The sequence below is a fragment of the Zootoca vivipara genome, chromosome 5 (genome assembly GCF_965207765.1).
Source record: "Zootoca vivipara chromosome 5, rZooViv2.hap1.1, whole genome shotgun sequence".
In the NCBI taxonomy this organism is placed as follows: domain Eukaryota; kingdom Metazoa; phylum Chordata; class Lepidosauria; order Squamata; family Lacertidae; genus Zootoca; species Zootoca vivipara.
Genome location: NC_142588.1, coordinates 49,380,004 through 49,501,571, shown reverse-complemented (window position 1 = coordinate 49,501,571; position 121,568 = coordinate 49,380,004). Strand labels below are relative to the sequence as shown.

General features: G+C 43.3%; 3 protein-coding genes across 4 annotated transcripts; 2 read left to right on the top strand and 1 right to left on the bottom strand.

The window, feature by feature from the left end:
- The first annotated feature begins 9,577 nt into the window (after positions 1-9,577).
- On the top strand, positions 9,578-62,823 carry SHOC2 (SHOC2 leucine rich repeat scaffold protein). 2 transcript variants are annotated; one of them, XM_035132853.3, is made up of 9 exons: positions 9,578-9,638; positions 33,206-34,186; positions 39,415-39,552; positions 47,936-48,066; positions 52,281-52,469; positions 55,155-55,277; positions 56,088-56,225; positions 57,009-57,126; positions 58,117-62,823. In XM_035132853.3, exons 2-9 carry the CDS (start codon positions 33,484-33,486, stop codon positions 58,323-58,325), a joined length of 1,749 nt encoding a protein of 582 aa, XP_034988744.1. In that variant the 5' UTR covers positions 9,578-9,638; positions 33,206-33,483; the 3' UTR covers positions 58,326-62,823. The 2 variants fall into 2 exon arrangements, with proteins under 2 accessions (XP_034988744.1, XP_060130714.1); XM_060274731.2 differs by lacking the exon at positions 9,578-9,638 and adding an exon at positions 10,221-10,716.
- Positions 62,824-79,229: 16,406 nt separating this feature from the next.
- On the bottom strand, positions 79,230-91,442 carry LOC148685669 (uncharacterized). The gene is made up of 2 exons (XM_088669887.1): positions 91,305-91,442; positions 79,230-84,857 (listed from the first exon to the last, which is right to left on the bottom strand). Exon 2 carries the CDS (start codon positions 80,469-80,471, stop codon positions 79,230-79,232), a length of 1,242 nt encoding a protein of 413 aa, XP_088526013.1. The 5' UTR covers positions 80,472-84,857; positions 91,305-91,442.
- Positions 91,443-91,819: 377 nt separating this feature from the next.
- ADRA2A (adrenoceptor alpha 2A) lies at positions 91,820-94,111 on the top strand. Its single transcript, XM_035133793.3, has one exon. The coding sequence runs from the start codon at positions 91,820-91,822 to the stop codon at positions 93,179-93,181; it is 1,362 nt and encodes a 453-aa protein (XP_034989684.1). The 3' UTR covers positions 93,182-94,111.
- The last annotated feature ends 27,457 nt before the right edge of the window (positions 94,112-121,568 follow it).

Sequence of the window (121,568 nt, the reverse complement as noted above, 5' to 3'; positions counted from 1 at the left end):
TATCCTTCATTATGTATTGGCAGTAAGTGTTCAGTACTGTACTGATTTCTGAAAGATTTTGCAATGCCTGAATGACAGAATTTTATTATTGTTATTATTTATTCAATTTATTACTTGTGGTTCACCATAAGGTCCTAGTGTGGGTTGTGGCTTATATATTTTTTATAAAAAGTACTAAAAAATTTTTTGAAAGAAATTGGTGGGAAAGAAGAAGGAGGTGGGTGCCAAAAAATAAAGTTTTTCGAAAGCAATATATTTTAACTCAGGTACTCTGGACACTAAAGATACTGTGTAGCCCTTCCATGCAGTGGGATCACCTTTTGTTCCTCTGGCACACCTTGTTGTAAGGAAGCTCCCATCTTCAGTGCTTACTGTCCCCGTTTCTCATATTTTAAGACATACCCATAAAATAAGCCATAGCAGGATTTTTAAGCATTCAAGGAATATAAGCCATACCCCGAAAATAAGACATAGTGATAGGCGCAGCAGCAATGCCGGCCGCGGCAGGAGGAGGAGGAAAAAATAAGACATCCCTTGAAAATAAGCCATAGTGTGTTTTTTTGAGGAAAAAATAAATATAAGACGTGTCTTATAATATGAGAAACACGGTAGAGCTTTCTGTTTCGCTGGCCCTGCATAAAATTTCTAACTCATAAAAAGGCTCTTCTGAACTGATGTACAGAGTTCATAACAAGCTGTGGACTTGTTCAAGGTCTCTCCCCCTCCCCTGCTTTCTATTATCTTTTCCTAGTTAAACTAATTAGTCCCAAGATATAGTCATGTGTTTTCCCGCCTTTCATTCCCACGCATGTGGGAATCAAAAGGAGTTAATTGGTTCTGGCTGCCATGATGGCAAAATGTGTCTCCAGTAGACATGTTAACTAATACCGGTAATGAGCAGTATGTCCCTTCTGGCAATTTAATCTGCCTTGATTTTAAACAAACAGTGTCAGATTACATAGGAAAAGGAGAACAAAAGACATCAGCTTTTGAACTTAATTCCATAGGAGTGGAGTTTAGTCTGCACACCTCTGCCTCTGTGTCCATGCTCTTTCACTCCCCAAATTTTAAAGAGATTTTGTTAACTTGCTTTGCAGCCTGTGGATGTGGGTGTGTTTTGGAGGTGAAATATAACTGTCTGTGTAGACTTGATAGTTCAAAATGCAATTGGCTGGTTTCCATTTTCAAAACCTCTGGGAATTACTCTAGGGATTCATTATCTTTAGCCTTTAAGAGAGTTGTATTATCTTTTGTTGGGGCCTACTTTTGTTGGGGCTTGTCAGTCTACTGATGACCTGGATCTGCATAACAAACTCGGTAACATATTCCTCTTTTGATTACCAGCCTAGTAAAGGTAAAGGGACCCCTGACCGTTAGGTCCAGTCTCGGACGACTCTGGGGTTGTGGCTTTCATCTCACTTTACTGGCCGAGGGAGCCGACGTTTGTCCACAGACAGTTTTTCTGGGTTATAATAATAATATTTATTATTTATACCCCGCCCATCTGACTGGGTTTCCCCAGCCAATCTGGGCGGCTTCCAACCGAATATTAAAAACAATACAGCATCAAACATTAAAAGCTTCCCTAAACAGGGCCGCCTTCAGTTGTCTTTTAAAAGTAATGTGGCCAGCATGACTAAGTCCAGAGCAGTGCACGTAATTGCTGTTTACCTTCCTGCCGGAGTGGTAACTATTTATCTACTTGTACTTCGTGCCTTTGAACTGCTAGGTTGGCAGGAGCAGGGACCAAGCACCAGGTGCTCACCCCATTGCGGGGATTCGAACCACCGACCTTCTGATTGGCAAGCCCTAGGCTCTGTGGTACATTTGGGATACTCAGAAACTGCTTGCGCTAATGAAATGTCCTGTCACAAAATGTGCCCAGAGCAATGGGAGTTTCAAACACTGCTTCAGACAGGTGTTTATTGTGGAACTGGTGCTCTCCAAGCATGGAAGTGTTGTGTTTTGTTTTTTTGCCATATCCACACAACACTTCCATTAAAACACCAGCTCATATCACCCCACATTTAATCCAGATTTATCCTTTCCAGTGGAAACCCAATACCACAAACACATGTTTTATTTTTTTAAAAAAACCCTGTTTTTTTAAAAAACCCTGTTGTCTATAACTCATTTATGATATTTCACCAGCCTGTTTAAATATTAAGCTCCCATCTGGAAGCACTCTTAGTCAAAAGCTTTTCCATATGAGTGTAAGAATGTCACAGATTTTATTAAATTAAATCATAATATATTTTATATCAGACATTGCCTTGCCCTATGGTAAATATATGAAAGATTTAAATAATTGTCCATTTACTACTCTCTAATAGTACTTCAGATCTGATAGCTGCTACCCAAGGCAGGTGATCTCACCTATTTAATGGATGCAACCACATTTTTAACACACTATCCAGTTCAGAAAGTTTCAGTTTTTTCTTGAAAACTTTTCTGTAGAAAATGAATGGCAGCCTTGTCAGTAACTTGCAAAGGGCGAGGCTGTGTTTTATTTCCTGTCTTTCTGCAGTTTGTGCCAAAGACGTTTTAAGTTGAGTTTCACATGAAGACAAAAAATGAGTGAGCTGTGCCAACTTCTGAGGTGTAAAATCCTCTGGCATTTATAATGTGTGTAGGCTTTTGGAAGCCTCCTTTTTGTACCTATTAAGATCATGAGGAATTTTTGCATCTGCTATATAACATAGGGTGATTTATTCTCATGGGTGCTCAAGAATATCCCTTCGCTGGAATTTTCTGAACGTGTCGAAGATAACATTGGTTTTTTCATCTCATATGTGCTCAAGAATATCCCTTCGCTGGAATTTTCTGAACGTGTCGAAGATAACTTTTTGGTTTTTTCATCTCATATGTGGTAGCATAGATGACTGATTACATCTAGACAAAAATCCATGTTTCCCACCATCCACATCTAATGTCCACTTCTTATTTGCTCATTATTTAAGTTCATTCATGGGAATAAGTTTGCATGTTTGTGGGTATAAACAACACTGGTTAATTGCACAGAGAAACCAGTGCTTATGTAACATATGAATGTTACATGTTAATTCCTACCAGGTATCATGTTATCTTTTTCATTCATTCATTTAAATATTCCCAGTGCTATTTTTCTAGAAAAAGATGTGCTGGAGCTCTGTATGAACACCTCCCTTGTTTTCTTATAATGGCAATAAAGCCCACCTGAGAGGTGCTGGAACTGAGTTCCGGCTGAAAAAAAGCCCTAAATATATCTATGCTGCCTTTCATACGCAATAGCAAGTTTGGGGGGGGGGGAGGCCAGAAGTACAATGAAATTTTAATTCAGAACAACAAGGCAGCTGCTGAGTCAACAGCAAACAAGTTAAAAAACCAACCAGCTTTGACCCATTGCTCCATCCATTGTGGCCTTTTCCCACCCATCTCTCCTTCTGGGCTCTCCTACCCATCTGAAATTGGACTAAGGGCTTCATGCACCTTTGGAATACAGGCTCCCCCCCCCCCGCTTTGGACAAACCCTCCACATTTTGCAGTCCAGAACTGAGCCCCACTAAATGCAGTTGGACTTTCTTTTTAGGAAGTACACTGGAATATTTAATCTTAGGAAGTAATAATCAAACCACCTCTCATGAAGGGCACATGAAGAATGGCCTCAGGTCAGTGCTTTTTTCTGGGGGCCCTCAAGGGTACGCACCACCAGCACCTTTTCCTTTCAAATGTTAAAAGTGTGACACTTACTGTAACAGCTTCATGGTGAATACCAACACCTTTTTAACTTTAGAAAAGCATTGCCTCAGATGATGATGATCACAGGGTCCGAGTTGGCTCATGAGATGAGATTCTGAGAATGACACACTACTGAATTTCATGGACCCTGTTACAATTCCATTTTTATTTTTGAAAATCTGCTCCTAGATTTGTTGAAATCATTCTGCACCTATTGACGGTGAGGCGTAAGAACATATACAGGGTGATTCATAATGAAGTATACAGTTTCAGCGCACTATAAAAAAGAAGACTACAGTAAAATATATCTTATGTTATCTGTAACAGAATTGTAGGGGAATGTTTAAAGTTTTTTTTAGAAACAGTCACAGATAACATTTTCTGCTCCGGGGTTCCCCCCCCCCAAATCGCGATTGAAAATGCCTTTGCACAACACTTACAGATTCCGTTCTGCTCAATTCAAGAACACAACACGCCTTCTCCACTGCAGACGCAGCCATTTTGCCTGACTAGCCTACGTCACTTCCCTCAGTAGCGGAACACAAATTTTATGAGTACATCTACCTCACAGTTCGCAGTTGTGGTCCGTGTCATCACCATTTACTATTTTACAGCACCTGAAAACTGTACACGCTGAAGAACTGTGTTCAGTTCCTGAGGTCCTCCTCATTGCCCTTTTGCCAATAAAATATGGCTGTTAGGGACAAGAGAGAGGCCCCTTTTTGGATGCAACTCCACCCTAAATTATAGAATAGCCTCCCATCAGAGGTTCATCTAGCCCTTTTGCTTTTTGATGGACTTGTAAGTCTTTTTAATTTCAGCTTCCTGCTTACCCACAGTAGCCAGCCATATGCTTCTGGGAAGCACACAGCAGCACATGAAGCCCCACCCTGAGAAAGTGGTATACAATCTCAGAAGCGAAAGGATCACTTGGCTTATCATGGCTAATACTCACTGATAGACACCCTGCCTTTCTAAAGCTGCGCTCTTGCTAAACAGAGAAGTTCTGGATCAATGTTGTGTCTCCTTGAAAAACATAGAACAGTTGTTTGATTGCTCTTGAACAATCACTATTCCCTACAACCCCCCCCCCCAAATATACAGGGAAGGGAAGTTGGTAGAAGAGACACCAGTTAGTTAAGGAAGGTGTATTTTCAAATATTGAGTAATTCATGCAAATGATTAATGTGTTTATGAAGATACAGCTTAGCTGTGTTTCTAATGGCATGTAGCATGTTGGGAGATCTTTAGGCTCATTCCTTCAGCTTCAAGGTTAGTAATGCAGAGGACGATGCAATCACCTCTGGTCAAATGGGCAAGGCTAAATTTTGAAATGACTCTGTACCGTTTGGTCTAGTCTACATGCAGGAAGCCTTCAAATGTGTAGACCTCACTAACACTCTTCCCAGGAAACCATGGCCAAAAAGACATTGATGCGTCAGATCCAATATATATGAAAGACTGCCCTCTTGTGGCCTCAGATATAATGACTGCTGTTCCTTAGCTACTAGTTTCAAGAATTATACGAGTTTTCCAACGTTTGAAAACCGTTGCCTGTTGATAAATGGGAACAACTGTAGGAATGAGCATTGGCAATCACAAGCCATGCCACTGTCATGTGTTGGTAAAAGAGCAACAGCTTTCATGCATCACAAATCAGCCCAGAGACAAACCACATTGAGCAGATTTTGTGATGCATGGAAACACCTGTTGTTTGCAGTTTGGATGGGCTGCACAGGAAGAGAGTAAGCACAAAGAGAGAGAAACCCTTGTGTGATTTAGAATACAATACTATACCTAAAATCAATCAGATGAGGGGCTAATGGATTTGGTGAAATCCCTATTTTGCTGGCCAAATACCAGATATTGTCCTTGAGGGCTTATTCACACTTCTGCTTGCCCCATGCCTAGAAAGCATGGATCTGAGAGGTTTTCCACTTGCCCAGTGCTTTCTAGACATGAATCTGAACAGTTTTCCGTTTGCTGTGCCGCTTTCCCCAGGAAACCCACTATTTACCACTGAATCGAAGCAAATGTCAATCTGCAGAAAACCCAATTGACATTTGCTCCGATTCAGTGGGTTTCCCTGGGGAAAAGCAGCAGGACAGGTAAGTGGAAGTATGAATGAGTATTCTGCTCTGGTCAGACCACACCTGGAATACTGTGTCCAGTTCTGGGCACCACAGTTCAAGAAGGATACTGACAAACTGGAACGTGTCCAGAGGAGGGCAACCAAAATGGTCAAAGGCCTGGAAACGATGCCTTATGAGGAACGGCTTAGGGACCTGGGTATGTTTAGCCTGGAGAAGGTTAAGGGGTGATATAATAGCCATGTTCAAATATATAAAAGGATGTCATATGGAAGAGGGAGAAAGATTGTTTTCTGCTGCTCCAGAGAAGCGGACACGGAGCAATGGATTCAAACTACAAGAAAGAAGATTCCACCTAAACATTAGGAAGAACTTCCTCACAGTAAGAGCTGTTTGGCAGTGGAATTTGCTACCAAGGAGTGTGGTGGAGTCTCCTTCTTTGGAGGTCTTTAAGCAGAGGCTTGACAGGCGTATGTCAAGAATGCTTTGATGGTGTTTCCTGCTTGGCAGGGGGTTGGACTGAATGGCCCTTGCGGTCTCTTCCAACTCTGTGATTCTATGATTCTATGAGTCCTGAAACATGCCAGCAGAATGACTGAAATGGATTGGAGTTGTGGGCAGGACATATGTAGCCTAAGGAAAGAGGACTCCTCCCAGCCAGGGCAGCCACAGGCCTTCTAGGGCAGCTTCTGGTTTAGAAACACAAAACAAGGTATGTGATTCTAATCACAATATGGTAAGTGGTCCTGAAAATCTTAACAACTTGGCTGTCTGGATGCCAACATTTGCTGTTTCAGGGCTGAAATCTAGCAGGTGAAGCATTCCCTGGCATGGAAATGAATTGATAGAAGAAACTTCACCTTGTAAACTTCTGCCTGCCAAGAGCAGGGCTATTAAGGGGAAATGAGTTATTCAAAAAAACAAAACCACACTTGGCAGCCAGGAGACACATGACTGCATTGTATACATTTGGCTGAAGAAATTGCATTGCTAAACAGCTAGTGTCATATGAATAAAATGGATGACTTTTCCTGTTTAAATGTTTGGAATCTTTTGGGTCTCATCAGCACTGTCCTCCCTCCCATCTCCTAGCTCTTTTTCCCAGTGTGCTGACTTACATTTCCATGATTAATTCAAGCCATTTTTCCCCTCTTGAAAAGCACTAAACTGGAAGGTTTAGGTGGTTAAGTCTATGCAGTACCTTCAGATATGCAACAGTGAGATCCATGGCTGTCAAGTTTTCCCTTTTCTCACGAGGAAGCCTATTCAGCATAAGGGAATTTCCCTTAAAAAAAGGGAAAACTTGACAGCTATGGTGAGATCTGAAATACTTTACTGGAGGCAGTTTGGGGTACATTCATGATCACAGGGTGTCCCAAGGAAACAGTCCATTTCTGCAAGGTTGTTGTGCTTGTTATTTTTTAAAAAGTTTTAAATCGTGCTTTATGCTGCAGTTCTAAACACATTTACTAGGACGTAATTTCCACTGCATGTTTCCGAGCACAATTCAAAGTGTGGGTGTTGACCTTTAAAGCCCTAAATGGCCTCAGCCCAGCATACCTGAAGGAGTGTCTCCTTCCCCATCGTTCTGAGGTCCAGTGCCGAGGGCCTTCCGGCAGTTCCCTCACTGTGAGAAGCAAAGCTACAGGGAACCAGGCAGAGGGCCTTCTTGGTAGTGGCACCCGCCCTGTGGAACGCCCTCCCATCAGATGTCAAAGAGATAAACAACTACCAGACATTTAGAATACATCTGAAGGTGGTCCTGTTCAGGGAAGTTTTTAATGGGTGACATTTTAATGTACAGTATTTTAAATTTTTGTTGGAAGCCGCCCAGAGTGGCTGGGGAAACCCAGCCAGATGGGCGGGGTACAAATAATAAATTATTATTATTACTGAACATAGTGGGACTTACTTCAGGGTAAACGTGTAGGATTGAGAATAGGAGAGATATAAAACACCCTCCTTGTTACCGTTTCTAAAATTGTCACATTGTTAAACAATTAATTAGGGCTTCGATGAAATCTATGCAAAACCTAATGGTTGTTACTATTGTTGCATAGGAATTTAGTTTCAGATCTTTACTTATTCATGTGAAAAATCATACCCCACATTTATTTATTTATTTGAAAATTTGTTTTGCTTTCTCTGCTTAGTCACACAAAGCCCTCTCCGCTCAAATATTTCTACCTTGTCCTCCGTCTATGGGCCTAACTATGGTGCAAAAAAAAAAAAGTTGGGACAGAAAAATAGCTGTGGGGCAAAGGGTTAAGCAGTCCCATCCCCTCTTTTGCTTAAAGCTTCAGGCCACTTGGCTATAAGAAGCACTTGGGGGAATTCACAAGTGCCTGCATGCAACATCTAGTTTGGCTGTGTAGTTACTGCTGTGGTGGTAAACCTGTGTCTGGACTGCACCACTTCACACAGCAAATGGGAGCTGATCTGATTGAAGACTCCTCCACTAAACAAACAAACAAACAAACAAACAAACAAACAAACACACCTCTGAATGTAAAGTACCATGTCATGGTTTGTTGTACATTGCCCTGAGTGCCTTTGGAGGAAGAAGAGTCATCCACCTGTCTGTGAATGCATGGGAAAATTATGAGATAGCCCTGGGTTTTCCTACTCCCTCGCCTCCCCATGCCTGTCATTTCATCCATCTTCCCCACCTGCTGTAGTGGGGACACTAGAGTAGCACACTTAAACATCTTGGTGCTGTAATGTCCAAAGCTACTTAGTCCATTGGTATTTACTTTGCTGGAAGCTTGTTTGGGATTGCAGCCTGGGCAATGCCCCACACCCTTACTTTTTGTGACTCCCGGTTCCCGTTTTGAGAAGACCACAGGCACAGGGAGGACGTATTTGGCCCAAAACGGAGACGTCGGCAGTGGAGCTTGTGGAATTAAATCGAGGGCCACCACTGCACAATTCTCTTTGATTTAAACATGGACCTCCTTTGTTTTTTTTTCCTCTCTCTCCCCTCCCCCCAATTAACAAAATGCATGCATGCACAAGGAAGCTTCCTATGTGTTTTGGTGTCAATCCCCCACTTTTGCCTATGAAAAAAGTTCGCCAGGCCTGTGGCCATTCCATAGGGAGGCAATTCCTGACGTTGACGACACGCTTAAAATGGGTGTCGGCGGGAAGACGGAATGCCGACTTGGAATTCAATCCACAAGGGAGCTTTATTTCCTTATTTGTTTTCTCCATTATCCGCCGCGATTAAAACCCATTCGGAGCCAGGCAGGCTGCTCTCACCACCGTCCGCACCCCCTGCCTCGCCCAGGGGCCTCTCGCGAGCGCGCAATCGGGCGAACAGCAGCGGCGACGTCCTCGCTCTTTTGTGCGGCAAACGGACAGCCATGCCTCTCGGTACGCGTACGAAGGGGAGGAGAGGGCGGCCTTTTTGCCCTCAGCGCGGCTGCATACCTAGCGAGGGCAGCGGGTCCTTTATTCTGTATCACGTTTAATAAAACCAACTTCGTTTGTTAGACTTTGGGGTCCTAATATTTATATGCACACGCATCACGGCGTTTGCCCCCCTATCCCCCCTCGGCCATTAATGCCTCGAGTCGTGCTCGTCCGTTGCCAATAGCAACGAAGACTCCCCCCCTCCCCTCACTCACCCTGCCTCCGGTTAACATGGCGGCGTCCGGGCGCTGAAGCCGGCGCGCCGCTCCACCTGCCACTTTCCCCCTCTCTATGGTTACCGTGGAGGTCTGTGGGCGGGGAGTCCCGTGACGGGCCGCTCGGTGCGCGGTGACGGCGGCAGGCGGGCGAGGCGGACGGTGGAAGCGGCTGTGAGGAGGGGATGGCGGAGGAGCCTCCACGGTAAGGAAAGCTCGGGGGGGGGGGGAGGCCTGAGGACGGGGGGGTGGCGGCGGCGGCAGGGGGCAGATATGGGGCTGCAGCTGGAATGTGGAGGGAGGGGAGGGAAGTGGGAAGGGCGGCCGTCTTGTAGGGGTAAGGGCAGCTGGGAGGGAGGGAGGCGGGCGGCTCGAGCGGGGTATCGGGAGCTTGGTAAGGGAGGCGGGAGCCTTCGCTAGAGAGCGGGGAGGGGGAAGCGGAGGAATGCGGGAGGTCGACGGGCTGCAACCGGGGGGGGGTGTCGTTGGCAGCTGGGAAAGGGGAGGCGGCGGGAGGGAGGGCGAAGGGGATTCTGCGCATGGGGCGAGCAGTCCCGCAAAGGTGAGTGCGGAGTGGAAGGGAGGAAATGGGGCTCCGGATCGGGCAGGGGGCGCGTCTGTCGGGGGGGGGGCGCCGCACACGAACCCGCCTTTTCAAGGGGGAAAATGGATGGGGAGGGGGAGGTTGGGCTGCAGGGGAAGGAAGCAGAGCAGCTGAAAAGGGGGAGGTTCCGAAGGGAAGGCGTGCGTGGAGAAAGGGGGCGATGGGTGCCAAGGAAGGAGGGGGGCGCAGTGGCAAGTAAAGGCCCCTCCTGGCAGCAGGGGTGGTTGTTGTTTTTTTTGCACCTGTGCAGTGGAAGCCCTTGTTTAGGGAGGCAGCCCCAGCCGGTGGTGGTGTCGGGGAAGGCTGCTGTGGCCCAGGGAGAAGGGCGGGGCTGCAAGGGGGACCCCTCCGGGTCGACCTCGGGCAGTGGGTGGAGTATGCAGGGGAAAGGGCTCGGGAGGTGGTTGGCGAAAGGGCGCGCGTGTGCCTGAGCCTGTGCGCGTGTGCGCCGCTGCTTTGCTGGCTGCTGCTGCTGCTGCTGCTGCAAGGGTGTAGGTGGAGGAGCCTCTGATCCAAGGCTTGTCTCGGGCTGCTGCTTGTGCTGCTGACAGGAGACAGGGGTTTGGGCCTTAGAGGCCACAAGGCAGAAGGAGAAACGGCAGCAGCAGCAGCAGAAGGTAGTCGCGAGAAGAAGCAGGAAGCCCCGAACACACAAAGCACTGAAGCCCTTTTCCAGCAGGTATAGCCAGTGTCCTCAGATGGGTGAGAGTTGGATTATCTGCTCTAAAATAAAATGTCTGGTGTCAAGAGAAAGTGTGTATATACTGTGGAGGAGTGATGTCAATAACAGAAGCTGAGATGGGCAGCTTGTCTTTCACCAAGCATGAAGATCAAGGGAAAAAATTGTTTCAGGGATTTTGACTGTAATCAGCACCACTGTTGTATTTCCATTTTTAACACTGGATGTTGATTCTGAAAAGCCCCGCTTTCCTTTCTAAAGGAGGTGTATGTAATTCTTTTCCTATTTCATTGTGATTATATTTCAGTTTTCTGTATATGATTCTACTGTCTTTAATCATCTAGCTATCAAATTTAAAGGATTTGATTTTAGTGATTACCATTTGATAAACACTAAAGTAGTTTGAAATCTGTTTCCATTTATTACATGTAACAAATGTGTGTATGTGTTTGCTAACTGTATAAATACAGTTTTATTTAATGAGATTTATTTTATTTAATGAGCATGAGATTTCAGTGTTGGGTGTTTTGATTTTTTCAAGACTCTTTTAAAAGATTTTAAAATGCGTTTTTTAAAAGACAAACTTTAACTCAGCATTTTTAATGCAACATTTCAAAATGTAGCTTAAACTGGTATGTAAAATCATTCATTTTTAGTAACTGCATATGCACATGAAGAAATATGTTTTCACAGGCAAATAGCAATTATGGCTGAGTTTTAATTGTATATTGTAGCCTGCCTTTTGGAACCATAAAATTGCTCAAACATAAGTTAAAGAGCATTTCCCACAATTGACGCAGATTCTTAGTCATTTTCAACAGAGGGTTTTTTAAAAAAAGGATTGTAGCCTTATCTTAAGTTTAAAATGGGATTAAAAAATAAGGGAAAATACAATCAGCAATCAGCTGGGGGTGAGTCCTATTGAACCCAGTGAAGTTACTGTACTTCTGAATAGACTTGTGTAGGATTGCACTGTAAGGCATGCTTGGCATTCTTAGAAGTTACACAATATATGCAGTCATGCTTTAAGCAAAAATAGTTTCTTGATCTCTGGAGTCCCACCTAGTTCTTATCAATACATTTACATTTATTCTGTTTAGTGTCATATTTTAGATAAGCTGATTTTTCAGAATCCATTACTGTTGACATGGGTTTAAATATTTAGATTGTCTCGGTGATTTATCCCGAGAGCTCTTAGCAAGTAAGATTTCCCAATAGATGGCAGCTGGATTCATTTTAGTTTGTGATAATCATCACGTGTAAATTGGTTTGTTGAGCTCTGGAGTTTCTATAGATGTAGCAAGTGAAATTAAGAGGCCATGGTTATTTACATATGATTTGGGGAAGCAGCAGGTTTTCAGGGGGGAAGCTACTTTGTACTTGGAGCTCCGCTTGCAATAGCTTTAAAATGTAGAAGCATGGCCGGAATTACATGCAAGTCTGCAGGCTCCCATGCTCCCAGTAGTTTATAGATGTAGAAAGTGATTTCCTTATCTGTGCTATGGATTATGATAGAAGTAAGATAAAAAAATTCCTTCAGTAGCACCTTAAAGACCAACTAAGTTTTTATTTTGGTATGAGCTTTCGTGTGCATGCACACTTCTTCAGATACAGTGAAATAGAAGTCCCCAGGCACTTATGTAGAGAAGGGGTGGGGATGGGGAGGGGAGATCACTCAGAAGGGTGGTGGAAGTGGGTGATTGACTGACTGATAGCTGTTGATGACCAAAAACGACTGCAAATGATCTCCCCTCCCCATCCCCACCCCTTCTCTACATAAGTGCCTGGGGACTTATATTTCACTGTATCTGAAGAAGTGTGCATGCACACGAAAGCTCATACCAAAATAAAAACTTAGTTGGTCTTTAAGGTGCTACTGAAGGAATTTTTTTATTTTACTTCGACCCAGACCAACACGGCTACCTACCTGTAGATAGAAGTAAGGTTTGTAAACAGTGCTGTCACTGTGTGTAGAGTTGCTGCTAGTTACAATTTTCCCACAGTTTGCAGATGTCATAGAGGCCAAGGAGAGGCTTGCACGTATATTATCTTGATAGTTACATTATGCTATCATGCTGGTTCTTGTTTTAATTGAGCGAGACGGTCAAATTTTCATTGCACAAGCGTATAATTTCTGCAACAGTTTTTGGGTATATAGATTTATGAATGTGTTCATATTTTCTGTGTGCACTGCTTCAGTTTCATTTGACGATTCTTCTAGTGAGCTCATCCATGGCAACAGTTTCATTTTGACAGATATTAATTTTGTGAGGGAATAAATTCAATATGTGCAGTGGTATTTATTTGTTTTATTAAAACAGAGATATCTTGTCCACCAAGGGTGACTTACAGCATATATAACATTACAACTCCATAAAACAATATTAAAAAGAAACAGGATTAGCCATCAAAAATTCATATACATTATCATGTTTCAGTTCTAAGAAATATGTCCAAGGACTGATATGGATAAACATTCTAGATTGGATCAAAATTAATAAAGGCTTTTGTAAAATACTGTCATGAGAAGACAATTTTGCAATAAGAATTTGAAGTAATTTTTGAATACTGTAAACACTGTAATATGCTGTGTAAGCATTGGACGCAGATTAAAGGTTCAGGGCAGCTCATACTGTATATTATTTCCTGGTTTTGCCCAAGCTGTTTGTGGTAAAGTTGATCAGATAATTCTTTTCAGATGAAAGGTGATGGCAAATAGAGGTTTTCATTTATCTTCACCTATAGCTTTGATGACTCGCTCTGCTGTTCATTTATGTATCTTTCTCCATCAAAACTTACTCCCTGCTACTTTCATTTCCTTCTGTGTTGATTAATGTATGACAAGCCAAGCTTGTGCAAGTTCTTCCTCTGTCAGGGCCATACAACACCTTTGTGCAGTATGAATTTTGGTGCAACCCCATCCAGGATAGCCAACTGACTAATTTCTCGGACACAGGAACCCCCCCACCCACAGTGTCTCTATCTTGTTCTTGTTCTTCCTCAATGCAACCAGGCATTGGTCCAGGGACTGCACAGCATCTCCCGATTCAGATGTTATGGAGAAAAAGGGCTGAGTGTCATCAGAATACTGATGGGACCTTGCCCCAGATCTCCTGGGGTCTCGTCAAGATATTAAATAGCATTGGAAATAGTACCTTGTGGCAACCCATAACATAGCTGCCATGGGCTACAAAGCACTCTGCTAATGCAGCTCTCTGGACTTGGCCCTGGAGGTAGGATTGGAATCACTGTAACACAGTGCCCCCAATTCCTGTTCCCCAGAGGCAGGTCCAGGGGGATACCATGGTCAGTGGCATCAAAAGCCGAGGACAGATCACGAGGCAAGGCCAAACTTCCCTTGCTCTGCTCTTTGCAAAGGGTATCCATCAGGGAACCCATGGGCAGGCCTGAACCCAGATTGGAATGGATCTAAATAATCTGTGTCATGCCCCACCACAACCCTCATCACCATCTTCTCCCCGAAAGGTGTGTTTTTCATTGGTAGTTCTAGTCTGAGAAATCTAGGAGTGCTGTACCACTGTTTTTTTCAAGGCAGGGACCGTCCCCTCATGCAATGCAGAGTTTTTCATGCTCTGGACCCAACCAGTCAGACCACCTCTGCTAGATTTAATGAGCCAGGAGGAACAGGGGTCAAGAGGGCATGTGATTGGATATATTGCCGCCAGCACCTTGCCCACATCAGCTGATTGCATAAGCTGAAACTGAACAGAATAAGGGACCAGAGAGGAAAAAGGAGAATAAAAGTTTATGTGTATGAAGAAGTAGATTGTTGCCGACCTGGAGCCCTTGATATGTTTTTGGTGGGGCTAATAGTCCAGAACATATGGAGGGCATCAAGTTAACAAAGGCTGACATGGAGGAATAAGTGACAAACCCTGTTCAGTGTGTCAGGACCCAAACACTTGTCTCTGTTTTAGAATTGCTGTGGCTGATAGCTATATTATTATTTCTGTTTTAAATTTCCATTTTGTTGATATGGGAAGTGTCTATGAGTTGATAACATTGTTTCATTTACCTGCACTGCCTAGAGCTCAGTTTCCATTAGACACGCCTAAAGTACTCAATCTGGCTTGAAGCAGAAGTATTTTCCAGCATAACATTCTTTTCAGCATAATACCATTGCTATGTGTTTTTCCAGTCATTATCTCATGAAGCAACTGTACTGATTTTAGGCAGTTCTGTGTTAATTGTGTAGATCTGGGTTGAGGGACAGGATCTGGGGTGGGGGGAACTTACCTGTCAGATCACTGTGAAGTGATCCAACTTCAAAGGAAAGAAGAGGGAGCGAATTTTAAGTACATTTCTGATTCTTTCCTTTCTTCCTTTGGTCTTCCAAGGTGGAACTCAAGATGGGCTATAAAGGAAGATGCCTTTACTTATGTTAGTTTACAGTCACATTATTCTTAAAGGCAGTGCCAAACATGATAATTACTTTTATCATCATCATGCTGTTGTTTTTTATAATGTGCTTTCCCCCTCAAATTGGCATAGCCTTGTGAATATGTGTGTCCTCTCTGATGCTTGTGCAAATGACCAGCTGTTTCCCAGCCTGCGTGTGTTCAGTGGGGTAGATCAGTGTTTCTCAACCTTTTTTGGGCCACGGCACACTTGTTCCATGGAAAAAAATCACGAGGCACACCACCATTAAAAAAGTTAAAAAATTTAACTGTGCCGCCCTATATTGACTATATAATTATGACTGTAAGAAACACTTGCCAAATTACAAGGGCGCGCGCACTTCCAGGGGAGCTGCGGGGCGGCTCAAAGGCGAAAGGTTACCTTGGCTGCTGCTTGCGAGTAATTCTGGACCGCGAAGCCCAGCGTCCGCCGCGCAGCCATGGCGAAGGACGGGCGAAGGAGGCAGGGGAGGCAGAGCAACCTTGATGCGGCTTAAGGGGGGCCAGCGGCGGATCTGGAGCGCGCCTCCCTAGGGGGCCTCCCTAGACTCTAAAAGCACCCTCCAGTCGTTTGCACTGAGCTTTGGGAAAGAGGAGGAGAAATATTGCTTTCTGGCGGGTCAGTAATGTATATTGGCGGCCGCCAGGCACGTGACAACGCAAATTGCCCTTCTCGTCGCCGCACGTCGCGGCACACCAGCCAGCGTCTCGCGGCACACTAGTGTGCCGCGGAACAGCGGTTGAGAAACGCTGGGGTAGATGATATGCATGCAGCTTGCACACTTTCATAAATGGAACTGGCTTCTGTGTGGGAAGTTTGTGCAGTTTGAGGTAGCTAAGTCCATCTCCTTTCTAACCTTATGTGGATGTCAAGAGAAGGGCATGGCAGAAAGAGAAATGGGGGTGCCCTGCCCCCTATGGCTCTGGCCACACCCACTGCTGTCTCTACCTCCACCAAACACCAGCATGCAACCCCTGTCTACTTTGAGGGAATGCAGCCCTTGACAGAAAAAAGATTTTCCACCCCTGTTGTAAAGGAGCAATGCCTTTTACATGATGCAAGTACATTTTGAAATATCTTCTCCATTTGTACTCTCGTGACTTACGAAATATTGCTTGTTGCACAGCTGAGTTCATGCTTGCTGTCTAGCTGTTGATGCTAAAATATATTATGTTTATGGAGATTTGCTCAGAGCTGGCAGTGCGCTTTATTAAAAGAGGATTGTGCAGGATGTTACTGCTAATAGGCAAGGTTGGTGGCAGGGAGTACAGTTTCTCTTCCATATACAGCATTCCTAATCTATGGACTAGAAAGGATGGTTGGTACCATCTGGAAGGATTAAATGAAATAACCTTTTTTTTAATAGTCCATGACCCTAATAACATTATTATCCACAATGGCCATCAGTGTGAGTGGCTTCCACCAACCCTGCCCTCCCTTAATTGTGTTTTCCAAAAAGACAATAATATACAATTTGTTTCATACATTAAGAGAGCTCAAACTGACTGGAAAGATAAATAATTATTGAAATAATTGGTGTGGTGGTGGTGGTGGTGTGTGTTACTGAAAAGATACAGAATTCTGTAAATTATGCTTCTCTCTCTCTCTCTCTCTCTCTCTCTCTCTCTCTCTCTCACTCTCACTCTCAATCACTCTCTCTCTCTCTCTCTCTCTCTCTCTCTCTCTCTCTCTCTCTCTCTCTCATTTAGCGTGCTATCTGATACTGACCAGTGATCAATCATATCTCTATTGAGGTAACATTCTTGGTGTAAAACAATATTCCCCTCTTCCTCTATCAGCACAGTTCCTTCCAAATGCATGTGTCTTTAAATTGAGTGGTTAATACCAACTAGGTACTATTTTCTTTCCTTTCTTTGTGTTAGCCTGTGCTCCTGTTGTCCATGCTGGCAATCTGTAGCCTCCATTGCACCCTTCCCCCCTTAATTGTATATTTATAAAAGGAGATGAAATCATTTAGTACTCAGATGTAAATGCAAGGTGACGAAACTAGGCAAACTGCGATTAGGCACAGCGCAAAGTGATTTCAAAATTATTTTGCGATCTAGAAGTGAATGCTTGTCACTGGCTTCTGCAATTTAGTATTTCCAAGACTGTATAGTAAAAGACTGTTTAGTAAAAATCCTGATCATATGAAAAAAATTGGTGTGTTTTTTCATTTTCTTTCAGACATTACGATGGTTGTAAAACACAAAATTTATTCATGCTGAACAAGCTTAGTTTGGGAGCAGTGGAAGAAACTCTTGCTTTCATAAGCAAAGAATTTGTCACTGATGACATGTCATGAAGTTTCTTCTTTTGTTTACATGGCTATTTAAAGTTGGGCCAATCACTGAAATTGCTCCTCTTGAGAATGCAGCATTAATGTTAGTTGGACTTGTACCAGCTTGAGCTGTTTTAAATACAAGTCTGTTGTGCTATGCCCTTTGCAATGAATGCTTGTGGAGAAATTAAAAATAACTTTGAGACTGAAAGTAGTTGAAGATACATCAGGTGACTTAAAAACAAATTTATGCAATGAAAATCATCCTGGTTTGGTGACGAGAGAGAGCTAAAGCCAATTTTAGAGAGCTTTCTCCCCAGATAACTTCTTTCACATTTAGACACAGGTTATCAGTGTTCTCTTTATTTCTGGGGCAAGTCTTCACATGCTCACGCAAAGGTAGACAGAACTGCACCACCCACAATAATGAGGTATCAGGAGACTCAGGATAACAGGAGTATAAAAACTTCAGGGAAATACCTCACGGTGGATTCTCCTCTGCCCCTCCCCTGCCCAAATAGCCAAAGAGGATGGTGGCCACACATTGCTGACTAACATAGACTGGGGAAAACAGAAAACAGAGTGGGAGGATAATGGAATGGAACAACTGGAAAAGGAAGCCTGAGGAAGAGGCACATAGTGATAAAAAGGGAAGAGAGAATCCTCTCATTATCTTGATATATTTTGGTGAATCTGTTTTAAGTGTCCCTAGGGACCGAAGTGAGAATTGCTGATAGGAATCTGAGCATGCTTAGTGGGCACAGAATGCTAACTTGATTGAGGGTGGGGGTGGGGTGGGGTAATGAAATGAGTAACTGCAACCTTGGTCAGAAGTCTTCTGCATTGCAACATTTTGTTGCAGAGCCCTGCTGGTAGTAATATCAAAAGACATGTGCTTTTAGGAATGGTTCATGCATTTAAACGAAAGCTTGAATTCTTGGTACAGTATATAGAATCTCCTTAGATGGTACACTCCTGGAGGATATATACAGTATTATTCAAGCATAATGATTCTGGAAAAAACTGGAGACCCCCATTCATAAACTGAGTACTGTCTAAGCCTGCATGTCATGTTGAAAATCTCTTCCCTCAAAGTTCTCTCAGTCATTATTGTTACATATTCTATCTATGGGGTTTGTCTGGCAATATAGCTCCAGCATTGATTTTAAAATATTTATATGCTTTCTGTCATGTAAAACATATGCAAGTGGAGTACAATACAGTCAAGCACATGTATACAATATACTAAAAACAGAGCAACACAACGCAAGCAGTAGGGAGTTTTAAAATTATAGCGGCCGGCATTATGAACCATCAGATGCTGATGCAAACAAGAACATTTTCAGCATGTGCCTTTGGTGCAACAAAGTCAATGCATACTTTATTTCAGGGGGGAAGCTATTACATAGTAAGGCTGCCATCACAGAAGAGGTCCTCCTCTTGGCTGTTGCTAGCTGTTGCCAGATGCAGTTGGTTACACCAGGAGGGCCTCTGATGATGACCACAGTAGCTGGACAGGTCAGTATTGCAGAAGGCATTCACATGAATAGCCCGGCCCAAAGTTGTTCAGGCTTTGTAGGTCAATACCTGGTCTGGTAGCAAATCAGCAGCCAGTGCAGTTCTATCATTCTGCATTATCTACTACAGCTTCCAGACCATACATCAAGGTGTCTAGGAATAGCCATTGCTGATGTACTGGCCAAAGCTGTTTAAAGAAACTCCTTGCGCTGCAGCTGTTTGTCCTTCCAAGAGCAGTGCTAGAAACTGGGATAGAAAAGCTATTCGCCACATGGTTGGTGCCAATGTAAATTGTGTGGCCAATGTGTGTGCCTATAGAGGAAAGTTTTTGCAAGCGATCATTGAGTCAATTCCTCAATACTTTAGAGTTTACTAAAGTTTGAAAGCATGTCAAAGTGCAAGTAGATAAATAGGTATCGCTCCGGCGGGAAGGTAAATGGCGTTTCTGTGCGGTGCTCTGGTTCGCCAGAAGCGGCTTAGTCATGCTGGCCACAGGACCCAGAAGCTGTACGCCGGCTCCATTGGCCAGTAAAGCGAGATGAGTGCCGCAACCCCAGAGTCGTCCGTGACTGGACCTAATGGTCAGGGGTCCCTTTACCCTTTTAAATATTCCTTAGCACATTGGTTAAAATGACTCTTACACCCTGCTTAAAATTTGCACCCTTGGTACATAGGCTAGTTTTAGGGTGTATCAAAGTTACCACTTTTATCGCCTTTTTTGTGTGTGCTGTGAATGAAGCTCTTATGAGCTCCAGGCATACTGTGTGTGACTAAAGTCATGTAATGGTGCGCTGTGTGTGTTGGTGATCGGGAGACTTGTAAAACTTTTTGTACATCGTAGCTTCTCCCAGTTATTCATAACTAAAGCAATACAAGAAGTTCACTTTACAAACTAGGTTGATATGCCTTGACACAGTGGGTGGCAAGGAATCAGAAGCCCAAATCCTTCTGATGTATGGCATTGCATAAATTGGAGGGCAGCTACGTGTACTGGAAGGTCTGCCACTACATGAACACTGGAAAAAGCGGTGAATCAAGTTTTGCAGGCTGCAAGATGAATTGGTATGAGGCAGCTGACAAGTCTTAATAGCTCAAGTCCCTCAGTATATGACTCTTGCTGCAATAATAGACACCCACGTATTAACAAAGAACATTTGAAATAACAAAGAAATGATATAGTGGACTTTTAAGAAATAGCTGTATGTAATAAGAGGGAAACAAACCAGAAGTGGAAGCTGAGGGAAGCCCGGGAGGGAAGGGAAGAGATGATGCAATATAAATGTTATTGATATGAGATGTATGTAATGATAGAAAAAGAAAAGTGAATAAAAATTTAATAATAAAAAAGACATCCACGTGCCTCAAAACATTATTTTGGAGGTCTGTTTGTGTGAAAAATTCTCTTTACAGTAAGTACGTAACAATCTGTTGCACCCAGCACTTTCCTTACTCCTGCATATTTCAGCTCAGGTTATCTTGAAGGAACCAGTAAAAGTTTTTAGAACACATATTCTTGTGCTTTGGAGCTTGGTGAAATAAACAGTATTCTCCGATATCATTTATGCTAAATAGTGGTGGTAAGGCTGTCTGGTTCTAGCATGAAGTCAGACCTGCACTCCTGCCTAATTTGCTGTGGCATTGCTGATTGCTCCTCTGCTCAATCAGTTGCTTAGAAGCCATTTTGGCATTAAGGTGTGTTTGTATACATACATACATACATACATACATACATGTAATCATATGTGTGTATTTTGTGTGTGTGTGTTAGTGTTATATATAACACATCAGCCTCTGTATCCCCTCCTGTATCTTAATGTTGTACTGGATTGCAGTTGGGGATCGCCCTAGCTTTGTGTTGTATTTCCAAGAATTCCTCCTAAATGATAATTGAGCAACATTTGCATATTAAGTGTCACTAATGTTATAGTCCCTACTGCTGCCTCCTCCTATTCCCCACTTTCAAACATCCCTCTAGTTTTTGTGGGGTGGAGGGAAAAAGAAGTTTCAGAAATACGTTGTCCTTGCTTTAGAACCCTGAAGGTGCTTTCAGGAGGGGAGGTACTGTTGTCTCCCATGGGCTGCTTTCCAGTACAGTGGAACCTCGGTTTATGAACACCTCGGTTTACGAATTTTCGGTTGACGAACGCCGTGGACCCATCTGGAACGGATTAATTCACTTTCCATTACTTTCCATGGGAAAGTTCGCTTCAGTTTATGAACGCTTCAGTTTATGAACAGACTTCCGGAACCAATTGTGTTCATAAACCGAGGTACCACTGTACTGGTATTGCCAGCCACTGTTGGGGTTAATTATGGTTGTGTGTGATATTATCCCCAGGTGTAACTCTTTGTTTTCTCTCATAGGAATGAATATGATTTTTTTTCATTCCTACATGGGAAAGTAAAGGCATGCACACCATTGAGGAGGGGGCTAAACTTGCTCTTGGCAATTCTAGTGCTTGGAACAAGAAGCTGATTTTGCCCCCTCTCCGAATCATGCTAGAGTGAGTTTGTTAGGAATTGGCATGATACTTTACCTCATATGTGAAATAATATACAGAAATGTGGAAAGAATAGTTATCAGTTTTATGTTTGCAGTTGCGATTGAGTTCTGCCTTGAGTGAGTGTACTTGATCCGAACAAATCTATTAGCATGAAGCCAAAAACAGAAACCGGAACCAAGAAGTTAAAGGCTCTTATTTGCAAAGTAAGGGAAGCAAATTGTAATTGCAGCAGATGGTATTTTTCAACCCACGCTAGCAATACACTATTTCACTATCGGTTTTTCTTTTGCTTTATCAGAATCGGTCTAAACGAGCGTTGTCTGGTTTTTCTCCAATAAGCAAGTCTAAATTAAAGCTTAATCTTTAATTTTAAAAAAGTTAACTGTGAACACAATGCTTCAAGGTATATTTGGAGTAAATATCAAATTCATAGCTTGGACAGTAAAAGTTCATTTGAAGTGTAAATACTTGCAGATTCAAAGAGAAGAACCTTAACCAAGATATAATATTGCAGTTAAAAATTAATTCTGCAAATGATTTTACATTATTAACCTTATTGCCTGGGCTCTTTTGCCTGATCTATAAGTCATGCACAGCAGAATTTCTCCTTATTCCATGTGTTTTCACATGTGTGTTGGGAGATGTTTAAAGGAGATGCTGGAAACTTTATGAAAACAATAATCCATTAAAAACAACAACGAATCAGCCAAATTTTCCATTTAAAAGCATGAGTTTCAGGTATTATTATAATAAAATAATATTATTACTTTCCCACATTTGTAATGATGTTTCATTTGGCCTCCAGTTGAAGCATGTTCCATCTCAGTTTTAGAACTGTTTGTTATCCTAATAAATCTGATTTTACGCTGTCCTTTTATTTGATAAGATTATTTATTTAAAATGGCCAACATGTTTCCCAAAGGCCTAGATCCATCAAAGTCAGTTAGAGTTGGCTTTAATTTTAATAGAGTTGTGTATGTCTTCTCTCCGCCCCAGGGAGCTGCTGTGCTACCGGTAGTATTCCAGAAGCTTCTCAGTGCTCAGTTTGGATGAGTTTGTAATGAGTTAGGTGAATTCTGACTTGTGTCAAAATTAAGCTAGAAGAAGAAGAAGAAGAAGAAGAAGAAGAAGAAGAAGAGGAGGAGGAGTAGTAGTTTGGATTTGATATCCCGCTTTATCACTACCCAAAGGAGTCTCAAAGCGGCTAACATTCTCCTTTCCCTTCCTCTCCCACAACAAACATTCTGTGAGGTGAGTGGGGCTGAGAGACTTCAAAGAAGTGTGACTAGCCCAAGGTCACCCAGCAGCTGCATGTGGAGGAGCGGAGACGCGAACCCGGTTCACCAGCTTATGAGTCTACCGCTCCTAACCACTACACCACACTGGCTCCACTAGCCTAGCCTTACTTATTTGGAATGCAGACCCCATTGCAAACCTGCGAATGTCTTTGGGCTTCAAACTTTCTTGGCAATGGTGGTCCATTTTATTTTCCTTAAAAGAGTGACAGTGTCCTTGATACAAGGATCTGTGAGGGAGATGTAGTCACCTGGTACTCTAATCAGTCTGAGGATTAATGGAACCTTTATCATGGAAGGAATGGAAATAGTCGACAGATTCCCGATAAAGCAGTTTATCAAGAAAATCACTTTGTGCCAGCATCACATAGTAGGGACTTGACTTCTTAAATTTATGCTTGTTTGGTGATGCTCTATTTCTTGGAACTGATATTTCTGTTCAGAGGCGAAGGGGGTTCACACCTCCCCACTTTAAGGTTGTCTTCAAGAAGTTGGCTTGCTTGAAAGTCATTAATCTTAGTTTCTGGTTCAAAATAATTGGTAGCTATGGTTAATTGGCTTGTTTGCTTACCTGTATGAAAGGAGGGGCAAAGTGAGAGCAAAGGGCTGTGTGTGCATGCACAGAGATCATGCATATCTTTGCATTGTCCTTACAGTCATGGGCAGTTGCTAGCAGGGGCCAGTAGAAAATTCAGGACACATGCAGCTGCATCCAAGTTTGTTTGGTTATTCACAAGTAGATACCATTATGTTCTGCGGAACTTGTTCTGAAATAGGGAAGAAAGGGGAGACACCATTTGGTATTTGGGCAGCAAAATGTCTTGGACCAACTCTGGTGGTGGTAGCTCATTGTCTATTGCGGAGCAGAGTAATTCCTCCTTTCATTTGGAACTGGAATGATCCATTTTCACTGTGCTTCATTTCCACAGTGAATTCATTAAGAGCAAAAAAGGGGGGAGGGGGAGAGAGAAAAAGACAAAAAAGCTGCCCTTTTTGTGTGGATGATACCCAAGTGTCATAGCAGTAAGCTTAATCAAATTGCATATTTAGGAGTTTGACAAAAAGGGTTTGCTTCAACTATGTACATGAGGGATAGCTCAGTTGGTAGAGAATGAAACCCTTAGTCTCATGGTTGTGGATTTGAGCCCACGTTGGGCAACAGATTCTTGCAGTTCAAGGGGTTGGTCTAGAATAGATGATCCTAACACTACAATTCTATGATCTCAGTCTAGAATATTTTCCTCTTTAGCATGTAATTCCAGTCAAGGTGCTGGTGGAGGGGAGTTCTTAGTCTGGGATAAACTATCAAGGGAATTCTGCAGTGGTTTTGTTGGAGTGGAATTGCTCTGGTTGAATTGAAAGTTGTTCTTTTAACCAGCAAAAACATTCCTATTAGCACAATGTTTATCTTCTAAAATTATAGTGGGAACAGAGGAGAGAGTGCAAAGGTCTCCATGGCGATAAGCATCTCTGTTCACTTGGTGACGTAGCTATGTCTGTGCTAAGCTAGTTGTTTTCTGAGTTCTTAATGGATAATTGAGCTTGGGAGACATGGGTGCGGGTGCTATGGACTGCATTTGCGAAATGTGGAACCAGGTTTTTGTATGTGAGAGATGGGATTGGGAGAATGTTAGAAGAGAAACATGAGTTGTGATAGGAACATAATATGCAAAGCAGAAAAGGGTGTGTGTGTGTGTGTGTGTGTGTGTGTGTGTGTGTGTGTGTTTTGCAAGGGTTTGTCTTTAGAAGTTGTGAATGCTGCAGTTCCCACCTGGCATACACTTCAGTTGTAATGTTTTTGCACAAGGAGAAAGTTTGTGTAGCATAATCACTGTGAGAGGAGTCAGAAATTCTCAGTTCTAAGTTCAAATATGTTAGGCAAGCCATTATATTTGAGTTATCCCCCTGTCAGTGGTATGGGGATAATACTGAGCAGCAGTCCACACACTTTTGCAGGACTTAGAAGCCAGACATTATTTACAATCACTGCTAACACTTTCCTTCCCCTCAACCCTCACACTGGGCCCTCATTTTAACTGGTTTTGGAGAAGGCCAGGAGCAGCACAGGTCTCCCTCTGTGCTTCTAGCTTTCCTGACTTGTCTTATGTAAAGTGAGACATGAGAGCCTGTGTTTCCCCCAAGTTCTCTGCATGCATGTGAGGGTAGCGGTGGGCTGTGCTGCTTCTTGCTCCCAGAAGAAATTGAGATGGTTGGATCCAGACTAAATTGAACTTAATTCCAATTGAAATGAACAGAACAAGTTAATTCTTACTATTGGTATTTATTAAATTTCTTCTATACAGTGGTACCTCGGTTTATGAACACAATTGGTTCCGGAAGTCTGTTCATAAACTGAAGCGTTCATAACCTGAAGCGAACTTTCCCATTGAAAGTAATGGAAAGTGGATTAATCCGTTCCAGACGGGTCCGCGGAGTACTTAAACTGAAGCGTTCATAAACTGAAGCATGGGTGTAATTGGTTCCGGCAGTCTGTTCATAAACTGAAGCGTTCATAAACTGAAGCGAACTTTCCCATTGAAAGTAATGGAAAATGAATTAATCCGTTCCAGATGGGTCCGCGGCGTTCATAAACCGAAAATTCATAAACTGAGGTGTTCATAAACTGAGGTTCCACTGTACCACCCTTCCTCTGAAGATCACATGGTAGTTCACAGCATAAAAACAAAATAAATACAAACCATAATAACAAAACACAAGCAATAACCCACAACCACAGTATAAAACACCGTAGATTGTTAAACATGCCTCCTGTTTATTTCAATAGAAATTAAGTTCAAGTAATTTAGGATAGGCTGTATTCAATACGACATTAGGCAGATTGCTCCATCACCACACATGTTTCTCCTGCCCAAACATTTTATCCTCTTCTCCCTCCTCTGCACCCCCTAAACCTGTTCTGGGGTTTCACTCAACCCTCTGGAGCAGATTTGGGGTATGTGCAGGGGTAGGAGAGAGGGGAATCCCATTGTGGCAAGTTCTAATTCTTGTGCTAGCACAACTATTCAGTAGAATACTGCTCACTGTCTCCAACCCAGAGCTTTCTGCTAGGCTTTGAGGGCTCTGTTTCTGCCTCTTGATGCTGTGGATGGTGCAATGTGGTAGCCAGAATTAAATATAACGTCACTACTGTTGATCTTATTTGTGGTCTTCTCATACTGACCTGTGGGCATTATTGAAAACTTGTCTTAAGGCATTTTTGAATACTGAAAACTGCTGTCTAAATGCTGAATTACATTAAGGCTAGAACTTTCTTTAAGGGATTCTGCCTGTTGTTACAGGGTTACTTTGCACTCCCTCTGGGAATTCTTATTGCTGAGTGGAAAAGTTCAATGTATGCAGTTTTAACTTCCCTGGATTTGGAGCATCTGATGTAATAATCATGCTAGCAATGTTTAGCATTGAGGTATAATATGCATTTTGTGCTGGTCATGGACCAAAATACATTTCTGATTAGATATGAGTCTTATCCCATCTTTCCCCAGAAAATACGTTGAGATAACAGAAAAGCAGTATTTTGCCAGAGTGTTTTTTAATCCCACCTTGAAGATTTATAAATTCCACATACTGTATACATTTATGAAAGAGAAAGTGCAAAAAACCAAAAATACCTATTAATGACCAAATAGGTATATATAATACAAATGGCATTGATCTGCTAACAATAAACTGCTTGTGGCTTTGTAATAGTCAATATGTGCTTCCCTTCCTTTTTAATTTGAAAATATGGAGATCTAAAGCACTTTTATTCATGACACATAAAAACAAATGAGTATTAAACCTTGGCTTAATCTGTTTTCTGTGGGGAATTTTGGTAATTCACATGTATAAAGCACTTATACACTCTTGCAACTTAAATGTTCTGAAGAATATAGCATCTAACTAGCATATGGTGAGAGTCTGATTTCCACCCCCCACCCCACAGTAGAAATGTCATTGAGCACATGTGTTTAAAAACGTGATACATCATTTTAACAGACTTTGTAGAATCTGTTTGGAAAATACCTCCCCACTTCTCCCCTCTTGCAGCAATAAGATCTTCTGAAGCTGCTCAGTTTTTCATGACATAATTTATTTTAATATGTGCAACATTTTTATGTCACCTTTTGAGGCTGAAGGTGATACACCTCATCTCAAATAGCAGATCAAAATACAATATAAAAATACACTGAGATAAAACAGCAGTCCAAGCAAAAATAAATAAATAAGTAGGCTCTGTTCACAAAGAAGGCAGCAGCACCAAAGGCCAAATGAAGAGGATGCACCCCTTCTTTTCATGTTGTAAGCTGCCTTGAGCATGGTTTGAACTGTGGGAAGGCGGCACACAAATGTATCTGATGAAACAGTTCCGTTACAATTTATATTGCACCCGAGGTCCTTTGACTTCGGAATGCTGTTATAGTGATAACTATATGCTTTAATATGCTACATTTCATTCTGAGCGACGGTGCTTGACATTAGCAAGTATCACTGTTATGAAACTGGCCACACAAACACACACAGCATTTCTCTTTTCATATTCTACAGAGTTGGCAGCAGGGACAGCTGCTGTTAAGTCAGGGAGGCTGGAAGATCTTCAGTTTGTGGGCAGCCAACTATTCATGGGGGTGCATGGATGATGTTACATCTAGTTTGGCCTAAGGAAGAACTCTTTTCTACCTGTATTCTAGGATTCGCCTCTTCCTATCTGGATCTGTCCTGTCTTGCCTAGCAATACAGAGATGCTGAACACTTTTAACTTGTTAAAAGATATGTATTGTTGTCTTAGAAGTTTCCTTATGAACTGGTGATTAAGAGTTCCTGGGTTGTTGTTTTTTGCTGACCATGCCTTGTGGTGTAACACTGTGACCCTCTTTGTGGTCTTTGATGTGTCCTCTAGTAAAGTGATGCAACTAACTTTACGGAAGAGTCCCAGTACTCTTGTCAGTTGCAGCATAATTTATTTTTTTAAAGAAGTGACACTGGGATTTTATAAACCATCGTAATTAGCAATTGGTGTAGCTGTTTATCATTATTGCTGTGCATCAGTTTTAAAAGTTTGCTTTTGCTAGAAAAATATTTTCATATTTAAATTGTATGCACATTTTTCTGCGAGAGCAAACATTCGTATTTATAGCCTATTTTATCAGCAAAGTTGCCAAAGCGCAGACTCTGCTGTATGTAAGTCTATGCTTGCAAATTGCTGATAGCACCAGAAAAGCAGTGCTCCTGGTATTAAAAAAAATTGAAAACAATCTTTGTTGTTTTCTTCCTTGCCCACAGAGTTTGGTTTGGCTAAGCCTCCCTTCTAATTTACTTGGTAATTGGGTTAGGTGACATTTCTCCACTCTTAATCTACTATAGTGTGGTAGTTTGAGCATAATTAAAACAGGATTACAGCCCTTTTCATTCTTATGTTTACAGCTCTCCATCCCAGATGTAGCCTAGGATTGGTCATCATTTGTCTTTTCCTCACCCATGTTCACATCTCTACCATTTCCTCCCTTTCCTTGCAAGGGCAAGTAATCTGCAGCATAGGCTCTTCCACTGCAGAGCTGTTTCACTCTTCACATTGCAGTCATGTTTGCCCTGGCTGTGCTGCTGATTGTTGCAGTAAACACATACTGTGGAAGGAAGACATGCATCTCCAAGTGATGGGGTGTGTGTGTGTGTGTGTGTGTGTGTGTGTGTGTGTGTGTACGTACACACACACACACAGGTGCTGCAAGTTGCCATAGTTCCCCTGACACCAATCCACTGCATGATTCTTTTCACAGTGTGGGCTGTGCAAATGGAAAGCAGCTTATGCAATAAATTTTCTTCTCCTCTCCTCCCCTAAGACCAACTTCAGAGGTTTGGGGAGCCCTCCTGAACAGTGGCAGCTGTTTTGTATGGGTTGAAATGTGAAGGGGAAACCACCCAGAACAGGATAAAATAGATATCATGGCCATTGGAACATTATCCCCACACCCAATGGTGCTTTCCCCCTATCATTGCAGTCTTGTGCAACACACTTCCACTGTTAATGAGGGTCACCAAACCTCATTCCATAATCAGAAGAATAAAAAATCCATGTCATCCAAATGACATAGATTATTTATTCTTCTGATTATGGAACTCAGCTTTGGCCTTTCAAAAAGGATTTCCGCATAGCCACAAAAAGAAGGACATGAGAAGTTTCACACAGAAGATGCATTTGTGTAACATGTATGTGCTCCCAGTGTGCAAAACGGAAAATGAAATATCATGGAACTGAGTATCGACTGTTGCATTCATGTAAGTAAAGCCCCAACTACTGTACTGAAAATCAGCAGTCAGTAATAAAATACCACCTCTTTTTAAAAATTGCTTAATTAAATGAAAATCCCATATTAGCAGTACTATTATTTATTATTATTATTTTTTTAAAAAAACTACTAACAGTTAACCATGGATGGGTGTGTTTATTTGGTTGTGTCACCCTAGCTGCTTTGCTTTATATTAACATAAGGATACCTTCTTCTTTTTCTTGTTCAAGCTTGAGCTGAAAGCATTTCCTTGTTTCATTTTGAAATAAAATCAGTTTTTCCTTTCTGAGAAATACAATCCTGTGATTTTTTGAGCTACTAATTGTAGGCAGAAAATGCAGAGTGAAGATCTTACACTACTGAAGCCAGAGCTGAGGTGCATAAAAGCACAAAAGCATTTAAGGGCTAAAGCAGGCACAATTTGTAGCAGAGAAGATGGGAAGGCAGAGGAATAGCAGTTGTTAACCTAGTAAGTGTACTTAATTTCCTGGTAGACTTTTGTGATTCTGTTCCCTTGTGAAGCCATAGGGATTAAGAACAGCATTCTGTTTAATTCTATGCAGTCTGTGGTATTTAAGCAGCTCTTCCCTAATAAGCCTTGAGAGTACCAAGATTGACAAAATATCATGAAACATTTTTTCTGTCTTTTGTGCTTAAGACATTACATGTGCAATGCTGTTGTGACAGTAGCTTCAGGGGTGGTGGGTGAAATGCTCTCAACTACAAGAGCAGCCACAACGCATACTCACAAAAACTGTAATAACCTTCACAGCTGATTGGCGTTAGGTTTCTGAAGGCCATTAGTTTTTTTCCCCCCTGACCATTGGCTGTGCTGGGTGAGGGTGGTGGGAATTGGGAGCCGAGCAACATTTGGAGGGTCAGGTTAGTCCGCTCTGGCCTGTAGGAACAGGAAGCAAGTTAAAAGTAAAAAGTTATCGTGAACAGATCTATATATATATATATATATATATATATATATATATATATATATATATATATATATGAGTTTCTGCTTGCCCCTGTGTTACGATTCCAGTGTCCATTAGTTACCCACAAAGCACTTCAAAATATTGTCAGTTACCTGTAAAAATATATCCATCATACTTACTACTGTACTTTGTTTACATAAAAAGCAAGGGTAGCCATGCTGGTCCATGTTCGGGATTTTAGGGATTTTGTAATTTTTGAGTTTTCCTTTCCCCCCTTCTCTCGCTCTCCCAGCACCCTCAATCGCCAGTTCTGTTATTCTAAGAATATATTTTGTATTGTGATGGTACAAATGATCTCCTTATCAACATTCCAATAATGAAACATTTGGGAGCGGATCCAAAAACTTGCTGAGATCCTGTGGAGTAATGCCAGTGGAAAATTCTTTTTGTGATCCTGTACAGGATAAGGGAGAAACTCCTTTGGACTGTGTCAGTTTTCTCTTAGTTTTGCTCACCATACTCTTTAGCACATATTTAACTTAAAGCAGTGTAACTTAGTTTCCAAAGCCATTCAACATTTGCGTATACTCCCATTTATCAACAAACATGTCAGTAGTGCTAGCTAGCAATTTTGTAATGTGGGTGTTATCAGATGGAGCTAAGACCATCACTCAGAGCAATTTATGGCTTTCAAGATTTTACAGATTATGCAAAATTGCAATACACCACAAATTGCCATGACAACAGTGATAAAGAACTAAAAAATGTACGTGCTGAGGAACCACATGGGCTGGTGTACAAACTGTTTCCAATCGCCAGAGGTGAGATAATGCAGAATAAAAGGATTGCTATCTGAACACTACTTCACAGAGTATTTGCTAAAGTCTAAAGTGGACATACTGACAAAGTTTATTGTGAATGTCCTGATAAATCCTGACTGTTTTCACTTACAACTGCAGTTAAGCAGTCTCTGCTGTGATAAATTTGCTGCCACTGGCAGACAAAATTACTTGTGTTCCGCATAAGTTGGGTCTTGCAAATTTGGAGGCAGAAACTGAAGCATATCATCATCATCATCATCATCAATTGAATTTATATTCCGCCCTATACCCAGAGGTCTCAGAACGATTCACAGAACAAAATCTATGTTCCGTATGTGTACTAGATATTTGGGTTTGAAATTGAACGATGGCTACATATATACATGTTGGCCAAGTGGAATGTCTGTGAAGGTGATATTTACAGAAACCCTTAAGCAGGTGATAATTAGAATATATTTTGTTCTTATCTTTCCATGCATGGCTTCTGTTAGCTCTTTTTCTGTATTTGCATTAGGAATCTTTTAAAAACAGCAGTGGAGATGCATTAGGTGAAACTGATCAAATAAAAGTGTGGTTGGTTATTGTGTAATAGAAAGACACTTTAGGGGAACAAGCATCCAATTCCCACTTATTTGCACCTCTTAGTGTAAGTGTAAAGTGCTGTGATGAGAAAAGGCATATGGCTCTTACACAGTGGAATATCTCAGTATTTCTCTTTACCCTCTTCTACTTAAGTTAGAATGTTATAAAAATAAAATATAGCATTCTGGGTTTGTATTCAAGCCAAGGATTATAGTTTGTTATTCTTTGACAAATGTGTGGTTTTCTGCATATTATATCATTAAGATCCTGTTGCACAAATCTTTTACTCTAGAATTTTTAACAAAATAAAAAAAATCCTTCCAGTAGCACCTTAGAGACCAACTAAATTTGTTATTGGTATGAGCTTTCATGTGCATGCACACTTCTTCAGATACACTGAAACAGAAGTCCCCAGACCCTTATATATAGTGAGAGGGTGGGGAGGGGTATTACTCAGAAGGGTAGTGGGAATGGGTGATTGCATATTCAGTAGGATAAGTGGATTGTAGAGGGTTCTTAATTCTAAGACTCTTAGGTATAATGTCCTGGTTCTTGCATTTAGTCAGAAAGAAGATGTCAGTCTGTACCTGTGCAAGTTTCTTGGTGAGGTTAATGAACTTCCATTTAATGTGGCTCAATGTGGTGCCTTCCATAGTTCTAGTTACGGGTGGGTAGCCATGTTGGTCTGCTGTAGTTGAAACAAAATAAAAAAATTCCTTCCAATAGCACCTTAGAGACCAACTAAGTTTGTTATTGGTATGAGCTTTCATGTGCATGCACACTTCTTCAGATATACTGCATGCACACAAAAGCTCATACCAATAACAAACTTTGTTGGTCTCTAAGGTGCTATTGGAAGGAATTTTTTTTATATTGTTTCAACTACGGCAGACCAACACGGCTACCTACCTGTACTGTATCTAGAATTTTTACTAAGAGTATAAAAAAAATGGCTTCCATTATTTGTTCCTAGTGTTTGGTACTTGGGTGGAGATACACTGCCCCTTAGCATGCATGTAGCAGAGGGTTTTTAAGAGTATTTAAGGAAGCAAACATGTTTCCTAAGCATCATAGAAAAGCATATTGGTGATAAGGCAGAGCAGAAGAAAGTGGTGATACGTTCTGTTGTCAAAAGAATGAAATTTGGTGTTTATACTGAGAGGCACAAAGTGCTGTTTAATATTTTCCACATTCTTTTTCTTCCATAACATCAACACATAGTATTCTTCAACATATCATTTATGTGGCAATATGTAATTTGATTTACAGATGTATAAGAACATTTGAAATAGGTGGTTAGGTAGCTTTTGCTTGGGGAATAAATTGTATTTGTTTGTTTTTTAAATCTAACTTTAGTTGCATAACAACTTAGGCACCCCAAATATATCTGCAGTTGCCTTTTCAGATGTGTACATTTTTAAAGGTAGCACACCAAGCTGACTCTCAGAGCACTGTGGTTCACTGTAACAGTAGGAAAGATCAGCTCAGAAAAAGGCAGGGGAACCTCCTTGGCATTTTAGTTGATAAGTCAGCTTAAGAACTGTAGATATTGGGTATTTTTCTTTGCCTTTTACACCTTCGGGAAATATATCACACCTTCTTTGCCTTTAGAATGTTTCTAAACCAATCCAATCCAAATCTTTATTAGGGGCATAGATCAGCATAAGATAAAAGCACTTCCATAAATAAATAAAACCTGCAATGGGGCAGTTGCAGAAGTAGAAGGTACTCATACTCACACTCTTAGTTACAGTAGACCAGTTTGAAAAAGTTGGTAATGGGGTATGATTTCATGTCTGTCATTTTTTTGTAATCCTCAACATATTACCTACCCTTTCTACCTTTTTGTTTTGCAGAGCTTCTAATGAAGATCCTATGATTATCTGAGCTCTAATAGCTGGATCTTTGGATATCAAAGCTGGGAGAAAGTACTTCTGAAACCAACATGTAGCAGATAGCTACTGTTCCGTCAGATTTGCTGCTTTTGGCCAAGGTTTTTGTCTTCTAGACTTCCTTGTGCGTTCAGCAGTGAAAGAATCATTCTAGGGGGTTCTTATTTCTTGGGTGGTGAATGAGGTTCGCTAACAGAAATTGAAATTGGATTTCACGTGGTTTTTTGTTAAACTGAGGAACCATGAGTAGTAATCTTGGAAAAGAAAAAGATTGTAAGGAGAAGGACCCAAAAGGGTCTTCGGCAAAGGAAAGGGAGAAAGAGGCCAAGACATCTGGTGGATTTGGAAAAGAAAGCAAAGAGAGAGAGCTTAAGACCAAAGGGAAAGAAGCCAAAGATGGGAAGAAGGACTCCAGCAGTGCACAGCCGGGTGTGGCTTTTTCAGTGGACAATACAATAAAACGACCTAATCCAGCTCCAGGTGCTCGCAAGAAATCCAGCAATGCCGAGGTGATCAAAGAGCTAAACAAATGTCGGGAAGAAAACTCAGTACGCTTGGACTTGGCCAAGAGGTCGATACACATACTCCCATCATCTGTCAAAGAGTTGACGCAGTTGACGGAACTTTATTTATATGGAAACAAACTGCAGTCACTACCGTCTGAGGTGGGCTGTCTTGTGAATCTGGTGACACTGGCCCTGAACGAGAACTCACTTACCAGCCTCCCTGACTCTCTTGATAACTTGAAGCAGCTTCGCATGGTTGATTTGCGACACAACAAACTGAGAGAAATTCCTCCAGTGGTGTACAGGCTAAGGTCTCTTACCACACTTTATCTACGCTTTAATCGTATCACAGCTGTGGAAAAGGATATCAAAAACTTGTCGATACTCATCATGCTCAGTATACGGGAGAACAAAATCAAGCAACTACCTGAAGAAATTGGTAAGAGTGGTTTTTAAAACGCTGTACTAAATCTTATTATGTAACAGTGGATTGAATTGTTATCCATGGGCAAGAGCCACCATTGCAGGAATAAACTCCTGCTCCCTAGGACCCCCAGATCTGCTCTCTAGGGTCCACTAATGCTCAATCTGCCGTGCAAGTGATTTCCATTCTGCCGGTGGGTGGGCTTCACCAAATTAATGCATGCCATGTGGCCATTAGATTCCTAAAGCACTGAACCATACTTCATATATTTCTCTGGGTTTCAACTATTGTCCCACAAATTTTATTCCTTCGTATTGGACTCCATGAAATAGGCTTAGTTCTTGAGGAAAGAAGAGAACCATTTCTTGGCTCCCAAATACACTGTTAGATACCCTGTATATTTTAAGACATACCCATAAAATAAGCCATAGCAGGATTTTTAAGCATTCAAGGAATATAAGCCATACCCCGAAAATAAGACATAGTGATAGGCGCAGCAGCAATGCTGGCCGCGGCAGGAGGAGGAGGAAAAAAATAAGACATCCCTTGAAAATAAGCCATAGTGTGTTTTTTTGAGGAAAAAATAAATATAAGACATGTCTTATAATATGAGAAACACGGTATTAAGGATTGTGTATCTGTGCTGCCTAAGACAGAAGGAGTATTATTGTTTGGGGGTGATCATTAATATATGTAAAAGTAGAGAAAGTTAGAAATACCTTCTTAAGAACTGGGGTACAAACAACACTTTAGGAGAAAGCAGTTTTGGTGCTATCTAATTACTATCAGTTTGCCTGCAATTAATCATTTCATAAATGTAAGATTGAATCATAAATTCACATTTCTTTCAGGAGTGGAAAATTGCTTAAGTTGCAAAAATGGCATGGCTAGTATGAACCTGAATAAATTCAAGATTTTAAAAATAGGTTAAGAATTATGAATTGCCGACTCCTTTCCTATAAGCCATAATACTGAAAAAGCTATGATCATTTAACAGTACTGTTACGAGGGTTGAGGTTTAGGGACTATGTTGGCTGCTCTCTTGAATTAAGACCATATGGGGATAGCATAAAGACCTGAAGAAGTATCATGCAGAGTGAAAATTTCTACAGTTAAACTACCGTATGTACATCTTTAACAGTTCCTAAATAACTATGTAACTATATACAGATATATGCACCAGGATATATGTGTTGTCACCAACTTTGCTTTGTTGCTGTAATTATCCCACTTTTATGTAATTATCACTGGGGGTTTTTTTGTCTCTTGTTTCCCTCTAACCTCACTGCCCTCCATTTCCACTTGCTGATGTGTATGTGTGCCTGCCACTTTAGGCTTGCAGTTTATTAATTTTTTAGTCTTCAAGTGTTTCAAGACACTTCTATTTTATTTTGTTCAAGAAATTCAGCTTTCTTTCAGCTGGCCTCTTTCCTTAAACTTCTTTTATTCATTCTATTATTATTTTTTAATAAGTAAACTGGTGGTTCTGATTTAAGACAATGTTACGAGACTTTAATTTTAATCAACACAGAGAAGATGCCTCCATGCACTCTATCCTGATACAGTGACCAAGTAAAGAAGTGTATGCAAACAGGATACACTCCTATGGCATTTCTATTATTGAAGTCACTCAAAAAAAAATGCCTGTTCATGCAGTGTATGTGTCTATACAGTTCTTGTACTTGGAAACAGTTGGAGAGGGATTAGGAAGGCTTTTTATTGCTGACTCTTCCTTAGGGCAAGTTACTCTCTAAAAACTCATAGAAACCTCAGTGGGAGGGGTGCCTCCATTTTTGTGGCCAGGGTGATCTTAATACATTCACTTGTTTAGAATAATTTTGAAACAAGTATTAGTTTTGCCAACCTTTGCCCACTCTGCAGTTTCTATAAGTAAATAAGGTGGACATCTAGCGCAAAACTAAGTAAAAAATGGTTAGGCATTAGAGGATGTTTGCTGTGGCGGCAGCATAACTCAGCCTAGGTCATGTTGAATTTGTATAAAGTGTGTGAACTGATCTGTGGACAATTTAAAGAACAGTAGAAACAAGCAACAACTTGATTCTCACAAATGGCTCATGTTTACTTTAGCTGTTAATCTCTGCCTTTTCTCAGTGATATCAGACTAATCTTTACCACTTTTATTGGTAGCTGGTTATATTTGTCTTGCTTTTGGAACAAGACTTATTGCTGCTGCCCTTTTGACAAGTTTTGTGTGATACCTTTGAGGAAAGCAATTGGAAATACTGTTCTCTGCTGTGTCTGTTGGGGGAAGGACTACACAGTGCTTGTGTATTTTGGTATACCCACTGTGGCGCCAGAGAAACCACCAAAGGGGATTTATTTTTCTCTTCTCAGAACTGTTTAGTCTGAGGTGTTGCACTGAATTAAAAATGGGAAGTCCTGCCAACAGCTAATGTTAAGAATTATGCATTCCTGAAGAAAACATTGGGGATCCCCTATTGTAGATCTAGCTTATTTCCATATCTCTCTATGAAATCCTCCATCCCATTGAAGCAAGGGTGAAGAGTGGGATAAAATTCAAAATTATAGTGAGTCACAGAAGAAGCATGAGAAATATGAAGAAACAAATGGGAGTGTCTCTGACTGAATCCAATGCATTCTTCTTGTAATCTTAGGTTTACCTTATGCATTCTTTTATAGCTAGTTTGTTGCACATTTCTAGAGGCACTTCATACAATTGGTTTTATTTTTACACAAAGTAGCTTTATTATTCAATGCATGCATTCTCTAATAAAACAGCTGACTGAAATGGTGACAGGTTTCTCTATTTTTCACAGCTGTGCACATGTAGGTAGCAAAGCAGGTGAAAGCAGATGCTTCTAAAATTATTCAATTTGGGGTGGTTTGGGGAAATTGCAGTAAAGGCTGACCTACATATTTTGAACATCCCTGTTGGACAGGTTTTTCAAGAAAGGGGTGGATGGTGTGTAATGGGAGTTGTTGGTTGCCATGCCCAAGAGATGTAGAGCTTATTTAATTTAATGAAAAGAAATGGTTTCCCACTCTTCTATAAGATGAGCGTAACTTGTGCTATCTCCTGAGTTTTTCACCAGACAGCAATAGAATTGTAGGTATGAGATACAATTGATGGGCAGTGCTCCGGGTAAACCCAGAGCCAGTAAGACAGCTTGCTGTTGTATATGTTAGCAATGAGAGAAATGAGAATGGATTTCTAAGAGCTTAGTGGACTCCTGATCAGAATTAATAAGATAATTGTTCTTACATGGGTAGCTGGCAAGAAAAGAAAAATGAAGGTGCATTGTTTTTTGTATACTGGCACTTTTAAAATCAATCAGGGAATAGACATTCTAGTACAGTACTTACTATAAGCTTAGTAATATTTTTCAATGCCAGAATTTTAAAAATATACTTCAAGTTTTTAAAATCTCAGGTGTTACAACTATAGTTTAGGTTACCTTTTTATGTAGGTAGAAAGTCTAGAAGAGGATTAATAAACACTGTTGCTAGCAGAGATACACGTATGTCATTGACTGCTCTGTATTGACTTAGTTTGACTCATCTTATTGTTACTAAAAATTATTTAATGCAATCAGTATGCTGGATAATGTGTGCAGGTCTCATAATACTCCTCAGTGGGCTAGCACAGTTTAAGAAAAATGGAGGGGAGATGACTTCAGAGAAGAGGTCAGAAGACAAATGCTAATTGAAGCAAAAATCTAGAATTGCTAATATTCATAATGTCCTTTTCCTTACGTGCCCAGGGAAAGCTCTCTATCCATTCCCTTTGTCATCTGATGCAGGATTTATCATGATGTAAAGGGTTTTAGAATTTTCAATCTGCTTATAGAGAGAGCGAGAGTGTGCAGCCGGTCAGGAGAGTTGCATATCATCCTTGCAGTCTCAATTTTTCCCCCCACCAAGTTAATTGTGGCAGGAAGAATGCATCTGTACATACATACATGGTTCACAAAAAGTGAAGGTAGCCATGATGGCTGTAAGAAAAATAATAAAATTGGTATCTGAAGAAGTGTGCATGCACACGAAAGCTCATACCAAAATAAAAACTTAGTTGGTCTTTAAGGTGCTACTGAAGGAATTTTTTTATTTTAATAAAATCTGCATTATGACAACACCTTTACTCGGCCAACCAAAGTGTCTCAAAGCAGCATGCAAGCTTTTGGGTTCTGGAAGATGCTCCATCAGGCTAGATGGTAAACAAAATGGGATGGACAGGAAACAGGCTGATTCTATAAAGTCTCCATTTAGTCATAGTCTTATGATGGAACATGGGAGGGGCAGACATTCAGATGGGGCTCTGCTACATGATATGCAGGTTTCAGGTTGCATCTAAGGCTGCTGGAAAGAAAATATGTAGGATGAATAATCCCCCTATCTCTGAAAAGATAAAGTTGAGTAGTTACTTGGATCCATCTCCATCCTTAAGTGAAACACAAAGGTTTCATACCGGTAGTAGGTGGAAAATGGGAATTAAAAACTATCAGTTTGTTTTTATATAAGCTAAACTGGAGATTTGGTTCAAGTGAAGAAAAACAAACAAACACGACTGTTTTCCACGTATCTGTGCGTCTCAATGAGATGTGAGATTCCTACCTCCTTAAATGAAAGCATGACAATATTAAGCAGTCTATATATAGGAGAAAGTCTGTGTGTTTTAATAAGACAGGTTTTTCATCTTCATTGTGAGAAATGGTAGATTTGCTGTTTCTGTTAGAGTTCTACTTACACAGTATCAATATCTGCATCTGTTTCTGTAACATTTTTAAGAAAAGCACTCTATCAGTTGTTTTATCAGAAGTACCGGTAATTAGGTTCATGGGACTTAGCTCCAGGTAAGTAAGCAAAGTAAGCAAAGAATTCCAGCCTTAAATTAAAATTAATCAGTTCTTGCCAGGTTTTTAATTTGGGGGAAACTGTCTTATAAATAACATGTCAGCAAGATAATTTAGTACTGTGAAAAGTACTAGTTGTAAGAGCAGCCATGTTGGTGCAAAACAGAAAGAAGAAATTTAAAATGCATGTTCTTTTTATTGGGAAGAATACCAGCACCATACAATTACTATTCTTATCCCTACTTTACTATGTTACAATGAGAAGAGAAATTGTGAAATTGTGTGGGTTGGGATTAGAGGTTGAAACTTGACAATGCCATGCATGCCTTAAAGGTGGCCTTTTGCATCTGCACTGTTTAGTCCTGGGCAGAAGAATGACTTTTTCATATATGTATCTTTGTGCACTTTTAGGTGAGTTGTTTAACCTCATAACACTGGATGTAGCACACAATCAGCTTGAGCATCTTCCAAAGGAGATTGGAAATTGTACACAGATCACCAAACTTGACCTACAGCACAACGAGCTCCTGGACCTTCCAGACACCATAGGTATGTAAATATGTGGCTAAATATCTTTATTTTTTGGCTTCACGTTTTGGGGAGCGTGACTAGTCCAGGGTAATCCAATGCAGGCATTTGGACTTGTCCCTTGCCATTCTGTGCCCAAATCTCCAGCCACATTTGTTGAGAATCAGTATTGAAGGCAGGTAAATATACAGTGGAACCTCTACTTACGAATTTAATCCGTTCCGAATGCACATTCGTAAGTAGAAACATTTGTAAGTCGCAACGATGTTTCCCATAGGAATGCATTGGAAACGGATTAATTCGTTCCAGGGCCTTTAAAAAGGCACTTTAAAGGCAAGCAGGAGGCCTGCGAGGGGCAGCGAGCGCGGGGCAGCAGGAGGCCGGCTGAGCGGCGGTGGCGGCGAGGGCCCGATCCGGCCATAGGGCCGGATCAGCAGGAAGCGCGGTCGGCGGGAGGCCGGCGGCAGCGGTGGCAAGGGCCCTATCCAGCCCTATGCCAGGTGGCGTGGCCGGCGGGAGGCCGGTGGCGGCGGTGAGGGCCCGATCCCACGAGGCGCAGAAGGCCGGCCTTGCAGTGACGGCGCCAGGCGCGGGGCAGTGAGGGACCGATCCCCCGAGGCCTTGCAGCAGCAGCGGCGGGGAGAGTGTGGTTGCGCGTGCCGCAGCGGTGGCCGCCGATCGTGGGCCTGACCCCCCGAGGCTGGCCCTTGCAGCGGCGGAGGCGAGAGCGCGATCGTGTGTGCCGCAGCAGCGGCGACAGCCAATCGCGGGCCCGATCCCCTGAGGCCCAGCGGTGGTGGGGAGAGTGCGATTGCATGCGCCGCTGCAGTTGCCGCTGATCGCAGGCCCGCTCCCCTGAGGCCAGCCCTTGAGGCGGGGAGAGCGGAATCGTGTGCGCCACAGCGGTGGCCGCCAATCGCGGGCCCGATCCCCTGAGGCCGGCCCTTGCATCAGTCTGAGTTTTAAATAGGTTGGGGATAACCTGCAGGAGGCTGATGTCTCATTCAGCTGAATATACAGGAACAATATATATATATATATATATATATATATATATATATATATATATATATATATATATATATAGTAGAGCTCAACCCAGGTTGTTACATACCTCCCCCGCATCCATGGTTTTGCATCCCCTGCTCCATGCCAGCGGTGGGTGTCACCACCCCACATTCTTGCAAGCATGAACACACACCATGTATACACAAACACAGAAACACAGACACATGGACATGGTACAAGTACACAGCTCCCCCTCCCCCAACTCAGCTGATCCAAACAGATCAGTTGAGGAAGGGAGTGATCAACTTAGTCCCTTGTAAGTTCAAGGTTAGTCTAAGAACTTTTGTTTGGCATTAGCTTTTGCAGGCAAGATTCTGCTTGTCAGATTTAGATCGCAGCCCACACAAGGATTTTGAATAGTGAAATTGCTAATAGGTTTTGCCATTGCAGATGATTACCGTAACTTAGATATTGACACCATTATATGTGTGTTCAGGCATCATTCCAAGTACTGTTGATGTCCCTCCTGCATTAAGGTTCAACATGCCTTCCCAGAGACTTGTAAAGATCGTAAGGGGGGGGGGTGGAATGTGAAAACTGACAAGAGTTTTCCTTACAACATCCAGCACTTGGCTCCAGTGGACCATAGGTGTGCATTGGATGCATGAAATTTTAAATGTTAGCAGCATGAAACATTTGCCTGAAAGTCAGGGCATAAATCTTGAAATTAATAAGCACAACAGAGTAGATGGGCTGGTGGTCCTAAAGTCTGCCTGTCTGTCTTTAATTCAGTCTTCAGCAGAATTTTTGTTTCATTTCAGTTAGAGATTAAATGTAATCATCTTCAAGCAGATTGTAGCAGTCACACACCTCTTAGTTATTTCAAGAGCTACACACCAACCTCTGAACTCATCTGTCTGTGCTTTTTCTCCCCGTTTCTACCTTCTTTTGGGAATGGTTTGCTATAGATAAGTATAGGTTTTTAATAATTTAAACAGGTTTTTGTCTAGATTTAAATTTCTGTCCTCCTCCTCCTCCTCCATCATTGTTCTTCAGAGGCACACTTCACAAGAAACATCCATACGTAGAAGGACACTCAGTTCCATGTAAGACAGCTGCTATGTTTATAAAGGAGATAAAACATTTTACAGTATCTACCGGTACTTTCCAGGCCTAACTTGCTGCAACCCTGGATAGATTGGTGAATGCTAAATAAACACAAATTCAGAGATAAAGAATCACATAGTTATCATTTATTACATTTACAACAATTAATGAGGCACTGATATAGAAAAGGTGCATGCAAATAACATATATTTAAACAAGTGTGCTTAACCTGGCTTCTTTTTTATTTTGGAGAAAAAGCATCCTGATCTGGAACATGTGCCTGGCTTAGATCAGGGCTCCACACTGGTTTCTGCTGAACGTCACTCCTTATCTGGTTACTGTCTCCCACCCCAGTTGTTGCTTGCAGTAAACAACACTTTGAGGGTCAAATCAGCCAGAAATTTGTGATTTTCAGGACAAAAGTGTTGTGGCTCCTGAATCTGGACCCAGGTGCATGTTCCAGATTGGGCTGCTTTCTTATCCAAAATAAAAGGATCCTGGTTAAGTACCCTTGTTTAAATATCTGACAAATGTTGTTTATTGTTTGGCCCTTAATCTCAAATAAGCACTTTTTTTAAGGCATTGTTTATTTTTAAATTCGAATTAGATCTGAACATGTGGCAGCTCTTGATATTCCCAAATTACTACTTTACATGGCGCCTGCTTTATTTTTTATTCCTTTGTATGGGGGCAGCTCTCGGAGGTTGTTCAGGGGTTTGGGAGGAGATGTGACCTACTGTACTTCTTTTCATGTGACTCAGGTCTTGCCCAATGTCTCATCATAGTGGAAATCAAGCTGACAGAAGCTGAACTCTTATACAGAATTACTGTTTGTAAAGGGACATTTTTTTGGTGGCTGTACCCTTTAGAGCATGGGTGTCAAACACAAGGCCCGGGGGCCAAATCCGGCCCGCCAGACCTCGTCATGTGGCCCACCGAGCGCCCCAGCCAGCGGGACCCAGCAGCGGGACCTTGCTGCTGAAGCGCCGCTCCGGCAAAGCGCCGACAAACAGCTGGGGCCGGGGGGGGGGGGGGTAGAAAGGCGGCTGGAGCAGCGCCGCACAGAGAGTCCCAAGCCTCTGGGACGCAGCAGTGCTCTGTAGCACTTTGAATCCTCCTTCTGCCACGGCTCGGCGCCTGGAAATGGCTGCTGCTGCTGCTGCTGAAGCACAGACAAAGCACCCAGCAGCGCCGTGTGGAGGAGGAGGAGGATTCAAAGTGCTACAGAGCACTGCTGCGTCCCAGAGGCTCGGGACTCTCCGCATGGCGCTGCCGGGCACCGACCCGGCAAGCCGCCTCCTCCTCCTCCTCCTCTTGCCTCACCTCCTCCTCCTCCTGCCACGGCTCAGCCTCACGAACGTGCAACTCTGAGGCTTTACACGCTTCTCCTAAAACGGACACCCGCTGCCTCACGCTGCACGGGAAATGCTTTTTGCCCCTGGGTCCTGTCGCGCTCTTTTCTGGCGCTGAATCAAGGCGGCGACCCCCCCTTCCCTTTCTCCCTTCCTCTCTCTCGTTCTTATTCTTTCTTTCCCTCTCCTTCCTTCCTTCTTTATCTCTGTCTTCTCTCCGTCTTTCTTTTTCTTTCCTTCTTTATTCCTTCTTTCCTACTCTTCTTTCTCTCACCTCTTTCCTTCCTCTCTCCCTCCTGCTCCCTCTTTTCTTTCTTTCTTCCTTCCTTCCTTCCTTTCTTCCTTCTGTCATTCCCATCTTTCTTCCTCTCCCTCATTCTTATTCTTTCTTTCCCTCTACTTCCTTCCTTATTTCTCCCTTTCCGTCTTCTCTCCCTCTTTCTTTTTCTTTCCTTCTTTATTCACTTCCTTATTTCCTACTCTTCTTTCTCTCCCCTCTTTCCTTCCTTCCTCTCTCCCTCCCACTCCCTCTTTTCTTCCTCCCTCCCTCCCTCCCCTCCCCTCCCCTCCTTCTCCTCAGAAACATAGGATGCTGCTTTATACTTCTGGCCCTTAAACCCTGGAACCAGGAGAGCAGCTCCAGTGAGTCAACCTCAGCCAGTCCCTTTGGTGAAGGGTGGTGGCTCACTGGCAGAACATCTGTCCTGCATGCAGAAGGACCCCAGCATCTCCAGGTACTAGTAGCTCTGCAAAGGTCCTGCATGAAACCCTAGCGAGCCTCCACCACCCAGTGCAGTTACCAAAAATCATTTTTCAATAAATTGTACAATAATTGTACATTTGAATATCTACTTGCCATTATTCTGACTATGTTTCTGCTTTCAGAGCTAGTTATTACTTACATTATTACAAAAAACAGTAATAATTGAATGCAGTGACAATAATTTATGATAATAAAGAGTGGACACATAGTCCTACAGATACAACCGGCCCTTTGAGGGTGACCAAACTGCTGATGCGGCCCCCGATGAATTTGAGTTTGACACCCCTGCTTTAGAGGATCCCTGTGTCTAAGGATGTGAACAAGTTGTTCGGAGAGCTTCAGTTTATTTGTTAGCTCATTTTATTTTTAAACTAAATATTTATGTTCTGCGTTCCCAAGCAAATAACCTTTACAAAGTGGCTAACGAACTAACCAAACGAGCATAAATGCATTTAAAAACTATCACAATAACCACCCATATATCCCTTGCTGAATTAATATTCCACCCAAATTACCCCAGGTCAGTTCCTCATCAATTTATTTTCCTTCAGTTAATTTCACTCCCAGATTCTGCTCAAAATCAATCCCTCTATAATTAATAACCTCTAATTACATCCCGATAAGCCCTACTTAGTTCCCCATATCCTATCCAGATAATCCCAAATCAATTTCTCCCCGAAGTCATTACCAATCCAGATACTGTTCTAAATTAGTTTCATTTAAATTAACCATCAATCCCTGTCTTTACTGGAGAGGTGATTGCCTATTACTGCAAGTCCTTCTGCATTAAAAGTCCTTGTCTCTGTAGTTCTTGTAAAAAACCTGTATGAAAGCAAAGTTTAGAAAACATAATCTTCCTGGTTTATATCTCCAACTACAGTGGTGCCTTCCATGGGTCTTTTCTTATAACGAAAAATTCGTCTAGCAAATCCCATAGGAATGCATTGAATTTTTTTTTGCCCATAGGAACGCATTAATTGAATTTCAGTGCATTCCTATGGGAAACCGCGATTCGCTAGACAAATTTTTCATAAAACGAATTCGTCTAGCGAGGCAACCTCCACTAGAAAAAACCTTTCGTTAAGCGGAAATTTCGTTAAGCAGGGCATTCGTTAAGCAAGGCACCACTGTAATCAAAAAGGTACGTAAATTAAAGGTTGTAGCCCATCTTTTTAAAAAGAGAAACGCTTCTAGGAAGAGTTTCCTATAATTAAATAGCTTGTACTGTGTGTAGACTTGCTCCTTGCAAAAAAGCATTACACTCTTCAGGATAGCCTGGTACCTTGCTAATGCTGGAGACTCCGCCATCCCTATTGCACTTACAGCAAGAGGGCAATGCATTGTGGATGATTTAAGTTGGTGGCAGCTTGATGCAGATGAGAGTCAAGTAGTTCTCATACGAACTTATCACTGCTGTTCACTAGGGTGAACAGAGAGTTAAGGACTTCAATGGTAGGTGGATCACAAGCCCTGCAATATGAAATCTGGCTCACTGTATTCGGATACATATGCTTTAACTTGAATAATTTTCAAAAGCTTTTCATAGGCCTTTTTCTGTAACCTTCACCATTTTGATCAATTGCTAGCAGGGATTCCTAAGAGGAGCTATCTTGGCAGTTTGCAAATATTAAAGAGGCTTGAGAAAACAATTGCTTACTCTTCCTACTGAGATCCACTGAGGTTACAGGAAAATAGATCTGTATCTGTTGTGCTCTCTACCCAGGCCTCTTCTTGCATTCTGGGCTACTTAATATCCTCATAGGACTTCCCTAAATGCTTTGACTATCAGCATTATTTTTGAAAGGTCAAGTGTCACCCCCAGACTAAACTAGTCATTTAGGTGAATGGAATTAAAGTTGTAGGTCCAACTTTTTAATCTTGCCATTGTGTGTTTGTTAGACCTCATTGGCAGTGTAAGCAGTGAAGATCTTCATCATTCTGGTCTTTATTAATTCAAAATTTAAATTATGAACAGCTTACTTAGAGGAGAATTGACCTGCTGATTCTGTGGGAAGCTTTGTGTAACAAGGAAAATGCAGGTGTAAAGTCTTGTACTTTGGAAACAAATCCAGGCAAGTTCAATACAAGCATCTTCTAAATGCCTATGAGCAAAAAGTTGTTATGGGCAAAGGTTACAAGCATCATTATAATTTGGTACTTCATCTATTTCTGGATTACTCATGCTGTGCTAGGTGGCTAAGCATCAATTTTTATGAAGCTCTTGCGTCCTTTGTCTTTGGGATCAGCTGCGTCTGTTCAGCTTGTTCTGACCCATGGCGCCAGCCTCAAGATCCACTTGGTTTCCCCCCTAGATTATAAAATCCAGGACGATGCACTTGATCATGGGGCCATACCAAAAGCTCTGAGGGGAACAGGGGTCTCCTAACAACTCTCAGCACCCTTAACAAATTACAACTCCCAGAATTCTTTGGGAGAAGTTATGGCTGTTTAAAGCGGCATCATAGTGCTTTAAATGTATGGTGTGAATTTGGCCTTAGATGGTGAATTAACCACCTTCAAAATTTTACTGCAGCCTTCTTAATAGAAAGAGATATCACAGAAGTAAAACAGATTCTCCATGCCCCCTTTCTGTTCCTCACAGCCATTGATTTAATATTCCCCCCTTTCTCTCTTTCTTTCTCTCTCTGACACACACACACACACACACACACACACACACACACACACACACACACTAAGCCATGCAGGCAAGAGAACTGAGTGGCAGTGGAGAGCTGGATGCCTCCATTCGGCCTCTGCCTCTCTACTTTGTTTCCATGGTGGCTACAGAAAAAGGGAAATCTGTCTCTCGGTCCTGTTCTTTCACCACCATCCTGTTTGGCAGAAGGCAGTTATTTTAACTCACATGGTAAGAGGCTAGTACCCTACATTTCAGGACTGGAATAGGGGAGAATTTCCTCCCCTCTGCAGGCAGCATGTAAACCTAGGCTATTAGCCTCTTAGCAAGCTAGTAAAAAAATGTGCACGCTACTAACTTTTGTGAGTTTATTTACAAGGCTGTGATACTTGATGAACAAAAAGTTGTCTGCATCTTCCTTTATGCATAGCAGGGTAGAGAGCACATAAGATTAGATTGCTTTGTGTCAGCTAGTTTTCCATTGGCAAAATAGGTAGCCACCCCTTGCTTATGTCTGCTTGCATACTTCCCTAGAATCGTGAATACTGTAGTATGTTTTATGAGTGTGAAGCTTATGTTCCCAAAGGTGCTGCAGAGTGTGATGGTGGCTTGCAAATTTACACTTAAAGCTTCTGTGCCAATCATTCTTCTTATTGGTCTGAGAAATAGCTAAGCTTGGTAATAAAAATGAATATGGACAAAGGTGTCATAAAAAGCCAGTATTAATTTTTTTATAATCATGATTATAAATATATTTCTGCAGTAGCAAAGTTTTTTATTCTTCATCTGTGAATTCTGTTTAAGCTGCCAATCCTAAGAAATTTATCTCCCACACCTAATAAGAGCACCTTCTAGCAAAACATTTAACTGTAAGTTTGCATCTCACGAAGTTTTATAGACTGACAAGTGTTGGAGCTTTCTGTTGACGAAATGGATAGCTTGCCCTGGCAATATTGATCTTATGCTCAGCGTTGCACCAAGAGAGATGGATCAATTTGCAATACAGTCTCATGGGTTAAGTTCAGAAAGCATTAGGAGATGGCAGCAGGCTTTTCATTAATTATCCGCTGGCACATGCAGCTCACATGCAAGGTTTTTATGTCCTTAATTGTATTGCTTTGGAGGTCTGCTAATTTCCCCTTCCTCTGTTCTTGCAGAAGTGCTTACCCATGTAATCTGAAATGTGTAAAGTGGTCTAAAGTACTAGAGTGATGAGTGGCCAGTAATGTTTAAAAAGAAACAAATAAAAAACTTAGCTGTATGCTTTGAGAGAATTGCTAGGCAGCTAGAGACGAAAGCAAAGCTGAGTAGTGTAAATTGATTACACCAAAATGGGACATAGCTGAAATTCTGAATCCTTCACCAGTGTTTGCGTCTGTACTTGGGAAATCCTTTGAAAATATGCTGCTGCTCAAAATATGCATAGATATTATTGTGGAAAGAAATTGTAAAAACTCTAGGAATTGGTTATTTTCCAAGAAAATGCAACCAGTGGGAGCAAATATCTCTTAGCCATCTTTTTTTTTTTTTTTTAAGGAAACCTGTCCAGTCTGAAAAGCCTCGGGCTGAGGTATAACCGGCTCTCGGCAATACCCAGGTCTCTAGCACAGTGCAGTAAACTTGATGAACTGAATTTGGAGAACAACATGATTTCTACTTTACCAGAGGTGAGGCACTCTACAGTTTTTGTGTGATTGCGGCTTAATGTTGTTTAAATGCTGCTCTAAAGCACTGGAACCGGCATTAGAAGAAAAATGCTCTGGAAATGGAAGGCTACTGAAATTTGCCAAATTGGATATAAACTATTAGCATTAGCACTAATTGAATGGGAATGAATGGATACTGCTTGAAGAAGTTGCTGCTGTGAGAAAGTTGCCTGGAAGCTTTTAAGAATAAAGCTGAATTGCCCCTCCCAAGCGCATTATGAAAGTTACTCAAGTGTAATTAAAGATACAAAGGAGACTGACAGCAAAACAGATTGCTTTATCATAAGATAAATTTGGCTCCCAATCCAAAAACTCTTTTAACAAATAAAAATGGCTTTACTCAGAAGTGCTAGTCTGTGTATAAATTGTAATTGTTGCTGCAAAGAGCCACTTGCATGTTAGTGTAGTGGGGTAATCCATTAAAGCAAGTCTCTTTGGCAGCAGAAGAAAGAAAACATTTGTAAAGAAAACTGCAGAATTGCAAAATATACCAAGCTCATGATGATGCAATGCCTAATAAACATTAGTTCTTAAAAGACTAGTTTGGGAGAGGCAGCTGTCCAACAGTATTCATAAATAGTAAGTACTTTGTTTCTTTTCGAAGCAGTACATTCATTATCCAGCCTCTTCTCTGATCCCTAAAAAATAATAATCAGTGTGTTTGAAAATGGCTAAAAAATGTAATATCTATGTGGCTGAGTTTATTATGACAGCCTTCAGCATCAAGCTTTTGCGGATTTCAATATTCTTTGAAATGTCGGTGGTGCCAAAGCTCCATTGCAATCTTTGGCATGAAGGACTTAAATATGATTAATATGAAATACCTTATGAGTTTAGGGCAACATGCAGACTTTTGGACTTTTGCTCACTCTCTGTGCTCTCCCCAAGTCTGCTCTGGAGGTACCCCAGCACTCTGGAGCAGATTCTGGGAGGGTGGGCTTGGGGCTGCAGGAGAAAGAAGAAGAAGGGGAAGTCCTGTTGCACCAGTAAAAATATGTTCTGCTGAGGGTGGTTACTGCTGGATATTTTGAGAGTTTACTGATGGAAATTCCTATAACTAGTACTTGAGAGCACACCTTGCAGTATGCTGTATTTTTTAAAATGATGAGTCTTGTGCAAGTTTACCAGTACTCCATCATCACAGGCACCATGATGCAATGTTAATTGCATCAGAAAGAAAGTTTGGCATAAGAAACTAGAAGAAGAAACTTTCAGTGATATCCCATGGTGCTACTCTGTTGATGGAAGGCATCCCTTAGTGCAGTATTCCCCAACCTTGGGTCTCCAGCTGTTTTTTGGACTACAACTCCCATCATCCCTGCTAGAAAGGCCAGTGGTTAGGGATGGTGGGAAATGTAGTCTGAAAACAGCTGGAGACCCAAGGTTGGGAAACCCTGCCTTAGTGGAAGAGGGGAAGAGGCAATGTTCTGCAATTCCCCCACCCCCACCCCTTTGCAGCCACCCGTGTCTCCCCATTTTGTTTTGTTGGGTTTCCATCCTATATCAAATTGGGCCCAGGGGGCTGTGCTTGTGTCGAATTTCCAAAAAAAATGGTCTCCCTTCCCCAATCTGTTAATAGATATTTTCCACCAATCAATCTTTTTATTATGGTCAATGCCCAGTAATTTCCTTTCATTGGTGGAACATTACTGTTTGATACTACTCTTTCTAATTTCCGAATTACCAAGTAGGAATGTGATACCTTTTTAGTAAATGAAGAAAACCAATCCTGTCTTCAGGTGCTTTTAATAATAATAATAATAATAATAATAATAATAATAGTAATAGTTATAGTAATAATAATAATACATTTTTATTTGTATCCCGCCGTCCCTAGGCGAGGCCGGGCTTTTCTTTTTCATATATAACAGCTTGCATGGTGAATGATATATTGTAATCTGTTTGAATCTCTTTTGTGTTTGTTTCGATTGTTACTTACAGATATTTGTCAGAAGCGTAAACTTAAAAATATTGAGGGTGCAATTAAAAGCCCCAAACTTGTTAATCCTAAAAGTTGTGTCAGTATATGGTGTGTACCTTATCTGAGCTCACAGTGTCTTGGAACTTAAGTTAACAGAACAAAAATTCACAGTTCCCTCGTTCTCCCTGCAACAGCTGATGTCCTCCAAAAGTCCTCGTTGGGTGAAGGAGGCAGGCTCCTGAATACTGTGGCCTGGAAGGTGTGTGTGGAGAGGATGGGAAACTTTGGAGCTTGCTTAAGCTAACTCCCCTTAAATCCAGCCCAATTTGGAGCAATTCCTGTGTACCTCAGCTGTCCTCTGTGCCCCATCCCACATTGTTCAGGATATCCTTGGGCACAAATGGCTGCAGGGTGTGAAGAGATAGGAAGCCGTTCTTCCCATGAAATTCCTTTTTTAAGATCCAAGCTGTTATCTTTAAAGTAAGGCTGTCACCCAGTTAAAGATAGTTTAGTCTATTGCTTCTGCATAAATTTACATTTAAACAAAGCAATAATTCCTAAGAAACATGCATGCTTCTATTTCATGTATGGGCATGTTACAGTCGACACCATCTTAGAAGTGGGATTCATTGTTAGAAGAGGCCAGAATATGCCACTTCCAAGATGGTGCCTGCTGCCACAGTTGTGGTAAGTTCTTACATTAAAAATATTAGCAGTTTGCTTAAATCTTGTCAATTCAATTGGGCGAAGAGTTCTTTCTTAGTGGACTGAAAGTTTTTCATCTATTAATCTAACAGATCACTTGGCTAAAAGTTGCAACCCCACTTAAAAGTCCTCTAGTTTTAGACAGCAATGGATGCAGCAACAGCTATTTTGATGGAGAATTGATTGTGCTTATCAAATGAAACCATAGCATAGGTGTTACGGAAGCACTGGTTTCCACAAAAATGAGACAAGCAATGCTGTGTTATATAATGCCTGTTACATGAGGATGCAACAATAAATGGTAAGGTGGCTATAAGTTAAATCTCTGGCACAATCTCAGCCATGAATTACATGGCTCTCCCTTTTGCATAGGCTGAGCTTGTTACAAAGTGCGAAAGTACTATAATTGGCTGAGCTATCTAGACATTACCTCACTACTTGGAATTAATTCTAAGCTTTTCATGTTGCCCAGAGTTTATTTTCAGCCATTACTTTGGGGAAATAATTTACCGGTGTAATGAGTGGGGTTTTTTTAATGACATGCTTATCTTTTTTAAACACATGTGAATCAGCAATTACAGCACTGTATGTACAAGTTCTGTGCAAGCAGATGCTTCCTCTTCCCATCAGTTTTGGTGACAGTTCTGCATGCACACTCCCACTGTGCACAGTGCACAACTGTTCCCTGGTATTGACGTTTACATGGAAGCTCTTGCGAACATTCCAGAAGTATTTTTGTTAAGTATGCTACCAGAAAATATACCAAAGGATAAGAGAAATATCATATTGTACGCAGGAGCAGCAGCAAGGATCATAATAGCGCAAAAATGGAAGGGGGCAGAGGTGCCATCTGTTCAAGATTGGTTAATTAAATTAATAGAATATATGAATTTGGATAAAATGACAGCGGCCATAAGAAATACACCAAAACAGAGAATTCAAAAAGAGTGGAAGTTAGTGGAGGAACACCTAAAGAAAGAGGTTATAAATACCAAATTGGTAGTTTGCCTAAATTAATTTAAGTATCGTTTAAAGAGAATGTATGAATAGTAATGGGAAAAAGATTCACCCATGAGGGGTGGGAAAATATAATAAAAAGGAAACAGGGAACAATTAAAAATTGATAGAAACAATATATTATCAATCGGAAGCATTTTTATTTTTATTTCTATTTAAATTTGTAATTAATTTGCATATAATTTGTATATAATTTGTATTTTTGTCTTTTCTTTTCTCTGTGTTTATTTTGTGTTTGACGGTTTTCTATGTAATGTTTTAAAAGAAAGAAATAAAGTTCTTTTTAACTAAAAAATAAAGAAGCTATTGTGAACATTTTCCTGTGCTTTGGTTCAGACTACTGGTATTTGGTTTTTTTAAAGTTATAATTTTTGCAAAAAATAACAGAAACCCATATGTTGTCACACTAAAATGGAGATTAGGTGGCATGCAAGAGAAAAGAAAAAACATCTCTTCAAGTACCGGTATGTTGATGTTCAGATTTCATGCAAGTTTGTATTTAGATCTGTGTGCTTCCTTTTCGCTTCCCCAGGGTCTCTTATCCAGTCTTGTGAATCTGACTAGCCTCACTCTGGCAAGGAACTGTTTCCAGTCATATCCAGTGGGTGGCCCCTCACAGTTCTCTACCATCTACGCTCTCAATATGGAGCATAACCGCATCAATAAAATCCCTTTTGGAATTTTCTCCAGAGCAAAAGTGTTAAGTAAGCTGAACATGAAGGTGAGACATTGCTGATTATCAGGAACTGTTTTATCCAGGCGTGCCAATGTTACTAAACATTAAGTGCAGTTAAGTAAAGAGGTGCAGATAACCAGGTATGCCTGACAGTAGAGGATGAGTTGTCCAATATTAAGTATAAAACTGGAAAAAAGCCTTTGTTGATTTGATACTTCTTTTTTCATATATCTGATGAGAATAGCATAAAATGAATAGAGCACAAACTTCTTTTCTAATGCAGATTTGAATATATGTTCTTTAGAAGCAGGCAGAAGCCTTCCTTTCCCCCCACTGCTTTTGTAGCTTTAGCAAAAGACAAAGTACTTCTGTTAAGCATAATCAGTGTTTCAAATTGACTGAGCCCAAGCGGGCAGCATGTTTATGTATTTGCTCCTTTTTCTTGTGAAAAACAAATGCACGGGGAGGTAAACAGAGAAGTGGGCAATTGCCACATACTGGGTTGTCTCCAAGGCTGCACAGGTATAGAGTTTGACTCACATAACACTTGCCCTTCATCTCCTCTCCTTGCCCCCTGGAATCTGGTCTAGACTGTCTTCCAATCCTCCGGGGTGAATTCTGAGACTGCCTCGGGAACTGAAGGGGCGAGACAAGTTATTTAGCACAAACAGGAGCCTGTTGCACAAACAGAATGGCACCACTGGATACAAACAAGTATCCATAAATTACTTGTAATTAAAAATTTGTTTCAAATGTTGGCAGTCTGCAAAATGGAAGAGCTTGCTTCCATTGTTGCTGAAAGTTGTTGCTGAGACAGTGAAATAGGTTGACTCAGATCACTGCATGCTACAAATATGGTTTTTGGCATTTGGAACAAGATGTTAAGGTGTTTCAAGCCTAGATCCATATTACATATTTATATTTATATTTGCGTTCATGAAAATATAATAAGTAGACTGCTCACATTGTAGGAAACATTTTTGGTTATACTTGAATTCAATATTAAATTGCCAAAAGCAAATATTTTATTGTCAGTTTCTTTGAAGTGTAGCTGAACTCCATTGCAACACATAATTTCTTTCATTTAATAATGGTCTAAAACAGAGGATCTAAGTATTGCCAACTTTATTAAATGCTGCTGTTTGTAATGCAGGTGGTGAGTCTTTTACTTGCAGAGAACTGGCTCTTATATATAGATAAGTTGTACTTCCAGTTAACACAAATACTAGCCACAACCTGCTTTTTTAAAAAGTGTATCATCTGAGAGAGGACTAGATATACTTCAAATAATATACTGCTCTGATTTGATTACAAATAATAAGCACAGTGTAGCAGTGCTTTAAACATTAATGAAAATGTAGACCTTGCATAAATATTGACTATTCTTTTGTACCACTTCCCAGCTATAATGCTTTAAATGAATCCTATTTTCCTTATAAGTTATTGGTCTCTCATTAGGGTTTCCCAATAGTGCTAGTATTTCCTTAGTTGCAATATTATTCTAACTTGATATCCGAGAGAACAGCCTTGCTGTATATGGAATCTGTGTGTTTATTTTTAAGTAAAAAACCCATACTTTGTGCGCATGCATGTGTTCACATTCTGGAGAAAGGCAGTATATACCCCTCAAAAGTTTTTTTATTTAAGATATTTGTAGGACATTGTTATGGAGGAGAGAGTAGCATCACATTTCTCTCTATGAAATGTCTATGTGGCCACCATGTGAAGCAATGAACAAGCACTTACTCTGTATTGACCCTTCCAGCAGCCGGTGTTGGGGGATTGCGTCAGGTGTCAGCTGTGGTGTAATGGAAACTATCTGGAAGGAAATCCATAAGAGTAGCTGGAGTAGATTGCACACATCTTTTATCAGTGGGAGATGAGACATTGGTTGTGGGCGACTGGGTTTTGCCAGCACTTACTATTTGCAAAACCTCTCTGTCCAGCAATGGAGAAGGAAGGACTGTGCACCCTGTAGCCCCATCATCCCTGCCACCTTTAAAAACAAATTGCTTATTCAAATTCTAAATTATCTCCTTGTTTAGATGGGGATGATTTCATGCCATGTTTACACACCAGATATGTAGCAGCAACAATTAGGTAAATGGAGCAGTCGTTCCACACCTGATTACTCCCTTAAACTATGGCTGCATATGTTCTGTAAATACATGGTGTGAAGCTGTTCCTTAAGCTGTACTGTAGCTGGTTTTCAGCAAAATGAAGGTTAAGGTGAATCCATACGATTAGTAGCACTTTGCATATCGGATCCCCTTTCTTATAACTTTATATTTCAGGTCATTAGATGTGTACAGCTGGATTGATTTTGCACACTGGTCCTGTGATGTAATGAATTTGTCCATGTCATGTTAACAGTTTAATATTTCTATCCTGCTTTTCTGTGAAAACAGTCAGTGGCTTATATTAAGAATAGTAAAATACCACCGGACAAGGGAAGTTAAAAGAGATCTGTAATGTAAAGATACCTGTTAAAAATATTAATGAACAGTTGTAAAAAACTAAAAAGCTTTAAAACAGATGTGGCCCATGTGGTGCTTTTTCAGATGTTTTTGGACTTCAACTTCCATCATTCCTGGCTATTGGAAGGCTTATCTGGGACTGATGTGTGTTATAATCCTCTTGGGGAACATGTTGACTACTCTTGTATCCAATTAATGTCCTTTTCAAGTAGTTGTCTTTTACTTTTTCAACTACATTCATATGAAATTTCAGGACAATCAGCTGACGTCCCTTCCCTTGGACTTTGGGACATGGACCAGCATGGTAGAACTGAACTTAGCTACAAATCAACTCAACAAGATTCCCGAGGATGTGTCTGGACTTGTTTCCTTAGAGGTGAGTGGAATACACTGAGATCCTGTGAGCTGCCCTGAGATCTTGTGATGAAGGGTGGTATAGAAATCTAATAAATAATGTAATAATAATAGTGAAATTGAAAACAGGTTTGTGCAGAACTCACAAAAAGCTACACAGAAATTTTTAAACATTTCCTGGGAAAGGTTGCTTTTCTCAGTACTGTTTCTTTTTCCTAAATGGTTGCTAAAATTATTCAGTCTTTGCTCTAACTAATTTTAGAATTGAAGATTAAACTACTTTATATGTATGTTGTTGGGTGGTATTTTTTTGCAAACCCTTTGCTAAACTGTGCTAATTAAAATCAACATTGGCTGGGGAAAAATGTGAAAGTACAGCTGTTTGAGAGATGTGTCCCTGTATCATGATTCTCATTTGCTGGAGTCAGTGTGGCAGAGGTAGGGAACCTTTTTCAGCTTGAGTGCCCATGTTCCCTTGTACGCAGAGCCAGCGATGAGTGGACCAGAGACAAAAGTTAATTCTAGAGTAGGCGACATTTGATCCAATCTTCAAAACTCTGATATTTCTACACACTCCTTTCTATCCAGCTTAGAGGTGTTATCACAGTTGAAAGACACATTCTCACCAGGCAGAAGCACTCAGGGAGGATGCTAAGCAGAACTAGTGAGGAGTTTGGCATAGGGCAAGGGACACTCATCCCTGAAATGTGGCATTTGTAGGCGAAATTAAGCCGTCTCCAGCTTTTTAATTGAAGAGCCTTCAGTTTACTGAATGTTTACTTAGCCAATAACCTGCTGGTTTATTAAAAGTTCAACATACGTCTTTCTCTAGGTTCTTGTCTTGTCGAACAACCTTCTAAGAAACCTTCCCCATGGCATTGGGAACCTGCGAAAGTTAAGAGAATTGGATCTAGAGGAAAACAAGCTGGAATCCTTGCCCAATGAAATAGCGTACCTTAGGGAACTTCAGGTACCTATCTCTACCACATAAAAACGGAACCCCTATCAATGGATCTTTTTGCCTGATTTGGTATTAAAGGCTGCCTCTTTGTGCACACATTTCACCAATATGTGGCATTGCCATGTAAAGGGGGTGGATAATCTGGAAGTAAAATCTGGGAGATATTTTATAGAAGTGTCCTGGTTTCTATGTATGGTAGATAACATTGCAGAGTGCTAAAACCTGAATTCTGGGTCATGACATGTTGCATGGGGTAACTGATGCGTTATGAGACCTTGAGGTCCTAGTGGATAGCTTGACCAAGACGCTGACCCAGTGTGCAGCCATTGTGAACAAGACAAATTCCATGCTAGGCTTCTACTTCTCCACACAACACATAGTTAAAATATGGAACGTGCTCCCACAGGAGGCAGTGATGACCACCAACTTGAATGGGGATAAGGCTATCAATGGCTACTAGCTACTATGGCTATGCTCTGTCTCCATGGTTGGAGGCAGTAATGCTTCTGAATACCAGTTGCTGGAAACCACAGTGGGAACTGGTGGGGAGAGTGCCCCTTCTGCTTGGGTCCTGTATGTGAGTTTCTTACAGGCATCTGGCTGGCTACTGTGAGGACAGGATGCGGGACAAGGTGGACCATTGGCCTGATCCAGCAGGCTTTTCTTACATCCCTATGGTTGCTGGGGAGGGGAAGGCTGTGATTCTAATGATTGGATAGGGTTACCCATCTTTGTTCTGGGTGACTGAAGATGGCATTAATTTGATGCTTACATATGCATATTTCTTCCCAGAGGTTGATCTTAACAAATAATCAGTTGAGCACCCTTCCTAGAGGAATTGGCCACCTCATCAATCTGACACATCTTGGACTGGGAGAGAATTTTCTTACACAACTTCCTGAGGAAATTGGTAAGATATTTGTTTTATCCATACATAAAACGATGTGGTATTGTTTTAGCTGCCAATAAAATGCTGGAGGTGTAGTCTACTGGTGTTGATGATCTGCAGTATTTGCTACATTCCCGTTGTGTCCTGCTCACAGGATTGTCCCAGGAAGAACCAATTCTGGGGTACCATCATGGGGAAAAGCCACCAAATAAGAATCAAAGTTACAGCACTGTCAGCCCTCAGCAATTCAGCACAGCATGTGGGCAGAACTATATTTCTTGTAACATTTGGAAAGCAACAGGTAGATACTTTGCCAGTCTGGGGAGTCTAGCATATCCCTCATCAGAAGACCTTTAGCATAATGAAGTCTCTTGAAGGTAGGAGTTCGGAGTTCAAGATTTTGTAGCTGGGAAGACAGTAGAAATAAGACAATTTTATTATCTACAATAGGCTTCAGTTGGTGAGGGGAAGTCACAGTCTCTCAGTTTCATACTGCTTTTCGTTTTGCATGCAAACAATAGAAAATGGCTGTGGTTGAGAAATGCATCTTCAATTCAAGGCATCTGTTTGGATCCTGTGGGAAAACGGGTTGCCGTACTGTGATAACTGACAGAAGAAGAAACTATTGATGTGTTCAGAATATCTTAATGAGAGCTTCTTTCTGGGTGGTTTGTGGAGTTCTGTTGGCACCCTCACACTCATGGGAAGGCTTTTGATCTAGCAGATGTGTCTCCTAATGCAAGAGGAAGGGAGGGAGTTTCCATTGAGTCACTCTCCTGCACCCTCCCTCCAGAAATCTGCTCCAATCAGTTGTCTAATCCTTCAGAACAGCATAGAAGGTGATATGGAGTACTGCCATGGGGAGAGGGAATTAACAACATCAGGCTCTCGTCCTTTCCTGTAGCCCGAAAGAAAGCCCTTCCATAAGTGCAAGGACACCAGTTGGATCTAAATTAGTTTCAGCCAAGGGTGTTTTTTAAGTGCTAATTATGGCAATTCTTGCTTTTGTAGGTACACTGGAGAATCTGGAAGAACTGTATCTAAATGACAACCCTCATCTGAACAGCCTTCCTTTTGAACTGGCCCTCTGCAGTAAATTGTCTATAATGAGCATTGAGAACTGCCCACTCAATACCCTTCCAGCTCAAATTGTTGCAGGTGGACCTTCCTTTATCATCCAGTTTCTCAAAATGCAGGGACCATATCGTGCCATGGTCTGATGGATATCTGCCCTAATGATGTACAAAATATAAATTGCATTGAGGGTATCATTGTGTACATAATATTATCTAGGCCACACGGTGCCAGGGTTTGATAAAAGTTGGGTTGTTCCATACACTGTACAAAATGCAAAGAGCATTATTGGTATTGCATATGTGTGAATATATAATATAATATATAGGCTGTATATTATATTATATATAAAGCATAAATAATATAAAACAGGCAAATTCAAGACCATGTTTATGTGTTTCTGCTAATTGAGGAAGCATAGCCATTTAGATTTCTTTTTCCTTTGTAAAGTGCTTGTCTAAGTTTTCTTTGCCGAATTTGATGGATGTCTGGGTAATTGGAGATACCAGTTCACTGAAAAAACAATGGCCAACTAATTGCTGAACAGTTTAAGGGACAAAACATTTTTAGATGGAGCCCTCTTCCTATGGGGAAAACAAGCAACTTGATTACGCAAACTTTTTTTTTAATCATTCCCCTCTGTGCCCATTCTCTTTGTCAAAAATCCTTTCGGGTGATTTGTCCTCTAGTTGGGGAGATTCTTTAACTTATTTTAAGATTTGAAACAAATGGTGTTGTATTTGTTTACAGTCAGAGTAAATCACTGGATTATTTTTATTTTTTATTATTGTTGTTGGATTTGCTCTGTTATACTCATATCTAAAATTTATATGCCGAGGGCTTCTTACTGTCTGATTTTATATTAAAACAAAAGCGTAAGTAGGAAAAGATGCAGTTCAACAAAAGCTTGAATTTAGGCCTTTCTCTCTCTTCAGTTTATCGTTTGTAAGCATATCTTATTTGATCCACTTATTTTATGGTTGGCCTCATCTAGCACAAGCATCGTATTCTGATACATAAATTGACAGATATATTTGAAAACCTGCAATTTTCTGTCAAGGTCTAGTAGTGCATTGACGAGGAATGAATATATATTACACCAGGCAACTGTAAGAGCTCCCCCGGTCTTTGTACAATTAATGAATGTGTCTTTTAAAGCACTGCAGTATATGTAAGATTTATGGTTGGTTGACAGTGTTACTCTGGCTTTAAATCTTGCCTTGCCTTGTACATATTTCCTTTGTTACGGAGCATCTGCATCCAAGCACAATATCTTCATGCTGTGCTGTTTTGCTGCTGAACTAAATGCACTTTTCCCTGCAGAAGTGGGACACTTGCTTCAAAGTAATCAGTTCAGTTTCATGGTTTATTCTCTCAACTTCATCCTATCAGTCTCAGTATTAAAGACCGGTCTGTTTTAAAAGGACACCTTTTCATTTGTACTTAAAACTTGCTCTGTAAAAAAGAACAGTAAAGTGGTTCACATGCAGTTTTACTGTCATTTTCGTGGCTGTATGAAGGGCTAATAACGCTGCGGTGAAACAGACACTGGCCACCACATTTGCAGTGCCATTTTTAGGTTTTTTTTTGTGCACTCATCTTGCATTCTGGGCAGTTGTTTTCAACGTCAGTTCACTACAGTGGGTTTGCTTCTGAGATTGTGGAATTTAGAGAGAGCTGTGTCTTTTGAACCAATTGTACGCACCACAGAAGCCAGAGGAATCTTGTTCATCTCTTGAAGGTTTTGGAATTTTTATTTCTGGCATTAAGAGCCATTTAATCAGTACTATCCAGAGATTATCAGATTATCAGGTATGCCTGTCCCATGTAAATAAGTAAGATGCACACTCCTGGCAGTATAAGTAAGAGTTACTTCTGAGTAAAGATGCTTAAGAGTGCTCTCCAAGTGTCAGAGGCTTTAGTGGGATTTGGATGTGCCTGAGTTCCTTTGGGTTGAGCCCATCATAACTTACTGCCTTGCTCTGTTTTCTTTTATATGAATTATAGCTTTTATTGATTGGTTTTTCACTAGCGAGGGAGATTTTTTGTTTAAAGGAAGGCAGGTAAGCTACATAAAACCTGTAACGGGCTTAAGCTGGTAGCAGAAACTAGTCTAGATGTCACTGGATATACAAAGGACTGTATAGTTTCAGCTGCGTGAAAGCCTATCCATCTGAGCATTAAGGTGTTAAAATACAAAGTGGTGGTTTAAAAGGTGAAAGTCCACTTTATGCTGAAGCTGTAAACTTGTCCCAGTAACTCAGTCTGTGTCTTTATATGCTGCCCATATGCACTTTTAGGGGGGAGATATTTTTTTTCTATAATCAATTGTCTCTATCTGTTACTTTTAAAGCCAGAGTTTGGCCATGTATTGAAAATTATTCCAGGCAAAATGAGAATAGCATCTTTGGAACATTTTACAGATTTGATGTAGGATAGTATGCTTCTAGTAGGTTGGGTTCTTCTGCCACTTTGTGGAGTTGTGGGTAGATGAAGTTGAACTGCATTTATGGAACTGGTAGTTTTGTCTGTAAATATATTAATACAATTGTTCATCTTGCCAAGGATTATGTGACGGACTGTTCTCTCTCTCTCTCTCTCTCTCTCTCTCTCTGAAAGATCACTTGCATGTTGAAAACTGGTTTTATTCATTCATTAAAACATTTTAAAAAATGAACTTTTTAAAAAAATAAAAAAGGTGAATCAATTATACTTCAGTATCAAAGGTAAAGAGGAGTCAAAGTATAGACTGTTAAGCACAGAATCTACAGGACTCCCAAATCCAAGTTTATGTTCCACAATCAGCACAGGATGCAAAAGGAATAAATTTAGACGGAGGTAGCAATAAATTCTGGGCTAAAAATAAATCAGAAAATATTTTAATAATGCAGCTGATTGTCTTCTGAATTTTAGAATTTGATTTCTCGTAATAGAAAGTTATTGTGTCCCAGAATATCTTTACTTTCCTTGGCAAAATGATGGATTCTAACCAATTAGGAAATGTCCACCTAAATCTAGCAAGGATGTATTAACTGGAATTTAAAAACTGAATCTGTGCCAATCAGAAACTTGGGGAAAATTCTAGGATTTGTGATACTGAGACATTATCAAGGTAGAAGATATATGTATCTAGATAGTTCTTTTGGGATGTCTAGTAAGTGTGCTCCTTGCTGTTGTAACACTACACATTTAGTCAGTTCTACCTTTTTACGCGAAGCTTCAGAATTAGTGACAATCTTCTCAAGTCTCTCAAGCAGTTTTGATGGGTGCCAGTGCATATAATCCGAAGTTCATCATGGAAACAACAGCAGATATATTTGGAGCATTCTTACTAGACTGTTCCCCATAGAATCGCCTACATGGGTTTCCTAGTGCAAGAACAGATGCCATGTCCATCGAGGTCATCACCTTGGCTCTAGTGAGGGTGCCACCATCAGTGCTGCTGCTCTTGTGCTGTTCTCTGGCCACTGTACAGCAAAGGGATAAAACCTGTATGACTTTTATGTGATGCATATGGATGTCAGTGTAGCCCTTGCTGTGCTTCGTTGGAGTAACCCTGTGCCTCTGTGTTAGAACAGAATTTTAATGGCAAGTAGGACGGAACTGCCTCATGTGCTGGTTTAGCTGTAGCAGCACAAATCCCCCTCTGCACTGCCGAAGGAACCTCTTAGATGGACTGCAAAGTACATTCTGTACAGCTCTGCCACAGTTAGGGAAGTTACAAAAAACCTAACCTCCACTTCTTAGGTTTGAGTTGCTACATTGAATTGCAAAGGAGGAATAATTGGCATTGACTCCTTGGGAAACCAATGTATATATCTTAGTGTAATATTCATGTTACATTAATGGCAGTAAATTAATTTGGCTGCATAATTTGGCTTTAAAGATCTTTACCCAACTTCCCTGGTGGGGGCTTTCTAATGTGTTCCCTGCTAAAATTTTGCAGTGTTTGCTTTTTGATGTTTCAGACTTTATTTACACAATTTATCTTGACAAATATTTAACCTTAGGAGGGATTCTAGCTCATTGAAATGTTTTTGTATAGTAGTACTAAGAAGAGAAAACTGTAGCTACTTATTGTCAAAATGGCAGGCAAAATTTAAAGTAGCATCTTTGACCAGGACAAGTTTTGGAACGGGGGCATTGGGATGGTTTTGTATTCTTCACATATCAAAGGAATAATGCCTTCCTGATTATTCAAGAACCTGAATGCAGCAGAGCATTTGTATAGTCAATATTGCACTTCCATTGTATATTTAATCAGCATGTCAGAACTTGCTTTTAATTAGGTATACACTTGGCAGTAATTTGCACAACACACCAACTTTAAAAGGCACATGTAGGGCAATTACTAATGATAATATCTGCAAAAAAATCTGATGGCTTTTTTATTCTACAAAGATCTGAAGATTCTGTTTATTATTTCAATGTTTAGGTCTTAAGCAGGACAGTGCAGGATTCTGCCTGTTAAATACAAGACCACACTAATTTGTGATTGAAAATGAAAGCGTGTAAAACGGTCTACAAAAATTGTACTTTCTGAATTATTGTAATGTTGATTGTTATGTCTATAAAAGATTGCCTTGCTTTTTTATAAGTCATTCTGTATCAATGTATCATTATAAATAGTATATTTGTAAATGAGCTGCCACTGAGTCTTTTGGGCATTTGCTAGTGGTAAAGTTTAATTTAACTTTGTCTGTAAATCTGTGCAGTATCGCAGATGATTGACATTTTGGATTGCCATTCTCTCGGTCCTTTTTCAAAGAGTTCGTCCCACCCATCCCTCCAGTATAAAACAAGGTTTATTGTATATTTATATTTATTACCAAATTTGCATGATAGTAACTGGTCTAAAAGCAAGCAAATGCAGTTGTGTAAAAATGCAGACCTTTATAAAGGAAATCTTGGTTAAAAAAAACCCTTTACTTCCTTTTTGATCAGTAAGCCTTGAAAGTGTAAGCAATTCATTTGGTATTCACTACATTTGGTAATCAAAAAAACAATAGTTGACAAGGAATTTTGGTGCATTTTATGTATCCTATATTGAAAAGATGGGAAATCACCTGAGGTCAATCAGTTTTCTTGTAGTAGCTTCTCCACTTCTCATATGCATTATAACAATCCTGGTAGTTTGGATCCAGTCCATATACTACTAGCTCATGCTTTCCTTCCTGAAATACCTATAACTACAAAGCAATTCAAATGATCACAAAAGTGCAACCCTAACCCTGTATAACTGGGAATCGAGCAAACTGGGTTCAACAGAACTTCTGAATGCACGTGGGGCAGGATTCAAGTGATGACTCCCATCAACAGTAGTCCTGAGCAAGACCCTCTGCTTGTGCAAAAACACAACAAAATGCCTTGCCACTTTGGAGAGTTTCTGTGCTGCTTTAAATATTGCCCAAATGGTTTTTTCTTCTTCCTATGACCACTTTTAAGATGAGAGCCCAGCTTATTTCTGATTTTTACACTTGCTGAGGTGTAAAGCCAGCCGACAGTGCCTGCTATTAATAGGATTGTCTTGTCTCTGCTGCCGTTTCCCTGTGCTGGTCTGACCTCCTTGGTGGCCTTTTGCAAATCTATGCAGTCAGTTTCCTCATTGGTGTATAATAAGGATAATGCAGGATTGCTGTGAGGATTTATTAAAGCTTATCAAGGACTGGAAAGATGAGTGCTAAATGCAAAGGAGTTATATAAATGGAAAATAATCCTATTATGGAATTATGATTCGGATTAAAACTATCAATGAAAAATCACCCACAACAGCGATTTATTTTTTTATGATTAAATTAGTTACAAATTACATTATTTTGATCTGTCTTCAGCAGCTGGAGCTGGAGAAAGTTGAGAAAAAGCAAGCTCAGGTTCTTGTTTCCAGAAGCCCAAGGCATTGTTAACTATCATTACTCTTAGTGGCAGGTCTTGATGTCTTGTGCCTACAGCTGCTTGTTGCTCAGGCAAACTGATCATCTGATCAGTTATGTCGGTTTTGCAAACCTTAAGGTGAATTGAACAGCTCTTCTGTGTGATAATCTGGCTATTATGATCGAATCTGGGTGATTTATAGGTGCACTCTTTTATTTTGCATAATTCCCTGTTGAAGTCTGTTTGCATAGCTATTGGATGAGAAGGTAGAACTTCAGGTACAAGATGTTCCTATAATAATATAATAATAATAATAATTTATTATTTATACCCCGCCCATCTGGCTGGGTTTCCCCAACCACTCTGGGCAGCTTCCAACCGAATATTAAAAACAGTACAGTATCAAACATTAAAAACTTCACTAAACAGGGCTGCCTTCAGTTGTCTTCTAAAAGTAAAATAGTTGCTTATTTTACTTTGCTGGGAGGGCGTTCCACAGGGCGGGTGCCACTACCGAGAAGGCCCTCTGTCTGGTTCCCTGTAACCTCACTTCTTGCAGTGAGGGAACCGCAAGAAGGCCCTCGGTGCTGGATCTCAGTGTCCGGGCTGAATGATGGGGTGATGGGGGTGGAGACACTCCTTCAGGTATACAGGACCGAGGCCATTTAGGGCTTTAAAGGTCAGTACCAACATTTTGAATTGTGCTTGGAAACGTACTGGGAGCCAGTGTAGATCTCTCAGGACCGGTGTTATGTGGTCCCGGCGGCCACTCCCAGTCACTAGTCTAGCTGCCACATTCTGGATTAATTGCAGTTTTCGGGTCACCTTCAAAGGTAGCCCCACGTAGAGCGCATTGCAGTAGTCCAAGCGGGAGATAACCAGAGCATGCACCACTCTGGCGAGACAGTCTGCGGGCAGGTAGGGTCTCAGCCTGCGTACCAGATGGATCTGGTGGACAGCCGCCCTGGACACAGAATTAACCTGTGCCTCCATGGACAGCTGTGAGTCCAAAATGACTCCCAGGCTGTGCACCTGGTCCTTCAGGGGCACAGTTACCCCATTCAGAACCAGGGAGTCCTCCACACCTGCCCGCCTCCTGCCCCCCACAAACAGTACTTCTGTCTTGTCAGGATTCAACCTAAATCCGTTAGCTGCCATACATCTCTAAAGATAGTCCCAGTTAGGGCCACTTTACAATGATTCCCTCCCCCCCCCCGAATATCAATTCCATTTAGTTTCGTATACAGCATACAATGTGATAAATGCACACGTGCCTATCTTACCACGTGTGATCCATGTGGAAGACCACATAATTAAATTCCTTTGATTGCAGTTTCCTTGAATGCCATCCAGTGGGTTCTCATTGCATCCATCTCGTGTATATCCTCCTGAGTTTTGTCATGTATGTTTTCAGGCCATGTTCTAACCTCAAAGCTACAGTGCACTTCAACCACTCTGCCTGACAAATGATCTCTGCATCACCAGCCAGGCACTATGTGGGTTGCTGCCATTTCATTATCAGTCTCCATATTTTTGGTCGGCCAACATCCCTGATAGGTGTGGGCATGAGCTTGGGGACCCATTGCAATATGGCAGTGATTCAGCTGTAAATCGCTGTACGTATTTATAGCCAGAGCTTAAATTGCTTGCAATGTGGAGGCAAGTTTCTTGGGTATTTTTCTGGGTAAAATAACACCTGACCTGAAAAGCGGCAATAGTGGACAGACACCCCACAAAAGTAGAGATCCACTGACAAAGCAGTTTCTGCCACTCTGTGATGTGATCAGGTAAGACAATGTAGTCAAGCACAGCTCTTCAAATTAAAACACAGGAAACCAAAGAAAGAGGTATGTTTTCTGTTTTCATAAGGCAACACCAAAAGCCCACATTGAGCAGATGTGGGTTCCTTGCAATTGCTTTCTTCCGTAGCTGCCACCGTTACTAAACATAGCAGCTATGCATTTATCTGGTATGTTCCCCTCTCATCAGTTCGCATTCCTGAATGTGTGATCAAAAAGCAAAAACAGACCTATTCCATACTCAAAAATGCCCTCTCCAGCTTTGAAAAAGCAGCTTTGGGTTGGGGTCATTATAATGGTTAGAGGGGAAAACATTCAGCAGCATTTTCCTGCCACTCCACACAAATGTGCAGCGTCCTATCACTGTTTTTCATTTCAATGGTTGAATATATATCTGGGATACAATGTTTGGCTCTTAGCTCTTGTAAGATTATAAACAGTTACAATATTTTATTTTAAAATATGCTCAAGGAGAGCTTGTTGATGAAAGTAAGACACATCACTAGCAATTTGTAGAGGCGTATCCACCAAAGAAGCTAGGAGACGTAGATTTAAAAACAGGGAAAAGAATAGCCATGACATCATGTGCCAGGGGAATGAGATGGAGCTCTCATGAATCCAAGAATTTGGCTGGTGATTGTTGTGGTTTGCTCAGAGGCATTTTGTAGTATACGAGTTGTTCTGAGAGGACATTTGAAAGCAATGCCATTCAAGTAATGGTGCTAGAGCTCCTTAATCTGTAAAATGAGCAGATGGTTATTCCAGGCTGTGCCATTTAATTCTGCTGCACAGCTCATGACTATTTTCATGCGGACTGGCTTTTAACAGATCTCTGTGATCCATCCAATCTGATAGATATCAGTAAAAGAGACAGAAGCTGCCAAGCTCCACAAACTCAACCCTTCTGCTGTTAACAGGCCTTAAACTAACATTAGCAAGGCCTTTTTTTTTAGCTTAATAAATGTGATTGGCCTTCATGGGCATTTGTGGGTAAGTAAAGTCTTTGGGACACTGGTGGCGCTGTGGGTTAAACCACAGAGCCTAGGGCTTGCCGATCGGAAGGTTGGTGGTTCGAATCCCCGCTCAGGGTGAGCTCCCGTTGCTCGGTCCCTGCTCCTGCCAACCCAGCAGTTCAAAAGCATGTCAAAGTGCAAGTAGATAAATAGGGACCACTCCGGCGGGAAGGTAAACGCCGTTTCCGTGCGCTGCTCTGGTTCGCCAGAAGCGGCTTACTGTAGTCATGCTGGCCACATGACCCGGAAGCCGTACGCAGGCTCCCTTGGCCAATAAAGCGAGATGAGCACTGCAACCCCAGATTCATCAGCGACTGGACCTAATGATCAGGGGTCCCCTTTACCTTTCTTTAAAAGGAAAATATGCACATTGAGATAGCCTTTTGCTTTTTTAAAAAGCTGACGTCTGCAAAACATTGAGTACATCTTGACACAGAAAGAAATGTCAGTAGGAGGGCTAAGGGCACACATGTAGAATGGGGCTTCTGGGTAAAGTCAGTATTGCAGCCTGAGTGAAGTTTGCAGGTGCTGACCTCTTCGAAGCCGTTTTAAACTCTCTCTGATTTTTTTGAACATTTGTTAAATGTTGCCTATTCCTCTACCATCAGGTAAGCCACAAGTAATACATATTTTTTTAAACTGAAACTTTGTGGAAGTTTCCAATACAAATCTCCAGTATATCTCCAGTATAACTGATGTTGTGAGTTATCAGGTGGTTCTCTCTGGCTAAAGCTGTCCATTTAGAACAGCCTTCCCCAACCTGGTGCCCTCCAGATGATCTGAAGAACTCCCATCATCCCTGACCACTGGGGCTGGTAGGAGTTGGGAGTCCAGTAACACCTGGAGGGTCACCAGGTTGAGGAGGGATGATTAGGTGATTTCTCGTGGTCTCCACCCAACCTTATGTGCTACTATCTCTGTGATGTTCTGCCTTTCTAGCTTGATGTCGACACATTCCAAGAGGCGAGCAAAGGTTCGTTGCAAGAACCCTAGCCCACTGGCTTCTTGGAGGCCTACACAGGCAGATATTTGCACATACTCAATTCCACTAGTGCAGCCAGATACTGACTTTGAATCCTTTTGGAGCTGCTTGGCTTATTCCTTTTCAGGTGGGGGAAGGGGTGGGAGGCCCTTCTGCCTCACTCTTTTCTCTCACAATTCACTTCTGCAGTGATGTCAGTTCCTCACCACAGGCAGCAGCAACCTACTTTAAAGTGGTGTAGCGATCTTCCCTTCTGTACTTTTCCCACCGCTGCCGTCCTATCAAGAAGCAAACTTAAACTTTGTCAGCTTTCCCTGTGTGCCTGCCACCCACCCACCCACCCAGACAATGAAAAAGGAATCGCAGAATGGAAGGGATCCTGAGGGTAATCTAATTCTTGCAATGCAGGGTCTAAACTCCCTGCAACGCAGGGTTAACAGTAGCACTACTCATGCTTTCTCCAGCAGTCTACCACACCCTCCCAGTCCCACTTGCAGGGCTGGCCCTACCATTAGTCAGGGCGAGGCGACCACCTCAGGCATTAGATGTTGGGAGGGGTGAAGGGCGACAGTGGCACAACACTCCAGCCATCAGTACTGAGCTTCCCTGGTCATTCCGCTCTTCAAGAACAAAGCTGTGTGCGCCACACATTCTGCCTACACCAACTTGCTGATCTCAGTTGTGGAGGATGCTGCCGCATTGAGTAATAAGTTGCCAGGCTGCTGGGCTTCTGTATTTGGAACTGGAGGTGCCATCTTGCCCTTTGCCTTGGGCAACAAACTTCTGCTGAACTCATACTCTTGCTGGCCACTCTAGGAATTGCTGTCCAAGTGAGTGCCATACAAGCAAAAGGTGTAATGATTTTGTTTTGAAGAGTGCAAAAGATCTGCCTCCTTTGAGGGCTGCACATGCATGAGAATGCCATGACTGGCAACACTTGAGTTCTGCCCCTCCTTGCAATGTATGGAGAAAGGTCAAATAGTTGTGTGCTTGTCCTCTTCCGCTTCAAGTTCTTTCAATTCACAGCTTTCTCTTTTTGTGTGTGTGTGTGCTTATCTATGAGAAGACCACCATGGAAAGGTGTCAGCAATCTGACTGACTCAAGAAGGATTGGGTGATTATAGTCTGTGCAGCTGGTGTTTCCAACACTGCTCCATTTACAACAATTGCCACATGAAGCTGAGAAAATTAGTGGTTTTGAGCAAAGGAGAGCTGGAGCTTCTGCTGAGTGTGAGAATAATGGAAAAACACAAAGCTATCCTGTCCAACCAGGTGACTTACAAAACTTGCTGGGCAGAGTCAATATCCAGCTCATTTGCTGAGGATGAAATTAAGTGCATAATTTGCAAGGGTTGCTCATTGGACGGATCGTGACCACTGAAGCAAAGTTTGCCAGTTGAAACTCACCTGGCTCATCTGAACTGACAGGTAGTTTGGATATTTCTATTTTTACACACTTTTCCTTTGAACTCCTGTGTGAGAGACAAGGTGGATTCCCTTTATCCTAAACATCCTTACTTGCCTCTGCTACTCCCTGTTTTCTTTGCTTCCAATGACACTTGGGCAACACCTGGCAATTTCTGCTCCAGTACATCTGCAGTCCTGTTCACCCCTCATGTTCAACATGATGAAAACTGAGTCCAGGGAAAGTTCACCTATATGCAGTTAGAGGAACGGGTTTCAGCATTTCTTGTTTTGTATTTTCAGTCCTCTCATTAATGTATGGGAATGGCAAAGAAGGGAAATAATGTTAGATTCTTCCCCAGAAATGTATACAGTATACTGCTTTTTTGCAAAGCCTCAAAGCAAGTTGAGTAATAGTAAAACTACCAATACAGATTATTAAAATGACAATGCAACAGTGAGACAATAGCAACAGGGCAGCTGAAAAGCCCAGGGCAGACTAAGCAACTCTTCTACAGGCCTGGGAGAAAAAGATATGCTCTACTTTGGCTGCTGCACTGCAGTGCTGCAGGTCAACAATTATGCTACTGTGCCTTTTAAGGAGGAGGAGATCCATTCAAAGTCTGTGTGCTGGACCCTGGAGATACTTTTTGGTAGGTTGACAATGTAATGTGTTGGGGGTACAGATCGCATTCACATCATGGCTCAAGAGAGGAGGAGTGGCATGTTTTGTCCCCTGAAATGGTAACATTTCTCAGGCTATTTCAATATAAAAATTGCTGAACGTCTTAAGACAATTCCCTAACAATTCCAGACCCCAATTTGAATATAGTGTGTGTGCTGAACTTTGAACATGTTTCACACAGGTCATTTTGGCATGCTTTGGTGATGATCTTCTCAGAACCAATTTGAAGATAGTCTTGGGCAGGCATGCTCACACATAAAACAATATCCAAAGAATTCTATATGCCCACATGCATGCCAGCTTCATAATATTGTTCTGGAGGTCTCCTAGAAGAAAAGTGGGGATCACTTTCATTCATGCAGGGCGTGTCTCCTGATTTCCCCCAATCTCCCTTTTTAGGGCCCGCAGTTCACATCATATCCTCTACAGTTCCAAAGGTTCTCCTCAACCCTTGAGAACAGCATTTTGAGTGGCATGAGGGGCCTTCATTGGCCAGTGGGAAATTGATGAAGATGGGTGTGTCAAATACTGTAATGGCAAATACTGTAATGTTTTGTGATTCTTTTTGGCTCCACCATTTCTGGCTGAGCCTTGGATTTACATTGCAGAGCCCTTTTAAAAAGGTGCATTTGACAGAGTCAAGTTGTGCCTCAGCCAAATGGACAGAGGTTTCCAGGCTAGGAAGAAGTTGCTGTTTCAAAACACTGCTGCCTCTCTGTCTTCAGAAGGTTTATTCCTATCGATTTGTGATGCAATAAACATCTGCAGGGACTCACTAATGCAGCAGCCAAGCCCATAGCACTGAGTCAGCCTCCAAGGCTCTTTATGGAGAAAGTGCCGTGAAGCCAAAAAGACGATTCCTTTTTGCACAAGTAAAAAACACTTTCTATGTTCTGCCTCTGGGATGGGCGAGAACTGCTGCATTGCATTTGCTGTTCTAAGGAATTATACAGGGCAGGCCACAGATTGTTCCACCCTAGCTGGTAATGAGCAATATTGTGGTGATGTAATGCTAATATACGAGAAGCGAATGCAACAGCCAAGATGGGCTACACTGTGGCAAGACTGAAACCTTGACATTGTGCAAGATCTTGTCACATGAGAATGTAGAGGTTTGGTTTTTTTTAATATTCCCCCTTTCAACCAAAAAAAAGTTTCTAAGCCCTGTGCTTTAAAAACTGTGAACATGTCTTCAGCTTGCCATGTTGTCATCAAAGAACTAGGCTCTCTTCCAAAATACCCGGTTTCCAAAGAAATTAAAGAGATAAATATCCAAGTGCAGATGTAATTGGTAGAACACACACACCCTCTGTGGCCAAGCTTTTTCAGCGCTGCCAGAGAGGGTGGCAGCCCTCCACCCTTTCATCTCCTGTGCCAAACTGTTCCTGGGTCTGATTTGCCTTCAAGTGTCAAGGCAAAGGTGGCTTGACTAGGGCTTGGGATCATTCGGATTGACTTGGAACTGGGAAAGCTTTGCCTTGCTGCCTTGCCTAGCCGTCTTAAGTTCTGCAGCTCAGTGGCTTAAGCAGATGTTTTGCATGCAACCCCCCCCCAAGGTTCAACCCCTGATGCTTCCAGGTAGGGCTGGGGTGAAAGCTGCTGTCTGAAACCCTGGAGATGTGCTGCCAGTCAGTGTGCAGACAACCTAGAGCTAGCTGGACAAATGGTCTGGATCTGAGTAAGGCCAGCTTCCTGTGCTTTTCCTTTTTTCTTTCTTTGTGGCTCTCTCAACAGGCACCACACCTTTGACCAGCTGGCTCTTCTTCTGAAGCTTGACTTGGAACTCATTCTCACGGGCTCCTTTGGACATGGCAGTTGTGGTCTCCATCTGCCTATACAGGCTGCCAGTCATGCGTCCGCAAGGCGAAGCAATTATGCACATGTGAAATCAGGATGTATAGTCAATACAAAGCATATCAAAATAAGAGCTGCTTTTCTTACAGTGATGTGCCAGAGCCTCTGGGGCAGACTTTAGTGTGAGCTGTCCGAGATCATGTCAGCTTGTGGGAGCTGTAAGGACGTAATAAACTGATTGAAAACCAGGTGCACACATATATGGAAGAAATCTAAATGTGACTTTAGGTCATATGTCTTCTAAACATTTTCTTAAGAGGGTGTGAAGAAGCAGAAGAGAACACAGTGACAGCCCAATAGGAGCCAGCTCCTAGAGGCCGAGGTCCCTTTGCTCCCCCAATAAAATATTTGAGGAGGCCACCCCCCAAAAAAATGATGGGTATTGTCATTCAAATGGTGTGCGCATACCATGTCTTGTGATTGATTATGCAGAGTGGGGCTTACCTGCCCCCCCAATTTTATTAAAGTTAGCATCCCTGTACTGCCCTGATGCCTCAATCCCTCTATGCAGAGGTGTGGAACAATAGCATCACACCCAGTGGTTCAATTGGGGGCCATTGTAAAAGAATTACAAGCGAAGTTTCTGTGTGATAGACAAAAGTAACTCTCCCCCCCCCCCCTTGGCATGCTACTAGGTGATGAAATAATAACTGGGTGCAGACAATCCACTTCTAACAAGCTGCTAGGTCACCTCTTCAGCTCATGAAATGGCTCTGGAGCTGTCTGCTTTCTGGAAAGCTTGCAATTTTGCACAATTATCCCAAGAAACTCTCCCCCTCCCTTTTGGCCTTTGCTGTCAATGTATGTATGTGGAAGTGTCTGGTTGTGGACTCTCTAATTGCAAAGTTGAAGAGAGCACTAACACGAGAGAGAATTTCAAATCTGTCTACCTCGCTGTGATTTGCAAGGATGGCAAAATACTGAACAAGGAGAACCGGTGTGGAAAGCTGCTTAGAATCCCGGGCGGGATGACTCATTTTCATGCTGTAAATGTACATCTGAGCTGGAAGGCTGTGTACAAACAGCTGTTTCCAAGAATACACGGAGCACCTAGAAAGAACACACACTTGATACAAGAACGTGCCAGGATTTCTAAAGGACATAGTTAAATATGCAGTACCTTATGGCTAATAAGGTGATGCTTTTTAGTGCACCAGCCTCTGTTGCGAAAACAATACAAATTGTTGGGTCTTAGAGAGCACCTATTCCAGCTGAAAAAAAAGGAAACCTATGGGAAAGCCACAGACAGTCTTTTTTTTCAACATATAATCCAGAAATATTTCTCTAGCTAGTTCCTCTCCCCTCCCCACCTTTATCCTTCCACAGCTGCTTTAATTGAAGGGACTAGACTGGCTTCCTTAACCGGCTCTGCTTGTTTTACTGATTTGGCTAATGGATCCTTTGTGCCCTCTCTGCTTTCCATGGGCTTGTCAGCATCAGGGAGTGTCTATTGTCTTTTCAAGGCCAACAGCATGGCATTCTGATTGCCCACACATAACTAGCAAGAGGAAGGTGGGAGGATAGCTTTGCTGTGCAAGAAAGAGTAAAGGTCTTCTCACATGTTACATGTAGCTAGAAGGTTTGGGTGTGTGTTCTTCTGCAGTGAGACTCATATGTATATCCAGCCCCCCCCCCCCGGAAAGTTACCTTCTACTTAGTTGGTCTCTAAGGTGCTACTGGACAATTTTTTTATTATTATTATATATTTTGACTGCGTCAGACCAACATGGCTACCTAACTGAATCTTCTACCTACAGTCATCTAACAGTTGCCTTGCTATGTAATTTTTTAAAAAAGTTTCAGTAATAGAGAATATGAATCTGGGAAGGTCTTTAATTGTTTCCCAAGATGTCACAATATTTCTTTTCTAAAGGAAAGCTGAAAGCTAATGAATATACAGTCGTACCTTGGTTCTCAAATTTAATCCGTTCCAGGAGTCTGTTCGACTCCCAAAATGGTTCGAAAACCAAGGCGCGGCTTCCGATTGGCTGCAGGAGCTGCAGAAGTGGCGTCTGACATTCAGGTTCCAAAAAATGTTTGCAAACTGGAACACTCACTTCCAGGTTTGTGATGTTCAGGAACTGATTTGTTTGACAACAAAGGTGTTCAACTACCAAGGTACGACTGTATAGGGCTGCTTTTAGGTTAGAGCCAGTGGGTCATTCAGATGGAACCTTCATTCATTCATTCATTCATTCATTCATTCATTGTTTCATAAAATTTATATATCACTTGATTGTAAAAAAGAGAGACGAAAAACCTCAAATCAGTTTACAAAAAGATAAAACCATAAAACCAGGAAACTTTTTGCATTAAAACATACGAAAGTTAAAATACTAAAATAGATTAAAGTTCGTCCTAGCATTTCTAAGCATCTAGGAAGACTCGTCTAAACAAGAAAGTTTTAAAGAAGTGCCAAAAAGAGTATAGTGAAGGTGCCTGCTTGATTTCAATAGGCAGGAAGTTCCAAAGGGCAGGTGCTGCCATACTAAAGGATTGAGTTCTTACAAATGCTGAACGGGTATTATGAAGCACTTGTAGTAGTGCCAATTCTGCCTATCGAAGTGGTCAAGTGGGCACGTGTGGGGTAAGCATAGCTGCCAAGTTTTCCCTTTTCTCGCGAAGAAGCCTATTCAGCATAAGGGAAAATCCCTTTAAAAAAGGGATAACTTGGCAGCTATGGGTAAGGCGATCTCATAGGTAAACTGGTCCCTAGTTGTTAAGGGCTTTATATGCTAATAGCAATACATTGAATCTGAATATGGAAAACAAGGTTTTACATGAGGAATTAACAGGAAGTCCATGGTTTGCTTATTTGTGTTATTATATAACCTAATTGATTTTTTCCTTTTTTGGTTCTTTTTCTTTTCTATTCTATTTTTTGCTTTGCTCTTGTATATAATTCATGTTCTTTCTATAATATTTAAAATCTAAGAGCACTTGGGGGGAGAGGGGAAGGGGGGGAAAGGAAAAGAAGAAAATTGAGCAATGTCTAAGTTGAATTATGTATACTTTATTTATTTAGTATGTATTAAAAAATCCCATAAAAAGCAATATATTGAATCTGTTCCAGCAGCAGATCAGCAACCAGTGCCGATATTTGAGCACAGGTGTTCTATGCTGACAAGGCCTCACTCCTGTCAGCAATCATACTGCAGCATTCTTCACTAACTGCAGCCTCTGGATCGAGTGCAAGGGAAGCCCCAGTTAAAGTGCATTGCAGTAATCCAGTCTTGAAGTAATGAATGCATGAACTACTGTGGCCAAACTTTCCTGGTCCAGAACAGGCCATAACTATGGAACCAACTGCAGTTGGTAAAAGGTAGCTGTCAGAGGGCCTGGTATGGCTACTCTAGAGTAACGACTCCAGCATGGTCTTTTAAGGTTTTTATTGAGTGCTGATTATTTACAGTGTTCAGAGCAGTAAAAATGCATCCTTAAGGTGAGGTGTCTGAACTCCCGAATGGCGATTGGCGCGTTTTCTTCCAGCACCACAGCTTTGGCAGACCCAACCTCTTCCCCCTACGTTTGCGTCGCAATTCGGGAGTTGGGGGAATTGGCCTCCCCCCTGTGCGTCCTACTTCCTGTCCCACCTGCGGCCTGGGCTCCACAACCTTGCCTGAGCCTCGGACACCACTTCCTGACTCTCCGCTGGAGGCAGAGCTCTCCTTACTCTCTCCCGCGCTTGGGGATGGGCTGGAACTTAAGATGGGAGGGACTTCCCTGTATCCCTCGTCCCTCACATCCATCCCCCTCCCAGGCTCCTCTCCCCCCCTTCCTAGTGGCTCTCCGCTTGCTGGGGACGAGTGAAACCCCAAGAAGTCTGTGGCATCCGAGCCTGTGGGTGTAAAAATTTCCCCCCAATCCTGCGATCTTTCTCCTTCCCCCTGAGAAGACGGGAATCCCAAGAAGTCAGTGGCGTCAGAGCTGGTGGGAGTAAAAATGTTCTGCCAGTCCTCTCCTGCCTCTGACGTCGTTGACCTCGGTGAAACCCACACCTCTTCTTCCGTGTCCTCAAATTCCGCTTCCCATCTCCATGGAGAGCTGCTGCCTGCTATCCCTTCCTCCTGCCCCTCCCCCTCTCCCTCCCTTTCCATGTGCCAGGGCTTGGGCCTGTGGGGGAACAGGGCGTGGAACTCTTCCACTAAAAATTCCTCAGGTACTTCTGTGGCCGGTATCCACTCATTGTGGGACGGCGGAGTGTCCTCCCATGCTATCAGGTACTCCAGTCCTCTCACCCCTCTCCTTGAGTCTAAAATCTCAGTTGCCTCATTGAGCTGTCGGGCGTCTCCCGTCTCCCCCCCTCCCTCTGGAGGCTGATCGCTGTCCCTGAACCTGGTACTTTCCCTGTACGGCGACAGCAGCGATCTATGAAACACTGGGTGCACTCTCATGTCCTCCGGCAGTGCTAGCCTGAAGGCTACCGGGTTGACCTGTTGCGTGACCGTGAAGGGGCCCAGCCTCCTGGGTGCTAACTTCTTGCATCGCCCCCTGGTGGGAAGACCTTCCGAGGATAACCAAACCTTGTCCCCCACCCTGATGACCTCTCCCGGTCGCCTGTGGCGATCTGCCCCCTTCTTGTACGCTTCCTTGGCCCTCTCCAAGTGTTCTCTGAGCTGCTGGTGCACCGTCTCCAGGTCCTCTGCCCAATCCTCTGCCTGTGGGCCCTCTTCCTCCTCCTCCCCCTCCCTCTCCGGGAAAGATCTGAGGTCGCGCCCGTAGTTGGCCTTAAAGGGCGACACCCCTGTGGAGACGTGCACCGCATTGTTGTAGGCAAATTCTGCCAGTGGCAGGCGATCCACCCAGTCCGTTTGCCTCTGGCTGACGTAACATCTCAGGTACTGCTGCAGAATGGCGTTGACCCGCTCCGCCTGTCCATTGGTTTGCGGGTGCCTAGCCGTCGACAAGCTGACCTCCACCTGCAGGAGGTTCATGAGCCGCCGCCAGAACCTGGAAACAAATTGGCGGCCACGATCCGAAATAACCCTTAAAGGCAATCCATGCAGTCTGAATACGTGGTCAACAAATAGTTTGGCCGTCTCTTCTGCCGAGACCGCCCTGGCACACGGTATAAAATGGCACATTTTGGACATGAGGTCCACCACCACCAACACTGCGGTCTTGCCCCTGGACGACGGCAGGTCTGTGATGAAGTCCATGGACACTACTTCCCACGGCCTGTGCGGTGTGGCTAAGGGCTCCAGCAAACCAGCTGGTGGCGCTCTGACCACCTTTGCTCGCTGGCAGGTGTCACATCCTCTTACATAATCCCGAACATCCTCCCGCACCCCTGGCCACCAGAAGTGTCTCATGACTAGGTGAGTGGTCTTGTCCCTTCCAAAATGACCCGCCGTTGGGTTGTCGTGCATCTGCTTGAGGGCCTTACCTCTCAGCTGTCTGGTTGGCAGGTACAGGGCTCCCTTGTAAAAAAGCAAACCCCTCCTTTCCTCAAAGTCTTTGGCCTGCTCCCCCCCCCTCTCAGTTCTCTGAAGATGCGGGTGGCAAATTCATCAGCTGCTGTCAGTGCTGTGAGTTCTGCCTCGCTCACCACTGTTGCTCCGCAGGACCATGCTGATGGGGGGAAAATATGCCTGGGTGCCGGTGGCAACTCCTCCTCCATGTACTCTGGCTTGCGGGAGAGGGCATCCGCCCTGACATTCTGCTCCCCCGGGATGTAGTGGATGGAGAAGTTGAAGTTCGAGAAGAACTCTGCCCACCGTATCTGCCGCTGGTTGAGCACCCTGGCAGTTCTCCAGAACTCCAGGTTCTTGTGGTCTGTGCACACCTGGATGGGGTGCTTGGCGCCCACCAGGAAGTGTCGCCAGTGCTGGAACGCAGCGTGGATCGCGAGAAGTTCCCTGTCAAACACTGTGTAGTTGCGTTCCGGCTGGGTCAGCTTCCTGGAGAAGAAGGCACAGGGTCTCCACTCTCTGTTGGCGTCCAGTTGCAACAGAATCGCTCCCAGAGCCTTGTCCGAAGCATCTGTCTCCAGGCGTAGGGGCGCATCCTGCACCACGTGGAACAGGTGCTGGTCTGAAGCGAATACCCTCTTGAGGCTTTCGAACGCTGCTTGCGCCTCTGGTGTCCACCGGAACTTCTGCTTGCCTCTCAGGCAGTCGGTGATAGGAGCCGTGACGCGAGAGAAGTTCTTGATGAACTTCCTGTAGAAGTTCGCGAAGCCTAGTAGGCGTTGGGCATCTTTGCGCGTCCTGGGGCTGTGCCAGTCCAGGATGGCCTGCACCTTGTCCTTGTCCATCGCCAGCCCCTTGTCTGACAGCTTGTAGCCTAGGAAGTCCACTTCTTTGGTGTGAAACTTGCACTTCTCCAGCTTCACATACAGGTGGTTGTCCTTCAGGCGCTGCAACACCTCCCTGACATCCTTCACATGCTGCACTGGGTCATTGGAGTAGATAAGGATGTCATCCAGAAAGACCAAGCAGTTCTTGAAGAGGAGGGACCCCAGGACGTGGTGCATGAAGGCCTGGAAGCATGCTGAGCCCCCTTGCAACCCGAAGGGCATCACCAGATATTCAAAAGAGCCCAGAGGCGTGAACATCGTGGTTTTCCATTCATCACCCTCCCGGATCCTAATCAAGTTGTACGCCCCTCTTAGGTCGAGCTTGGTGAAGATCTTGCCCCTGCGTGCCGCTGTCAGGAGATCATCCACTCTGGGCATGGGGAAAGCCATTGGCTCTGTCACCGAATTCAGCCGTCTAAAATCCACCACCAGACGGCGCTGTTGCGTGTCTTTCTTGTCCACCCAGAAGACCGGGCTGCCCCCTGCTGCCTTGCTTTCTCTGATGAACCCCCGCTTGAGGTTCTTGTCGATGAAAGCGCGCAGATCCTCCAGTTCCTGATCTGACATGGCGTACAGCTTGGCTGGGGGTATAGTTGCCCCTGGCACCAGGTTGATCTGGCAGTCAAAAGGCCTGTGTGGGGGTAGGTGGTCGGACTCCGCTTCGCTGAAGACCTCCTGCAGGTCCCAGTACGGCTTGGGTATTGCCTCACCCCCCTTGACGTGCATGGTGGCCACCGTGGCTATCGGAGGCCCCTCCCCTGGTTGGTGCTGCATGCAATGTTCCAGACAAAAGTCCGATCCAAAAGTGATGCATCTCTGGTGCCAACTTATGGAGGGGTCGTGGCGCGTCAGCCAGCTCATGCCCAAGACGATGGGGGGGTCTGAGATGGTTGTGACGTTGAAAGCCAGTGTCTCTGAGTGCCTTCCCACCATCATTCTCATGGGGGGGGGGTTTGATGCGTGATGGCCCCTCCCAGCAGCTCTCTGCCGTCAATGGTGGCCACGTGCAGGGGAAAATCCAGCTGCAGAAGTTGGATCTGGTGCTCTTCCGCAAAGTTTCTCGAGAAGAAGTTGGCTGAGGCACCACTGTCAATTAAGGCGAGGACTGTCAGGGGATAGCCATTTGGGAGCGTGAGCGTGACTTCTAGAACCACTCCTGCTCTGGGAGGGGTGGGCTAGCTGTGCTCCTCTCTGTGCGGGTGGGCGGGCGGGGGCTGTTGTCTGCTGACTGTGCCTGGCCGCTCCCCCTTGTCTCCTGCAGCCAGGCTGTCTCGTTTCCCTGCTGTGGTGCTGCGTCAGCTGGGGAAGGTACAACCGTTCCCGCCTTTCCTTGCCACTCTCTGCGATGAGGGCAGTCTCTGACGCGATGCCTGGGGGAGTTGCAGAGAAAGCAATTCCCGCCTCTTCCCTCCTTGCGTCTTGGCGCCGCCGGGGTTTGAAAAGCCCGCGCGCGCGCTCCTCCGATCTCCATCGGTTCCGGCTCTGGGCTTGGCCTGGGCGGGTGTGGGGGCGGGCCCTGGGGTGGGGTTTGGTGATGTGGTCTGTCCTGGGAGCGTGGGAACCAAGGTTTTGCTGCGCGCGTCGCTTGTTTGTCATTCCATCTGGATTCCTGTCTCACCCCCACCGCTAGCGCCGCTTTGCTTAACTCATCCATAGTTCGCGGTTTGGGACCTCTTGCCAGCTCATCCTTAACGTCTGCGTGCAAACCCATGTAGAAGGCTGATTTCACTGGCTCACTTTGCAGATCCCACCCCAGTTTGTGCACCAGCATGGTGAATCTCGCCCAGTAGTCCCTAACTGTCGATTTTCCTTGTGTTAAGTTATGAAGCTCCTCTTTAGTGGCCTCCATTTCACTGTCACTAGCGTACATTATTTTTAAAGCTTCTAGAAATAATTTTGCGTTCTTCATGCAAGGATTTTTTTGCGCGATGAGCGGTCTTACCCATTCTCGGGCGGCCCCCGTCAAATGCTCTATGATAAAGGAGACTCTGTGCGCGTCATCTGGGAATTCTGCTGCATGCAATTCCAGCGCATAATTTATTTCTGTCTCGAATCCTAGGTACTCCCTAGGGTCGCCGCTAAACTTGGTGACTAGGCTCTGTCCCCTTCTCACTTGGACTAGCTGCGGCTGGGGCACCCCCCCACCTCTAGCGGCTTTCTCCTCTTCCAACTTCTTCTGTAGGTCCAAAACCATCACCCTTAGCTGTTTCTCAGTCTCCTCTTTTGTCCTCACCTGGTCCACCAGCTTGTTCAGCTCCTCCTGCGCCCCTCGCGCTTCCTCCTGAGCGGCATGCAATTGCTGCTGTGCGTGCGCTGTGAGGTTCTGCAGCTCCTGCTTCGCTGCTTCGGCCTCCAGCCTCCAATGCTCAGCCTCTTGAGCGCTCATCGCTGCACTCCAAAGTAGCCAAAAAAAAGATTCGGGAGTTGCTGTCAGAGGGCCTGGTATGGCTACTCTAGAGTAACGACTCCAGCATGGTCTTTTAAGGTTTTTATTGAGTGCTGATTATTTACAGTGTTCAGAGCAGTAAAAATGCATCCTTAAGGTGAGGTGTCTGAACTCCCGAATGGCGATTGGCGCGTTTTCTTCCAGCACCACAGCTTTGGCAGACCCAACCTCTTCCCCCTACGTTTGCGTCGCAATTCGGGAGTTGGGGGAATTGGCCTCCCCCCTGTGCGTCCTACTTCCTGTCCCACCTGCGGCCTGGGCTCCACAACCTTGCCTGAGCCTCGGACACCACTTCCTGACTCTCCGCTGGAGGCAGAGCTCTCCTTACTCTCTCCCGCGCTTGGGGATGGGCTGGAACTTAAGATGGGAGGGACTTCCCTGTATCCCTCGTCCCTCACAGTAGCTCTAGGCACTGAGGCTACCTGAGCCTCCGGTGACACAGCTGGATTGAGAAGCAAAGTGAAGACTGTCAGACTATTTAGCATGACACGTGTTGAGAACTCATAATCTCTACACAGGAAACAAGACTAAAACCTTTGCCCTCAGTGCCTACTAGCCATGTTCTGCCTCGGATGAAGTATGCCTCTGGATACCAGTTCCTGAGAAGCACAAGCAGGGAGAGTGTTCAGGACCTGCTTGCAGGCTTTTCATTTTGAGAACAAGATGCTGGACTAGACTGGTCTTTGGTATGATCCAGCCGGGCTTTTCTTCTATTTCATTCTCTGCCTTTAAATATCAGTTGTCACCTCTCCTTTGCAATTGCATCGATTAAAGAGGAGTGTTTTGCAGTACAGGTTGTACAAACACCACCTGCTGGTGTGTAAATATTTTTCTTACCTACTGTCAGGATTATGATAGCTTCCAGGGTTTATTAGCATGCGCTGTGCATTTTATTTCATTAAATTAAGATCTGTCAGACAAGCCGAGGCACATTATTTGTTATGCTCCCTTCTTCAAGGTCAGATGTAGGACAGTTGCCCTTGTTCACCTCCAATCTGCTTGGGCTGCACTTTTAAAAGCTAGGCAACGGCGAGGAAACTCTTCATGCTGCTGAATGAGGAATAGCCATCATATTTGGTGGAACAGAGAGAGGAGCATCCAGTTAATTGATTCGTGGAAAAGACTGTCTTGTTAAATGAATGATTCTAAGCACTGCACAGAGCCGCACTGGATTAGCTGTCCCCCTTGCACAGCTGAAAAAAGAAGGGTTTAAACATGTGCACAATTTATTGGGGGGAGGAAATGGCAGTCAACCTTCCTTTTTAGGCAATGTTTGTCAAAATGCTTAATTAAAAAGGAAATACAATGCTGAAGATAATTGTTCATGATAATGGCTGGTCAGCTTTTTCAGTAACAACAATGAGCATTTAGAGAGTGCAAGGATGAGGTGCCTGTGGCCTTTGATATGCTCTTGGTTTCCAGCTTATCATCAGCCCCAGCCAGCATGGAAGGTGGCCTGAAATGATGGGAACTGTAGCCCAACCAAACCTGGAGGGCCACCCTTGATACAGTGCTTTGAGCATTCATAAAATTGTAGAGTTGGAAGGGACCATAAGGAACAAACACCTCGTTCCTGCACCCTCTCTCTTTTGAAAGGGCAAATGCAAGACACTTGAACCATCCTAAAAAGAAACACAAACAAACAAAACCACTCTCAATAAACTATTTAAAGAAAACCAACCTTACCAGAGAAACTTATTGGAGAACAGTTTGTAAAAGCCCATCCAAAAGTTCTGCTTTGCCCAAAGGCTTCTGTGAGGCTGAGTAGTTCAAATATCATGTCATTCGTAAACTATTTTGTTGCCCTTAGGTAAGCCACTGTCTCCGTCCCTACACTGCTATAGAATAATATCGACCTACATTATAAGATTAGGGACCCAGGTGGCGCTGTGGTTAAACCACTGAGCCTAGGGCTTGCCGATCAGAAGGTTGGCGGTTCGAATCCCTGTGATGGGGTGAGCTCCCGTTGCTTGGTCCCAGCTCCTGCCAACCTAGCAGTTCGAAAGCATGTCAAAATGCAAGTAGATAAATAGGAACCGCTACAGCGGGAAGGTAAACGGCGTTTCCATGTGCTGCTCTGGTTTGCCAGAAGCGGCTTTGTCATGCTGGCCACATGACCTGGAAACTATACGCCGGCTCCCTCGGCCAATAATGCGAGATGAGCGCGCAACCCCAGAGTCGGTCACGACTGGACCTAATGGTCAGGGGTCCCTTTACCTTTACCTTTACATTATAAGATTGATGTGAGGATTATAGTGCGGAGCCCCTTGTCATGGGTTTGAGCCCCACAGTGGGCAAAAGAGGGGTGGGGCTGTGCTCTTTTGATTCTTCCCTCCAAGGGTCTCATTCTCTGGCTGCCTCCCCCACCCCACCCCACCAGCTGGATTAAATTCTGATTTCAGAGTCACCTGGTGGTGCAGGATTGGGGATTTATTTCTTGAATTGCATTCAACACAGTATCCTTATTGACATTGCTAGTATTGCAGACAATAGGTGCTAATTTGAATAGCTATCCTTTGTTAACTGCCCATCCCCATTATGCCCTTAGGAGGGCAATTTCCCAATGTTACACAGGGAGTTGCTCATAAAATGGCATAGCTGATTCTTATGATCCACTGCATTGTGATGGCGGCTCAGGCTTAAATGTGGTTAAGCATGTTGGACTAGGACCTGCGAGGCCACACTATTCAAACACCTGCTCAGCCATGAACTTCACTGGGTGACCTGGGGCCAGTCACAATCTCTCAGCCTAACCTACACCACAGGGTCGTTGTGAGACTAAAATGAAGAGGGCGAGAACCATACACACTACCTTGAGCTCCTTGGGGGAATTATGGGATATGGGTCAAGTGGATCTTTAAAGCACCAGGACAGGAGACTCTGCTGTTGCCTGGTGTTTTGGTTTCCCAGGCTCTTAATATTTCAGGAAGGGTGTCTGGATCAACTCATGGAAGTTGTAGGCCAACCTTCACCAACCCAGTGCCTTTCAGAGGTTGTTGGACCACAACTCCCATCAGCCCTGGCCAGCACTGCTGGTGAAAGCTGCTTAGGCTGAAGCAGGCATCCCCAAACTGCAGTACTCCAGATGTTTTAGCCTACAACTCCCACGATCCCTAGCTAAGAGGACCAGTGGTCAGGGATGATGGGAATTGTAGTCCAAAACATCTGGAGGGCCGAAGTTTGGGGATGCCTGGGGTGAACGTTACCTTCCTGTGGCAGCATTGCTTTTCTTCATTGACTGTTACCTTCTTGCATAGCAGTGTGGTCGAGTAGGATTCATAAGATAATGGAAGTGGCAGGGCAGGCTGCTCTAGTAGTGCAATTGGGGCACTGCCCTGCCAACTTCGGTTTGCCCTCAGCCAGCCCCCACCCGCTTCCAGCTTCCCTCCTCCTTAGTCTCCATGTGGCCTTTGTAGAATTCATCAGGGAAGAGGAGGTTAGAATTAGTTGGCTCTGCCTCCCATTGCCTCTGGCTTCACCTAGTGTTGGGCTCCCTACCTTGCACCCACTGGGAGGTGGCATTGGTCCATTCATAATGATAATCCACACTGTGTGATCCTCATGGTCCCAGTAGGGAAAGTGAGGAAATACGGCAGAAAATACAGGACTGGACAGAGGTTGCTCACCTGACAGGGTAGAGCTGCTGTGCTGCTGTACTTCTTATGATTATATCCATATTTATTAATATCCTGCCTTTTCCCCAGACCAGGACTCAAGGCAGCTTAGGAAAAAACTAGAACAACACAGATAACATACAGAAAGCTAAAAACATATACAAGATCATAGTTAAAAAGCAAATAAATTATAAAAACAATATAAAAATAAATTTATTAAAATGCAGACAGTGAAAACAGCACTATTAAAAGTCCTAAAAGTGGCCCACTCACAGATCAGGTGGGACCTACCCTTGAGTAAGCAAGCGTAGAGATGCAGCCGAGGAACGCAGGGAAATGCCAGCTCTCTGGCTGCTTCTGGCTGAGCCACCATAGCTCAAAATGGTTTTATAACATCAGGCTATAAATCCATTTTTGAAAAGTAGTCTTAACCATCTCCCTGCGAATGGCTGTCATCAATTCCTTTGTGTGCCGTCATGAAGGGTTTCAGAGCTCTTTGATCCATGGTGGTGGTTGATTAATTCCCACCTTTCTCCTTTCCTGCAAAAGTATTTCTCTCTTGGTGCTGTTGTGGAGTCATTTGCTTGTCATCACTCTTCAGCCATAAATCACATTGGGGCATAGGTTGCATCTAGTTTTATATATTAGACAGCCAGATCACCTTGCCTTTAATCCTGGTTCGGAATTCTTTATTGCCTCTTGAAATGCTGCACTATTTTAGAAAAACAAAACAAAACAAAACACCAAGCCACTTTTGAATACACTTGTGAATTTCAGAATCGACGTACTTTGCTCTTGCTGCACCAAATATGCTGATTGCTCACCGCCTGCTCTTCAAATCCCTGACACTTCAGATTGTCACTTCCCTACCATGAGCCTGTCAGTAACCATCAGTTGCAGATGGATGTAACAGACTTGCTGCCTTCTGGCTGGAATGTAAGTAGAAAAAAATAATAATAAATCATCAGAGTGCTGGTAAACTTAACTGCAGCGACCTAATACTACCAGTAGGTGTCGTTGCACCCTTGCACTCTTTGTTTTCTGTAGCAATGTTTTAGTTTTTTGCTCCAATGTTGGGTTTTTCTTTCATAACAGAACTTTTGTTGTTGTTGTTATAGAGGGGATTTTCCTTTATAACACAACTCTTCTATCTATTAACTATGAATTTCCTGTGCTGAGCAGTTGAACGTAATGATATTAGTGGAAATCCTTTTGCTGATGGGATGGTTACTTAGTGATGTGTTGGATAAATGCCAGTGACACTAACACTTTGCCTACACACTGGCCCTCACTCAAGGATTTGCCATGGGCCACTCAAAGGTCTTCCCAGCACACCCTTTAGGAATCTAAAAGCGCCTTAACTCTAAATGTGAGTTTTGATTTCAGTTCATCCTCTTCTGTCCAATATTTGAAAAAGAAAGCACACCTGTCCTGCTTAAGAGTGGAAATGGACAGGGGTATACAAATGGACATGTGTGGGGTATTGTGCCAAAGCGCCTTGTCACCATTTGCAACAGAGCTTAAACGTAGCAGCAAAACATGAAATTTGCCGCAATCAGAGCAATCCTGCTTTGCTCAATCCAAACATACAAAGCTTGGATGCCGAAGGAACTCTGTTTGATGGCAAAGTTTGTACACAGCAGCTCCCCTAACTGGGATCTTTCAATGATTCATACGGCAACATGACCCGAATGCCTTTCTATGGCACTCAGAGGCATCAGGGGTGACTGATGTTAGACAAATATCTATAAAGAGAATAGCACAGACATTTGAAATGGAACTTTCTTGCCTCCCTGTTTGAGGAACTACTTCTTCAGGAAAGATAAAACATTTCATGATTAGGCAAGCAGTCCTGGCCATCAAACATTTTGAGCCAAGAGCATCAACGTCATAGCCCTGACCTTGCCTTGCTTCTGATTTTCTTCTTGGAGATCAGACAAACAAATGAAGAGTTCTGCCCGCCACCCCCTTCTTTTTCTTATCTATCTTTCACACAAACACGAACGTACTACAGATGCTTTCGAAAATTCTCCTCCATCTTTCTCCCTGGATTTTGGTGTTTCAGGTGACTGAGTTGTGTTTCTGGTGCTTTAAGAATCCTACACAGGAAGCTGCTTTCTACAGAGTCCATCCATCTAGCCCAGTATTGTCTGCACTGACTGACAGCAGCTCACCGGGGTTTCAGACAGGGGTCTCACCCAGTGCCACCTAGAGATGCCCAGGATTGAATCCAAACCTTCTGCATGCAAGGCAGCTACTGCACCACTAGGCTATGGTCCACACTCCCTTTACAAATCATACACTGTTTGTTTCAGTTTCTGAAAAATAGAACTCTTCCTGTGCAATTTGGCATATCTCTCCTCTATTCTACACCACTGGTGGGCAGCTGTGTGGGCACTGGCGAAAAAGCAATCCGAGCATCCACTTACTCCACTTGCATCACAATTCTTTTTCTGGGTTGTGGGCTGTCCTGCTGATGTTCACCCAGAAGGTTGCACAATGGCAAAGCACCACATAATCGGAACGAAATCATACATAATGTGTTTGTGTAGATTACTAACACAGAGAGGGGGTGTTTGGGGAGGAGATGGAAGTGCATACTCCTGTTCTGGAACAAATTTGTAAATCAGGAAGAGTGAAACAGAGAGCAGAGTGAACCCACAAAATAAAGGAACAGAACAGAAAACCCGCTTGTCCTTAACACATGCACACATGCCTGTCAAAAGCCATATTTTGCCACAGTAAATGTGACACATTTTCCAACTACCTCCCTAAGCTGCATGGGTGAGGCTCTTCCAATAAAGTTCTGGTTTTGTGAATAACACACAAAGATGGAAACTCTCTCTTTGTGATCCTGGTCCAGGCAGGCTCCTGTGCAACAGTGGGCTGCACATTCTTCAGTGTCCAAGAACTCCCCTGCCCATCTGAATCCAGACCCTTCTGTAAATCCTGACCACAGTGATTAGCAGTTCAGAAAAGGTAAGGAGAAGCGCTTAAGCAGGTGACAAATGGTATGAGAGCTGATCCTGTCTAAGAAAATGCACAAAGCACAATACTTGCATATTGAGGTGTTAAACTAGAGTGAAGGGGGGGTGGGGCGGGGCGGGGGTGGGGCTGTCACAGTCCAGCCAAGAGGATCCGCAAACTCATACAAGCGCTGAATCTTCCCTCTGGGAGATAAAAATTTGGCACCTCTGAGCTGTGGCCCTTCGCCAAGTAACCCCACCATGTATGTTTTAACAATGCACTTAAAAAGATAGTTATGAGTACCCACTAAGTATTGCTCTCCAAAAAAAGATCTCTGTATTGATCTGTGGGTTTTGTATGTGTATCAGAGAAGTAGGCACCTAGAATGAATTATCTCATGGAAGTAACTAAACTGAAACACAAGTACTGCAATGAGAAAAGCCTGCTCGCGGCTCTTAAAGGCACTGGAATCCTCAGGTGTACAAAAGATAGAATCCAGAGTCAGATTAATCATGTTACTATCTCATTGAAATTAATATGATTTGGAACTGTGGGCTGATAAATCCCAAATGCTGGTTTAATAAAATATGGAATACAGTTTACTAACATATGATGAAAGAAGGTACAGTGGTACCTCGGGTTAAGAACTTAATTTGTTCTGGAGGTCCGTTCTTAACCTGAAACTGTTCTGAACCTGAGGTACCACTTTAGCTAATGGGGCCTCCTGCTGCCGCCACACAATTTCTGTTCTTATCCTGAAGCAAAGTTCTTAACCCGAGGTACTATTTCTGGGTTACTGGAGTCTGTAACTTGAAGCATCTGTAACCCAAGGTACCACTGTAGTTCAAGCAAATTTATAGAATGAGTTCATTTTGATATTTCAGAATGGTAACTTTCTGGCCAATATCTTGTTGTATTCTTCTTTTACTTTACTGTATTGGTCTATTCTTTGTATCATCTTTTTATGTTAATTTGTTTTTTTTTAAATAAAATAATAAAGTGGGTGATTCATGTAATATGAGTACGGAATGCCTGAGACCAAGGTAACCTGTAGTTTTGTGAGTTGATGGGATATAGGCAATGTTTCTGTGTGAGGATGAGAGAGGTACAATGAAGATGTAAAGCAGAAGCCTATGCATGTCTACTCTGAAGTAAGTCACACACAAGGTAAGAATGATTGTACAAGCCCACTTACCTGGGAGGAAGCCCCGCCGAACTTGATGAGGCTTACATCTGAGGAGAGAAGTTTAGGCTCGCATACTTAAGACTGCACTCCAGTGCACATTTGCTCAGAAGTATATTCCTTGAACCCCTTCATGGATCACTGCCTTGTTGTGGCAAAGGGGCTTGAATAGCTCCAAGAAGCTATGAGCTATGCTGTGCAGGGCCACCCAAGACGGACAGGCCATAGCCGAGAGTTTGGACTAAATGTGATCCACCTGGAGAAGGAACTGGCAAACCACTCCAGTGTTTTGCCAAGAAAACTCCATGGACATAAAAAGGAGAAGCTTTGAGAAGAAAGTGAGAGTTTCCAAGGCATGCTCTTTTTCATGGGGTCACAGAGAGTCGAACACGACTAAGATGACTAAACAACAATATTCCTTGAAACAAACCAGGACTTTCTGCACATATTTATTTCAAAGCATCAAGCTACGCAGCAGGTGGGTGTGTTTGCGTTCTGGGGAGTCTCAGAATGCAACATTCTTTCTTGTAGGGACCGTGTGTTTTGATGCAGTTTACTGAACCTTAAGATTGGAATGGGATTATGGACCTAAACAGCATCTCACCCAGCCTCCTTGCACATGCCTGAATAACTGAAGGCAGACTATTCACTAACCTATGCGTACAATTTGCTGTGCCTGCAAACTCACGTGCGTATATACCAGAGGCTTAAATGGGGCACCCCAAGCTCAGTCTGTTGTGAAAGGTGAGATGGGATGTTAGGGTGGAGGCAACAGGAAGTGTGGGAGTGCAGTCCTATACATATCTACACAGAGGAAAGTCGTGTAGAATTCAACAGGACACACTAAGGCTGTGATGGTCGCTTCTTTGGGAATAGTCTCATCTCTTCAGGTCATACTTGAGAATAAGTGGGCACTGAAGCTTTGGATCTGCACCACGCATTTAAAGCACATCCAATGAACAATTATAGCACAAGACTTCCCTCCAAGAATCCTTGGGAACAGCAGTTTCCACCTCACACAATTACTGTTCCCAGCATCCATAACTATAGTTCCCAGGAACCTTTGGAGAAAGTAATGCACTATAAATGTGCATTGGATGTGCTTGAAATATATGGTGTGGATGGGCCTTGATTATGAAGGGATTACTAGGTTTTTCTAGAGGAACAGGGATGTTCAGTGATGAACCAAGAAGGCAGGCTAGTTTTGAGAACACAGGGCCTGATACAACCCAAGCTAAGCATGCTTTTAAAGGCTCATTGATTTCAGTGGGAGAATTAAGAATTTACATGGCTTTTCCTAGTGAAAAACCACGAGTCAGTGTTCAATTTCCCCATTGAAATCAATGGGACTTTACAAAATTGCTTGTTTCCCTGGATTGGGCCTTGAGTGTCTTTTGGGAATCCCTATGCATAATCTGGAGATGTGTGTGCGTGCGCATGCATGTGCATAGATTTATTTTAGCGCTGTCCTTTGAGTGTATGTCTGAGGGGAGAATGTGGATGCTGTAAGGCAAGGAATAGCTATCATGGTGACCTCTAAATGTTGTTTACCCACAACTCCAATTGCCATCAGTCTCAGGCAACAATGTGAGGAATGATGGGATTTGGACTCTGACAACATCTGTCAGGTGCCATGTTGGCTAGCTAGCCCTGATGTAAGCAGTGGGTGTAGGATCCATAAAAATACTTAACTGACCATTTGCGTCACAGATAACTTGGTTCTGCCCCCCCCAAAAAAAATCCTGGCTGAGCCTATGGTAGGATCTCTGTGTACAGAATAAAGAGGTGCCTATTTGTATGGGGAAGGATGTAGACATTCCTTAGCCAAGGGATCTGGGCATGTGCTGTGTGGATTCGCAAGGGGTGCAAGTGGCCTATGCTGGTCTCTGCAGCTCTTATCAGTCTTTGTGCACAGAGGTTGTAGAAGTGACCCAAGGAGGGACTTGTGCAATGGCTGTGCAAGGTGCGTGCTGCTCTTGTGCAGATGAGCAGTTGTGTGCTGGCCCCAGGCCAGTTCCTCAAGAGCCAGTGCAAGCAAATACCACTTGTTGGTTTTGCCTAACTTTACCTGGATCAGGGATCCAGATGTTTTGGGCTACAATTCCCATCATCCCTGACCACTGGTCCTGTTAGCTAGGGATCATGGGAGTTGTAGGCCAAAACATCTGGAGGGCCGCAGTTTGGGGGTGCCTGGATCAGAGAGACGGTGGCTTTGTACAACGCTGAATGCTATGCATAGGATATGCATAGCTGTCAGGTGCATGTGTGTGAGAGCATAGCTGCCAAGTTATCCCTTTTTTAAAGGGATTTTCCCTTATGCTGAATAGGCTTCCTCGCGAGAAAAGGGAAAACTTGGCAGCTATGCAGTGTGGGAGAGATAGAGAGAAAGAAAGGTAGATGGTAGATTGCTCTGCCTTGGGTGTGTCCGTGGCTCGAAAGTGTGCGCAAGAAATCACTGTAGCTGTGCGGGTGGGGCGCTCGCTCGCGTCCACCCAGCTCCGTGGGAAGTTGCTGGGCTTCGCGCGAGCGCCCTCAGAGGGGAGCAGGTGGGCAAGGGCGCGCGTCTTGCCCGTGGCCCGTCGGAGTTTCCTTCTCTCCCCCTTCTCCGCCTGGGGAGCGAGCGAGGAGCGCGGCGCTCTTGCGAGGCAGAGGCGGAGAAGCGCGCAGGGGGCCGTCCCCACGTGGCGCTGACGCTGCTGCTCGGTACCACCGGACCGATCCCGGGCTATAAAGCGAGCCGGGAGCCGGGAAGGCAGTGCTCGAACGGGCGCCACTGGCTGCGGACGGCGCTGGCTCCGCCACCGACGAGAGTTTGCCGGGCGCGCCCCCCGCGCCGCCGCCACCTCCTCCTCCGCCTGGCAGCAAAGCCCGCCGAGAGTCCTCCTCCCTCTTCCCTCGCGCCCGGCGACTGGCTTCAGCGAACCGCGCGGCGTTTCTCGCTGCTGTCTGGGATCTGCTCCGCCGGCGACGGGGAGCAGAAGCCGTCCCTGGTGGGTGGGGAGGTCCTACCTGCCTCGCCGCCCTTTCAACTCTCCGGAGCCCTCCCCGCGAAGGTAAGCGGGACTTTCGTCGTCTCCCAGCCCCGGCGGCTTCCGAATGGCTTCCTGAGGAGCCCCTCCCTTCCAGGCTGGACTTATTGGCGACTTTGCGGGAGAGGCGGAAGACGGGGTCGACTTCGTCCCGTCGATACGCCCGGAGATGAGCTAGCGAGGGCTGGGAGGGCAGAGGCCAGCCGCGCGCTTCCCTGGCCGAAGGGAGACCCGGAGACGGCAGAATCGGAGCCGATTCCCTCCCCAGTGGAGATCGCTGCTGCTGCTCCTTCTCTCGTCGGTTATCGTCGACCGGGACCGGGAAAGCTGAAGGCAGCGCTTGTTCCTGCTGACTGGATTAAGGTTGCTCTTTCTAGCTTCCCCAGACCAGACTTGCTTGATCCACCGGGCACCCAGAGCTCCCTCCTCCTCTCCCCTTCCTCGCAGGGTGTGTGTTAGGGTCACATCCGCCAACAGCCTACCGAGCTCGGGTTGATGTTTAACCTGGGGAGCCCGTTCACCGAGAGGGGGGGAATCTCTTCCCTGGCACACCTGCACCCCCCGCTGCTGGAGGAAAGCAGCTACCCCCAGCACATGGATGGCAACGGGAGCCTGAATGGGAGCGATGGTGGGCAGAAAGGTGGCCTCCCTTACCCCATGTACACCACCTTGGCCCTCATCACCCTCGCCACGCTGCTCATGCTCGTCACCATCTTTGGCAATGTCTTGGTCATCATTGCCATCTTCACCAGCCGAGCGCTCAAGGCCCCTCAGAACCTCTTCCTGGTCTCCTTAGCCTCGGCCGATATCCTGGTGGCCACCCTGGTCATCCCCTTCTCTCTGGCCAATGAGGTGATGGACCACTGGTATTTTGGCAAGGTGTGGTGCGAGATCTACCTGGCCTTAGATGTGCTCTTCTGCACCTCTTCCATCGTGCATCTCTGTGCCATCAGCCTCGACCGCTACTGGTCCATCACCCAAGCCATTGAGTACAACCTCAAGCGCACGCCGCGCCGCATTAAGAGCATCATTTTCCTCGTCTGGGTCATCTCTGCGGTCATCTCCTTCCCGCCCCTCATCTCCATCATGAAACAGGGCGACCCCGACAGCCAGCAAGCGAAATTGAATGCGGAGAGCAAGGCACCCAGTTGCAGCATCAACAAAGAGACGTGGTACATCATCTCTTCCTGCATCGGCTCGTTCTTTGCTCCCTGCCTTATCATGATCCTGGTCTACATGCGCATCTACCAGATTGCCAAGAGGAGGACTCGGGTGCCTCCTGGCAAGAGAGCAGAGGCCATGGAGAGGAGGCAGAATGGTCTGGCAGATAAGGATGACATGCCCGCCATGACCAAGCTCAATGGGGAGAAGGTGGCTGTGGCAGGAGGAAGCCAGGAGAGGGAAGAAGTCAACGGTATAGACCTGGAGGACACCTCTTCATCGGAACACAATGAGACCCGTCAGAGTAGGAAGCAGGAGAGGCCGCAAAGGGGCAAGGGGAAGACCAAGCTAAGCCAGATTAAGCCTGGGGACACTTTGCCAAACAGAGTTGAGGAGGAAAGAGATGCGAAAGCTTCCCGGTGGAGAGGCAGGCAGAACCGAGAGAAACGCTTCACTTTTGTGCTGGCGGTTGTGATTGGGGTTTTTGTGGTCTGCTGGTTCCCTTTCTTCTTCACCTACACATTGACTGCCGTTTGTAAGAGCTGCCCTGTGCCCGATACACTCTTCAAGTTCTTCTTCTGGTTTGGTTATTGTAACAGTTCCCTCAACCCTGTCATCTACACCATCTTCAACCATGACTTCAGGAGATCCTTTAAAAAGATTCTCTGCAGGATAGACCGGAAAAGGATTGTGTGAGGGATGGACTCAAGTTTGTTTTCAAGACTTGTTTACGGAAGAGAGGCTCAGCTCTGGTTGGGCTTTGGAAGTGGGTGGTGTCTTTTCCAGTGAATGACCTTTGACTTCTCAAAGACTTCAGGTGACTTTGGCCTTGGCCCAGGTGGAGATGTTTCTGCCCAGTGATGGATCTAGAGACCTGTTTGTAGGTATTGTTTCTATACACTTACAGACTGGGCTTATGGCAAACTGAAATTAACTGATTGGAGTGTGTAAGGGAAGCAACAAAGATGAAAATATAAGTCATATATTTCAGAAGCACTTTCTTTCTATTTTTGCCCTTTGGACGATATGTCCCTGACGTCCATGCAAAACTACAGTATTGCATCTTTGAGATCTGTACTTCTTTAACTTTTGTAGGAGAAAGCAGCTTTGAAACCACTTTAAATATTTCTTGAGAACTTGAAATATATGTGGGGTGGGGGAAAAATAATCAAAGACACATCAGAATGAACCTTCAGAGCCATCTCATCCATCTTAAAAATGACAGTATTAAATACCAAGATTTCCAATGTGGTGTTGGATTTTTGGCTTTGTAAACTGTTAGCATAAGCTCGACAATGGCCAGTGTTTTATTATACACCCTATATGTATTTTTTTCAAAAAAACACAATGTTTATGTTTTTTTGTTTATGTATGCAGTATTGTTAAAAGGCTTTATTTCCTCTTTTCCCATCAGCTGAAAGAAACAAGCATTAAAAGTTTCACAACCGAGAAGCATAGTACCTCTCAAAAGGATGAGCTCCTTTTAGATTTGTGATGCTGAAGAGCAACTGGGTTCTTAAAGGGTTAAGATAAGGTGCTCTTCCCTTGACGTTACTCCACTGACTGCGTTCAATGCTAACTTATTTCTCCTACCTGTGACTGTAAATAGATAAAATGATAGATGCAGCCTTTTTGCTTTACTTTACAGTGTTACCTGATTTGCATTGATTGTTAACATTTTCATTTGTGCAGGGTGTCTGCACAAGAAAACCTCCTTTCATGCACAAGGACATTTCAGTGTGGATAGGGAATTTTTAAATTATTATTATTTTGGAGTAACCATAAGCATGTCAGCTTTCATATTTTTTTTTCTAATTTCAAGTTTGGTTTATAAACATTTTCTTTGATTTGTCCTAGAGAAAAAGCAAATTACTGGTGTTATTCTACACCACATGGAAAAAAAACATTCATAGCAGCACAGGGGGGGAAAAGTCAATAATTGTGTTAAACATCTTCCTGATTCCACACACCCCACCATCCCAGTCGATGGCAAATAACTTCCTTGTCTAATAAGACAAACATCCTGAATATGATTAAAAGGGTGTGGGGTGGGAAGGCAATCGGGGACATCATTTAAACATTGTAAAAAGAGTATTCGTTTAAATAAAAACTGGTCATGATAGTTTCTGGCTGGTGATGGTGGTTAAAAACACATATATTCACAATTCTAAGGTTACCCAAGTTCTTCCTTTAAGGCAAATTTCTTAGTTGAATTGGCCCTTTTATTTATTTATTTTAAATGTCTCCATTCTACAGAGCACAACTGATGCCCCTCCTTTCAGACCAGTCCTCTTCTGACTGTAGAAACAGGCAGCAAGTCTCAGCGCTGCCTCTTAGCTTTGAATGTGACAGCTCTATTCAGTGAAACAAAACAGCTGTCAGATGTGATGCTACAACCAGAGGAAGGGAAGCAGAGGTAGCCACTGAACGCTGAAAGTGTTACTTGTGCCCAGCTTTGAAATGGTTTTCTCGCTGGAGAGCCTGCTATGGCTAACATTTCAAATGCAGGAACTTCCTTTTAAAGCAAAGCAATTTTCTAGGGAGAGGAGATGGTGACCCTTCTGTAGAAGTGCGTACTAGTATATACAAAGTTGTGGTGTGTTTCTAAAGTGCTCAGGTGCACACATGTTTACACAGCGGGACATGCCATCGGCTATGCCAGCACAGTGCCACAAAACGACAAGCTTAACAATGGCATTGCAAACCTGTTGCAAAGATGACTCATTTTAGCAACGCAGGGAGAAAATGCTAAGAAATGAACCAGGGGTTTGGGACTGGTATTTGTATTTCCCTTCCTTCTCCCCCCTTTAACTGTGTGATAATACTTCTTGCAGAAAGATGCAATTATAAAGGCCCCACCATTATAACCTTTGTGATTTCTCCCGCTCATTGCAGCTACTAAAATCTGAAACATCTGAGTCTTAATTATTCGCTCTTTGCTAGAGAAAGAAGAGGATTAGACACGGGAGGAGTTTTATTTCCGTTTTAGGCAAACTGCCTGCATTGTGGCTCTGTCCGATGATGTCCTGTGCTAGTTGAATAAGGTACCTCATTTGGGGCACATTATGTCTTCTCTCATGGTTTCATAGGAGTGCTCAGGGCAGATTGGCCACTTCTGAGCTGGGGTATTAGTCTCTAGCAGATTCTGTCTGGCAAGGAGTTCAGTGGTCGTTCGATTGGAAAGGACAGTCTGGAGAGGACAGTCTGGTGTCCATCACTCGGAAGGTGGTGGACTCTCCTTCATTGAAAGTTTTTAAACAGAGTTTGGGTGGCATCAGGGATTCTTGAGTTTGGATGGCATCTGTCAGGGGTTCTTTAGCTGTGATTCCTGCAATTGCAGGGGGTTGGACTAGATGACCCTCGGGGATCCCTTCCCAACTCTATGGTTCTGTGCTTCTTCAGGATTCCAGAGCAGGCACAAAGCTACAAGGCACAAGTCCAGAAGAAGTTAGAAGTGCTTAAGCCTTATTTAGCTGGCGCACCAACATTGTCTCTAGCCTGTACACACATGCCTGCAAACTGATTTCTTATGAGTGCGGTGTAGCTTAAATGTATGTATGGAGCTCTAGTTCAAATGTGGAGCTTCCCTGCCCATCAAAGCTGCTCTGCTGTTTTCAGTGGGAGAAGGAATCCTGCATCCCCATTGGTTTGCACATACTGATGTTCTCCTTCCATTGGCATTTACAGGGCCAGAGCCATGTCCAGATGTGTGGTAAAGCACTCATGGGACTCTTCTTTCACTCATGGCAGAATAAATCACAATTTTTCAGACAGCCAGTCTGAAGTAGCATAACTAAGAAGTTAACTGACCGTTGCCAGAGGATTCTTTTTTGAAGAATTGACTATTTTTTAGGATTTCAATAGTAAGTATGCATTCATGAAACAAATGGATAATATTTTACATTGGGGATAATACTGATTTTTCTGGAATGTGTTTTTGAAACTTTAATTGCACCTGGTACAACCACCTCATCGATGCATTTTTTTTGCTTTTTAAGAGAATGATACCTGTAAACAGATATGGCCATAATGTTTTTTTTATATATATAAATAAGAATAAAAAAGTTTACACATCAAAAAGCATGTTACATCTCAACTTGTCTGTATTTTCAGCCATTTCCAGGTTTTATGAACTTACATGGAAATGGGAAACTGACCTTTTAAAGCACCTGCTGAAGTCACCTCTTGTAGTTTGCATAAGTCATTGTTATGCCTCATGTTAATGTGAACAATGGTCTGCTTCATTGCGCACCACTGACAAACAAGCCTTTGATATTATTTTGCTTTCTTCTTTCCTGGCACAGCAAACCCATTCATGTACCTCTTAAAGAACAAGGATTAGGGCTTACTGTGTGGGCAATTTATCCTTTGCCTATTCAAGCTGGCCGAGTTTTCCAACTCCCTTCTCTCTTTCTCTCAAGTGAAATATTGTGTCCATGTAGTATTTACAAGCCGCTGACAGACTGTTGACTAACTAGGTTACAAGTGCAAGAAGAAGCTATTAAGAGTAGGAAGAAAAGCAGTAACTGAATTCTACCGGGCACCTGCTAGTGCTGGGGAAAGGCACATTCTCACAATGCTGGGAGACTGGAGCTCATGCTAGAGCAAGCCAGAAAAGATTGCACCTGCTCAGAAATAGATAACAAAGCCATAAATGGGGCAAAGGCAGCAATTTGGGTTTTATCATTGATTCCTGGGGATTTCCCCTGCAATATATATTACTGTGAATAATGGAACAGGAATTTTATTAATGTGGCAAAAGATTTGGGCTTCTGCCTTTGTCAGCTTCTCTGATAAAAAAAATGATCAGAAGCTGAAACATTTCGCTACATAGATAAAATCTCTGTATTGATTATCACAGTAACACACACACACACACACACACACACACACACACACACACACACATTTTTGTGATTAACCAAATTCCAAAAGGGACCCAGAGGAAGCATGTGTGAAGTGCTGTTTGATTATCCTATAGCTATAATGAATATATAGTTCATTATTGTGTGTGTGTGTGTGTGTGTGTGTGTGTGTGTGTGTGTGAATATCTTTTTCTATATCTATCTATAGCCACCTCTTTCTCTGTCTCTCCCATGTCCAAATTGCATTGCACATTATAGTACACATCTTCCTAATCCAAGAACCTGGTTGACTCTGAACAGATAACCACAAACGGTGATGATGAAGGGCCAATTCACTCATTATCCAATGCTAGTTCAACTCAGAGACCCATTGAAGTTAATGAACATGACTAACTTGCGCCCATTCATTTCAATGGGGTCTACTCTGAGACTGATACAATCTGGAGTCTGCTTCAAGACCATTAGGTCCAGAGTCTAAATTAAGTTTGGTACCACTATGTATAGGTACAAAATACATAGTCTGTATCATTGCATAGGGGTTCAAAAGGGAATCCTAAATATGTTAGATTCTGGCTAAGATTTTCTGCTAACCAGATGAAAAAGGATGAAGAATGAGTTTGAAAAGTAACCCATTGTTTTTCCTGTTCATTCATCTCTTGTTGATTATTTCTTTACTGCAGTCTCTTGGCAGAAGTATCTCTGTTATTGTTCCTCTAGGATTCCTCTCCATCAAACCTCTTGCCTCCTGCTACCTAATTTTTGTTGTTGTTCTTCAATATTTTTTGAGCTGAACTTCGTTTGAGTTTCAAGAATCAGTGAAAATATAGCACATAAGTGAATGAAGCATATACAGAAATGAAGAAGCCTTGTCTTCCCCTTGGTAACACAAACACAAAAATCAAAGTGTAAGTGGATGATAAGGAAATCCTGGTTGCTATTTGACTTCACCTACAATAAACACAAATAGAATATGAGAGATAACAGATCTCAGGGATATCTCAAGTGACAAGTTAATCAAACATTTCTCCAAGGCTTCCCTGATTTTTTTTCACTCAGAATATGTTTGCTGTTTTCACTTCAGGCACTGTTGAGTGAGAGCTTGCCCAAACAACTTGTTCCATGTGTCTTTTAACATGCCTCATTCTTTCAGTGCCTGAATGAAGACTGTCTGCAGAATGGATGCTGGAAGCTCTCGGAGACTTCATGGGACACTTCCCTTATTTGTAACGGTATATTCTGGAATCCAGCAACATGAGGACAAACTATAACTGCTCCTTCTAATCAGTATGATGATTTAATCTGAAGCTTTCAAAGTGACTGCCAAAATGTAAAATTGTAAGCATATCAATACAAATCTAAAACATGAAAAAGAGGCTCAAGCACCAAACCTCTATGAAATAGTGTGAAACAGCATGAATGCAGGCACATACAAAAAAACACTCAATTGAAAGTCTGTAACTCAACAATGAAGGCACCAGGAAAGCAATTCTAGGGAGTGCATTCCAGAAATAGGATGCCATCACTCAAAAGCCCTTTCCCCTCAGTCACCACCCATCCGCTCTCTAATGATGGGAGGGCTGGTACATAATATAGCAGGCATCCCCAAACTGCAGCCCTCCAGATGTTTTGGCCTACAACTCCCATGATCCCTAGCTAACAGGACCAGTGGTTGGGGAAGATGGGAATTGTAGTCCAAAACATCTGGAGGGCCGAAGTTTGGGGATGCCTGTAATATAGCCTTAACAGGGCTGATTTTCTGCATTTTGGCAGCTTAGAGTGGCTCGCCCCCCACCGAGTGTGGAATCTGAACACTACTGCTAGATGTTGGTAGCGTCAGCTGGGTACAACTGTTGGTGCTGGTGAAAGTCTTCATATCTTGGGGCAGTATGGGTTACGGTCCACATTTATTGCCACAATGTGGTGTAGCCACACAGTGATTATTCTTTTTCCAAATGGAAACACTAAATCAGATGGCGCTGCGGGTTAAACTACAGAGTCTAGGGCTTGCTGATCAGAAGGTTGGCGGTTCGAATCCCTGCAACGGGGTGAGCTCCCGTTGCTTGGTCCCAGCTCCTGCCAACCTAGCAGTTCGAAAGCACATCAAAGTGCAAATAGATAAATAGGAACCGCTCCAGCGGGAAGGTAAACGGTGTTTCCATGTGCTGCTCTGGTTCGCCAGAAGCGGCTTTGTCATGCTGGCCACATGACCCAGAAGCTGTCTGCGGACAAACGCTGGCTCCCTCGGCCTATAGAGCGAGATGAGCGCCGCAACCCTAGAGTCGGATACGACTGGACCTGATGGTCAGGGGCCCCTTTACCTTTACCTTTTAAAATCAAATGCTAAGGAGAAGGCGGCATGGTGAGGTTAGGATGGTGGAGGCAATTGTTTTGCTAAATAAGTAGGTTTTGAGTGCTTGGATACATACCGAGAGACAGAAACTGGAAGGTTTGAGAATGCAATGAAAAAAGAGGAAGACAAATTGAGCACAGATAGATGAACTTGGATTTAGCAGAAGTAGCAAGTGAGGGATGGTGAGGAAATGACAATACTCAAAGGTCAAGAGCTTTTAAAGTAATGATTACCAGCTTGAAGTTGATCTGAAGTGCAACAGGAAGCCAATCCAGGGAGCAGGGTCACTAAGAAGAGAATCCAATGAACTTCAGTCCAGCTGTAGAGGGAGTTTGCATGTCTACCAAGTAAGAGACGATGCTGGATAAATCCTCTCATGGATAAGACCGAAATGTAGGAAACAAAATCCGGAGGCACCCATGCTTACTGAGCCTCCTGTGAATCAATGTTCAGATTCAACCCACTTATGAGGCCAGGTGAGGCAACTGCCTCAGGTGGCAGGATCCCCAGGGGCAGCAGATCCAAATGTTGATTTTTCTCCCCCCCCTGCTTTTCCTGATGTAGAGCTTCACTCACCCCTTCTTTCATAGCGGGGAGGGAGGCACCATTTTGGGACCTGCCTCAAGTGGCAAAATGTCTTGGGCTGGCTCTGCCAAGCTCCTATCATTACCCTGTAACATGCAAACTGTTGGCTTCAGTTCAGGGGCAATAAACAGATATTCCATCATGCTTACAGAAGAAAAGTGGCTGCCAGTAACCCCCAAAGTCTACTGGAGAAATAGGGCAATTGCCGCCAAAGTTGATGGCAGAGTTTGAACTGGCTGGCAGTGAACTTCTGTGAGCCGCTTAGGTGGAAAGAATACATTTCTCAACCAAAACGCCTTAATAACTTTTGACATTCTCCACTGAAATGGATGTAATTTCCGATGGATATTGACAAGTAACATTAAGCATTTTATGCTGTGTAGCTTCAGTCATTGTCACAGAATTGATTACTGGGCATGAAACTGATTACCAGGGGAACTGCATAATTAGTGGAGGTTTGGTCTACTTGGCATCCAATAGGAAAGTTTAATAAAACATTTTTGTTCTGCTTCTGGAGTACAATTAATATGAAGTGATCCATAGAAACCTGGGGTGGGGGTCTCTCATTTCTCTAAATTTTGCAGTTCCTTTAAAATGTCCACTAGAATTGAACCATATCAGACTTTAATGGGCTACAGTTCACTTCATCAGAAGCTAAAATAAATTTGTTAATCTTTAATGCACCACAATAATCTTCTTTGTTGTTTTTCAGCAGGAAATTCTACCACACTTGATTGTTCTTTGTATGCGCTAAAATAACCTTTTCCAGGAATTAAGATCAATTACTCAACTTGAAGCGCTTCTAGAATTGTTGTACAAGGACTCAGCATTTTCATTCCTACATTTAAATTAATTCATTAAGAAAATTGGATAGCGTCCTTTGGGTTTCTTCCCTTTTAACTCCATTTTTATTTTGTATTGAAGTTTTCAATAATACATTGAAGTCATGCACATATTTTGCAAATAAACCTAGAACTGCCTTGGGCAGAATTATTTATCGCATATGCTCACAATACCATGGGGAATGTTTCTGCAGAGAGTGAAAACCAACAGTCATATTACCTCCATGTTAATCATTTAGAACAGCCAAAGAGCATGACTTTTATCAGAGGAGTAACAAACTGATTTCAAACCTTTGTTTTATTGTCAAGGACTGAACTGTAGCTAGCATCTGGAGGTTGCCTGGATAGAATGTGCTGGTTGCAGTGAGATCTGTAAGCACAGAGTGGAATAATTTTCTTGCAGCAATCTGGTCTACCAGGGAAACACAGTTTCCTTGGGCGCAGTACAAATGCTGATCTCTGTGTTTCTGAGAAAGCTTTGTAAATGTAGGAAGCGCGGAGGAGTCAGTTGCTGAGGTGGGTCTAAGGGGAGAGTTGACAAATTCATAGACAGTAGGCTTGTCAGTGGCAACTCTGCATCCAAAAGCAGTGGGCTCTCAGTACCAGGTCCTGGGAATATACTGATACAGAGATTGGGCACTAACCCCACTCTGCTAAGTGGTAGTAAGATTCAAGCGGCTCACCTAGGGTTTGCTCTCCTTTGGAGAATTGAAGACGTGGCAGAGACTGTTGTAGCTTTAAGAAATAGGATTTACTCACCTATTGACACCTTCAGTTTGCTGGAGGGAGTCTAGATCTTACAGCATGGTTGTTTCAAGAGAGGCTGGTTCCCCACAGCAGTGCAGCACTGGAGCGCAAGAAATCTCTCCCAGCCAGCCTTCAGCCAGCCTGCCCAACATGGCCCTCTCTTTCCTCCACTTCTTCCCAGCACACCTTGCTCTAAAGACACTCTTTTTCTGACACCTCAAGCACACACCCCATCACCACAGCAACCTATGTCTGCCCATATCCAAAAACACTTGTTCCATGAAAAAGATCACTAGGCACACCACCATTAAAAAAGTTTAAAAAATTAACTCTGTGCCTATATTGACTATATATAAATAAATATCCAAATATCCCTTGGGGGAGAGCTTTTGAGTCAGAAGGTCTGCCGTATCAATGGAGCTGTAATAGGTAGTACTGTATTTCCGATATGGCGCACAGAAATTATGAACACATACAGTGAAAACCATAAAGCTACTTAAAACCAAATAAGAAAATATATCACAAAGTTGAAGAACAACATTTTAACAACTCAGGCTGCAGCTGGGTGTGACGTTTGAGATCTGAATCTTTTTTGAGGTCTGAATCTTTTCTTACTTGCATGGAAATGACTACCTTGCACTTAACAAACTAGTTACTAGTATATCAGAGAGAAAGAAACCTCACGTGAGCAAATTTCATTATGCTAAGTGGTAAAAAGTGAATAAGCAGCAAAATGCTGAAAGCCAACAATAGATATGAAAATAATAATGAGTAAGACTAGCAGAAAACCTGTCCAAAAATCACAGAAATTTAGAAGTCACACTATTGAAAGCAAATTAAAAGTAACATTTATCTTGTCCTGGTGTGGTGGCCGTTGGGGGGGGTCGGGGGTTTCCCTCTGGGGGGGGGAGAGGTTCCCTACCCTCTCACCTGGGTTGGGGGGTGGCGAGGGGCCCTCTCCTCCCTATCTTTCCCTTTTTCCCTCACCTGGGGGGGCCTCCCTCTTTTTCCTCTTCTCCTGGGGCGGCTGGGGTGGCTACGGCTGCGGCGACGAGGCAGGGCCGTCGCGTGGTGGGAGGTCCCGGGCTTCGGAGCTCTTCCCGGCCACAGGCGGGCTCGCTGGGGGGCTTTAGCGGCTCCCCGCTTGATCCGCCGGGCGATTCCGACGCCCACATGGCTGCCGCGGAGCCCAGGGGTCCGTCGATCCTCCAGCCGGGCGCTTTCGGTGTCGCTCCGGTGGGGTCGCGGGGGGGGGGGCCTCCAGCGGCTCCCCGGTCAATCCGCCGGGCTCACTTGGCGCCCGCGTACCGGCGGCGGCGGTTCCGGCAGTCCGGAGGCTAGGCTGGCGGCACGGGCACGCTGGTCGCTCTCAGGAGCTTCGCGCTGCCGTGCCGCGCGCCATCTTGCCTCGCCGGAAGTCCGTCAGCAATGCAAAGCGCCCTTTTCCTCGACGCACGTCGCGGCACACCAGCCAGTGTCTCGCGGCACACTACTTTGCTGCGGAACACCGGTTGAGAAACGCTGCTTTGTAGCAATCCAAACACCAGAGCTCCACTGTAGGCAACTGTCTGTAGCAAACAAATGTGTGTCTCTGAGCTGGATTTCAGGGGGTCATGGGAGGAGAAAGAGGGGGGAGCTTTGTAAAATTGAAACATAGGTAAAGGTAAAGGTATTCCTGACTGTTAGGTCCAGTTGTGGATGACTCTGGGGTTGCGGCGCTCATCTCGCTCTATAGGCCGAGGGAGTCGGTGTTTGTCCGCAGACAGCTTCCGGGTCCTGTGGCCAGCATGACTAAGCTGCTTCTGGTGAACCAGAGCAGTGCACGCAAATGCCGTTTACCTTCCCGCCAGAGCGGTACCTATTTATCTACTTGCACTTTGACGTGCTTTCGAACTGCTAGGTTGGCAGGAGCAGGGACCGAGCAACACGAGCTCACCCCGTGGCGGGGATCTGAACCGCCGACCTTCTGATCGGCAAGCCCTAGGCTCTGTGGTTTAACCCACAGTGCCACCCATGTCCCATATAGACTGGAGGGTCTATAGTGCCTGCTAATTTAATCCACTTCTGTGAAAAGGGGGGGGGAATGTTATGGAGATGGGGAAATGAAACAGTCTACTCTGAGTTGAACTGGCCAGAACATGACACACTTTGGAATGTTGCAGTTTTACAAAGCTCCAAATCAGGATCCTAACCAAATCTTGCCATTGGTGCACATCCCTGCTTCACACCATACTGATTTTGCACCAGAGGTAATGTGCCCTCAGTATGGTGTGTGTAATCTGTGTTGAAGGTGGCTGAACTGTGGCCCTCCAGCTGTTGCTCAACTCCCATCAGCAACAGCCTGCATGGTCAGGGATGATGTGAGTTGTAGTCCAGTAACAACTGGAGGGCTATAGCTTAGCTAGAGTCTGCTTGTTGTAAGGGGTATAGTAGAGGGAGGGTATCTCAAGGGTGAAAGTAGTAATTTCCCTAAAACCGTTCTTCTGCTCCCTTGCACTTTGCTGTAAAGTTGCAGTTTGATTAGCAATGTTACCAGATGAATGGTCACTGCTAATAGACTTAGTGGAAAGACAGCAAATTAGAGAATCAATGGGGGATTCCAGTAGCTCTCAAGCAGCGTGTGATCACACACATCCAAGGTTTTGTAATGGACTTTATTTGCTTAGTAGAGGGAAGGTTCTGAGGAGTTCGGTGAACATACAAGGCTACCATTTACAAGGAGAAAAGCAACTACATTTTCAAGTCTGATAATTTGAAGATGATATACCCCCCTAGTGCTCCAGTGACTATATAATCTAGCAATCACATTCACCCCAGATCATCTCAGTGGATTGAACCATCTGAGGTCCTCACTGTTATACTGATGCTTGAAGCCTGGCTATAATCGCACACTTTCCTATCTGAGATGTTGGAACAGAAGCTACATAGGGATGTGTGAAGCAAGGTTTATAGGTGTTCAAAGTGGCTCATGCTTTTTGCTGAGGAACAGGTAGTGCAAAACATTTCACTGGATGAGCTTCTGGTATATTCCCCTTTGTATCTACAGAATTTTGGATGAAACCTAACTGGTTACTAAGCCGAGGTTTTGTGAACCACAATCAGTACACAACTTTAAAAAAGATTGTCGTATATTATTTCCTGATCTATAGCACACCCCCACACCCTCTAACTGCAGACTTTGGATGAGTGAGCAAGAGGCATAAAGTATATTATGAAACAAGAATGTGGTCTTAGGCTATAATAATCCATTTCCAACAAACCTTGTTATCCCTGATACATTGAATCTGTGTTTCAGGCAAAGAGACCCAGATCTGATAACATTTGCTTTCCTCAGATTTTACTTCATTGAAAGTGTCAGCTGTCTGGGTTTGAGAGGCTTTTTGTGGTTTGGGTGTGTGGGCTGTTCTCTTCCTCAGACAAGCAGTACCAGTATATATCAATACACAATGCCTTGCCTGCTTGGTAAAAGCAAATGGCTTGAGGTGTGGCACAGATAAACCTTAGCCACTCATTCATTGTGAGGTATCTCCTTGCATTAAAATCTCTCTCTCCACGTCCTAAATGGAAAATTAAAGAAAAGGAATCTAGGGCTTCATTATTTGGAAGGTGCAAGCCATGATGTAATAGGTCTCCTCAGAAAAGCAACTATGAAAGAATTCAACACCCTAGAGTACTATATGTGTATATTAGGAAAGTACAAGGAATCTTTGATCTCCCTGGGATGGTGGACACTACTGACCATACATGATTGTGAATGCTTGCATGAGCCAGATCAACGTTATGCTAAATAGCAAAGGTTTTATAGCCACCAATATTATCGGGGTTCTTGTGTACCCAGAAAAGGAGCTGGCAAAGCCCCTGCAACTTGGGATTTTATTGAGCTTAGTCATTTATTAGGGTTGACACCTGAAAACAAGCAAGAAAACACACCCATCCACCCACAAAATGTTACAGCCGTTTAACAGGGAAGCTACCATTTTCTTTATTATGTTCATATGGCCTAAAAAGCTCATTGTGTTTTCTCCTCTGTGTTGCTCTGTTAAGACTGTCTGCAGCTTCCTGATGCATTCATTATTCAGCCCAGGCATGTATAATAGAAAGTGTGTTCTGTTTCCATCATAGGAGCTATCAAGCTTTCTGGCAGACAGCTCAATTGCTTATAAAGGAGATAAGGATTCTCCCCTCTTTAATAAAATTATCCAGATCTCTTATAAATGTTGCAGTTCTGTCCCCAGCAGCCATGAGAGACCAGCATTGATTCATAGCCTAGAGCAGGCAAACAAATCATTCAGACTCTCACATGAATAGGGATGTTCCATCCTTATCAACAGAGCCTTTCTGTTTACTTAAAAGATTGAAATTATTTGCTTTCATGTGAATTATCTGCCAGGGAAGGGAACTAGATTTACATGCTGAAGGAATGAAGTTGTGTCTCCACCCTTTGACAAAAAATAGGTGCTAGGGCTTCTTAGCTCATTTTATCTCTGTCCAGAACTTATAGCTACCTCCAGGGATGAGAGACATGTGTGTTCTCCATGTGTTTTCTGCTTTCACACTTGCTATCTTAACCAATAAAAACTGCCCATCTGTTTTCATTACTGCTTAACTTTTATTTTTTCAACTGGACAACAAACCACAGAAAACCCCATAGAGATGGCATTCTACAAAGCACTTGACTTGGGAATAGCTTCCCCTCACTCAGAAAGATGAAATATATACCCTAGAAAAAGTGGGTTCATAGTTGCAGCCTGACAACTAATCAAGGTAACCAATTAAATCAGGGCTCTTGGGTTAGTTTGCTTCTGGATATGTAGCACAGAAGATCACATGCAACTCCTTTCTCTATAGATGTGATGTATGGCTGGGAAACCTGTGGCCCTTCAGATGTTGGACTACAGCAGTCATCAGCTGCACCTAGCATGGGTTAATGGTCTGGGATGATGGGCTACATAGTCCAACAACTTCCAGAAGGTGAAAGGTTCCCCGAACATAGCATAATGAAATAGAATTTGTGGTTCTTTTCTGCAGCCCTTGGCTTTTGGCTTCAGTATTGCCAAAGTGGAAAAGAAGCTTCTGTTGGACTGCTGGATGGGCAAGGCAAGAACCTGCTTCATCTTGGCTGGTGTAGCAAAGTGGAGGTGGGCCTGGGGAGAGTCCTGAGGGTCAGAAAGAGAGACCTTGGGGGCTTTATTTGTCTCCTGGGCTTGAGGTTTGCCACATTTGTTTTAAAGATTAATAAGAAGAGGACAAAACTCTGGAGAATGCGAGATGAATAAACAGAATCACTGAAAGCAGTGATAAGAAGCTTGCAACCTTCCAGGTGTTGTTGGATTTCAACTCCCATCAGCCCCAGCCAACACAATAATTGGTCAGGGACGATGGGAGCTGTAGTCCAATAATAGCTGGAGGCCCATGGATTCCTCATGGCTGACCCAAAAGGCTCAGAGAAAAAGTAGATGCAGAGAGAGGGAACTGGGAGTGAAAGGAGGGCAGGGAGAAAAGCCACGTCTAGCATGATTAATGGCAGTAAAGGGCAGTTCAAGAGCCAGTGGCAGAGATAGACTCATTTATATCAGTGCAGTTTTTCCAATAGCATGTGTTGAAAACCTTTATAACTAGGATGAGAAAAACAGCAAGGATAAGGAAACTAAAGGAGCACCTCTGGTCACATAGCACTGCCTTGAACAAAGTGTACACATTTTATTTTTGTGCAGCAGAAGAATGTGTGAGGGTGGTGTTTCCTGAATCTAACAAAAGAGATGAGAGATATTGCAGATGTAATAGTTAAGGACGCCCACTTTGGTCTAAGGACATGGAATTGGCTCTTCAGAGTTTGGGTTGGGAGGGGGCCTGAAGTGCACCTAGTGATGTTCTCAAGCTGAGAGTCTCGGCTTCTGCTCAAGTGCAGAGAAGCCATAGAATAGCAAGGTTACCAGGTTTGCCTGCTGGGGCATGTGACTCGTTGCTGCCTTCCTTCACTTTATTTGCTTTGGGATGGGATGGTTAGTGTGTGGCATTTCGGATGTTGTCTATGGTATGACATCGGACACTGCAATTGCACACACCTCTCCTGCTCTCAGTTGGCCCCTATAAGAATGCACGACTGAGTCGGAACAATGGTTTCCATCGCCTCAACCTATCTTTGTGTTGACATCCAGATCAGAGCTACAGATAAAGTTTTCCTGCCTTGGGAAATCCTATTCAGTCTAGTGTGGTAGCCTCTGCACTCTTAGCTTGCCTTTGACACAGAAGGTCCTTTGGGATATGTAGTGTTTGCTGCTTTAAAATGCAAAAAAATCAAGGGAATGTCTCATTATTATGGATATATTCATATTCAGTGCTGTGCCAAAAAAAAAATCTTCTGCATTATTTTCAACCATTCTCTATGAATTAGTGGGAAACGAAATTGCATTGAAATGAGAGAGAAAATGACAGCGAACTTTTCATAGGTGGGGTATAGTTTTGTGCTTACCTTATTTTGAGGTGGCTGAAGGGCTTTCTGAATGTCCTTCTTACATTCTGCAAATCATCTCTCTGAATATTTGCATTTTGCAGCCTTCCTGGATGCTTGACATACTCAGCTGGGGTTTTCCTGTAAGTGTAGGAAGCCAGAGAGGCTGTCTACCATGCCCCTGACAGTTGTTGATTGTTGCCTTTTTTAAAGCAATGTCATTTTATTTTTAAAGAAATCAGATTTTTTTTAAAAGATGAAAGAACCTCGCTTTAAAATAAAGTGTATGCACTGATCTCAGGTGCTTGATAGCCCATTTCAGTCAAATCCCAGTGGAAGCCATTGCCATAATCTCTCCATGGCCTTTTTCAGATTAGGAAGTGTGAGCAAATTTCTTATTTCAAAAACTAGAGGACAGAATTTGGCCATAGCACTGATTCAGAGCCCATCTAGTGTGTGTGTGTGTGTGTGTGTGTGTGTGTGTGTGTGTGTCCCCGTCCGTATTCTGCAACATGTAATTGATGCAATGAGAGCACATTAATGGTGGATTTCTATTGTCCACACATCATTCTGCTTTATTAGTTGTTCTGCAATGTTTCCCCAATGTTACTGCTTTCTTGCCTTTCATAGCGGCACTCTTGCACTATAGCACAGGGGTAAGCAACCTTTTTCAGCCGTGTGGTGGGCTGGACTGTATATATATATATACTGTATATATTTTGGGGGGAAATCAACGAATTCCTATGCCCTACAAATAACCCAGAGATGCATTTTAAATAAAAGCACACATTCTACTCATGCAAAAACACGCTGATTCCTGGACTGTCTGCGGGCCGGATTCAGAAGGTGATTGGGCCGCATCCAGCCCACAGGCCTTAGGTTGCCTACCCATGCTATAGCATAACAAAAATGGAGCAAAAAATAAACAGAGACATTTGAAGTATAAAAAGTTATAGGACTTCAGCACCAAGTTGCACTGATTGGAAGTGAAGCATTACACCCACCCTGAAGTTTTTGCATGACCAAACACTACTGAAATAGGGATCGTGTATTACCACCCCAATACCATCACTGGCACAAATTGAATGTGCAGTAAAAAGGACACTTGGAGGGGCACTCAATTAAAGATACGCAAGGTATGCATTGCATGTCTTGATATTTGTTATTTCCAAAGCATCTCAAAGGTCTAAACCAGGGGTCCCCAGACTTACCGGGCTTCGGGCCGGTGCCCGCCGCGCCGACTGCGCGGTGGGCCGGAGGGCGGGGGAGTGCGCGCCCGTGCGCATGCGCACACGCACACGGTCGGGAAAAAAATCGCCGAAAATCACTTGTGCGCATGCGTATGGGCCTCCCCCGACCCGGAAGTGCATCGAAAATGACCTCTTCTGGGTCGGGAGAGGCCCATACGCATGCGCACAAAGGATTTTCGGCGATTTTTTGCCGATTTTGAAGATCGCCGCTGCGCCGCGCGCCGTAAGAGCGGGCGGCGGCAGCGGGCGGTGGGGGTCGTCGCGGGCCGGATTGGGAGGCCAATTGGGCCGCATCCGGCCTGGGGGCCGTAGTTTGGGGACCCCTGGTCTAAACTAAGGCTCGGGGGCTGGATCTAGCTCAATCCCCTTCTCAATCCGTCCCGTGGACGGTCCGGGAATCAGCGTGTTTTTACATGCGTAGAATGTGTCCTTTTATTTAAAATGCATCTCTGGGTTATTTGCGGGGCATAGGAATTCATTAATATATTTTTTCCAAAATATAGTCCGCCCCCCCCATGGTCTGAAGGACAGTAGACCGGCCCCCTGCTGAAAAAGTTTGCTGACCCCTGGTCTAAACAATGCACAGATTTAAAGCACAAGGTGAGCCATGTCTGCATGCTCACAATCTGATGAAACAAGGGAGGGGAGAGGAAAGGAATAAGACCCAGAAGAACGCAAAATGTCCTACCAGATAGGATGTTCTCATGTCAAATGAAAACCACCCCTGCTTCAAAATAAAATTTTGCGAGAGGTCAAACACAATGGCCCTTCTAAATGTAGACCTTACAAGCGGGAGCGTGCCAGGAAAAAATTACAATGGCTCCTTCTCAAACTGTGTATAGTGGGTTATATATTACTGAAGCTCAGGAATGAAAATATGGCTGGAATTCTTCACCAGGACCTTGTGAGCTGGGCCCCCTCAATGTTCAGAGGGCCCCTCCGTGCCAAGTTGTGTGGCATCACACACGGGCCCCCTCAATCCTCCACAGAAGGTGGTGCCTCTGGTATCAGAAGTGGCTGAGGACTTACAGGATCTTATGGTAAGTGCCATTCCTTCCACAATGAGCCCTTAACGATCCTAGCTCTGAACTGACATAATTAATTGTCTGCTGTTCACTACAATGGGATAAACTGACAAAAGAAAAAGCAAGGAAAAGCCCCAAAGAGGCCATGGGAAGCTGGCAGGTCTTAGTGTTAGGCTTTTAGATATGTTAATTTCTGTTGTACATTAACAGTGAAATGTTGTGGTTATGAAGAAAAACCACAGGAAGTTCTCGATAAAGCTATTTTCACACTATTTTTATAATAAAGAGGAGGGAAAGCAGGTATTAGAGGCATTCTGATTCTCTGATGCATCTAGTATTCATGCCACTGGAATCCCTTATGCTTTCAGGCATAACTGGGAGCCGGATGGGCACTGTGTTAAGCCTTTAGATTTCTTAATTTTGTGGCAGCATGCTTTAACAATAAGCTAAATTTGTAGTGAGCTTAGGTAGACCTAGGAAATCAGATCTAATGATCACAGGGACTTCTCTAGAGCTCTTTCAAGTATTAAACCACTCTATCATGGACTCTGATGCAGGATGCTTGACGTAAGTGAGAGGCTTTTAGGAGCATTTTAACCATAACCATGAGGGGTCTGGAACAGAAAATGGGATATAGTAGTGCAGGTACAAAGAGTGAGAGGACATTTTGTGGTTACAAAGGAGATGCCAACCCATTTCAGGTGGCTTGGTGGTTCAGAAAAGACATGGAAAATTGGAACCAATGGGTTTGCCAGGTTTTAACATGAAATCAGTGATATTTGGCACAATAAGGAAAGCATGAAGGGTAAAAAGCACATGGATGGAGATCAGAGCTGGAGTCCAGGAACATCTGGAAGGCCACAGGGTTTCTCATCTCTATAATACACATTTTAGATCACCCCCCCCTTATAATAAGCAAGCCTACCACCTGGTTCAGATTTTGAAAGTTGATCATTATTAGAGCGATTGTATCAATTTCGAGACATTTCCTTACAAGAAACATTGGGATGGGAGTTTTGATATGATCTCCGGAGAATGGTGTGAGAGGATGAAGCCTGACTGGCCGAAGGAGCTCTAAGAGAAAACTAGATGCTGTGACTGCCATTTAATAAAAAAAGATTATGCTACCTCTTGCCACAAGATACTGAACCCAGGCTTATTGCAATTATTATCAACCATAAAGTATGCAACCTGGGCTGGCTGTCGCATTCTATGCACACATTTCTTGTAAGCCACTATTCCAAATACACAGTTGTCTGCTGCAAGCTGTTCCTCTTCCAAATTTGACTTGAGTTCTAAAAAACCATGGCTGGCACTTTCCATCTTGGAAATTGTTGACACAGAAGGTTATTTTGCATTCATGTATGCCAATATAGTTATTTCTAAAAATACTATCTTGTATATAGTTCAGTTAAAATGAAAACCAAATGTGATCCTTCATGAATGCCATCTTGGCGTTGCCATGAAGTGGGGTGGCTGTCTTCGGGCTGTAGAAAAGAGTGTTCCTTTAGGCTGAAAGACTCATCATCATAATTTATAGAAGCACTCAAAATACATTGGGCACTGTGCCGGAATTACATGCACAGGCCTGCCTGCCTGCTGGCTCACTCTCAAGATAGAAGCCAGGGAAGGGGAACTTTTAGCCCTCCAGAGGCTGAGGGACTCCAGTGCCCATCAGACTCTGCTAGCATGGCCAGCAATAAGGGTTGATGGGAGATGGGAGTCCTACAGCATCTGGAGAGCCATACACTCCCCATTCCTAATATAAACAATGTGGAAAACAGCGATATTCATTTGTACTTTATCAAACATTTTATGCCCCATGAGGAGGATCAGAAGGTGCTCTAGCAATGCCTAAAGAAAAGCTACACATTACACTGCAGCTCTGTGTAAAAAAGCCCTTCTTTTTTATAGAGCCATTTGAAACTGAGAAAAGGGCATAGGGGGAAGGGCCTAGTGTAGCTGCCCCCTCCTCACAAACATTTCTGACCTCCCACCATAAGACTTCACCAATGTGGATGGAGGCAAAAGGATATTTCAGACCCTCCAAGTGTCCCTATTTTCCAGGGATAGTCCTGGATTTACAGAAGCCATCCATCCTGGTTTCTGATTTGATCCTGGAATGTCCCACTTTTCCTTAGGGCATCCCTATTTTCAATGGAGAAATGTTGGAGGGTATGAATTATTTTACAAGGCCCGCCCCCATGAATGGTTCTCTCTGCTGCACCCCAAACTTGGTTTGCCCCCAGAAAATGGGGACACATAAGTGAAACCTAAATTTGAAAAACGGTTGAGTTCACCTAGCCATTACCCCACTGCACACTAAAACTTCAGGGCACTATAAAAACCAAAGGAATGCCAGCCCTATTGTCTGATGCTGGTATGCCAACCAGATGTTTAACAACCCATAGATTGGCTAGCAAGGCTCTCCCTCCTGGATTGTGGAGAAGAAGTCCATGTGGATGGTGCCATGAATGAAGTTTGGAAGAGCAATTCATGAGTATGCAGTTTCATATCATCTGTAGCTCCCTCAAAAACTATCATTCGTCTCAACCCTAAGTTGTCCCTTGATCTATCTGCCATTCTTTAAACTGCAAAGCATTTTTGGCAGTTTTGTGGAAGATAACTCAACTCAATTCAACCCAACCCAACCCAACCCAACCCAACCCAACCGGTAATGATAGGAATATTTTGCCAATGATTCACATTCACTGTGCAAGACTTTGATGAAATGGTAGCAGTACCAGCATCAGACGGTCAACACTGTTTTGATTTAAGAAAAAGGTGCTTCATGTGTAAGTTCATATGAGAGTCTTGATCAGCACTGATGAAGATGCGCTATCAAGTTCATGTCAAAAAACGAAAGCCTGCCTGCCTGATTCAGGTCATTGTTTTCCTCCAGCTACTCACTTTTCATGTAGGATGGCTTCAAATACATATAACTCATGCTGCTGTGGTTACAGATCCATTGGTACAGTGGCATTTGCCCTAGGAAGCCTTAGGTGTTTAATGCTTCCTGCTATGAGCAGGCCTGTATAGCCTCAAGCTTAATATGGTATCAGTTGTTTCACTCCTCTCTCTTTTATAGAAGTTTCCAGAGTTTGCTACCACTAACAGGGATGAAGAGGGTTAGGATGGATGAAATTCCTGCCAGAAAATTGTTCTCCAGCAAGTTTAGTGCAGGCACTGCTGATCTGATGATAATCTTTTTTAAAATCCCTCAGACAGAACATTTTTTGGTATGAGTCATCTGATTAACAGTAGTAGGTTAGCCTTTTAAAAAAGAAGACTTCGCTGATATTCAATGCAAGCTCTCGTCTCCATGACTAGATATAGGTCTCCCTGAGCAATTCTACCCATGTCAAGGAAAGTGCATTAGAAATTCTACTGCTCCCTTGCTATGTCTCCATCTTAATACAGCATATGTGGATATTTTATTGATGTAAAAATATTGCTTACCTGCCCTTCCTGGTACTCCAAGCAGCATACAATGTAATTGAAAAGACAATTACCTAAATACTCAATTAATCCCCCTGCCCCATAATATCATATGTGTGCAATATTGATGTTACACATCACTACATTAACATGAGCAAAATTTTCACTGATGCTATCAGAATTTTTTAAAAAATTAGTCGTTCTGCCTTGCAGGCAAATGGTTAATCACCTTTTCAGTTCATTGCATCTCTGCTATCCATTGAATCCTCTAATGTGGCTTTTTCTGAAGGAAAACGGGATGTGGTGGTGATTGGTACTTGGGCCACACTTGCATCCTATAGCTTCTACACCAACACAACAATGCAATCCTTAGACCTGTTTTTTGTAGTGCATAGCACATAGGTAGACTAGGGCTGTATTGCATGTGAATTAGAGTTGTAGATAGCTACAAATATGTGAGAACTGATACATGAGCCTATACAGCAAGGATGGAGAACCTGTGGTCCTCCAGGTATTAGAATAATAGAATCATAGAGTTGGAAGAGACCACAAGGGCCATCCAGTCCAACCCCTTGCCAAGCAGGAAACACCATCAAAGCATTCTTGACATATGGCTGTCAAGCCTCTGCTTAAAGACCTCCAAAGAAGGAGACTCCACCACACTTCTTGGCAGCAAATTCCACTGTCGAACAGCTCTTACTGTCAGGAAGTTCTTCCTAATGTTTAGGTGGAATCTTCTTTCTTGTAGTTTGAATCCATTGCTCTGTGTCCGCTTCTCTGGAGCAGCAGAAAACAACCTTTCACCCTCCTCTATATGACATCCTTTTATATATTTGAACATGGCTATCATATCACCCCTTAACCTAACCAGGCTAAACATACCCAGCTCCCTAAGCCGTTCCTCATAAGGCATTGTTTCCAGGCCTTTGACCATTTTGGTTGCCCTCCTCTGGACACGTTCCAGCTTGTCAGTATCCTTCTTGAACTGTGGTGCCCAGAACTGGACACAGTACTCCAGGTGAGGTCTGACCAGAGCAGAATACAGTGGTACTATTACTTCCCTTGATCTAGATGCTATACTCCTATTGATGCAGCCCAGAATTGCATTGGCTTTTTTAGCTGCTGCATCACACTGCTGACTCATGTCAAGTTTGTGGTCTACCAAGACTCCTAGATCCTTTTCACATGTACTGCTCTCAAGCCAGGTGTCTCCCATCCTGTATTTGTGCCTTTCATGTTTTTTGCCCAAGTGTAGTACTTTACATTTCTCCTTGTTAAAATTCATCTTGTTTGCTTTGGCCCAGTTGTCTAATCTATTAAGGTCATTTTGAAGTGTGATTCTGTCCTCTGGGGTATTAGCCACCCCTCCCAATTTGGTGTCATCTGCAAACTTGCTCAGGGTGCCCTCAAGCCCATCATCAACATAAAGATGTTGAATAAGACTGGGCCCAAGACAGAACCCTGTGGCACCCCACTAGTCACTACTCTCCAGGATGAAGAGGAGCCATTGATGAGCACCCTTTGGGTTCGGTCAGTCAGCCAGTTACAAATCCACTGAATGGTAGCATTATCTAGCCCACATTTTACCAGCTTCTTTACAAGAATATCATGGGGCACCTTGTCAAAGGCCTTGCTGAAATCAAGATAGGCTATATCCACAGCATTCCCTTCATCTACCAGGATTGTAATTCTGTCAAAAAATGAGATCAGATTAGTCTGACATGACTTATTTTTCAGAAACCCATGCTGACTTTTAGTGATCACAGCGTTCCTTTCTAGGTGCTCACAGACCGTTTGCTTAATGATCTGCTCTAGAATCTTTCCTGGTATTGATGTCAGGCTGACTGGGCGGTAATTGTTTGGGTCCTCTCTTTTTCCCTTTTTGAAAATAGGGACAACATTTGCCCTCCTCCAGTCTGCTGGGACTTCGCCTGTTCTCCAGGAATTTTCAAAAATTATTGCCAGTGGTTCTGAAACCACCTCTGCCAGTTCTTTTAATACTCTTGGATGTAGTTCATCTGGCCCTGGAGACTTGAATACATCTAAATTAGCCAAGTATTCTTGTATTACCTCCTTACTTATTCTGGGCTGTGTTTCCCCTGCTGAATCATCTGCTCCATATTCTTCAGGTCGGGCATTGTTTTCTTTTTTGGAGAAGACTGAGGCAAAGAAGGCATTGAGGAGTTCTGCCCTTTCTCTGTCCACTGTTCACATTTCACCATCTTCTCACCTAAGTGACCCCACTGTTTCCTTGTTCTTACTTTTGCTACGGACATACCCATAAAAGCCCTTTTTGTTGCTTTTAACCTCTCTAGCAAGCCTGAGTTCATTCTGTGCTTTAGCTTTTCTGACTCCAGAAGAGCATGATCACTCCCACCTAATGATCCTGCCACTTCTACCCCACTAACCAGGTCATCACTATTGGTTAGGACCAGATCTAAAATGGCTGATCCTCTTGTTGCTTCTCCCACTTTCTGGACAATGAAATTGTCTGTAAGGCCAGTGAGGAATCTGTTCGACCTTATGCTCTTGGCTGAGTTTGACATCCAACAAATATCAGGATAGTTGAAATCCCCCATTACTACTATCTCACTTCCTTTTGAATGCTTGGCCATCAGTTCCAGGAAGGCATCATCTGTGTCCTCAGTTTGGCTTGGGGATCTATAGTAAACTCCCACAATGAGATCACTGTTATTTTTCTCTCAAAAATGGACTACAACTTTCATTGTTCCTGATCACTGGCCATGTTGACTGAGGCTGATGGGAAATGGAGTCCAGCAACATTCGAAAGACATCTGACATACAGGGAAGTAGCTACATCAAACAGAAGTAGGAGGTGAAACACAATGCATACATTTGGTTGCTAAAATAAATGTGGGAGGGAAGACTTCAGGCTTGTGGGATCTACTATGAGTTTTACTAAGATCCTGAGCAACCAGAGCCAGGTGCAAAAGACGCACACTTGGAATATAAGGACATAGTGCTTCTAAGCAGCTGCTGAGCAGTGAAATTTGTTTTGAGCACCAGAATTGAGCTGAGTTCACAGTTCTGGCATGCATAAATAAACCATTTCTGGTTTCCCCAAGTTTTCTTCATTTCAGCAGTCTACCTTGTGCCCACTTCTGCTCTAAAATGGGTGGATGACCAGATGGTGGACTCAAACTCCCAGCCTGCCTGGCCAATGATTTGGGATGAGGACAGCTGCAGTCCAACAGCATGTGGAGGGACATAGGTCGGCCACACCTAAGTGAAATTCCAACAGACTTGTGATTTTCAAGAATAAGAGTAATCCCAGCCAGCAATTTCTGTTTCCTTTTACTTTCTTCTTGAACACCCCACTCCTATTGAAAGAAAAGGCAGCAGGTTCTGCAAAATCTGCTCCCAAGTGCGAGCAGAATACAGCACGCAGATTAGGTAAGTGAATACTAATGTGCCTCAAGATCAGAAGGCCTGGCTTGATTTGCATGCTGCACACATGATACATGCAGAGTAGCCAGCATATGGCAAAAAACTCTGCCATGAAATCCACAGTTTTACACCTTTCACTTGGAGTCAGCAATGTTTCAAATGCGTTCAGCATATTGGAGAATCCCAGGCCTTTGGCTAATTAAACAATCTATGGCCTTTTAAACTGTGTGTGTGTGGGGGGGGCACAATAACTTTGTGTTATTGTTTGTTATTATGGTATGTATGTTTGTGTTTTTTTATATTGCAAACCGCCCTGTGATCTTGGGATGAACGGTGGTATAGAAATTTAAGAAATAATAATAAAAACAACAGCCATCAAGACACCCCCACCCAAAGCGATGATGGATACAAAGATTCTCGCTCTTGTTAATGCCAAAGAACAGAAGTCCCAAATCACATTTCTGGATAATTTGCATTTCCAATGTATTTCTTACTCTGGTAAAAGGAGCACTGGCTCAGATTCCATGTTCTCTGACTGCCAGCTCAAGGGCTGTTGCGCTAGCATAAGGGTGAAAACAATGGTTGCACAATATGAAATTCAATGCAACACTTGCACTAGCAGAAGCTTTTTCTGCAACAGGTTGCACAACAGGCAGCATCTATTATGCATCCAGCCCTGAAATCCATGCTGGCTTCCTGTGCCTTCTCCTGCACAAGCTATTCTGCTTGGACAACTACCGGTAGAACAGTGCTAAGGGATTTGTATGCTACACAGAATTCCTCCCATTGTAAATATTTTGGTTCATGACAGGATTTTGTTTGTTCTTGTCACTTCATTTTTGCCATTACTTGGCATGGAAAGAGATGGCTGAAACAAACTGAAATAGCCAAGAAGGACCAGCAGGTGCCATTGTGTGGCGTTTGTGTTCCTTGTTGAATGTGATGCAGCCAGACACACAAGGTCTGGCTGCATCACATTCAACAAGGAACACAAACAAGAGAATAAAAGCTCTAGGTCACTAATCCCAGAGACTTACATAAATCGCAGCATTTCCCCACCCCCAGCTTTGCTAATCGTAGGGTTGCACCAGGGGAATGTAATTCAGCCTTGTTGTCAGTCCTGAATGTTCAGTTTCACGAGGCACTGTTCTTGAAATCATAAGATTGCCTCCAAAGCATTCTTCTGCTAGATTATCCATTAGCTGCACTGCATACGTCCAAATTTTATTTTTTTTCAGAAATCGCCGTTTCCAACTTTTTCCAGTAATGAGAAAAGCTAGCAGGGTTTAATGGAAAGTCTTACATTTAGTTGGCTTGTAGAAGTCAGTTTAAATCCTTGCTCCGTTATGCGATCTACAGGGGTAAAAAAAAATCACAACAACAATGTGCAAGGTGGTAAAAGGGGAGGGACCCAAGTCCCAATGTGCATGAAATCTAAAATTCAACACAAAGAAATAGAGGCAGGGTAAACAAGGACGAGAATATGCTTTAGTTCAGAGACCAACCACGAGAAACAGGCAGGCGAGGTGGAAGAGTTGGTTCTGGACCAGGCACCCCCAAACTTCAGCCCTCCAGATGTTTTGGACTACAATTCCCATCATCCCTGAACACTGGTCCTCTTAGCTAGGGATCATGGGAGTTATAGGTGAAAACATCTGGAGGGCCGCAGTCTGGGGATACCTGTTCTGGACTGTAACACTCAGCACACCAGATGGGGTCTTCCATAATATTCTTCCCTCCTCCAGGATATCTTTCGTATAATAATATATAATAATTATTTTATTACGGTCAAAGACCAGCTCGGTTATCTTGCGTTTTCTGTGTACTGATTCCAAGAAGCTCATAGAGAGAATGGCACCTGTTTCCTTTATACCAAGTAGCCTATTAGAATCAATTCACAGTGCACAGCCCATTGATTTCATAGAAGCATAGAATTATAGAGTTGGAAGGGAATCTCAGGATCATCTAGTCCAACACCATGCAATGCAGGAATATGCAGCTGCCTCACACAGGGTCAAATCTGCAACCTTGTTATCAGAATCACACTCTAACCAACTAAGCTATCCATTAGATTTGATCTAAGGTTTTGTTAAAAGTGCCCCTTTGTGTCTGAGAAAGTCCCAAAGACGTGCTCTTGTCCTTGTACTGCCGGAAACTCATTGTTCTTTCATGATTCTTCCTCTCATCTTTTTTGTTCCAAGATTTCTCTTTGCTCCGCTGGCGTTGTTGCCTCTAAACAAAAGGCCAAAACCTCCAAACCTACAAGCTGCGCGTTACAGGAAGGAGCTTTTGAACCAAGCACAACAAACCCTGGGACAAAGTTTATGATTCTGTGAATTGCAGCTCTTTAGGTTGTGCTTTGGCTGCTTAAAAATTGAGAAAAGAATGCTAGCTTGGGAAGCAAGCAGCAGGTCATGAAGTCTCTCCCCCCCCTCTTTCCATGATTAGCCATGATTAATTCTCACACGCTAATCAGCTGTCTCACTCCGCGGTGTTATTAACGAGGGAGCTATTATAAGCAGAACTTTACGCAGCCTTTATTAAGCCTTATGAAAGGCACTCAGACTCAGATGCCAAATTAATAATGGCAACTTTTGGAGCTGGGAAACGTTTTAGAAATAGATCCCCCCCCCTAGAAATAACAAGTTTTCAGGGATTTGAACCCAAATCCCATTGAATCCAAGCCTTCTTAAGTAAGTGTGGGCCATCCTGAATTGCTTCTGCTTCACCTTCCCTTACTCCAAAATTTACATTCCAGCTGGAAGGTGGAAGAAGCTCAGCTCAGAGACAGCCATTGTGTGCAGAAGTTTTCCAGGTTCAAATTGTGGTGCTTGCCTGAGACGGGTGCTGAGCTGAGGGGGTGCCATCTCAAATTCCAATAAGCAAGGCGCTGGGGTTTGGAAAGGAGGAAGCTCCGATAGGGTCCTAGAGTCTTCCCACATCCTTTCCAAAGCCTAGTTAGCACTTTCTCAGCTTTGGGAAGAAAGCTCCTACCAGAGCCCCACACCTTCTTCCCAGAGCCCAACACCTCCTTGCCCGCCTTTGGGAAGCAGCGAGAGGTTGTGGGGGGATTTTGGCCTTGCTCGGGGAGTCATAGTCCACTACTGGTGCTCAATTGGGGCAAGTGAGGCACTGTCCCACCAAGTTCGGTCTGCTTTCAGCCAGCCCCCAACCTGCCTACCTCCTTACTTACAACCAGTCTGGGAGGTGACATTGGCTGTCAACCTCCTTGGTCTCAATGTTGCCTTGGAATAACTCAACCAGGAGGAGAAAGAGGACAAAACCTGGTGAATGGTGAATTGGAACAAATGAAATTTCAGGTTTTCTATGGATTGCTGTTTGCTCTAATTTAGTGGCAAAGAGTGGGTTTTCATGGTTGGGGGGGGGAGGACTGCTCAGACACAGAGTTTTAAAGAACTTAGAAACAATGCACAACAGGACGTCTGGGTGAGCCGTGTCTTTGAGTTCTTATCTCTGCTGTGATTTCCCTCCTCCACTTTCCTTCCTAATTAATCAGACTCATAGGGGCAGAGCTGCAGGTTGGGCTCCTCATGCCTTATCCCTAGACTCTGTAGTGGAGCTACGCAAATGCAATTCAGAAAGGAAGATGAGAGTACCTCTAAATATGGGTGTGGTGCGTTTCTCTCACTGGCTCAATTTAAAGCTCTTTGTGACCAGCTTACAATGTCTCCTCCTGAACACACCTGTGTGAGCTGTAATAGACACAGCTTGGCAGTCCTGCTTTGTGCATCAAGGGCAAGTGAGATGAGTGGCTAGAAAGGAGAGGGCCTTATCAGTGGTGGCACCACAGTTGTGGACCAGGCTTCCCAGAGAGGCTTGCATGGCCTTTTCAGCATCAGGCGAAGACCTTTTCATTCCCCCAAGTCCTGCTTGTTTTAAAACAAGCCCAGACTTTGCTGATTTCAAATAAACCTTGTGCTCTCGCTCTTAAAGCAGCTTAGGAAACAATAACACAATGAAATTATCAATTTTTGAAAAGCAGGTAAGAACAACTATTTAAAATGTTCAAAAATTGGTAAAAACGAACAATAAGCTAAAAACCAGATTAAAACACATGTGAAACAGCCCAGTGCACATGTATGGGGTAATGCCTGATCTCTG

Bases quoted from the DNA above. Each gene is read 5' to 3' on its own strand.
- ADRA2A (XM_035133793.3), top strand. From the start codon at position 91,820: ATGTTTAACCTGGGGAGCCCGTTCACCGAGAGGGGGGGAATCTCTTCC.
- LOC148685669 (XM_088669887.1), bottom strand. From the start codon at position 80,471: ATGAGCGCTCAAGAGGCTGAGCATTGGAGGCTGGAGGCCGAAGCAGCG.
- SHOC2 (XM_035132853.3), top strand. From the start codon at position 33,484: ATGAGTAGTAATCTTGGAAAAGAAAAAGATTGTAAGGAGAAGGACCCA. The intron at 39,553-47,935 runs GTATGTAAATAT...TTTTTTTTTAAG, and splicing joins GGACCTTCCAGACACCATAG to GAAACCTGTCCAGTCTGAAA. The intron at 55,278-56,087 runs GTGAGTGGAATA...GTCTTTCTCTAG, and splicing joins CTGGACTTGTTTCCTTAGAG to GTTCTTGTCTTGTCGAACAA.